We start from the raw sequence: 144179 nt of genomic DNA on the forward strand, positions 1-144179 counted from the left end.
TAATTACTTATTAGAACGTGATTAATGATAAACTAAAATTTTGTTTTAATTAAACCTGCTGACATATGCTTAAATTTACCAATTAACACAGTGCTTCTGAACCTTTTTCTAGTGGCGGAACCCTTTTCCAAAGTTCAACTTTTCCGCGGAATCCCTAATTTAATTTTACATAAAATGTTTAATATAATATTTCCTGCAAAAAACAAAAAAAAAATCAGTGAAAAACAATATTTTTAGCAAAATTATATCATTAATAGAAATCATACCAATTATAATTGTATTAAGTCAAGTCAAACTCAAATCGCGCCATAGGCAATAGGTATTTTATGATTCTATAATAAATAAACTAAAACAAACATGGTTAATCGCATCGTCATAAAAATCTTTCCTTGCATAATAAATACAAAATGAGAGCTGCAGTCAATAACAAAATGAACATAAACCTAATCGATTTCACAGACTACTGTAATAAACGGGTAAGATGCATAACGAAAAACAAATAAAAATTATTTAGTGCAAAACTTAAACTTGTCTCTTAGCTACAAGCATGTCAATGCGCGGCTGGATTTTGGATAGACTGAGACGGAGACAGCCAGATAAGGTTGGAGTCAGCATACAGTTCCTTTGCCTCGTTGTAATAATTGTTACAAGCGAAAAGCCGGACTCGCAAAGATAAGTGGTGGTGAATGGTAAAGGAAATTTTACTGCACGCTTTGCTAAGACGGGGTACTCTGAAATTGCACATATCCAAAAATCGAAAAGCTCCTTCCCTTTGAAACTCAATTTTAAATTGCTTTCTTCAGATAGTTGCAGCAATTCGTTTTCTGTATCTGTAGGAAGATCCACTTCTTCTGAAGCAATATCACACATAAAAGGATTCTAAATCCATAAATTTCCGATGCGAACATCCTCAGGAAATTAATTTTGAAACTTTAAAGACTAAAGATATCATATACCAGAAATAAGTTTCTGATAAATATTTTTTATTTAGTTTTATTGTGTAAGCATTTAGAATTTGTTTTGATTGCACGAGTGTGAAGTTAGTTGGAATAATTTTTTTTTAAATGTTTAAACTTTGGATCTAATTATTTTCCTTATCTTAATAGCTAATTAAAAACTTTTTTTTATTTTAAAGAACGTTCCTTTGTCTAAAAACTCAAAAAAAACTTTTGGATTAAGATTTCGCTTTTCTAGTGGGCCCCTTAGAAAAAATTGTTTTTTTATTTATTTTTTATTTTTTGAGTTTAAGTGAAAAAGGAAAAATTAAAGATATTTTTTTTTTAAACCTTTAATAATATGTGTATAAATGGCTATAATTTTCTTTTACAAATTGTCAATAGTTTGTAAAACTTGGCCTTAATTGAGTTTTTTTATGAAATTTATGAATTATGAACTCAAACTCATAAGAAAATTCATAAAAAAACCCATTTAAGGCCAAATTTTACAAAATATTGACAAATAGTAAAAAAAAAATTATAGCCGTTTATACACATATTAATAAGAAGGTTTAAAAAAAAAATTATCATTAATTTTTTATTCACTCAAACTCATAAAAAAAAAAAGATTTTTTTCTAAGGGGCCCTACTCAAAAAAAGAAACTCCAATCCAAAAGATATTTTTTTATATTTTAGGCAAAGGACCGTTCTAAAGAATAAAAAAAAAATTTTTAATTACCTTTTAAGATAAGGAAAATAATTAGGTCCAAAGTTTGTACATTTAAAAAAAAAATATTCCACCTAACTTCACACTCGTTTTGATTGCTCCTACGTTGTTTGCTTTAGTGATAATACCAGTATTTTCATGACACCATTAAAAAAAGAAATTAAAAAAAAATTGCTTAATCAGGACACCTATTAATAATGAATACCCATTAAAATTCCTACCGCTGATACACAATAAGCAGATCAATGAATCCTATTATCATATATGTTTTCCATTTAATGTGTTCCATTTCTTTTGAAGTTTTATGATTTATGTTTTTTTTTCTTTCTTATTTCTTTTTTAAATTTCGAAAGGCTTCGCGGAACCCCTAAGAGGCGTCGTAGAACCCTAGGGTTCTGCGGAACCCCAATTCAGAAGCACTGGTGTAAGTTATAAGTATTTAGAATTATTCCGCGTTGTAAAACTATTATGGCGCCTAAAGTCACAATTTCTATTTTAATTTTTACGATAGGTTTTTACTAAGATTATTTTTTAAGAACGCGTAACTCTTGAACGAGTTCTATGTGCGTCACATATTCAAGAAGACACTTTTGCATGGAACATAGGTTTTTTACGAATCGTCATTTTTGGACAGAACGTCTTTTAAAGTGTTAAATGTTTTTGTAGCATGCTTAAAATCGTGAAAGAATTACATTTTACTCATAAACATTTGTCAAATAAAAGTACATTTTAGCTAACAAAAATAAAACCTAGTTAAATTAATCTTTATCTATAATTGATATAAATTTGATGTTAAAATCTATTTTTTTATTTACTTTGACTACAGAAAATAGCTTTAATCGTTATTTGTTAGTTTTTTTTTTATATTATTAGTTACAACACTAATTTATATTATGTTGACTCTTGGAAAGTATTTAAGTATATAAAGATTACAGTTAAAGATATTTGCTATATTTGTATTTTAATGTTATAAGATAGTTGCATTAAGAACCTCAAGGTGTTTAATAAATAATAATTTTAAAATTACAACTATTTAAATGCATTAAAAACCTAAGCAGTTTAATAAAATAAAGTTTTGAGTAATTTTAAATAAGCCTTGTAACAAATAAAACACTTCCTCTACAATATTTATGTTGCAAACAAACCTCTAAAAATTAGAAAAAAAAATGACTCAAAAATTTTAATTTTTTCTCTATTTTTTGTTTGTTAACTTTTAACGGTTTTAAAACTGACATAATTTGAACAAAGACTTAGAATTAAAAATTAAAAAAAAAGTTTTTTAAACTATTGTTAAAACGGTTTTAAACAAAATATTAATTATACTTATTATATTTTTATTTGTTTTAAGTTTAATAAGGTTATACTATAGTTTAAAAAAGTTTGTGCATTTGTAACAAATGTATTTAATTGTAAATGAAATTTTATATTTAGTTAACTACTGAGTTTTGTATTTTTAAATGATTTAAAAAGAAACTTTTCAGAAATAAAAAATATCTATCAACAAAAGTAGTATTGTATAAAAAAAGTTTTTTTTTTAATTCACATATGTAAAAACTGTTATATATAAAAGAAGTAATACATCCACTCATATAAACCCCTTGATAATTTGTCTATATTAAAATAAAAAAATTAAAAAAAATGTAATTGTGGTAAATTTTTAAGTATTAAATAACAGTTTAAATTAAATACTGATGTTTTTTTATGAATAATTTTAAAATTACTATTTGTGTATTAATTAGTGAAACAACACTTTGATCTTCAACAATTCTCTAAGCTAAATGAAGTCGTTTTTGCCAAATTCAAAACTAGAAGTAACAATGCAAGAAAGAAAAAGTTTTGATTTTCCTACAAAAATTTTGTATGAAAATAGATATTGCAACCAAGTAGATTTCAGTGTTTTAGTTTGTGGAGGATTTAATGCTGATAGTAGAAAAGAGGTAAATAGTGTTTTTAAACTTCATGGTCGTGAACTAAATTGTGAAAAGTTCACTTCAATGCCAGAGGTACTGTGTTTTTGCAATACTGCTATTGTTAACTCTGATCTGTATTTATTTGGTGTGACCTCAAAATATGGTTCAGACGCTAATTTTTTTAGAAAGTTTTGTAACAAAAGTAAAACTTGGGTATGTAAAGCTACAAACAACAGATGTTTTTGCGCTTGTTCCTTCAAGAAAAAATTATATGCAAGTTTTAACGACTCGAATCGGTATTTATACAATTTGAAAAATGACAAGTGGACCCGAATAGCTGATACAGAAAGAGGTAGAACTGATGCAGCTTGTACAGTTTTTGAAGGTAAAATTGTTTTTACTGGACATTATACGAAATCAGTTGAAGCATATGACTATTATGAGGACAAATGGACTTATTTTCATGATATGATTGAAAAACGATGTGGGCATGTTTCAGTTAGCATGGGTAGTAAGTTTTTTATTATTGGTGGATGGGATAATTCGAGTAGTGAAGTATTTGACAGTTATTCAAGAAAGTTTACCTTATTGCGATCAAACATTCTCAATCGCTCTACCGTTCGCGCTGTTACTAATGGCTCCAATATTGTAGTGTTTTCTACGAGAGTTAAAAAAACCAATGTGTACATTTACGATGTTATTAACAAAAATTGGTGTAATCGTGATATAGAAGTTTTAGAAAACTTGAGTTATTTTAGCTGTGTTAAGAATCCTATATGTTAACAATTTGACTTTTATTTCTTTGAACTTCATGTCGATTTGTAATTATGCATTTTATTTTCGTTGAACTTTGCTAAGAATTTTGTTGTTTATATTTTGTTTTTAATAAAAATAAAAAAGTTAAATTGAGCTAATAATTTATGAATTTATTTGTTATTTTACAATCTAGTTAAACCACGCTTTAACATTGTAAGCGTAAAAAATCTTAAAATAAATTATTAAGTTGTAGGCAAAATAATCTTTTTATTGAAAAAAAAAGGAGTTTGGTCATTTAAAGCAATAAGTATATTTTATTCCTAAACTAATTTAGGCAGCTTTTTTGAAGATTTTTCATAATACTTATTGATATAAGTTTTGATTCTGAGATAACCTGAATATCAGATGTTAAAATACCTTAAAGCTTTCCTTTAATTTATCTAATTTTTTTAATTATTTTTTTTAAGAGGCACTTTTTACACACATATTTCTATTTTATTATCATAAAGATTTTATTTTTTTGGTATTAATCTAAGGACCAATTTTACTTAAATTTACTAAACTAAAATCCATATAAAAACAATTTATTTCTTTTAAAATATTATCTAATATTATTATTTAATATTATTATTAATATTACATGACATAAAAATTTAGTCACAACAAAACATTAATCAAAACATTTGAAAAATCAGAGAAAACTCATCATTTGATTTCCTTTACCAAACATTTGTCAAGCAAATGTTAAAACTTAAAGTCTTTTACTTTTTATTACTCGTGATTAATTTAGATTTAAACAGAAATCAGACTAATGAAACTCTTCTTAAACGGTACAGCAAACAATTGTATTTATAATTTGCTATAAATTGAATTTTAAATTAGGTATTACTATTTTTAAATTTAAGTTAAAACAAATTTACCTAAAAATTTAACTAATTTAGAAAAGAGCTTGTAATGTAAAAAATCTTTATATGTTTTAAAATAAAAAACTTAATAAACTACTCATCACGATCAAAAAAGAAGGAAAATTTTAAATTAAAAAACAATCTATTCATGAAGGGTATAAAATATAACCATGGTATGGAAACTGAAGCTAGATATTTTATATTTCAACATGAATATTTATAATTATAAATGTTATAATTATAATGGGTTTTTTTATCTTTTTAGCGTTGAAAATGCTAAATATTAATAAATATTTACATCATATAGTACCTACTTTAGTTGTTATTTTAAGGTTTATATCGGAAAGGTGTTCATTTTTGTTTTCATTTCATTTAAATTTACTTTTATGTACAAAAAAAATATTTTATAATACTATTTTTTTTTTACAAACTAATATCTTACACAGTTTTGACCTACTTACGTCATAATATATATTTTCATTATTTTCACTTAGTTCCAAAATTTTGTTGTAGTTCCTTCAGTATATTAAAATTTTATTAGAAAAGAGTTTTGAACTTTAAAGTATTATAATTTTAAATGTGCATTAAAACTTTGTAGACTTTTTTATACAATCATTTTATTTTATTTTATCATATAAAAGATGCTGTAAAAATAAGAATTAATTAATTACTGTGTGCAGAGCAGATTTAATCGTTTTGTTCAACATACAAACCTTGTTAAAGTTAAGGCACGTAAGAATTTAAAAAAAAATAAATTTAATTGCTTTTTAATCGTAAAAATTAATTAACTCAAAACATAAAAATATAAGTTTTATTCATAACTGCTTTGTATCATTATTTTACTAGGCTCAAAACTGCTGCTTGTTAAATAAATAGTAATAAAAATAACAAAATATGTATTTATTGCTCAGTTTTAGTGTATTTATTTAGTTATGTTTTTAACTTTATTTATTGGATTTAAACTATATTATAAATTAATTATAAAATTTTTTATGTATAAATACTTAATTTATGAAAAAAAGTCAATAAATACTGAAGTTACCAACAAAATTTTAATAATATTTCTTGAATAATTAATTTAATTTAAATCAAAAAATCCTTATTACTTCTCGATTACTCAAACATTTTAGATCTAACTAAAATTGTACTTGTTTATTGATATTTTCTGTACTAAGACGAAGATGGAATTTAGACGTATGTTACCATTGTACTAGTATCCGACCAAAACAAATAACTGTTAATTAAATGAAGCAGTTTTACAACTACTACGTGCATTTGGCATTAAAGTAAAATATCGAATGTAAACATTTTAACCACGAAACTAATATTTTTTATTTTATATACTAAATATTATATTAATGAATAATGAAGTGTTTGTCAGTTTTTCCACAAAGTTTACATTTTCATATTTACTAAAGTTTAGAAACTTAGATTTTAATAACTTTATTTGTTTATGGAAGTCTTTTAAAACTTTAACAGATTCAATTTTGTATAAAGATTTCTGCCGAAAGCAAATAAAAATTTACATAGGTAAAAATTTAAGTTATACTTTACTACCAGTTATATATTTATATTTTCATATGATATATATTGAATGTTTTTCTTAAAACTTTTGATGGGAATATTTTAATAATAAAGTACTGAATAAAAGTTTTGTTAGTTTATTTAAAAAAATATTTTTTTGTAACGGTTTATAAAGATTATTCATCATTTTTTTATTAGATTTTTTAGTAGTGAGCTATTTAATTAAAAAATAAAACATATATATTTTAATCTTAATACTAATTATGAATGAAGAAAAATATACTCATGCTTAAATTACAATAACAAATATAAAAATGAATAAAAAACTCAAATATTTGTTTTTTTATTTGTCTATACAAAACTCCTTTAGTCAAAAAGTTAACCTTTATAATAGCAATTTAGGCTTATTATAAGAGTATAAAGTATTAAAAATTCTATATATTGCTAAGTTAAAAAAAATAGTTTTTTAACAAATGTATAAAACAAAACGTAACAAAATATATTCATAAAAGTTTTGTAGTAATATGAACAAAGTGTTAGTTGAAGCTTAAACTTGTAACACATTTAATAAAAAGCTGTTTAACTTTTTGTTTATTTTTTACATAGTAAAACTTATGTTTTTAAACATAGTAATTTAAATTTTAGCTATCATGAATAAAAAATCGTAAAAAATAAGTTACGGTCTAAAGCAGGTGTCGGCAAACTGCGGCCCGCGGGCCAAATGCGGCCCCTTAAGTCAAAATCTGCGGCCGAGCTCATTTTTAGCAAAAAATATACAATTTAACAACAATGAAAATTAAGGATTTCGTAATAGAAATTTACTGTTAGGCTCTTAATTCAATAAACTATCTTTTCTAGTGCCCTAATATTGCTTAATTTATCGTATTTTTTATCTTAAATAACAATTTTCTACTGACTACTAGAATTTTTGTTAAGTAAATGCTGCCCTCAAAGGTAAATAGTGCGGCCCGCGAGCTATATTTTCTAGGAATATTGGCCCGCGAGTTGCATAAGGCTGCCGACCCCTGGTCTAAAGGTAAGTAGCGCTGTTAAAGATTATAAGAATTTGAGATTATAGTTCCCTACATAATTGTCACACCGAGCTAAAGTGTCACTCCGTGCTAAAATGTCACTCCGTGCTAAAATGTCACTCTGTGCTAAAGTGTCACTCCGTGCCAGGGGCGTCGCGTGGGGTGTTGCACCGCCGCAATTGCACCACCTTAAATTTTTGTAAGAAAAAATTAAGTTTCTATAACGTTTTCGTTATTTTTTAGAACAAAATCTTAATAAACTCCAATTTAGAAAACGACCATTTTGCTCTCTTCACTGCCGCAAATGAACTCAAAACAGCAAAATTGTTTTAAGAATTACCGCAAAACAATATCTTGCCGTTAGTAAGCTAAGTTTAAAATTCCCTGAAACAGTACAAGTTTAAGTATTATTCAACAAGTTATTGTAAACAAATCTAAGCAGAGCACAGGCGATTAAAGCAGAAAAAGCTTGAAAAGAAGCAACTCAAGCAGTGACAATTCGAGAAGAAGCAACTCGAGAAGAAGCAACTCGAGAAGAAGCAACTCGAGCAGAAGCAACTTGAGAAGAGGCAACTCGAGCAGAAGCAAATCAAGAAGAGGCAACTCGAGCAGAAGCAACTTGAGCAGAGGCAACTCGGACAGAAGCAACTCTAGCAAAGACAACTCGACCAGAGACAACTCAAGTAGGGGCAAATCGATCACCTTCAACTCGGATTTTTTTTTCTGCACCACCTAAAAAAAATACTACGCGACGCCACTACTGCGTGCTATAGTGTCACTTCGTGGTAAAGTGTCACTCCGTGCTAGAATGTCACTCCGTGCTAAAGTTTCACTCTGTGCTAAAGTGTCACACTGTGCTAAAGTGTCACTCTGTGCTAAAGTATTATTTCGTGGTTAAGTTTCAATCCGTGGTAAAGTGTCACTCCGTGCCAAAGTTTTACTCCGTGGTAAAGTTTCACTCCGTGGTAAAGTGTCACTCCATGGTAAGGTGTCACTCCGTTGTAAAGTGTCCATCCGTGCTAAAGTTTCACTCCGTGCTGAAACGTCACTCTGTGCTTAAATGTCACTTCGTACTATAATGCCACTCTGTGCTATAGTGTCACATTGTGCTAAAGTCTCACTCTGTGCTAAAGTGTCACTCCGAGGTAAAATGTTGCTCCGTGCTAAAGTTTCACTCCGAGCTAAAATGTCATTTTGTGCTAAAGTTTCACTTCGTGGTAAAGTGTCATTACAATTTAAACAACTAAAATAAGAAAACTGAACCGATAATTAAAAAACAAAATTAATAAAAATTCTTAAATGGTAACTTATTTTTTTATGTACATATCACACGTTGAAAAACTTTTAAATATTATTCTGAGACGTATTAAGTAATAAAGCTTGTTAATGTTAGTCTTTTTTAAGATATACTTAAATAAACTTTCCTTAGCAAATAATATTAATTTATATTTTTTTTACAATAGTACTTCAATTCAACTTTAATTTTTTTTAAAGGAAAAATAATGTATCTACTTAAAAACAAAACTAGTTTGAAAAAATATTTTATAATATGAAAAAACCTTAATTTTTTTAATAAAGAACAAAATAAACTAGATATTTCGAATAAAAAAGAAAACTAAATATTCAAATAATCATGTAAATTTTGCTGTTAGCAAATATAATTCATGTCATAAATACTCAAGATAAATGTGTTCATGTTTTATTATTAAAGTGGTTCTCTAGTTTAGATTTTAATTATTAAAATTAAAAATTTTGTATATTTTTTTATGTAGAGTTTTGTATTCGAATTGCTGTGCTTAATTGTGTAGTAAATTATAAAAAACAAAAACCTCATTATTTAACGTTATTTAAAACATTTGCTTTTGACAGTGTATTAGTATTATTAAATTTTATATAAATCATGTAATACAGTGTATTGCTATACAATTTAATATACTGAAAACATTGTTAAAGAAAAATATAAGCAGTTTATAAATAAATTGTAATTGACTTTGAAAGCAAAGAAAAATTTCTATTAAAATTAAATATTTTACTTAATTACAAAACAAAAGCTAAACTTATGTTTTTGTTAACTATGGAATCACTCTAAATTCAATGTTGTTGATAAAAATTTACAAAATTGGTAATGTTTTTGCAGCTAATATTTTAAAGCATATTATTCTTACTTGTTTCTTTTACGCAGATCTTATTATTTACTTAAGCTAACTAGCGAAAAAATTTCAACTTATAAATTAATGAAAAAATTAATTAGGTCTTGATAATTTTCTACAAACTGATAACTATATATTTTTAACCTAAGACTAAAACATTTAAACACTTCTGGTTTTATATATATTTAGATAAACAACTAAAAAAATTTAAACTTAGTTTCGTTACAGTCACAAAAAACAAAGAAAAACCTATAAAATAACACAAATGTATTGTCAAAGTAAACACAGTGTTTTTATAAATGCAAGTAGCTTTAGATTAATATTTGTTCTAAACTTAGAGAAGCTTCTTGAAGAGAAACTGATTTGTTTAAGTTATATTAAATAAAACTCAGATTAATACTAACTTGAACAAATCAAACTATTTACGACTTTGATTTTCTTTTCTGACCAACTTTCATTAATAACATCATAAACAAATACTTTATTTTCTTCTGGAGAATACTTATTAGCAAAAACTGACATTTGGCAACGAGCACAAACAGCTTTAAAGTAAGATCGATTCATATTATTTATAAAAGCAGAATTAATGAACATAAATTTTCTGTAAAAACTGTCAAACACTTCAATACTCGTATTATCATATCCACCAATTACAGACAGTTTATTATCCATACTAAGCATAGCATGAGATCTTCTTCTTTCAATCATATCAGAGAAACATGTCAAATTGTTCTCATAATAGTCATATGCTTCTACTGATTTATCGTGTACACCTCCAGTAACAACAATTTTATCTTCAAAAACTGTAGAAGCTGCTTTAGAACTATTTGTTTCGTTTCAGATATTTGGGTCCATTTGTCATTTTTCAAATTGTTATAAAAATTACCATCAGTTCCGTTAAGAACATATAAGTTTTTCTTGAAAGAACAGACACAAAAATAACTACTCTTTTGATAGAATTGCGTTTTAAATGGCCAGGTATTAGTTTTGTTACAAAACCTATTAACAAAATCAGTTCCTATTTTTCGCGAAAATTCACCAAAAACGTATAAATCAGAATTTATAAAAGCAGTTTTACAATCTGAACGTTCATTTAGCATTAAAGTATATCTTTCACATTTTAGTTCAAGACCATTTAGTTCATAAAGACTTTTTAAAAATCTATTTCGTTTATTCATTCCTCCACAAACTATAATATTGAAATCATCTTGGTTGCAATATTTATTTTCATACTAAATGTTTGATGGAAATTCAAAAACTTTTTATTTTTTGTATCGTTACTTGTGTTGATTGACAAAGACATCTCAAATTTTGTTACAGAACTATTGAAAACCCCAAACTATTGTTTGACAGACAAGTATATAAATGATATTTTAAAAATACTTATTAATGATTAACAGCTATAAATATAAGTAGTTAGTTTAATTTATAGACTTTTAATCAAATTAATTTCAACTTTATACCTTGAAGCTTAGTTTTACATCAGGTAAACTGTTATTAGTTTAAATTATATAATGACAAAATAATATCCTTTGTTTAATTATACCTACTGCAATATAGGTGATAAATACAAAGTTTGTATGTACTATATTTTTAATTTTTTTATACAGTTTCCTTGTAATTTTTAAAAAATAAAAAAAGTTATAAGTTAAATAGAGCAAAAACATTACAATTTCACCTCTAAAGTAAAGTATATACTACAAACGGAAAAATCATATTAACTATTTCATAAATTTTTTGAAGTTGAAAATTTTTTAAGGATTTTTTTATAATTTTTTGTGTTAATAACAGGTACTATGCTGCAATAAAGCGAAATTGTTAGTATTAATTTAAGACAGGGTTCTTTCTTAAAATATAAAAATCAATTATCAAATCTTAAAATTTCATACGATATCAATAAAAATGGAAAATACCAAAAAGTAAAAAATAGAAGTTCAAATCAAATAATTCTATTAAGTGTTACGAAAAAAATAAGAATTTTATTTTTGTTGTAGCAAAATTAATGACTTCATTTTTTTGGTTAAGATTTTTGTGAATAAATTGTCCGATAAAAAAACTCGATTACTTAAAAATATATTAATTTATGCTTGATTGTTTTTGTTTATATTTATTTTAAACAGAAAATTTGATACCAACCTTATACTTGGAATTATATTTTGTAGTTAGCATAAAATTTTACATCTTAAATATTTTTTAAACTTAAACTATTAATTAAAATTAATTTTATAAAAAATATATAGCCTAAATTTGTATCGATTATCAAAATCCAAACTTAATTAATTGATAAAATTATAAATTAGTCCCTGTCTAGATGTAAAGTTGAAAAGCATCAGTTATTTTTATTGCTTTTAATACATACTTATACTATATTATTACTTTTTTTAATCATACCTATAGGTTAAACGTGCTTAGCGACGGTTAACGATGTTAAATAATAAAAATTTTGTTTAAATTTTAACTTAGTTTGTTTTTTATTGTTTAGTTCGAATACTGATTGTAAACACGAAAAAAAATAAGGTTTTAACAATACTACCGATTACAGAATTCGAAATAATGGCAAAACGTTCTTAATTCTTATTAAAAGTAAATTTGAAAAGTTATTAATCAAACGATATAGCTTAAACCTTTTCAATCACTTTAATTTTTTAAGACTACACTTAATATTGCTACAACTATATAACTTACTTAATTTTTCAAGTAGAAAATATCGATTACCAAACCTAAAATTATTACCAGAAGTTGAAATAGTTTTAAAATTATTTGTTTAAATTACTTGCATGTTTATACAGGAAAAATTAAGATTTAAAAGCTGTACAACAAACAGGTATAAAAACTAAACTAGCAGTTAAAGTAATTTAAACATTAAAACTTAACATTGTTAAAAAATATTATTTTTAAAATTTACCTTTTTTTACTAACCTGTTTATAATTGAACTTAACCACATTAACATCAGCATCAGTATCCAGTGCTTCTGAAATGGGGTTCCGCCGAACCCTAGGGTTCCTGGAGAACCTACGTCCGTTTTTTTTCTGGTTCGGACTCATCAGGCAGGCACAGACGCGAGAAACCGCTGTTAAGATCTTACCAAGCGGGCTTCGTATATATGTACTGAAGCGACAGTTGTGGATTAAATAACAAACCAAAAAAAGTTATACAAAATGTTCAATCATTTGTTTCAAACTTATTGTGGTGGATAAACATTGAAGTAAGTAAGTTACGGTAACAAATTTATTGTTTTTAAAATATTAAAGGTTACTTATTTAAACGAAAACTATCAGTTTTATTGTAAATATTTATGCATCAAATTTTGAACAAAAGTACAAAAACTCTGTTTATATAAAAAATACAATTTTTCACAAAGTTTACCTTTTAAACCATTTCTTATAAAGTATTCAAGAATAAGAACATTGTAGCATAAAAAAAATATGTAATATAATACAAATACTAATATATTTATGAATAATATTAACACAGTATATTTTATTGTTTCTGATGTTTTATTACATGTCGATGACTGTTTTATCACTTAAAGAAATGTTTTAATTACTCAAAACTAGCTTATGTAAACTAATGGTAGCGTAAGGTGTGGCTTATCTTCTATTTTCTGATAAACTTTCAAAAATAGTTATTATATTTTTAGAAAAACTTTTTTTTTAGCGATTCACAAAATTTAGAAAAATGTAATCTAAAAGTTAAACATGCTAAGATTAAAAAAAAATCTATTTTTAATTTTTACAATTAATCTTCTTGTTTCAGTTGTTAAAAAAGTGAATATTTAAAAGCTATTTAAAGACAATGATAGTATTTCAAGCTACATTTATAAATTAATACACCAACAATATCTAATTTCTAATTTTTTCGAAATTATACATCTAATTGATGAACTATATAAAATGCGAATTAATAAAATGTATTGTTAAAAAATATATATATTAGTATATTTTTTAATCTAAAATAATATTTGTTATCTAATGAACCTTTTTACTTATTTATAGTGTTATTCATTTTTGCTTCTGTATCATTAAGTTTTCGATGTAAAAATGCAGTATTTTTCATTAATTTAACTATTAAGTTTTGTGCTGTTTATTTAAGTTAAACAAACAATTAAAAACAAATAAAGCTTATTATGTAACAAAAGTTTTAAAAAGACAACATTGAATTTTTTTTTAGTCACATTTTAAAAACAGTTAACTGTAGTTTAAGGAAAATATTCTTTTTTACGTAAAACATTGAAATGTGTAAAAAGTTGGTTTATCTCTAATTAAATTTTTAAAATATTTAACATTAATTTTACTGTTTATAAAATGTTTATGTTCAAATGATTTTTTTATTTGGAGTTGTACTAAACATTTCAAATAATGTCTAGTCTAAAGATGTTAGTTTTATTTTATTTATTCTAAAATCGTTTTATGTAGAAATTATTTACTTATTTATATAACACATATATTTTTTAATCTGCCTAGATATCTTAAATTAAATGAAGTCTTCTTTGATTAGTATAAAACCAAAAGCAGCAATGCAAGGAAGAAAAACTTTAGAATTTATACCAAAAATTTTGTATGAAAATAGATATTGCGACCAAGATAACTTCAGTATTTTAGTTTGTGGAGGAAAGGTTAAAAGTTTTAGATATGGAAGAGGTATAAGAACTGTCAAAAGTGTTTATAAACTAGATGGTCCTAAATATAAATGTGAAAATTTTGCTGTAATGCCGATCTCTCTTGGAGAATGTAAAACTGCTGTTGTTAATTCAGAACTGTTTATTTTAGGTGGGGTTTCGCACAATTCTGAATACGGTAGAGGGTTTTCTCAAAATGAAAAATTCAATGAGTCTATCATTAAGTTTTGTAATAAAACTAAAACTTGGTCAACTAAAGCGCAATTACGTAAAGACTGCAAGTATTTTTGTGTTTGCTCCTTCAAGAAAAACTTATATGTAATAAACGAAGCTGGTTTATGTTTTGCTTACAAATTGAAAAATGACAAATGGACCAACATAGCTAGAACTAGACAGAAAAGATGTTCTGCAGCTTGTACAGTTTTTGAAGGAAAAATTGTTGTATGTGGAGGTTACAACTCTGATCAGATATTAAAATCAGTAGAAACATACGACTATCATGAAAATAAATGGACAAATTTACCCGATATGATTGAAGGAAGATATGTTCATGCATCAGTTAGCATGGGAAATAAACTGTTTGTTATTGGTGGACACCATGTTACAAGTTGTGAGGTTTTTGACAGTTTTTCCAGAAGTTTTACTTTGTTTGAATCAAACATTTATTCTCGTCGCGTGGAAGCTGTTAGTGTTGGTTATAATATTATAGTATTTTCTATGAAAGATAAAAAAACTAGAGTATATAAATACGACATTATCAATGATCATTGCTGTGATATAGATGTTGAAGGTCTAAAAGATGACGTTAGTTGTGTTAAATACGCTACATATTGACGAAATATTATTTTTCTTATCTTTGAACTAATTTTCAACCTTTTGTTGTGTTTTCGAAACTATTTGTTATTTGCTATGTTTGTTTGTAATTTTTTGTTTATTTATTCTGTACCTAAATAAAAAAAAATTGTACAACGTTTTATGTACTTCTGCTAAATTTATACACCTTTGATTTTAAAATACTTTCATAAGTATAAATAAAAAAAGAAATAAACGTTTAGAAACAAACAAATAACAAATAAATCTTTATAAACGAGATACAGTATAAAATAGTTTATCAACAGTAATTGAAAAAAGCTGTTTCTTATAACATATAATGTGAACGAGTGAGATACTGTTTTATAAGTTTTTAAATTAACAAGAGTAATATTTTTAATAAAATTAATCTTTTCTCCTATCTTATATTTAAAAGTAGGACCGTTGTAAACACTATTGTTCAGGACCGCTTGTTTTACGAAATATTTTATTTCTCGCAACTATAACATTGATATTTAAAGCTTATTTTCTTTTTTTTTTAATTTTGTATTAAAAAAATTAGTTAAAAAATTAGTGTAAACTATCAAATGTAGAAGAATTAGATTATTTTAAAAATAAATGGACAAATTTAAGAAATATTAATTTAAAAAAATATTGTCATTTTTCAGTCAGCATTGGTAATATATAATCTGTTAATGGTGGATGTATAAGTTATAGTTGTGAATTGTTTCACAGTTTTTAAAACTCTTTATTTTTGAGACCAGCTAATTTAAACTTTATCCAATATTCCTCTGATATTTCATATAAAAGTATTTTAGTGTTAAAAGTGTTGTATATGAACACGGCTTCTTAAAACTTTAATATAAAATAAATAATCTAAATAACTACACTAATAATTTTTTTACCAATTAAAAGCTAATTATTAGTTTAAAGCCCGATAAATTAGTTTTAATCTTAAAATTATTGTTTCACTTGACTATTTTCACTTGTTTCGACCATTTTATTAGTTTAATAATAAGCTTGTTTAATTTAAAAAAACGTTATAAGTCACTTCTTGAATCATCATAATTATAGAACTTTAATATTAGCTATGATTATAAGACTATTTTAAATTTTGAAATTAATCAGTTACTATAAATGTCAAACTAAACACAACTTTATTTTTTTTTAAGTTTTATAACTGATTTTCATTAATTTAACTTTATTAACTACTGTTATTTAACGACAAAAAAATAAAATAACTATAAGAAAGTACACGTGCAACTTTTTATAGATTTAAAAATTAAAAAAAGTCAATTTATTTTTATACAATTGTTTTCATATGTACAAAATTATAGTTACGATATGTTAAACTTTACAAATATCTAGTTTATAAATGTTTTTTTTTATTCATAGCCACAGTTTTAATGTAGGCCATGAAATAGATACACTTATAACCATTTACTATATTTATGATTTACTCATAGATTTTCATACACACGTAAACATTAGTAAAATAGTAATACAAATAGTATAATTTAAGTAAGAAGTCGTTTAAGTGTATAAAACTAATGATATAGTATTCAACAAGAACTATTTTCAAATGAAAACTTTGTATATAAAAATTTTTTAATTTTAATAGAATGAAGCAAAAATTACTTTTTTATTGCTACAATTGAACTAAAACTGAGTCGTGCTAAAAATGAATATTTGATAAAGTATTTAGTTTAATAACAAGGCGTTCTTAATTGTATTTAACTAAGAATACTTATTTTTTTGCCACTTTTGAATATGAATAAGTATAAAAAATAAGAATAGATATTGCATTTGAAAATCGAGTATTTTATCTAACAATTTAATCAGAAATATTCCATCTAAAACATGAAGTTGTTTATATTTTATTATCATAAAATTAACTTATTATAACTTTAACCAAATATTAGTAGGCGACATTTAAAAATCAGTTTTATTGAATACACACATAAATTTAATTTTCAAGCTCTACAGCTGTTTTACTTGTTTTAAATTTAACTGTTACAGCTAACAAATTATTTCAAACCATTTGAAATATTTTGTTTCAAAAACTTTTTTTTGACAAGCAAATCATCTTATATACTTTCTGTTTTTTTTTTTTATTATATCTACTTTTTGAAAAGGTCGCAACTTTTTGTCGACAAAACTCGTCGCGAATAGAATATATAGTTTGCACAACTATATTTAAATAAGCTCTTTACATTCTAGTTAATTGAGTTTTTTTTTAGATAAGGTAAATAACTATATATCTACTTTCCTATAAACAATAATATTTTTTTTTTGTCTTCTGCTTTCATGTGTTATAAGTTATTTAATTTTTTTATGTACTTCATATTATAACTTTTTCATCTGAAAACCAAAATTAAACCCAGTCAAATAAACGTTTACTGTAAATGATAAAATTTTTGTATTTTATATGTTTTTAAGTACTGAAATAGCTAAAGTCAGAATTTGTTAGTTTTTTATCATGAATTACTCATGAAAGTACTGACATTAGTATATTAGTTTGAAAAATAATTAAAATTAATATAAGATAGTTTCGTTTTTTTTAATTAAGTATTCTTACAAATGTATAACTTTTATCTTGTTAAAACTTTTTCAAATATAATTCCTTTTATGATTCTAACAATTGCAAAGCATACTGACATCGTAAAACGTTGCAAAATATTTATAACCATTTCATAAATAAAGTACCTTTTAGCTACTCAAAGTCTTATCTAACTTCTAATGAATTTTAATTTTAGTCACTAACAAACTTTTTTTTTATGCTTGGAGAAGATCTTATATAAATAAGTTATAAATAAAATATTAGTTTATTAACAAAAATTTGAATTTATTTAGAGTCACTTTTTTTAAACACTTTTGTAGCATATAATTTTGTTTGATTAAGAGAAATGTTACTGATAGTTCTAATTTTTAATTCGTGTACTTTTTGAAAAATTAATAACGCATAATAGTTTGAAGAATTAATAATTGATCGAAATCATTATTAAAGCTTGCTTTTAAAGCTATACTAAAATGGTGAAATAACATAACATAAATTATATAGTCAAAAAATTTTATAAATCTATGAATTCATCATTAAAAAGTTTTCAAACAAACTAACTGTATAATATCTATAAAAAGCTTTTAATTTAATAGATGTAAAGTCTCGTTGTGAAATTTGAATTGTAACATTTATTATTTTCTTATCTTTTTTAGTTTTGTATTTTTTATATTAATTAAGAGGAAATTTAACATATAAAAAAAAATTCTCTGGTAAAAATATTCTGAATTTTTACTCTTCTTAATATACTTTTGTATGAACTAATGCATTATTTTTATTAATTCAATATAGCATTGAATATTGCTAATAAACATTTTTATATACATTTGTTATATAATTATCTGTTGAAAAACACATTAACCTCTACAGAACTCTCTGAAGTTAAATGGAGTTGTTTTTGTTAATTTCAAAACCAGACGTAACAATGCAAAAAAGAAAAAGTTTTGTTTTACCACCAGAAATTTTACATGAAAATAGATACTGCAGACAAGATAATTTCATTGTGTTAGTTTGTGGAGGAAAGAATGAAAGATACAAGATGTTGAAAGTGTTTATAAACTAGATGGTTGTGAACTAAAATGTAAAAAATATACTACCAAACCAAGGTAACTCTAAGGTTTTAAAAGTGCTGTTATTGACTCAGATTTAATTCTTTTGTGTGGGTGCTCGCATAAAGGTTTATAAAATAAACTTAATAAAACGTTTTCTTTGAAAACAAAAACATGGTCATCTGAAGCGCAATTAAATATTTATATGAGATAATTTTGTGTTTGTTCTTTATAGAAAAAATTTTATGTAATTAATATAACTGGTGAATGTTTTTTTTAATTTGAAAATAGATAAATGGACTCAAAAAGCTAGTGCAAAGGAACTTAAATATATAGCATTTTGTACAGTTTATGGAAAAAAATTTGCTGTTATTAGAGAATTTGCTAATACAATTAAAACATGAATACATGTATACAGAAAATAGATGAACTTACTTGCTTGAAGAAAAATGTGTCTATGCTTCAGTTAGAATGGGTAATAAGTTGCCTATTATTGGTGGAAAATTTATTGAAGTATTTGACTACTTTTCAAGGAAGTTTCCTTTTTTGAATCAGTTGGTTTAGACTTTGTTTTTTGTTGCAATGTTCAAGCTGTCAATATTAAAGTGTTTTGTATGATGATCAATAAAACAAAGATATACATCTACAATGTTATCAACAGTAATTGGTTTGATCTTGATTTGGAAGATATGAGTTGTATTAAAAACTTGACATAATAACTAATATTATAATTCAAAATTTTAGTTTGTTATATTTTATTAACACACGTTTTTTTCTTATTTGCTCTGTTTGTATTAAAACTATATTGTTAGTGTTTTGTTTTCAAAGAAAATACATCTTTGAATAATTTTTGATTAATTAAACTTTACGTTTAATATATAATTAAAAAATATTTTTTTATTAATATGACTTTCAGCACCTTCAAAAAAAACTAATAACACTAATAATAAAAAAAACTAAGTACAAATTCTGATACAAATAAGCTTTTATAACTAAACATAGTTTTGCATAATAAAATAACAAAAAAAAGTTTTTACGCTTACTTTTATTTTTTTAAACTTTGATACATTATAGTCCCATTTAGAAAATCACAACAAAACAGAATTCTAGTGCATTAAAGTAAGTCGGTATAACAAGAAATGCGGCTATAAAAAAAGAACTATTGTACTCATAAAAACAGTTAACTTAGTTTTAAAAGAAAATAAAAAGTTTAAAATATGCAATTAAGACGTTACAATTCAAACATAAAGTAGATAAATATAATGCCTTTTATTTAATATAAAACATAGCACAGAATATTACTTTTGTTTCATTGTCATCATACTATTGTAACTGACGAAATTTAGAATGTTTATTCGTAAAACACTAACAAGTACAAATTAAAACCAAATTATATATTTTAATAATTATATTTTGATTTTATTGTTGCCATAAAAAATAGTTATATTGACGTTTAGTATAAAAACATGCTAAACTTATAAGATGTTAGTTTTAATGAGTCGTAATTTTCTTCTCATTTGATCGTACAGATGATTTATTTTTTTAATTTGTTTTAGACACCATAGGGTTGCTTAAAAAACAAATAGAACGAAATCAGTAAAAAATAGAAAGAAAAAGCTTTTCAAAGAGTTTGTCGTTCGAGATGTTAAATTATGATCTAAGTTTTGGCCATGCAAAAACGACACCTTGTGTAAAAATGACAACTTGTGTAAAATTAACAAATGCGTAAAAACGTAAGCCCTGTAACTGCTTTTTTAGTAAACTGTGCCTAACTTGCGTTGTCCATTTATCTTGAACGTCAAGAAATGGTAGATGTCAGAAATTAGCGGAGGTACACTTTTGTGCAAAGTTTCATTTTTACCCAGTTTATGGCTATTGTACGGGTTAATTTTATTTTATTTTATGTTCTATAATATTTTTTTATCATTCATTGTTTTAATTTTTTATTTATTGTATGTCCACTTTTACTTTTTTTAACTCTATGGTCTACTTTCCTATTTTTTTATATTTTTTTATACTTTTGTTTTTACTACTACCCCTTTATAGGTTCTTTCTACCTAAAATAAAGATTCGTGCGAATGCAACTCATGCAATAATGACCCGTCTCGAGGAAGAAAAAAAATGGGATAAATATTAAAATTATTCCAATCAAATTAAATTTTAAAGTTTATAATTTTTTAATTTTTTAGATTTTGCTATGTTATTAAACTCTGCAGTTTTCATTATAATTATTATAAGTTATATGCTAAAGTTTAAAATTAATTGAACACTTAAAATCATAAACGTAAACAATTTTTTACGTGATTTTAAAAAAATATTTAAACAAAAATTGTATCTATTACATGAAAATGCTATAAAACAAATAATAAAAAGTTTTACTTATAAACAAATAATAAAAAGTTGAAAAATATACAGTTTTAGAGTTTTGAATATTATGAATTCTCTATTGTTACAAGTAAAGTAACAGTGCTAATCACACTGTACATAAAATTGATGATTGATATAAAATGTGTAACAATATCTTTAATGGTTTAAGATGTACATTTAAAAATTTTCAAATCAAAAATAATATTTATCACTTCTTTATACTATTATTTCCTATTGATCCTGTATTTTTATATTTTCTTTGTAAAATTTACAGTATTTAAAGTTTGTTTAACATTAAATTTTTATGCTGTTTTTCTAAGCTGAACAACCAGTTAAAAACAAATATAACTAGTAATTTAATTTTAGTTTATATTTTTTGCAACTGCCTTTTTGTTTAATAAAAAAAGTAAATAAAATTCTACAATTATTCAGTAATCGGTACTTACTTATAATAACTTGATAATTACTTATAAACTTATAATAAACGAAAGCAATAAACTAAATATTTTGCTAATAAAATTCTGAATGAAAAAGACACCAAAGATTATTAAACATTTTACAACTAAGTTAATTACATTTGTATATAAGACTTATAGCGTCGTTGTTATTAAAAGACTTTAAGAAAGCTTAATATTTACACTACTAAACAGGAAAGTTATTTAAAATCTTTTTAAAATTATGGTTAGAAAAGATGTTTTTCTGTGCACATCACACTTTAAAAGATTTGTTTTAGCTGCTGAAAATTTTTACACATAAACATAAAACTGTCAAAAATAGTCTCTCATTAAACAAAAATTGTAAAATAGTTACAGTGTTGTAAAGTTGTTAAATGTTTCGGTAAAAATTAACATAATCTAATTAATATAAAATTTTATCTTAAAGTTACAATTGACGAGTGTAAAGTAAGCTTGGTAACGTTTTTCAAGAATTTTGAAAAATGTCAAAACTTTGGATCCAATTATTGTCTTTATCTTAATAGCTAAATTAATTTTTTTAATTTTATTTTAGAGAGCGGTCCTTTGTCTTTAATATAGAAAAAAAAATCATTGGACTGGGTCTTGACTTTTAGTGTGAGGCCCTTAAGAAAAACTTAGTTATTTTATCAATTTTTACTTAGCTTGAATTAAAAAAAAAATGACAAAATATTTTTTTTTTCAATATTTATATTTATTTGTAAAAAATTTTGTACAACACTTTTTCTTTCAACTGTTAATATTTTGTACTATTTAGCCTTATTCTAGATTCTTGATTCCGAAATAAGGTCAAATAAAACAAAATATTAACAATAGAAAACAATATGTATAACATTATTCACAAAAAAATATAAAAATCAAAAAATAAAAAATTAAGTTATTTTTTTCTTTTTGTTTTTAATTCGAGCTAAGTAAAAATCGCTAACAAAACATATTTCGTACTGTTAGGCCTTATTCACGAATTAGAAATTCTAGAATAAGGTTAAATAGTAAAAAATATTTACAATTGAAAAAAAAAATGTTGTACAGAATTTATTTACTAATAAACATAAATATTTAAAAAAAAAAATAATTTTGTTATAATTTTTTTTTTAATTTCGAGCTAAAAAAAAATTGATAATTTTTTTATTTCTAAGGTGCCACACACTAAAAGTCAAGCCCCAATCCAATGGATTTTTTTTTGTATATTAGAGAAAAAGGACTGCTCTCTAAAAAAGAAAAGTTTTTATTTAGCTATTAAGATAAGAAAAATAATTAGATCTAAAGTTTGGAAATTTTTTTACAACTTTTCCAAGCTAACTGAACATTCGTTTACAATAGTTTAAGGATTGCAAATCATTTTTAAATATTTTAAGAAGATGTGAATTATCCATGTATTTGTTAAATAACTTTTTCAGATATTCTTAAATTCTCTGAAGTAAATTGGAGTCGTTTTTGTCAAGTTTAAAACTAGAAGTGAAAATGCAAGAACTAAAAACTTTATATTTCCACCCTATTTTTCGTATGAAAATAGATACTGCAACCAAGATGATTTGAGTATTTTAGTTTGTGGAGGAAAGTATAAAAATAACAAAAATGTGAAAAGTGTTTTCAAACTACATGGTACTAAATATGAATGCAAAAAGTGAACTTCAATGCCAAACGCACGTAGTGATCGTAAAAATGCTGTAATTAATTTCAGAGCTAATTATTTTGGATTGTGTTATAAAAATTACAAAATTTATGATACTGTTACAAAGTTTTGTAATAAAACTATAACTTGGTCAAGTGAAAAGAAATTTAACATAGACGAAAACACTTTCTCAGATTGTTCTTTCTAAAATAGTTTATATGTAGTTGATAACACTCGTAAATGTTTTGTTTACAATTAAAAATATAAATTGGAACCAGTTATCTAAAAATAATTAAACTAGATTTAAAGCAGCTTAAACAGTTTTTAAAGGCAAAATTATTGTTGCTTGAGGTGTAAATGGACTTGTTTCCTTATATGATTGAAGAAAAAGACGTTCATCGTTCAGTTAGTGTGGGTGATAAACTGTTTATTGTTCCAAGATATAACAGTTCAGATTCGGAACTATTACATAGTTTTACTAGAAAATTTACTTTATTCCAATCAAAAGACGTTTATATTTCTACTATTAAAGCTGTGACTATTGCTTATAATGTTATAATGTTCTCTATGAGCATGAACAAAACAATATAAATATATATATATACAATGTATTACAATCGTTGGTGTGATGTTGATATTAAGGATCTAGAAAAATTAAACGATTATAGTTGTATAAAGTATTCTAAATGTTAAAAAATGTTTTATAATCATTTTCGTTTGTTACAAAGCTTTTGATAATTTATTGTCTTATTGTGTTTTGTGAAAGAATTAAATTCGTTTAAAGTTACCGCTCTATAAATTTAAAAAAAGTTATGTAGTTATTAAAGTTGCAATTATAAAATAAGAAAAAATAGTTGTTGTCGAGATTATACGATTAATTTGTTTAAAACTAAATACTAACTAACTTTGTGCTATTAAAAAATATATGTTGCTACTTACGCATGATTAATGTAAGAGAATAAGCTTGAAAAGTAATTTAATCTTAAATTTAACATAACATACAACTTTCAACTATTAAATATATTTTTGAACGCCTTTGTATAATATTAAAACCAATATTCTGAACATGTAAACATTTGTAGCGCTCATTTTATTTAAAACCATGTATACTGTTTTGAAATTTTGTTTTAACTAGTATAATGTTATTTGGACTGAAAACTATACATAAAAAAAATTAACTAAATCTTTGTATATATATACTCAATCTATGTATATATTAAACATGTTGTTCTAATCATATTTTATTTTTATCTAATATAGTTTACACAACGGTCGTTTTTGTTGTGCCAGAATACTTAGATCCCTAAAGTATTACTTAATTTTTTATTTTTTTATTTAAAATTAAGTTACGTCTTAGTATTTTTTATTACAACAATTACTTAAACATAATGCTAAATTGATCATTTTTATCGAGCAATAAGTTTTAAGTGTTTTGTTCTAAATAATTTATTTAATAACAATATTTGGATATTTTCAAGCATGAATTTAAATTGTTTGTAAAAATTTGTCAGTCTCCTAATACATTTATCTCATTTTAATAACACTCCTTTTTTATTATTTCAAAATATATAAAATTAATAAACAATATAGCGAATAATTTTTTTAATAAACTTAGTTAAAATTGTATGCAAAATTAATAAACATAATAGCACCATTATAAATTAAACGAAGTCTGACCATAACCATTACAAAACAAAACGAATTTTTAATTCATGAAACTTAGAATTTTTTATTCATAAGTATTATAAATTATATTTAATATAACTTGAACGAACCAAATTATTTATAATTTCAATTTTCTTTTATGACCAGCTATCATTAAGAACATCATAAATAAAAATTTTGTCTTTATTGTAGTGTTTGGCTTAGAAAAAACAAAAATTTTATCACCAACACAAACTGCTTCACTTTCATGCATATACTGTGATTTAGTCGAATTAATATGAGTAAATTTTCTGGTAGAACTGTCAAACACTTCACAACCTAAAGTATAATGTCCACCAATAACAAACAATTTGTTACCCATACTAACTGAACCATGAAACCATCTTTTTTCAATCATATCAGCTAAATAAGTCCATTTATTTTCATAATGATCATATGCTTCTACTGATTTTCTATTTCTACCTCCTGTCACAACTATTTTTCCTTCAAAAACTTTACAAGCTGAATCATACCTTTTTTGTTTTGTATCAGCTAGTTGGGTCCATTTGTCATTTTTAAAATTGTAAACAAAAAACATCTTATTTCCACGAATTACATATAAGTTGTTTTTGAAGGAACAACTACAAGCAAATTCATGAAAATGTAATTTCGTTACATGTAACCAAGTTTGAGTTTTGTTACAAAGTTTTTTAACTCTTCTATCAAAGCAATTATTTTGCAAATATCCACCAAAAACAAATAGTTCTGAATTGATAACAACTGTTTGACAATCATACAGTTCATTTGGCATGGAAATTAAGTTTTTACAATTTAGGTGACGACTATCTAGTTTATAAACACTTTTTACAATTTTTTTATATTCATTTCTTCCTCCACAAACTAAAATGCTGTTAACATCTTGGTTGCAATATCTATTCTCATATAAAACGTTTGGTGGGAAATCAAAACCTTTTCTTTCCTTCACTGTTGGTATTGAGTTTGAACTTGACATAAACGACTCTATTTAGTTTCAAAGAAATTTAAAAGATTACTATGTATTGGGTAACAGATAACTATATACCACAAATAAAAGAAAATTGTTGACAATTTGCAATGCTATATTAAAAAAAAAGGTTACACAAAAGAACTTAAAAAAAATACATTTTTTTATTTTTAAGATAAGTTTTACCATTGATATAAGATTTTAATTTTAAACTAATTAGAAGAAACAACTACTTAAACAACGTCTAAACTCTGTCAAAGATGGGATATGGGTATAAAATTTAAAAAAAAACTTATCATTTTTTTTGTTAGAAAACGTTTTATCATCGTTTTATTACTTTCCTAGTAAATTATTTAAAGTGTACGAAACCTACAATTTGACAAAATAAAAGATGTTACAACTATCACATAATAAATTAAATTAATAAACAGACGTGTAATTAAAATAACGCCTAGTTAATTATATTATAGTTTGATGATCAAAAGTTATTTTTTAAAAGAATTTTTATATTTTGATTGCATATTTTATGTTGTTTTAACCTTTCAAATTTAGCTTATTTTTAAAGCCTGTTTTTTTTAAGTATTAAGCCGTAAAAACTTTATATAATATTAATACAAAGGAAAATGTATCTACAACTTTACGTACTAAGAATATATTCAACATTTTTAAAGATTTTTTTTAATTTTAATTCAGCTAAAATTACAGTTTTTTGAATTAAAAAAAGGCAGCTATAGAATTTTTTTTAAGTAAACTAAAATTTTTTATTTTACTATTTTAGATGACTTGAAAGTTTTTAAAAAATTTACTTTTCTAGTTGAACGTACTCAGATTTTTTTTAGAGTTTCTAGGCCAATAATAACATTACTTTTTAGCTTAAGTAGCATTCAGATGCTTCAGTTTAAATAAAAACACCTAAATTCTGCAATTAAATACTTCTAAATAAACAAACTAATACACGAAATAGCAAAACAAGTTTTTATTGCAGAGAGTTAAGAGAAAAAACATAACAAAAATCGTATTAAATTAAATGCAGTATAACCATAAAATTATAAAGTTAATATAAAGAATAATTCAACAAAGAGAAAGGTTTTCTATTATTAATATCAATCTGAGTTATACTTAATGTAAATTAAACCAGTCAAAATATTTAAAGTTTAAACTTTTTTTTGCCTGATGTTATAACTATTGTTTTTAGTTAGATTTTAGTTTCTAGTACTTTTGTGTTAATTACTAAAAACTTGTTTTTTGGATTATCTAAGTTCTAAACTATCTAAATAGAATTGTCGTATTTTTTTTTTCACTTTAAGTTTTGTATTCCTAAATATGTTGAAATAAAGATGAAAAATAAAGTAATTTTAATACTATTTTTTATTGTACATATCATGAATTAAAAAACTTCAATACTTTTTAAGCAAATTTTTTTTCTGAAAAAAAACTAAAATTTGAATAGTTAGTCTTTGCTTAAGTTAATTTTATTTTTTTAAACTAATAATTAACTTTTTTTAGGTTATAAATTGTGAATTTTCGGTCAATAACACGTTTAAAGTTTCTTAATTTATCTAAAGTTAATTTAAATTGTTTTTATTAAGTTTATAACCAGAAGAAACAATGCATGAAGGAATTCAGTTTTCCATCAAAAATTTTGTATGAAAATAGTTATTGCAACTAAAATAAATTCAGTATTTTAGTTAGTGGAGGAATCGATAAAATTACGCCGATCTGTAAACAGTGTTTTTAAACCAGATGTTCTTGAATTAGCTTGTGAAAAGTATACATGTATGCCAAAGAACTTTTACAACTGTAAAACTACTGTTGTTAACTCTGATTTGATTTTTTTTGGTGGGTTCTCTTATACAAATGGTCACAATAAGTATGTTAGAAAATTTTGTAACAAAAATAAAAGTTGGTCATTTAGTACGCAAATAAAAACAGAGGAAACTAGATTTCGTGTATGTTGCTTCAAGAAAAACTTGTATGTAATCAAATAGTGGATGTATTGAATTTTTTAATTGATAGATGGACCCAAAAAGCAAGTCCAAGAAAACTAGATGTTCTGCAGCTTGCACAGTCTATGAAGGTAAAATTGTTGCTACTGGAGCTAGATATACAAAATCAGTAGAAGCATATGACTATTATGAAAACAGATGGACTTTTTTACCTGTTATGATTGAAGAAAAATATAATCATGCGTCAGTTAAGATGAGTAATAAATTATTTGTTATTGGTAGACACTGCAATATTAGTAGTGAAATAACTGACAGGTTTTCAAGAAAGTTTACTTTATTGCAACCAGCTAACTCAGATCTTAACTAACATTGTACGATAGAAGCTGTTTGTATTGTCTATAATATTTTAGTTTTATATGAGAAAAACAAAAATACCAGTATTTCCTTATACGATGTAAATAACAAGCAATGGTGTAATCTTGAAGTAGAAGTTATAGATAACTTGACTAATTTTAGCTATATTAAGTACTCTAAAAATTTGGAAATCATTAAAGTTAGTTTTTTATATCTGTTAGTTGAGTTATATAAACTCGTTTTTTTGTTCGTTCGCTGATTTTTATTTAAACTGTGTGATTTAAACGAGAAAGCTTACTTTAATGCTATCAAATAGTTTTTTTTTTCAGATGTTTTACTTTTCAAGCTGTTCTTATTAGTTAAGATATTGTAGTTTTTTCTATGGTATTAGACTATACAAAAGTATACATTTACTATGTTTCCAACAATCATTGGTGTGATATTGTTGTAGAAATTATACAAAACTTGAATTAACTTAGTTGTGTGAAGTACTCGACATGTTAACGAAATGATATTAATATTTTGTTTATTTTTGACTATTTATTGTGTTTTACAGCCTTTCTTTTTTTTTTTGTTTTATACACTTTGTTTAGACAGTTTCTAGTTTATATTTTTTGCGACTGCTATTTTGTTTAATAAATAAAATTCCACAGTTATTCAGTAATCGGTACTTACTTATAATAACTTTATAATTACTTATAAACTTATAATAAATGAAAGCAATAAACTAAATATTTTGCTAACAAAATTCTAAATGAAAAAGACTTCAAAGATTATTTAACATTTTACAACTAAAATTAATAAACATAATAGCACCATTATAAATTAAACGAAGTCTGACCATAACCATTACAAAACAAAACGAATTTTTAATTCATGAAACTTAGAATTTTTTATTCATAAGTATTATAAATTATATTTAATATAATTTGAACGAACCAAATTATTTATAATTTCAATTTTCTTTTCTGACCAGCTATCATTTAGAACATCATAAATAAAAAAATTTGTTTTTATTGAAGTGTTTAGCTTAGAAAAAACAAAAATTTTATCACCAACACAAACTGCTTCACTTTCATGCATATACTGTGATTTAGTCGAATTAATATGAGTAAATTTTCTTGTAAAACTGTCAAACACTTCACAACCTAAAGTATAATATCCACCAATAACAAACAACTTATTACCCATGCTAACTGAAGCATGGTTACTTCTACATTTGATCATATCAGCTAAATAAGTCCATTTGTTTTCATAATAATCATATGCTCCAGACGATTTTAATTCATTACCGTATTTTTCACCTCCAGTAACAATAATTTTGCCTTCAAAAACTGTAGAAGGTGCACAACATCTATATTCCTTTGTTGTAGCTAATTGATACCATTTGTCACTTTTAAAGTTGTAAACAAAGAATGTACAATTTTGATAAACTACATATAAGTTGCTTTTGAAAAAACAAACACATAAACAACTTTGATTCAGAGTTAGTTTTGTTTTGCACGACCAAGTTTTAGTTTTATTACAAAACTTTCTAACATAACTATAATAACAGCAGTTTTAAAATTATGAAGTTCCTTTGGCATTGAAGTAAACTTTTCACATTTTAGTTCACGACCATCTAGTTTATAAACACTATTTACCATTTTCCTAGAATCAGCATTAAATCCTCCACAAACTAAAATGCTGTAATCATCTTGGTTGCAATATCTATTTTCATACAAAACTTTTGGCGGAAAATCACAGTACTTTCTTTCTTGCATCGTTATTTCTAGTTTTAAACTTGACGAAATGTATTCTTTTAACTTCAGAGATCTGGAAAATGTGTTACTAGTGTTTTAGAGATAAATGTAAAACTAGTTTTTTAGAAGAATCAGTTTTTAAACAAATAAAATAAAAATTACATATTTAAACTATTCTTACAATAAGTTTTAATGTTCATTAAAGTTTAACAAATAAACAAGTTAATTTGTATATAAACATTTTATGAATAGTAAAAACAGTTTTTAAAATTTTAATTGAAATTAAGCCTACTTACTACATTTTCTAATGTTTTACTTTTAAAAATGTTTGCGTTAAACAACAGTTTACTGTCTTTGAAGATGTAATATGTTTAGAAAATTCAATATTGTCTTGTCAAAACTTGTATTCCATTACTAGTTGTATTTGTTTGTAATTGCTTTTTCAGCTTAGTAAAACAGCATAAAAATTTAATGTTAAATAAACTAAAAATACTGCAAGTTTTACAAAGAAAACATAAAAATACAGGATCAAAAGGAAAAATAAGAAGTGATAAATTATATTTTGGATTTTAAAATTTATAAAATTACATCTTTATCAAAGTGTTTACTTTATTGATACACATTTTATGTTTATTATCAATTTTATGTACAGTTTCAAAAGCAGTCTTACGTCACTTGTAACAATAGAGAATATATAATATTTGAAACTTTAAAACTGTATATTATTGACATTTTTTTTATTTGTTTATAAGTAAATATTTAAAGTTTGTCATAGTTTTTTCATACAATAGATACAAGTTTTGTTTGAATTATTTTTTTAAATCACGTAAAAAATTGTTTACGTTTCTGGTTTTAAGTGTTCAATTATTTCTAAATTTAAGCATATTACTTATATAAATTTTAGTGAAAACTGCATAGTTTATTAAAATAGCAGAATCCGATAAATTAAAAGATCAGAATTTTTAAGATTTAATTTGATTAAAGTATTTTTTATATTTATCCTTGTTTTTGTTTTTCATTTTATACCTCGAGACTTTTACACGAAGTTACTTAGAGAAGTCCTTAATTTAATTAATTTAAGTTCAAGTTTAACCAAATTAAAAAACTAAACCATCTGTGCGCCCAAATAAGAAAAATGATTACTCATTCAAATTAATATTTTATAATTTTAACATGTTTTTATACTAAAACTCAATATTATTGCAATAAATAACATCAAAATCGATAATTAAGTAATTAATAAATAGATAATTTCTTTTATAGTATTATCTTAAAAAGCTGTTAATTTTAAAGTAAATTAAGAAATTTTTCATTAACAAATTAATATATTGAAATTGAAAATAAAAAACTTTTTTTAACTTTTTTTTAAAGTTTTTTTTAGATATTTTAGTTTTAAATCTTTATCAATAAACGACTAACTATCAAAATTGTTTTAATAAAATTTGCTTGGTTCTACAACTCGATTTGTGAGTAGTTAAAAAATGTTAAAATATTTAGTTATTGTTAAAGGGACAGCTTTCTAAATAGCAACAAACAATAATATGAGCATTAACTTAGCTCGATTAGTATTTTTTACTAAAAAAATCTACTGGATTGGGGTTTGAATGTTTTAGCGGGGCCCGTAAAATAATGCTTATTTTTTGGAATTTTTACTTTAATCCATGTTTAAGCCAAAAAATGTAATTTATTTTCTTAAACTGTGTTTTTACTTTGCTGTGTACTCGTGGTCGTTGTTTTTTTTTAAACTTTCAATATTTTAACAACATACATACAAATATGTCTGATTGAAAAACTCTAAAACTTCAATTTTCTAAAGGTCGCTGTACCAGAAAGAAAAAATAGTTTACAAACTTATTTTAGTACACTTAATTCTGACTATATTCAAAAGGTCTACCCTTTTTTATCTAAACTGTTTTTTCTAAGATATTACCAAAGCAGGTTTTAATAAAATTATCATCTTTTAACATGAAATTCCTCATATTATTTTTATAATTAGTTTAAATAAGAAGCTCGTCCGTATAATCAAATAAGCATTTCAACCAAAAAATTAATAGATGATAAACAAGCAAATATAATATTAAATAATTATTTTGACTAAATTTTAGAAAACTATGTATTTTACTATAAACAAAATTCAAAAAATACTTTAACTTATTATTTTTTCTGTTGTATACGTAAAATAACTTCAAATTAAATTATTAACACTTGATTAATAACTCATAACTTGTTATAAAGTTTTATTCTGTGTTTTTTTAGATCTTTAATAAGTATTGAAAATTGTTGAAATAAAATGTTTCGCTTAAAACATGCAAAAAAAAACATTTTGAAAGCACGATCTATGTAAAGTTAATGTTTTTATAAATTATATTTTGTAGTTTTAAGCATGACACAAATGAATTAACAATCTAAGTTTTTAAATTCTATTCGATATAATGTTTATAAATATAAAAAGTCAGTATTATACAGTTCAATTTTTATTACTTTTATTACCTTTAGTGTATATACATTTCAATGAGTAAATCTAAAAAACCTCTAAATTTGTATTTATTTGAGTGTATTTACCTCTTTAAAGGTATACTTTTTAGGCTGAGGTATTTGTTAAAAAGAATTGTTTTAGTTAGAAAAAATTCAACTTGAAGTGTTAAATTAAGTTTAAATATAAGTTTGACTTTAAACTAAGTATAACTTAAAAACAATTAAAACTAGATTAGATTTGTTATAAATATAAGTTAAACATATAAATTTATTCAAGTGTAACATTATTAAAAAAATAAATAATACTAGGTTCGGTTAATTTGAATTATATGTTGTACTTATCAGTTAAGTAATATAAATAATATCCTAATGTTTAAGAGAAAATAGTTGTTACTTTCGTAAATAAACACATAATAATTCTAGTCTAATACTATGTTTAAAACTTGCACTTTAATTTATTATTTTTTCTTTTTATAAATTTAAGTTATAGAATATGAAAAAAATACAAAACTTAAGACCATCCTGTTTTTTAAGAAAATAATAGGTAACTGCTTAATTCTGTTAAACCAATGTACTACTAGAAACAACAAAATACTTTTATGTACCTTTAAAACGAATAATACGATAGCCTAGTTTTATGGTTCTACACTTTTTGGTTTTTAATGTAAGTACAAATCAAATACAATGATTTTTTATAGGAAATCTTTTCAAATATCGGATAAAAACCTGTGGATAGGTTTTTTTTTAATTTTCTAAATTTAAATAAATTCGTTTTTGTCAAGTTCTAAACCAGAAGTAACCATGCAAGAAAGACAAAGTTTAAATTTTCCATTAAACGTTTTGTATGAAAATAGGTATTGCAACCAAGATGGTTTCAGTATTTTAGTTTGTGGAGGAAAAAACAAAAGAAGAGTAGTTCTTTATAAACTAGATGGTTGTGAACTAAAACATGAAAAGTGTACAACAGTTCCAAAAGCATTAATAAATTGTAAAATAGCTGTTATTGATTCTAAATTATTTGTTTGGCCTGTATTCGAAAAGAAGTATATACAAAAAATATGTTAAAAAGCTTTTTATAAAAAATAAGACATGGTCACCTAAAGCACATTTATGTCTAGACAACAATACGTTTTGTACTAGCTCATTTCAGAAAACTTTGTATGTAATTGAGGCAAGTGGTAGATGTTTTTTTTTCGATTTGAGAAACGACAAGTGGATTGAAATGGATAAAACGATGCGACCTAGATGTTCTGCAGCTTGTACAGTTTTTGAAGGCAAAATTGTTGTTACTGGTGGTAGTTATACAAAATCAGCAGAATCATATGATTATCATGAAAACAAATGGACTAATTTACCCGATATGAATAAAGGTAGATGCAATCATGCATTAATTAGTATGGGTAATAAACTAATCGTTATTGGTGGTTATTATGCTACAAAAAGTGAATTCTTTGACAGTTTTTCCAGAAAATTTACTTTTTACGATCAACTAAACTAAATACTATCAATTGTTCCCTTGTTGAGGCTGTTAGTATTAGCTATATTATTGGATTGTTTTCTAGAAGGAATAATAAAACAAGAATATATCTCTACGATGTTATCAATGATCAAGGCTGTGATCTTGATGTCGAGTCTTTAGAAAACTTGAATAGTTTTTTTTTAGTTGTGTTAAATGCTCTAACTGTTAATATAGTTTTGTTATTTTTAAATAAGACTTATTTTAAAGTTGTTTTTCGGTTCTACGAACTTGTATTTTTCTTAGTTGCTTCGATTTCGTTAAAGTTTTCTTTTTTTGTTTATATATACTATGTACTATTGCTTTAGTTTTTTCTCAATAATTGATTGAGAATAGTTTATTCGATATTTCGAAAGCGATATAAAATGCATGTCAGCATTTATTAAAAACTGAAAACACTAACACATAGTTAAAAAATGTGTTTATTGTCTGGAATCTTTTAGGATCAAAGAGTTTTAATACGATTTTATATGTACTAATTATTTAGCATTAAATTTATATTTTCTTCTAATTTTTTTTTAATGCTCAAATTTGATTTTTTTTAAATTGCAATAAAAGAACAATTAAGTTTTTATAGCTTCATTGTGCGTACAGAATGAAATAATGACTATTTTACTTCCAGTTATATGCTATAATAAGGATTATTTACTAACTATACGTTGTAATGTTGTAACGTTCAAACTATGATTAATTATTTCATCCCTAAATAATAATTTAAGTTGCTTAAGAGGGCTTGCAATTAATTTTTAGTTTCAGTAAACTGCTTACATAAATTAGTATGTGACTTTCAATTGTATTAAAAAAAAATCGTTTTATGCACTAAAATTCAAGTGATTTTATATGTTTTTATTTTGTATAAAAATGTTATTTAAATGTAACTAAACAATAGAAGTATAAAACTAAAAATCCTAAGTATAGTTACCAAAATACTTGTTTGAGTTTTTGAATTATTTTTATGAAATAAAAGTTAAATTTCATAACAATTGTCAATTTATGCACTAAAATTCAAGTGATATTGTATGTTTTTTTTTTTTGGTTTAAATATTATTTAACTTCAAGTAGAATAAAAGAATTATAAAACTAAAAATCCTACGTATAGTTACCAAAATACTTATTTAAGTTTATAAAATAAAAGTTAAAACTGATTTTACTCTGAAAAAAACTACGCACCAAATAAGTTGCATGTAAGATAAGTTTGTTGTTGATGATTAACTTTGTTCTAATAAGATATTTTCACATAAAATATTGAAATTGAAAAGAACAAGTTTTTAATTGTTTCTAGACAAACAAAAACCAAAATAACTAGATCAGATAAATCAATGATAATGTTTATAAAAAGATGTAAGGATAAACTTATGTTAAAATATAAGTTTAAAAAACTATTACAGAATTAAGTTTAAATTATGCCTTTTTTTTAAAAACTATTATAAAAAAAGCTTATAAAACACAGTCAATAAAATGTTATTTGTTTTTAACAATTTGCATGAATTATTTGTACGTTATTTAATTAAGTAATAAAATTGATATCAAAAGCTGATAATTATAATATGTGTATTTAATAATTAAGATTCAAGTTAACTATTGATAGGTCAATCTAAAAATTATCTAAAAGAAATATAATTTAAGCACTAACCTAATCGATAGTTCAGATTTCTCGGGACACGTTCAAAATCCACCTGCGATCAAAACCCACCCGCGATCAGATTCCACCCGAGTTCAATCCACCAGCGTTCAAATTCCACCCGCGATCAGCAAAATTCACCTGCGATCAGCAAAATCTACCCGCGGACAAAATCCACCCGCGTTCAAATCCGACCAGTCAAACTCGATAACCGCTTACCGATCGAGGGTAAGGGCTTGGGGTAATAGTGATAGTGAAAAATAAACAAAAAAAATGTATATATATTAAATAAGATAAAAATTATTTTAGTGGATTTTGATAGTACAACAACCTACAAAAAGTTTTGTAAGAAAATAAATACTGCAACCAAGATAATTTGAGTGTTTTAGTTTGTGGAGGAATTAAAAAAAAAGTTGTTGTTGATACTGCTTATAAACTAGATAGTCCTAAACTAAATTGTGAAAAGTTTACCCCAATGTAAAAAGAGCTTTATGAATAATGTTGTTAGTTCTGATCTATTTATTTTCAGTGGATATTTGCAAACTGGTTTATTCAATAAATCTGTTGTAAGGTTGTGTAATAAAACTAAAATTTGGTTGTGTAATACGCAATTAAATTTCTAAAACAATATATTTTTTTTCTCCTTCAAAAAACGCTTGTGTGTGATTTATGGAATTGTTGAATGTTTTATTTACAATTTTGAAAGTTACAAATGGACACGATTAGCTGAAACAAAAAAACTAGACATTATGCAGCTTGTACAGTTTTTGAAGATAAAGTTGTTTTATCTTGCGGTCGAAAAAATAGGTCAGTCGAAGCAAATGACTATCGTAAAAACAAATGAATTTATTTATCTGATACGATTGAAGAAAGAGTTTATCATGATATAGGTAGCATGGGTAATAAATTGTTTGTTATTGGTGGAAATTATACTACAAGCTGTGATGTATTTGACAGTTTTTCAGAAAGTTTACTCGTATTTGTTCTACATTTGTAAATAAAACGAATCATTTTAGCTGTAAAGCTGTTTGTATTGGTAATAAAACTATTGTATTTTCCATACCATTGAAATCAATTGAAACAAAATTAACTATTTATGATGGTAACAATTACAGGTGGTTAGAAAAAAAATTAATGTCGTAAATAGCATGACTGAATCAAGTTTCATTAAGTATAACTCAGATTAAAACTTATTGAAGATTTTCTGTGATTAAAATTGTTACATTTATAAATCGTTTTACTGTTATTATAGTATTAATTATATTTTCATAATATTCTCGCTGTGTTTATATTCTATATACATCGTTCGTTTTTCATCGTTGTAATCAAATTAAAATACTATTCAGTCGTTTATTAATAAATATTAGAAAGTAAGTATTTAAGATGTTTAAAAACTCAAATTTTAAAAAAGCATGCGGTGAAATTAACTGGAATTTTGAAACTTAAATTCTTTTTTTTTTAATATTAGTGGGAAGCTAAAACTTAAACTACGACTGCGTACCGCAAGTTTTTTTTAAAAATTTGCCCGTGACCAGAAAATGTTTATAGACTACTAACTATGCTTTAAAACTTTAATAATTAACCCAGTAACGTGTCATACTAAAAACAAATACAATTACTTCACCATCATCAAAAATGTTATCTACTCTAAAAACGAATCTATAAGTATTTTAGAATAACATTCATAACACCGGCAGTTATAAAGATTTTTTTTAATTGTAACTTTTAACAAACTAAACTTAATAAAAAAATGTGCTTCGCAATTCTTACATGCTTTAGCTTTAAGATTAAATTAAAATATAAATATAAGCTTCAGTATCCATACAGTAGTTGTTTTTTAAATCGTCTGAGTTACAAGCTTAATTGTTATTTATTTTTGTTACATACCAAACAATTACTGCTTGTACGGCAACGAAACATTTAATACCTACAATCGATGACCTGAATAATGTCGATATTTTATTTCAAGTTCCATAAAGTAGATTTTATACCACAACAAAAATACCATGATTTATTAATGAGACAAGGGCTATAACATTAAAAGCTTTATGAATGGTCTTTTTTTTTGTAATAATAGAATATATAGTTTTGAAAAGTTTTTGTACATTGGTTAAAACTAAAAAAAAATGTTATAGTTTTTATATTTGGCTGTGATGTGAAGAAATTCAAAATATTAAGAAATTACAAGAGATGAAATAAATTAAAATATTTTAAAGCATTTTTATTTAAATTTTCTGTTTATTAATAATCTTTTTTAAGTTTTAAACGTTTAACTTTATTTTAAAATTGTATATTTCTTTATAAATTGTAATATAACAGTAACAAATCAAAAGATTTCTCCAAACAGCATTGCCTCGCAAATAAATATGAACACGATCCAAGGTATTATTCAAATTACTAAGCATATACTGAATGTAACTACAATAGTGAATGCGAACAAATGTATTGGCAAGTATGCTCATCCTACATTTCCCGGCAATGCCAAAAACGATGTTTGTACTCAAATTTGAATTCAACCAATACGCGGTTATAAAATATATGATTTAAAAATAAATAACATTTAAAGGTTTCAACTAATGATACAACTTAACTTATTTTTAGAGTTCTTTTTTCTTTTTATAACAATCTTTCAATTCAAAAAATAGAACATCAAAAAAAAACTAAAAAACCATTAAGATTTATTATTAAAATATTTTTATGCTTTAAAATATTGTTTTGGCAATAAATATCAAAATGTTTGAAGTTGTGTAAATTATTAGATGCGAATGTCGTACATAAGTACACCTGTTTCGTAGATCATAGCATCATCGACATTAGGAGGCCACGTTTCAAATGTTTAAAGGAGTTGTTGACCACAAAGGAAATGATAAACGCAATTTTAGCGTGCCTTTACCATCGTGTACCCGGTCAAAGTATCGATAATAACTTCGATGTCCTTAAAAGGTGTAAAAGTTTTATAGTTTGGAATCGATGCTCATTGAAAAAGAAAACCAAAGCTGAATAAATATTAAGTATCTGGAAATGGTAAGATCAATATATTAACATTTGTTGTTATTAGTTTTGCTGTAACTAGCATGTTTTTTTATAACTTTGTACAACTACACCACATAAGTTTAAAAAAATCTATATCAATACTAATGAATGTTTGACAATTCAATTAACTTTTGGAATTGAATCAGAGATAAGATTCGAAAAGGTTAAAGTTTTACAAACTTTTGAAAGGAAAAATTATATATAATTAGTTTAAAGTGATATTTAACCAAAAAAATCCTTCCGACAACAGAGTTTAAAATGAATTATAAACGTTGTTTCGATACTTTTCATCATTATAAATTTTATACTATCTAATGTTCTACTTTGGGCTAACCTTAAACTAATTTACTCAACTAAATATTGCGGGACTAATCTAGTTAAAATACTAAAAAGAATTTTTGTTAAATAAGTGTAAGGTAATATAGGATATATAGTTTTAATCAGATTATATAAAGCATTTTGTGTGTTATAACATTTGATTTATTAAAGTAGTCTTATCTTAAAATTATATTAAAATCATGTTAATAAACAAAATACGTAATAAAATAGCGAACTTATTTATTGAAATAAATAAAAAAAAAGCAACTATATCACTAAAACAATATTTCATAAATAAAATTTTGTCTGTAATAAACTAAAATAAATTAAAATAATACCAAACAGAGAAGCTATTTACTCAATGATAGTCGAAATTAGACTTAATATAACTTGACCAAACTAAATTGTTCACAATTTCAACTTTCTTTTCTGACCAGTTGTTTTGAATAACATCATAAATAAATACTTTTATTTCCGATGTCGCATATACCTTAAAAAAATACTAAAATTCTATTACCGATACAAACAGCTTTACTCACGGATGGTATCATATTTTTTGTTGTAGCAAAATTAATATAAGAAAATTTTCTTGAAAAACTCTCAAAAACTTCACAGCTTGTAGTTTTCCATCCACCGATAACAAACAATTTGTTACCCATGCTAACTGAAGCATGATCATATCTTTCTTCAATTATATCAGCTAAATAAATCCACTTATTTCCATAATAGTCATATGCTTCAACTGATTTTGATCTACCATCATCGCCTCCAGAAACAACAATTTTGCCTTCAAAAACTGTACAAGCTGAATCGAACCTTTTTTGCTTTGTATTAGCTAGTTGGGTCCATTTGTCATTTTTCAAATTGTAAACAATAAACTTAATATTTCCATAAACTAAATATAAGTTATTTTTGAAGGAACAAGTACTAAAACATCTAGAATAAAATTGTAATTCTGTTACATGTAACCAAGTTTGAGTTTTATTACAAAATTTTCTAACTGATCCATCAAAGCAAATATTTTGCAAATATCCACCAAAAACAAATAGTTCTGAATTAATAACAGCTGTTTGACAATCATACAGTTCATTTGGCATGGACGTAAAATTTTTACAATTCAATTTACGTCCATCTAGTTTATAAACACTTTTTACAATTTTTTTATTTTCATTTCTTCCTCCACTAACTAAAATACTGAAACCATCTTGGTTGCAATATCTGTTTTCATACAAAAATTTAGGTGGGAAATCAAAACTTTTTCTTTGCTGCACTGTTGATCTTGAGTTTGAACTTGACAAAAACGACTCCATTTATTTTCAGAGAAATCTCAAAGATTAATATTTGTTGTGTAACAAACAACTATAAACCACATATATTAGAAAAAATGTTGACAATTTGCAATGCTATATTTAAAAAATAGGTTACACAAGAGTACTTTAAGAAGAATAAAATTACTTTTATATTTTTAAAATAAGTTTTACCATTGATATTAGATTTTAAGTTTAAACTATTTCATTGTTAAAAGAAACAACTACTTAAACAACGTCTAAACTCTGTCAAAGATGGGATATGGGTATAAAATTAGAAAAAAACTTATCGTATTTTGTCAAAAAACTTTTTGTAATCGTTTTATTAGTTTCCTAGTAAATTATTTAAAGTGTACGAAATCTACAATTTGACAAAATAAAAAATGTTACAACTATCACACAATAAATATAAAATTAATAAACAGACGTATAATTAAAATAACAATTAGTTAACTATACGATAGTTTGTTGATCAAAAGAAATTTTTTATAAGAATTTTTATATTTTGGTTGCATATTTTATGTTGTTTTAATTTTTCAAATTTAGCTTTTTTTTTAAAGCCTTGTTAGTTTAGTATTAAACCTTAAAAACTTTATACAATATTAATACAAAAGAAAACGTATCTAAAACTTTACGTACGAAGAATATATTTAAAACTTTTAAGAATTTTTTTTGATTACTAATTCAGCTAAAATTACTAAATTACTAAAGAAATAATTAAGCCAAATTTATATATTTCACTATTGAAATTATTAATTTTTTAATAATTTTAGAGTTGGTTTGGTTCAAAACTTTTTATTTTTTAAGTTTTTTTTTTAATGATGCACAAGTTTTCATATTTAACAAAAATTTGTAGATTATAGTTTACTATTTTAACTGTATCAAAAATCATATATTTAAACAAGTAAAAAAATTCTAACTTTTTTCCTGTATACAGAAATACTTGCTTAAGTACAACTACTGACTTAAGAGTAATATTTGATCAACAGACTAATTATTAATAAATAGTTTTAAATTTAAATTTATAGTTAATAACACCAATTATAAATCAAATGCTTTTTAAAATTTTATTTTATTTATTTAATGACAATTACGTTTGCTTTTTTGTTCATCATTAAAGTTTAAAAATCTAAGATATTAGATGAATAAGTCACTACCTACAAAATAAAGTTTTAAATAATATTTATTCTCTAACTATGTACTAGAAACTAAAACATATAAACTATAGGTAGGGTAGCTTTTAGCGTTACAAATAAACTTTCAAAATTCTTTATTGTCTTAAGATTAACTACTGGTAATAAAATCCTGATTTTAAATAGCTTTCCTTATTTGTATGACCTTTAAAATTGGTTTTATTATGTAATTTAGTTTAACTTTTTGTTTTAAAGAAATTTTTGAATACTAGATACGAATAAACAATTGTTGTAAATGTTTAATGACATTAATATTTTCCAAAAAATATCGAAACACAAGACTTTATTGATAAGTTTGTTTATATTTTTTCATAAAAAATTAATGTGACAAATTTTACCTGATTTCAAACTATTGAGAGTTAAGTCACAAACGGTTTACAATATTTTTTAATTTTAAAAAATTAAAACATTTTCGCTTGCTTTTGTCTTCATTTTTATAGTACATTAATAAATTGACTAGTAATTCGAAGTACTCTTCATAAAGTTAATTTTTTTACTCTTTTTTTTTTAATGCTAATGGCTATTTCAAAAAAGTTTGGAAAAGTTTGTTATAAATGTAATAAATAAAAAATCTAGTAATTTAAATGCTAACTTAAAATGACTCGTTTATAAAATAAATATTTAAAGTTAAAAAAAAAAAATAAATCTAAGAAAAAAAAATATCTACATGCTTAAAAATATGATTATTCAAGAGTTATTATTTTAAATGGAAAAACTTAATAAAATAAAAAACAATTTGTATTATGATATAGATATATCAAAGTAACTTTCATTAAAGTATTCTAATTTATTTGAAAAAATATAGAATGAATGGTAAAGTATTCTTTGCTGTTTACTTTTATTCAAACTCCTTGAAATTTTGAAAGCGATTCACGATTACGAGCTATTTTCAGAAAAAAATCAATATTTAGTTACATTTGTATTAATATTAGTTTTGTTGCAGTTATGATGTTACAACATTTAAAACACCTAATATAAGTAAAAAAAACTTAACAATTTTCAATTAATTAAATATACTTTAACGTTCAAACGTGTATTCGGTTTAAATCTGGTGAAGTTTTTATCACAAAATAATACTAACAACTGCGTTTTTTAAAACAAAACAACGAACACAAATTTTAATAAAATCAATACATATAAAAATAATATTTCACTTGATAATAGTAAAAAACTTTGTAAAAAATAACTAACACATGTTTAAAACAACTTGTACTAATAAAAATTAGTTTTTTTTTCACACAAAATATAGTTTTATGATATATTGCCATCAATATTCATCACTACAAGAAATACGACTTTTTTCTCGAATTAAAAATATTATACAAGTCGTTAAATGTTATTTAAAATATTTAAGATATGTTTTGTGAAGACTTTTGTTGTAATAACTATTTGTTTTTTTCTTATTGAGGGTAGATTTAAATAAAAGTATTTATTCTGTTAGGTCTTGTTTTTTATTTTTAGAAAATATTTTTAAAACAAGAATTTGCTCAATTCTATCATACGTGTACGATCATTTTTATTAAATAATTGAATATTGTAAAATTACTGTAATTAGTTTAATTTTTCTAGAATTTTAATGCCTCAAACATTTTGCGATGAAAGTAAGAAACAAAAAATTATATTACCTTATTTAAATAAATTATTTAAAAATTTCAGAAAAAGTATAAACTTACGACAGAACTTTTTAAGTTTAAATTGTAGTTAATCAAGCTTAGCTTTAAATCTTTTTATTTTTGCTTTAAGCTTAGTATTACGTAACTTAATTAAACTTTTATTTTTGGATCAGAGTTTTATTTGATTAAAATAATCTACTATTAACATTTGTGTTTTTAATATTTCTAGATAAACAAATGAACAGAGTTGAAAACTTAGTATTTAATGCAGTAAGTCAAAACGAACGAACACTACTTTAAACTTTACAATAATCTTGCTAAAAAACGTAGTAAGACCAAAAAAAGGAAAAAGTAAATAAGAAATATCAATTCTACTGTCAGAAAAGTTCTTTATTCAATTTTAATCTGAGTCGTACTTAATGTAACTTGACTTGAACAACTTATTCACCAGGTAGATCTTCTTATTTGACCAGCGTTCACTAGCAGCATCATAAATAAATATTTTTGTTTGCGATAAAATACAACTCTCAGTAATAACTATAACTTTATATCCAACACAAACAGCGTTGAATTTAAAATTATATATTTTATTTATAATTGGACATCTAACATTAGTAAACTTCCTTGAAAAACTGTCAAATACTTCACTTCTTAGATTATTATATCCACCAATGACAAACAATTTGTTACCCATGCTAACTGAAGCATGGTTAGTTCTACATTCGATCATATCAGGTAAGTAAGTCCATTTGTTTTCATAATAATCATAAGATTCTACTGATCTTATGTTACATCCTCCAGTAACAACAATTTTGCCTTCAAAAACTGTACAAGCTGCATAAGACCTGGGCTGCATCGTATTAGCTATTTGGATCTATTTGTCATTTTTCAAAATGTAGACAAAACATGTACTGGTTCGATTGAAAACGTATAAACTTTTCTTAAAAGAAAAGAATCAAAAACAACGATCATTAGATTGTTTTTTATACGACCAGGTTTTAGATCAATTACAAAATTTTCTAATACACATATTATATCCTTTAATTTCCGAATAACCGCCATAAACAAACAAATCTGATTTAATAACAGCAGTTTTGCAACCAGTACTTGCATATTTCATTAAAGTGAACATTTTACACTCAAGCGTAGAACCATTAAGTTTGAGAATAATATTCACTTCACCGTATTCTTTATCGACACCTCCACAAACTAAAATACTGAAACCATCTTGAATGCAATATCTATTTTCATACAAATCTTATGGTGGAAAGTTTGATTTTTTTCTTTCTTGCATTGTTCGATATGTTTTGAAGTTACCGAAAACGAAACCATTTGACTGTAATATTTGACCGAATAATAGTATAATTAACATTTAAAAAGAATATTTTCTAACCTGAAGTTAAAAATTCGTAGTAATTTAAAATCAAAATAAAATAATATAAATAATTAATATTTCTATTCTTTGTTTTATTTATTAAACTGATATTTTATTTTCTAGCAATACAAAAGTTAAACAACATTGTTATTAGATAATTACGTTTGTTAATCAGAAAAAAATCTTTGCTATTTTTAAATTATGTACAATATTCCATTACAATAGCAAATTTACTATTAAATATTGCGGTTAGATAATTTCGTTTTTTTATCAGAAATCACTTTTCAATAATTATTGCTCTACAATATCGTTTTTTATATAGACTCTAAATTATGAAATATAATATAACAAAGATGAGACTTGGCCAAATTTGAAAGCTCTTATAAACATACTTACACTTGTGACTGGAATTTTAAACTAGAATCATTAATGAATCTGGTAGTTAAAAAATAATTAAATGATAACAATAAATAAGCAATAAGCGTAATTTGGTTTTTAATAGCAATATTTTTTTGATCCTATACTGGTTGTCTGTCCTAAAAAAAATTAAATAACGATTGAAAAGTAATGATTTTGCTTTCTCTCATTGTTCACCAAGTAATTATGTTATGTGAACAGAAAAACACGTTTTGCTAAAACTTTCTTTATAATTATAATTAGTAATTTAGAAAATCTTAAACTTTTGATACCATTTATGCTCTTATTTTTGAAATGTCTGTAGTTTAAACATTGGTTATAGCTATTAGCTAGAGTTCTTATGAACTTGCTTAATAGTAGACATTTTTTATACTAAACCACTAACGATGATGTTTTATTGAAAAAATAAATCTGAAAAGTAGTATACTAACATGATTAAATATATTGAGAGTAAAGTAACTTTTTGAAAAACATAAGGTCACTAATTATAAACAGAATTTTTAGAGTCATGCTTAACATTTAATGTAGAAAATAAATTATTTAATGAGCTGTCGAAAAAAATGAAGATAAAAAATGTAGTCGTTTATTTTATGATTTTAACAATAATTTACCAAAAAAAAGTAAAAAGTTTAACATAAAGCATTCGATACTATCTTTAAGAACATCAATATTTGTTACGCTTTTATTTACTAAGTCTATGACCACAACTTAACAACTAAAATTGCTTAGAATTGTATAATTATAAGTACTAAGCATTTTGAGTTGTTATTTTCTTTTGACCCTTGAATTCACAATTTATGTTGAACAATTTGTCAAATATTTACGCTAAAGCTTCGAAATCTTCATTTTGTGTCATTTTTGCATTAGCGTCAAAATTCATGCAGAAATTTTTGCATGAAGCGTCATTATTTACAAGTTATAGTAATGTATAAGGATTTCGGGTTAGGTTTTGGATTAGGGTCAGAGTATTGGATAGGATTAATGCTTTAGTTATAGTAAAGTAATAGTCAGAGTTTAGTCATAGTTATGAATGATTATATGTAAAAGTAAAACTGTGCAAATGTCTCTTAGTGCAAAAGCGACATCTAAAGACCTTTATTGTTTTAGTATTTTTTAATACTATTCTTAAAATTTTAAAGCACTAAAAAGTAGGTCCATGATCTGTGTTGAACATAAGTAAAAGAACTTTAATTTATCTATGTGACAAAAATTAAAAATCTAGCTGTAATTTGTCTAGTACATAATTTGATTTCAAATTTTATTACCTTTATAATCAAAATACAGAACAGTTAAAGTTACAAATACTAGTAAGTTTTACTTTATAAATAGTGTTAAATTTATAATTGTTATTTTATTTAGATTGTCTTTAGTAAAATATCTTAAAATATATTAAATTAAATTTAAAAATACTAAATTGTTAAGTTAGCTCTTAACTATTTATCAAAAATATTCAATTGAAAAAATTTTTAATTGATTTTAATAACACAAACTTTAAATTGAAACAAACATTCCATAAGTATTCAAAACGTAATTTATTGTGAGAGTTTTTAAAACTTTTTGCTAAATTTTAGTCTTAAGATTATTTTTTATTTTTTTAAATTTAAAAAATCTTTCATTCAAAATCAATGCAAATTAAAGTGAAATAAAGAATTATGTTTAATTGAACTTATATAAATTACTCTTTGAATCATAAAGAATTAATATGTTTACTTTAATAAGACAAGTATATATATACACTTATGTTACAACTTATTCAAATGCTTTTATTTAACATCAAATGTAATGTAACTTAAATGTAATGCAAAAATTTCATTTAAATTTTTTTTATTGGTTATCATAAGATTTCATACCTTTTTGAGTTTTATATAGATACTAATCAAAAAAATACTAAATATACTGTGTATTGATCACAAATGAAAAACTATAATGTATCATCAATCAGTGTTAAACATGAAATGTACATTATTACTAGTTTTTAAACTTTTATGCTATACATTCAAATTCAATTCTAAAAAGTTATTAAAAAAGATTAACAGTTTCATTTCGAAATATTGTATTGATATCAAACAATACAAATAAAATAAATAGAAAATATGGACTTGTGATTTGGAATTTGACGTAAAAATTTATTTTCACTATATGCACAACTGAGATTACAATACCGAAAAATATGACTTTTTTTAAAAACGATTTATACCTACATAGTTAGAAAAAAGTAACTGTATATGTTAACAACTACTAATCATTTAATTATTATTTTTTAGTTGATATTCTTTAATAATAAGAATTAATATTTCTTTTCTAAAACAAGAAAAGAATGGTCTTCAATGTCCTTAAAAGGTGAAAAAGTTTTATAGTTTCGAATCTATGCTCATTGAAAAAGAAATCCAAAGCTGAATAAATATTAAGTTAATGGAAATGGAAAGATCAATATATTAACCAAATTGTTGTTATTTGTTTTGCTTTAACTAGCATGTCTCATATTACTTTGTACAACTACACCATATTAAGTTTAAAAAATCTATATCAATACTTTAAAATGTTTAACAGTTCATTTTACTTTTAATATAGTATCAGAGATAAGATAAAAGTTTTAAGTTTTACAAAATTTTTAATAGTCAAAATTTTTTATATGTTGAGTTTTAAGTGATAATATAGTACAAAAAAACGTTCCGACAGCAGAGTTTAATAATGAATTATAAGCGTTATTTCGAAACTTTCATTATTACAAATTTGATTTTATCTATTTCTATACTTTTGGTTAAGCTTAATTTTATTAACTCATCTAATTATTACGTAACTAGGCTTGTTAAAATACTCATAAGGAACTTTCTTAAATAAGTGTTAGTACAAAAGGATATACACTTTTTAAGAGGTTATTTAAATGCACTTTGTGTGTTAAATTTATAAATTTAGTATAATCTTAAAATTAATTTACAATATTTTTGATTAAATAAAGATACGTAAAAATAGCGAACTTATTTATTGAAATAAGAAAAAACAAAAATAAACTATATTAGTATAACCAAATTTCAAAAATATAATATTGTCTGAAATAAACTATAAAAAATTGAAACAAATATCAAACAGAGAAGCTATTTACTCGATGATAGTCGGAATTAAACTTAATATAACTTGACCGAATTAAACTGTTCACAATTTCAACTTTCTTTTCTAAACAGCTGTCATGAATAACATCATAAATAAATACTTTTATTTCCGATGTCTCATATACCTTAAAAAACACTAAAACTTTACTACCAATACAAATAGCTTTACTCATGGATGGTTTTATAGTGTTTATTGTAGCAAAATTAATATAAGAAAACTTTCTTGATAAACTGTCAAATACTTCACAACTTGTATTTCTATAACCACCGATAACAAACAACTTGTTACCCATGCTAACTGAATCATGGCAATATCTTTTTTCAATCATATTAGGTAAATAAGTCCATTTATTTTCCAAATAGTCATATGCTTCAACTGATTTTGATCTACCATCATTGCCTCCGGTAACAACAATTTTACCTTCAAAAACTGAACAAGCTGCATGATATCTTATTTGTTTTGTATCAGCTAGTTTGGTCCATTTGTCTTTTTTCAAATTGTAAACAATAAACAACTTATCTTTATAAGCCAAATATAAGTTATTTTTGAAGGAACAAGTACAAAAACATTTATAATAAAATTGTAATTCTGTTACATGTAGCCAAGTTTGAGTTTTATTACAAAATTTCCTAATTAATTTATTAAAGCCATCATTTTGCAAATATCCATCAAAAACAAATAGTTCTGAATTGATGACAGCTGTTTGACAATCATACAGTTCATTTGGCATCGACGTAAAATTATTACATTTTAATTCACGTCCATCTAGTTTATAAACAGTTTTAACAACCTTGTAGTTTTCAGTCCTTCCTCCACAAACTAAAACAGTGAAATCTTCTTGGTTGCAATATGTATTTTCATACAAAATTTTGGGTGGAAAATCAAAATTTTTTCTTTGCTGCACTGTTGGTTTTGAGTTTGAACTTGACAAAAACGACTCCATTTAGTTTCAAAGAAATTTCAAAGATTAATATGTGTTGTGTAACAGATAACTATAAACCACAAATATAAAAAAAATTGTTGTTAATTTGCAATGCTATCTAAAAAAAAAAGGTGACACAAGAGTACTTTAAGAAAAATAAAAATACATTTTTTTATTTTTAAGATAAGTTTTACCATTGATATTAGATTTTAAGTTTAAATTATTTATTATTAAAAGAAACAACTACTTGAACAACTCCTAAACTCTGTCAAAGATGAGATATGCGTATAAATTGTATGAAAAATCTTAACGTATTTTTACTAAAAAACTTTTTTTAATGTTTTAGTCATATGCTTCAACTGATTATTTAAAATAAAGTAAATAATTAGTAAATTATTTAAAACGTACGAAACTTATAAATTGACAAAATAAAAGAGGTTGTAATTATTACGCCTAAAATACAAAATTAATAAACACACGTATAATTAAAACAACAATTAGTTAATGATATTATTGTTTGTTGATCAGAAAATCTTTTTATAATAATTTTTATACTTTGATAGCATATTTTATGTTTTTTTAATCTTTCAAGTTTAGCTTTTTTTAAAGAATGTTTTTTTAAGTATTAAACCTTCAAAACATCATGCATTATTAATACTAAGGAAAACGTATCTACTACTATACGTAAAAGAATGTATTCAACATGTTTTAAGATTTTTTTTGACCACTAATTCAACTAAAATTACTAAATTACTAAAGAAATAATGCAGCCACATTTATATATTTCACTATTGAAATTAAAAACAAACATTCTGAAATAACTTTAAGTTGGTTTAAAACTTCTTTTTCTTTAAGTTTGTATTTTAAATGATGCATAAGTTTTCATATTAAACAAAAACTTGTAGGTTATGATTTACTATTTTAACTGTATCAAAAATCATAAATTTAAACAAGTAAAAAATATTCTAACTTTTTTCCTAGATACTAAAATACTTGCTTAAGTACAACTACTGACTTAAGAGTAATATTTGATCAACAGGCTAATTATTTATAAATAGTTTTAAATTTGAATTTTTTAGTTAATAACACCAATTATAAATGAAATGTTTTTAAAGTTTTTATTTTTAATTATTTTAATGATTATTGCGTTTGCTTTTTTGTTCAGTACTAAAATTTTTAAAATAGTAGATGAATGAGTCACCACCTACAAAATAAAAATTGAAACAATATCTAATCTCTAACTATGTACTAGAAACTAAAGTATATAAACTATAGGTAGGGTAGCTTTTACCGTTACAAATAAACTTTCAAAATTCATTATTGTCTTTAAATTAACTTTTGTGAATAAAATTCTGATTTTTGATAGGTGTCCTTATTTGTATGACTTTTAAAATTGGTTTTATTAAGTTATTTAATTTAACTTTTTGCTTTTAAGAAGTTTTTGAATACTAGATACTTGTCATAAAAGACTTTATTTAACTTAAGAGATCTACGCATATTTTAAGATATGTGTGTCAAATAAATATGTAATTAAATTCTACAAGAAAAACGTTTTGAATGAATAAAACGAAATAACCTTTATAGACTAGACATAAGTTGTAACGTTTACTAAAACTCCAAAATTTTTAATTCATTTTAACATAAATATTTTATCAGCAGTAAAATACTGTTATTTAAATGTTTAATTAAAGATGCACCTCCTGTTTACATATTTTAATGTTTTACTATAAAATAATGTTTGCATTAAATTACAGTTAACTGTTTTTGATGATGTGATGTGTACAAAAAATCCAATGTTGTTGAATTAGTAAAATTAAAGAAGCACAAATGTTTACAATTTTATTTTAATTGTATTCAATAATTCTGATTGTTTTTTTCATTGGTATTTAGAGTGTAAAATTTCATCTTCTGTTTTCTCCTCTGTTTTCATTCTTAGATAAGAATATTCACGCTCAGTTTTAATGAAAAAATATATCAGTCCTACTGATTTATATTTTCAATTTTAGAAATCTAGAAATTGTATACAATAAACAACATGATTAATTTATTACGTAATACTATAAAGTAGTATTAAACTTAAGAATATGGTTCCATCTGTTTTAAGTATGTTTTTAAATATTATTATGTTTAATTAAGTAGAAAAAGCATTTAAAAATTTAAACAGCTATAAAAATTTTAAAGTCAAAAAAAAACAATATAGTATGTACTAAATTTGTGTACTAACAATATGATGGTCAAAAAATTACATTAATAGAAATAGTTGAAATTAAAGTTTAAATATTTTAAAAAATGTTAAATATGTATTAAAACTAATAGTGAAGCTAGTTTCACAAAATTTCTTAGTTTTATAATTTAATAAATAAAATAATAATAAAATTGTAAACATTCGTACTTCTTTAGTTTTACTTATTTAACAGAATTTAATTACTAAGCTTAACAACTTAAAATTCAGAAAAAAAAAATTATAAAAACTTTTAACTTTTGAGTTAGGAAGTATAAACAAATTAACTTTTATTATTACTATTACGAACCCATGTTACAAAAATCAATATTATATTATGATCTATTTAATCAAATAAGTAAAAAAAAAATCCTTAAGAACATTGAAGTTAAAATTAATACGTTAGTATCTATGTAAAAACATTGTTGTTTTTAATTATGTTACTTTGTGCTAAAGTTTTATTTTTAGGTTTTACTTACGAGGTAGTTCTACAATTTTATTTTGTTGTTTACCAGGGAGACTTTTAAATGACTTTTTGTTACTAAATTACCTTTTAAATTTTGATCGATGAAATGTAGGCTACAAAAAATTTAAACTTTTGAGAATTAAATATTTTACAAATTAACCATATTTTAAAAGTTATAGTTTAACTAGTTAAAAATTTATTACAGTTTAAACTACTAAAATAAGAAAACTAAACCGAAAATTAAAAATGAAATTAATAAAAACTTTTAGGTAACTTATTTTTTTATGTACATATCACACATTGAAAAACTTTTAAATATTATTATGAGACATGTAAAGTAACAAAGATTGTTAATGTTAGTCTCTTTTAAAATATACTTAAATAAAGTGTTTTCTACTGTTGATGAAATGATTCAAACGATTTTTTTTTGAAACTTTAATAATCTAATCATTGCAAACTGATAGTATGTTACTTCTGAGATTTTAGTTGTGCAAATATCTATTTAAACTGTTTTGTATATTTCTAAATACTATAGCGTTAATTGAAGTCGTTAATATCAAGTTCAAAACCAGAAGTAACGATGCAAGGAGGAAAAAGTTTTGATTTTCCACCAAATATTTTGTATGAAAATAGATATTGCAACCAAGATGGTTTCAGTATTTTAGTTTGTGGAGGAAGAAAGAATCTTAAGGCTGTAAAAAGTGTTTATAGACTAGATGGTCATGATCTAAATTGTGAAAATTTAACTTCCATGCCAGAGGAGATTAATAGATGTAAAACAGCTATTGTTAATTCTGATCTATTTACTTTTGGTGGGTATTTCAAAAATGGTTCATTCAATAGGTCTGTTAAAAGATTGTGTAATAAAACTAAAACTTGGTTAAATGAAACGCAAATGAAGTTGCACGACAATTATTTTTATTTTTGCTCTTTCAAAAAAAGCTTGAATGTGATTTATGAAACTGGTATATATTTTGTTTACAATTTGAAAAGTAAAAAATGGTTTCAATTAGCTAATACAAAACAAAAAAGATGTGATGCAGCTTGTACAGTTTTTGAAGGCAAAATTGTTATATCTGGTGGTCGAGATAAAAAATCAGTTGAAGCTTATGATTATTACGAAAACAAATGGACTTATTTTCCTGATATGATTGAAGAAAGAGATCTTCATGCTTCAGTTAGCATGGGTAACAAATTGTTTGTTATTGGTGGATATGGTAATACGTTATCCGGTGGATATGGTAATACGAGTTATGAAGTATTTGAAAGTTTTTCAAGTAATTTTACTAGTGTCAAAGCAGCTATGATAGAAACCATGGAACCATTAGAGTTTATAGCTGTTTGTGTTGGTCATAAAGTTATAATGTTTACTAATGCATTATACACATTAAAAACAAAAGTACTTATCTATGACATTTTCAATGATACCTGGTCAGTAAAGAAGATCAAAAACGTTAATGATTTGAATAATTCAAGTTATATCAAATACAACTTAGATTAAAGTTTAGTATTTTTTTACTTTTTTACAGAACTTGCACTTATTTATAGCATTTTCTTTTATATTAACATTTTGTTTAGTTTACTTTTTTTATTATGCTTTTTTTATGTTATTACTTTTTTAATATTTCAATAAAACTAAGTTTTTACTTTGTATAGTTGTTCATTTAGGAATAGTTTAAAGTAAACGTTAACTACAAATTAAGCTCATTATTTATATTTATTAGTGCCAATAAACTATTTTAAGCTGATAAAGTCCAGACTAGGTTAGAAGTATTTATAAATACCTTACATTTAATATATGTTTAACATCTAACTAATGATAGACTTATTTTGAATTTCAGTAGTTAGTAATTTACCTTGTAAATGCTGAATTTAGAAGTTTTTGAAAATTATAGCGATAACTAGTGTTCTGTGAACTAAATTAGATTAAAAATATGTATATTTAATTAGATCAACAGATACAATAACATAACATTTTTTTAAGTTACAAGCCTAGTTATAAAGACACAATACAGTTTTATAAAAGTATTATTTTGTTTAAAATAAGGCTTGTAATTTAAAAAATATTTATATAAAACGGTATTGCGATTTTTCAAATTAAATATTGTAAACTATAAATAAAATGTTGATTTTGCACTTAAAAATATTCTAAACTGTATTAATGACATTCTAAAAACTTTAGTTGTTAATTATGAACTTCGTTTTTAATAAATAAGCAAGAAAATTAGAGCACAAGCAAACCAATTACAATATTTAAAACAATTTATTATTTAATACATATTTTTTATCTCTTAAAACATGCCTTCATAATATAACTAGTTCATTTCTTAGAAAAACTAATGTTAATATTTATTATCTCTCCATTATATTATTGTTGTTGAAAGACGAAAAAAACCGCTACGAACAATAATATAAATATGAACACAGTTTAACTCGTCCAGTACTATTCAGACTAATTTTAAAAACTTTATTAATTATGAACTTTGTTTTCAATAAATAAGCAAGAAAATTAGAAAACGAGGAAACCAATTACAATATTTAAATCAATTTACTTAAATCTATACATATAATTTATCACTTAAAAAATTCCTTCATAATAAAACTAGTTCATATCATAGAAAAACTGATGTTAATATTTATCATCTCTCCATTATATTGTTGTTGTTGAACGACAAAACAAATCGCTACGAACACTAATATAAATATGAACAAAGTTTAATTTGTCCAGTACTATTCAGACTAATTTTAAAAGCTTTATTAAGCTATGTAAGTATGTTTGACTTCATTAACTTTTAAATGAAATTTAAATATTTTTACTGAAAACAAATATTATTAGCTTTTTTTTTCATAAAGCTTTATACAAATTAGCTAACAAAATAGTCGCAGTAATTTTTTTTAATTATTATCAATATAATAAACTTACCTGTTAATATTTTTATCTAAAGTTAAAACACATTTTTGATTTCAAAGTTACGTTTAAATTAGCGTTCATGGTTTCATTTATCAATATTCCTTTTAATAAAGGATTGATCATATTTCCTTAAGTTTTAATAAATTTACATTACAAAGAAATTCTTTAAAAGTACAACTACACTTAAAACTAGTGATTTTTATCGTTTTATGAACGTTATAAAACACTATACAATGTTTAAACGAATTTCATTTAAAAGTTAAAATGAAAGAACTTTTTTAAAATTAACATCTATTTACGAATTTTTTCAAATAATTTACAGGTTAATAAATATGTTTCAATAGTAAAAACATTATTATCTCAGATAAGTTTATGTTTGATACTTGTTAAGATTTTGAATTGTTTTTGGAAATAATATGAACTATGAAAATATTCTCTTTTATTTGTTTAAAATGCAGTATGAAATATTCGATCATTTGTTTTAAATTTGATGTGGTGAGTTAACAATGAAGTAAGTAAGTGAAGGAGATTAACTAAACTTTCTTAATTAATTTAGATTTTAAACTCAAACAAAAGTAATCAGTTTTGTTGTAAAAATCTATGCTTTAACTTTCTGTAAACAGTACAACAACTATGTTTAAATTAAATGCAATGTTCCACAAAGTTTTCCCTATTAAACTATTTATAATTAGACAATCAAGATAATAAAATTGTAGCAAAAATAGCGAGTTGTCATATGATATAATAATTAGTATATATATATATATATATAAAAAGGTTTATTTCAAAATGTAAAACTTAAAGGACTCGAGTTTCGTGCTTATGCAATCATCAGCTTCAAAACAAGTAATAAAACAACTTTAAATGAAATAAACATACAAGCTTTATTTAAAAATTTAACAAAAAATTAGAAAAACACGACAAAATAAAAAACTAACATTAAAAAGTGCATATATAACAGTTAAAGACCACAAAGAGAATTTTTTTAAATGTAGAGTGTTTATCCCAACTAACCCTGATGTAGGACGTATATATAAGGTTAAAATCGACAACATTAACAAAGCTGTGCGTCTGAAATCCAAACTTATGCAGTGGACTAAAACAGACCAAGTCTTAATTTGGTTCAGTGGATTGGAAGAACAGAAGTACAGCTTTTTTAAGTTTGATGTGGTCGATCTTTCTATTAGCGATGAGTTGGTGATTAAATCACTTAACTTTGCTAAAAATTACATTAGCGTACCTGCCGAGGACTTAAGCCTGATAAAAAATGCCTGCAAATCGGTACTCTGCAAACAAGGAGCTCTGTGGCGTAAAAAGGGAGTAAATTCCACCAACTCACTTTTTGACGTAGCGCAGGGATGTTACAAGGGCGCAGAGCTATGTGAACTTGATGGACTTTTCTTGTTAGACGGGTAAAAGGGGAACAGGTCACTTTTGCACGAGCGTCACTTTTACACGAAGACACTTTTGCACGAGGGGACACTTTGGCACGGCGTTACTTTTGCACGGAGGGTCACTTTAGCACGAGGAGACACTTTTTCACGGTGTCACTTTTGCACGGAGGGTCACTTTTGCACGAGGAGACACTATTCCACGGCGACATTTTTACACGTCAAAACTTTTGCACGACGTTACATTTACCAAAAAAAACAGTTATAATTTACATCTTGAGTTATATATTTTAAAAAAGCCAACTAAGATTTGATAACTTAATCATAGAATTTTAGTATTAACTATACTTATACGACTCTTTTTGATATCATAATTATTTAAACGCAAAACTTAACATTACTAAACTATTCTTTGTTTTAACTTTTATAATCTCTTTTTATTAATTGACTACTGTTATCTTTGGTACTTTTTTTGGTAAAGCTCTTTTTATAAAGCTTATAAACTTGTTTTTATACATTAAAAAAGTTACTTCAATGAGATAAAATTTTGAGTTAAATACCAATTTCATCTAAATTAAAATTTTATTGTATAACTAAATACATTTACAACAACGATAATAAAAAATTTTTAATCAGTCTATGCTTTAGCTATTCTTTTAAAAAGTAAATTGCTTTAAACTATTTATAGCATCATAACTACAAATGAGTAAACATATATTAAAATTATTAAAAAATATTTTTAATTTTCATTTTAAACATGTAATTTAAGTTTTTTGAGTTTTTATTCACTGAGTTTATAAATAAAATAAACTTTATAAGTTATAATTTTTTAAAGAATATGTTTAGTTTATAATGTCATTTTTAGTTGTTGTTATTAACTAAATATTAAAATTTAAATAAATTTATAAATAGCTAGTCTGTTGATCTATTTATAAGTTAGTAGTTGAAGTTAATCAAATATTTCAGTATATATGAAAAAAAAAGTAAAAATAATGTTTTATATGTTTAATTTTATGGTTTTTGATACATTTAAATTAGTAAATTCTAATCTACATATTTAGTATATAAATTTATGCATCTTTTAAAAATTCAAACTTAAAGAGAAAAAAGTTTTAGACTAATAAAAATATTATTTCAAAAAAAAATGTTTAAAAATTCTAAAAGCAAAATATATAAACATGGCTAAAGTAGCTTATAAGTAATTTAGTAATTTCAGTACTTAAAGTAGATACATTTTTTTTGTATCAATGTTGTAGAAAGTTTTGAAGGTATAACAAAAAAATACTTTTAAAAACTTGCTTTAAGTATTAAACGAAAACAACATAAAATATGTAACCAATATTGTAAAGTATATAGAATTTTTTTTGATCAACAAACTATAATTCAATTAAAATAAATTTCATTTTTGCAAGTTCTCAAAAAGATTTATTTTCAATTTTAGGTGTGCTATGTGTTTAATTTCATGTTTTGTCTAATTGTAGGTTTTATACGTTTAAATAATTTAACAGAAAACTAAAGAAAACAAAAAAAAATTTGTCAAAAATACATTAAGATTTAAATTAACATTTTTTACGCATATCCCATTTTATACAAAGTTGTTTAAACGTTATTTAAGTAGCTCATTCTTTTAATAATAAAATAATTTAAAGTTGTAATATTATATCAATTTTAAGATTAACCTAAAAATAAAAATTGTTTTCGTTCTTTTTAAAATATTATTGTGTAAATCAAACATATTTTATTCATATTTTATTATTACATGTCAATAAACTTTTTTAAATATATGTGTTATATAGTTATCTGTTACTAAACACATAGTAATCTTTTAAATTTCTCTGAAACTAAATGGAGTCGTTTTTGTCAAGTTCAAACTCAATATCAACAGTGCAGGAAAGAAAAGGTTTTGATTTCCCACCAAACGTTTTGTATGAAAATAGATATTGCAACCAAGATGATTTCAGCATTTTAGTTTGTGGAGGAAGAAATGAAAATAAAAAAGTTGTAAAATGTGTTTATAAACTAAATAGTCGTGGTCTAAATTGTAAAAAATTAACTTCCATGCCAAATGAACTGTATGATTGTCAAACAGCTGTTATCAATTCAGAACTATTTGTTTTTGGTGGAAATTTGCAAAATAATTGCTTTGATAGATCAGTTAGAAAGTTTTGTAATAAAACTCAAACTTGGTCACATGTAACAAAATTACCTTTATATTATACATATTTTTGTACTTGTTCCTTCAAAAATAACTTATATGTAATTTATGGAGATAAACTGTTTTTTGTTTACAATTTGAAAAAAGACAAATGGACCAAACTAGCTAAAACAAAACAAATAAGAAAAGATTCAGCTTGTACAGTTTTTGAAGGCAAAATTGTTGTTACTGGAGGCGATGATGGTAGATCAAAATCAGTTGAAGCATATGACTATTATGAAAATAAATGGATTTTTTTACCTGATATGATTGAAGAAAGAGATTACCATGCATCAGTTAGTATGGGTAACAAGTTATTTGTTATCGGTGGATGGAGAACTACAAGCAGTGAAGTTTTTGATAGTTTTTCAAGAAAATTTTCTTACATTAACTTTGCTACAACAAAAACTATGATACCATCAATGAGTAAAGCTGTTTGTATTGGTAATAAAGTTTTAGTATTTTTTAAGGTATATGAGACATCGGAAACAAAAGTATTTATTTATGATGTTATTCAAAACAATTGGTCAGAAAAGAAAGTTGAAATTGTGAACAATTTAATTTGGTCAAGTTATATTAAGTTTAATTCAAACTATCATCGAGTAAATAGCTTCTCTGTTTGATATTTGTTTTAATTTCTTATAGTTTATTACAGACAATATTTTGTTTATGAAATTTTGTTAAATTAGTATAGTTGTTTTTCGTTTTCATTTATTTCAATAAATAAGTTTGCTATTTTGTTACGTATCTTTGTTTGATCAACATGATTGTTGTGTAATTTAAAGATTAGACTAATTTAATAAATTAAATGGACAACCTACACAAAATGCATTGTAATAACCTCTTAAAAAGTATATATCCTTTAGTATTTAACACTTCTTTAACAAGATTAGTTACGTAACAATTATATAAATAAGTTAGTTAAGGTTAGCCAAAAGTATAAAACTAGATAATATAAAATTTTTAATGATGAAAAGTATCGAAACAACGCTTATAATTCATTATTAAAGTTTTTTGTCGGAAATGTTTTTTTTTGTATTTAATTGTCACTTGAAACTTAACATATAAATAACTTACTTTAAAAATTTTGTAAAATTCAAGCTTTTCGAATCTTATCTCTGATTCTTTGTCAAAAGTTAAATGAACTGTTAAGCATTTTTGACTATAGATATAGATTTTTTAAAACTTAATATGGCGTAATTGTATAAAGTTATAAAAAACATAATTGTAAAATTAAAACTAGTAACAACAACTGGGTAAATATATAATAGAAAGTTTTGTAATACAACTAAACTTGGTCGTGCAGAATGCAACTAACTAAGTCAAAGTTATTTTTGTATTTGTTTTTTTTATATTTGTAGTTTATTAAAATAGTTTATACATGTAACGTTTAAATGTATTTATTGTTTAGTAATGCTCTATATTTTAATTTAGAAAAAAATTGAAGTAGTTTTATTTGAGGTATATGTTTTGTTATAATTTGAAATTTTGCAAATTAAACAAAAAGTTAAAACGATGCAAATCAGACAAAATGCAGCGTTCGCAGTTTTAAAAGGTAAAAATGTTTTAACTGGTTGTACGATTTGAGTTAATATCAGTAGTTTATAATAAAGATTTACTTGAGATGATTGAGAGAAAATAGATCATGATTAAGTTAGCATGGGTAAACTAAATTGTTTGTTATCAGTGGACGTAGTAATTTAAGTAGTAAAATTTTCGACAGTCATACAAGAACATTTACTTTGTTTGTCAATCAAACTTCTGCACAAGTTGTTTATATTGGCTTTAACATTATATTGTTTTCAAAGAGTGGTTTCATAACGAGAGTACACATTCACAATTTAATGAACAACCATTGATGTGAACTTGATAATAAGCTTTAGATAAGTTTTTTTGTTGTTATTTGTAATAAATATTCTACATATTAACTCATTGATAGTTAAAATTATGTTTTGACTTATTTCTAACTATTTTTTGTGTTTTCGAAACATGTTTTTAAAAAACTTTTGGTAGTTACTAAGTTTGTGTTAAACAGTTTTCTTTGTATACTGATTTTATAAACGATTTTAATAAATAAGTAATAAATAAGAATACTCATAATAAATTAGTTTAGACTTTAGTGCTATTATATAAATTGACAATTAAATCCTTGTTTACGTTATATTTTATTATTGTGAGTAATGTTTTATTTGAAAGAAAATTAGTTTTTAATGTCTAATAAAACTATATAATTTTTTCTAAATAAGACAATATCATTTATTATATACAAATATTAAATTTATTGTAGAAAAGAATTATCAACAGAGGCGTCAAAAGATGTGTATTTATGTAATTCACTTATGCACGAAGATAATTTTGCATGAGTGTCACTAATGCACGAAGACACTTATGTACGAATGTCACTTTTGCACGAAGATAACTTTCCACGGAACATCACTTTTGCACGAAGCGTCTATTACGTGCGAGTTTAGAGTTAGCATTAAGATTATATTTAATATAAAATTTAGGTCTAGGTATTAGATAACTGACGCCGTGCAAAAGTGACACCAACCCACCTTTATTAGTTGAGAGCTTTGTAATTATCCTCTTAGTTGCTCAAAGACATAAAAAGTAGGGCTATAATCTTTTTATACTTTTTTTTTGATAGCAACTAATCAGCATATATGTAATATGAGAAACAATTGTACGAAATTAAATTGCATTTCGTTTTTCTCTGTACTACAATTGAAGAATTTAACAAATGAATTATGTTACAGATACTAGTAATCTTTATTTTGCAAATTGTTTTAAATATCTGACCGTTAATTTATTTAGTGTATCGTTAGTTAAAAGTTTATATAAAAAATTTAAAACGATAGTTTTTTCTTAATCTTATAAGATCAATAAATAACTTGATTCTAATTAAAAGTATACTTTAGTATTTTTGTAATACATTTAATTTTTATAATATTTCTAGCAATAATTTTAGATAATGAAATTAAGTATTATATACTTACTGAAACTGTATAATAATTGTTTGAAATAAGATTAAAAGATATTTTATTAATATGAAGTATAAAAAAAATATCATTTCAAACCAATGTGAAACAAATTATGATAAAGAACTATGTTTTAATATTTTTATTTTATGTAATCTTTTATTTTTTGAATTATTTTACGTTTTCTTAATAATGACTTAAATGTACTTATGTCACACCTTGTTTAAGTTCTTTTTATACCATTGAATGAATTGCAACTTGGCTGTATTGCAAAAATATAATTTAAAATGTTTTTGAATAGAAAAAATTGTTGTTATCAAAGGACTGTGTACCTTTTAGTATAGCTTGTTATTTACGAAGCTTCATAAAATGATAGTTCCTACAATGTATTGATCATAAATGAAAACGTTTTATTAAAAACAAATCAGTGTTTATATTTAAAATGTCTATTTTAAGTAGTTGTAAAACTTTTACTCAGCTTTACTTATATATTTAATTTAAAAATAATTAGTAAATTAATGGCTAGTTAATTTTTGACTTTTGTAGTAATCACAAACACTATTGTTAACGTGGAGAAAATGTTAATCTTTATAATTAGATTTCAAATTTTATCCGTGTTGCATACATTTAAAGCTTGACTATTAGTTTTTAATATCTTGTTATTTCAAGATAAAAGAAAATTTTAACTTAAATTTTAATTTTGCGAATTGCGTAAACAGTTACAGAAAAATCTTTATAAATATTTTTAAAAAAATTCGATCGAATAAATTTAATTCAACATTGTGCTAAAAAAGTTATATATGTAAAATTAACACGTTTGTTTTGTAGGTTAACACTTTCAACATACATTTTATACCAAACACTAATACTTCGTATATATAAAACAAAAACAAGACAGTGTCTTCATACAAACCAACAAATAAGAAAAATACAAGACAATAAAACAAAAAAAAAATATTAATAGACAAATCAGAACGATCGAAGACTGTTAACGCTAGAATACTTATAACAACTAGAACGTGACAAGATATCTATAACTTTTACAACCATTGATTGTTAGATTATTATTCCAGCTTTTTTTAGATTATTACTCTTGTGTCATTAACTCTCATATATAACACTATGACCAATTCAAACAGTAAAGTCATAGTTAAAGTTTTAATTAGCCGGTCTTAATATCAATAGTATGTCAAACACTTCACAAAACAAATTAAAACACCAAAAACAAAACATTTGTTCCCCATAATAACTGAAGCATGATAATATCTATATTTCTTCATATCTGGTAAATTCGTCTATTTGTTTTCATTATAATCTAATGATTCTACTTATTGTAGTTTTAACCAGTTTTTAACCTTTTTTTATACAATATTCAAATAATAAATTTAGAAAATAAAAAGGTTAAGTTTTTAAAATCAATTTGTGCCATAGTGGCGAGAAATGGATTATATCATTAATGGATTATATCATAACGGATTATATATATAAGTCTAGCAGTCAAGAATTAAATAGTTTACAATGGCTCAAACTTTTAAATACATATTAGGATTAAAGTTTATATTTGTTATAAACATTTTTCTTGTTAGTTTAAAAAACTTATTAAATAGTAAAACTCATTAGCATTATATTTTAAAAGTATAAATACAGCATAATATACTTATTAAACAGTAATTAGAAATACCAAGTATCTTATACTGTACTTTGTTTATATAGATATATTTAATATTTGAGAATTATTAAATGTTTAGTTAGTTATTTTTTTATAAATATGAAAGTATTTTATAAAAAAAGGTGTAAAAATAAACAGGAGTACAGAAAAACGCATTCAAAGTTTATTAACATATGTACAGAATAAATATACAAAAGAAATATGCACACAAACAAGGCAAATAATATATAGTTTTGAAAATATAAAAATGGTTAAAAATTAGTTAAAAATAAGAAAGTAGTATTTTGTCAACATGTAGCATACTTAACACAACTGACATCATCTTTTATAATTTCAACATCCATTTCACAGCAATGATCATTGACAATATCGTATTTATATACTCTTGTTTTTCTACTCTCCATAGAAAATACTATAATATTATAACCAACACTAACAGCTTCCACGCGACGAGAATAAATGTTTGATTCGAACAAAGTAAAACTTTTGGAAAAACTGTCAAAAACCTTACAACTTGTAACATAGTGTCCACCAATATCAAACAGTTTATTTCCCATGCTAACTGATGCATGGATGTATCTTCCTTCAATCATATCGGGTAAATTTGTCCATTTATTTTTATAATAGTCGTATGCTTCTACTGATTTTCTACTACTACCTCCTGTCACAACAATTTTTCCTTCAAAAACTGTACAAGCTGCATGATATCTTATTTGTTTTGTATCAGCTAGTTTGGTCCATTTGCCTTTTTTCAAATCGTAAACAAAAAACATCTTGTTTCCACAAATTACATATAAGTTGTTTTTGAAGGAACAACTACAAGCAAATTTATGAAAATGTAATTTCGTTACATGTAACCAAGTTTGAGTTTTATTACAAAATTTGCTAACTGATCCATAAAACCAATTATTCTGCAAATATCCACAAAAAACAAATAGTTCTGAATTAATATCAGCTGTTTGACAGTCATACAGTTCCTTTGGCATCGATGTAAAATTATTTAATTTTAATTTACGTCCATCTAGTTTATAAACACTTTTAACAATCTTGAAATTTTCATTCCTTCCTCCACAAACTAAAACGCTGAAATCATCTTGGTTGCAATATCTATTTTCATACAAAACTTTTGGTGGAAAATCAAAACTTTTTATTTCCTGCACTGTTGATATTGAACTTGAACTTGACAAAAACAACTCCATTTAGTTTTAGAGAAATTTCAATGATTAATATGTGTTGTGTAACAGATAACTATATATCACATATATTAAAAAAATTGTTGGCAACTTGCAATGCTATATTGAAAAAAATAGGTTACACAGAAGAACTTAAAAAAACACATTTTTTTATTTTTAAGATAAGTTTTACCATTGATATAAGATTTTAAGTTTAAATTATTTATTATTAAAAGAAACAACTACTTAAACAACGTCTAAACTCTGTCAAAGATGAGATATGCGTATAAAATTGTAAGAAAAATCTTATCGTATTTTTACTAGAAAACTTATTTTAATGTTTTGGTTACTTTCTTAGTAAATTATTTAAAACGTACGAAACCTATAAATTGACATAATAAAAGAGGTTGCAGTTATTACGCCTAAAATACAAAATTAATAAACACACGTATAATTAAAATAACAACTAGTTAATGATATTATGGTTTGTTGATCAGAAAAACTTTTTATAACAATTTTTTTATTTTGATTGCATATTTTATGTTTTTCTAATCTTTCAAATTGAGCTTTTTTTTAATACCTGTATTTTTAAGTATTAAACCTTAAAAACTTTATACAATATTAATACAAAGGAAAACGTATCTACAACTATACGTAAAAGAATATATTCAACATTTTTTAAGAATTTTTTGACCACTAATTCAACTAAAATTACTAAATTACTAAAGAAATAATGCAGCCACATTTATATATTTCACTAATGAAATTAAAAAAAAATTCTGAAATAACTTTAAGTTGGTAGAAAACTTCTTTTTCTTTAAGTTTGTATTTTAAATGATGCATAAGTTTTCATATTAAACAAAAACTTGTAGGTTATAATTTACTATTTTAACTGTATCAAAAATCATAAATTTAGCAGGTCAAAAATATTCTAACTTTTTTCCTTTATACTAATATACTTGCTTAAGTACAACGACTGACTTAAGAGTAATATTTTATCAACAGTCTAAATATTTTTAAATAGTTTTAAATTTAAGTTTTTAGTTAATAACACCAATTATAAATGAAATGTTTTTAAAGTTTTTATTTTTCATTATTTTAATGATTATTACGTTTGCATTTTTGTTCAGTATTAAAGTTTTAAATATAGTAGATGAATGAGTCATCACCTACAAAATAAAAATTGAAACAATATTTAATCTCTAACTATTTACTAGAAACTAAAATACATAAACTATAATGAGGTTAGCTTTTTAGAGTTACAAATAAACTTTTAAAATTTATCATTGTCTTAAAATTAAATATTGGTAATAAAATTCTGATTTTTAATAGGTATTCTTTTACTTTGACCTTTAAAATTGGTTTATTTAAGTTATTTAATTTAACTTTTTGTTTTAAAGAAATTTTTGAATACTAGATACGAATAAACAAGTGTTGTAAACTTTTAATGACATTATTATTTTCTAAAAAATTACCGAAACACAAGACTTGATTAATAAGTTTGTTTATATTTTTTCATAAAAAGTTAATGTGACATATTTTACCTGAGTTGGAATTATTTAGAGTTAAGTCACAAAAGGTTCACAATATTATTTAAATATCAAAAAAAATAAAGTATTTTTGCTTGCTTTTGTCTTTATTTTCATAGTACATTAATAATTTGAATAGTAATTCGAAGTACTCTTGAATAAAATTAATTTCTTTACTCTAACTTTTTTCAATGATAATAACTATCTCAAAAATTTTTAAATAAGTTTGTTTCAAATGTAATAAATAAAAATCTAGCAACTTAAAAGTTAACTTTAAATGACTTGTTTATAAAATAAATTTCTAGAGTAAATAAGAAATAAATTTATTAAAATTATAAAATACAATATTAACATTTTAAAAATTATGGATATTCAAGTGTTATCATTTAAAATGGTAAAATCTAATAAAATAAAAAACAATTTGTGTTATGATTTAGGAATATCAAAGAAACTTTCATTGAAATATTCTAACTTTTCGAAAAAAATTAATATGAATAATAAAGACATCTTTTCTGTATAGTTTTATCAAAATTCCTTGAAATTACGAAATCGATTCGCGATTACGAGCTATTTTAAGAAGAAAAATATTTAGTTTTATGAATATTTATATTAAATTTGGTGCAGTTAAAATGTAACAAGATTTGAAAACAACTAGTTAAATAAAAAAAACTTAACGATCTAAAATTAATTATCAATACTTTAACGTTTAAACGTATATTCGGTTTGAAACTGGTCAACCTTTTTTACAAAATAATACAAAAAAATGCTTATTTTGAAAGAAAACCTCGAATACGAATTTTAATAAAATAAGTAGATACAAAAAAATCACTTACTTTGATAATAATAAAAAACTTTGTATAAAATAACTAACACATGTTTGAAAGAACTAGTACTAATTGAAATTAGTTTTTTTTTTCACACAAAATATAGTTTTATGATTTTCTGCCATTAATATTTATCACTACAAGAACTACGACTATTTTTCTCGAATTGGATTCATAATCAATAGTTATACAATTCGCTAAATTTTATTCAAATTATTTAACACATGTTTTATGAAGACTGTTGTTTTAATAAATATTTGTTTTGTTTACTCAGAGGGTAGACTTAAATAAAAGTATTTATTCTGTTAGGTCTAAATTGTTTATTTTTTATAATTTTTTTTTAAACAAGAACTCGCTCAATTATATCATACGTGTACGATCATTTTTATTTAATTATTGAAAATCATAAAATTACTGTAACTTGTTTAATTTTTCTGAAACTTAAACGCCTCAAACATTTTGCGATGAAATTAAAAAACAAAAAATAAAATTACCTGGTTTAGATAAATTATATAAAATTTCAGAAAAAGTATAAAATTACGACAAAACTTTTTAAGTTTATATAATACTTAATCAAGCTTTACTTTAAATCTTTTTATTTTTGCTTTAAGCTTAATATTACGTAACTTAATTAAACTTTTACTTATGAATCATTAGTTCTATTGAAATTAAAATAATCTACTTTTAACGTTTGTATTTTTAATTTTTCTAGATAAACAAATGAACAGAGTTGCAAACTTAGTATTTATTGTAGTAAGTCAAAACAAATGAACACTATTTTAAACGTAACAAAATCTTTTTAAAAAACGCAGTATGACCAAAAAAGGAAAAAGTAAAGTAAATAAATAAAACCAATTCTACTATCAGGGAAGTTCTTTACTTAATTTTAATCTAAGTTGTACTTAATGTAATTTGATTCAGACAACTTATTCACCTGGTAGATCTTCTTATCTGACTAGCGTTCACTAGCAACATCATAAATAAATATTTTTGTTTGTGATAAAATAGAACACTCAGTAAAAATTACAATTTTATATCCAACACAAACAGCATTAAATTTAAATTTATACATTTCATTAATAATTAGACATCTAACATTAGTAAATTTTCTTGAAAGACTGTCAAACAATTCACTCCTCGGGTTATTATTTCCACCAATGACAAACAATTTGTTACCCATGCTAACTAAAGCATGGTTACTTCTACATTCGATCATTTCAGGTAAGTAAGTCCATTTATTTTCATAAAAGTCATATGCTTCAACAGATTTTGATCTACCGTCATTGCCTCCAGTAACAACAATTTTGCCTTCAAAAACTGTACAAGCTGCATGATATCTTTTTTGTTTTGTATCAGCTAGTAGGGTCCATTTGTCTTTTTTCAAATTGTAAACAAAAAACATCTTATCTTCATAAACTAAATATAAGTTATTTTTGAAGGAACAAGTACAAAAACATTTATAATAAAATTGTAATTCTGTTACATGTAACCAAGTTTGAGTTTTATTACAAAATTTCCTAACTAATCTATTAAAGCCATCATTTTGCAAATATCCACCAAAAACAAACAGTTCTGAATTGATAACAGCTGTTTGACAATCATACAGTTCATTTGGGATGGAAGTCAAATTTTCACATTTTAGGTCACGACTATCTAGTTTATATACACTTTTTACAACCTTGTAGTTTTCGTTCCATCCTCCACAAACTAAAATACTGAAATCATCTTGGTTGCAATATCTATTTTCATACAAAACTTTCGGTGGGAAATCAAAACCTTTTCTTTCCTGCACTGTTGATATTGAGTTTGAACTTGACAAAAACGACTCCATTTAGTTTCAGAGAAATTTAAAAGATTACTATGTGTTTAGTAACAGATAACTATATAACAAATATATTTAAAAAGGTTTATTGACAATTTACAATGCTATAATAAAAAATGAATAAAATATATTTGATTTACACAATAGTATTTTAAAAGGAACGAAAATACTTTTATTTTTAGGTTAAATCTTAAAATTGATATAATATTACAACTTTAAGTTATTTTATTATTAAAAGAATGAGCTACTTAAACAACGTCTAAACAACTTCGTCTAAAATGGAATACGCGTTAAAAATGTCAATTTAAATCTTAATATATTTTAAAAAGAATATTTTTTTGTTTTTTTAAGTTTTCTGTTAAATTATTTAAACGTACGAAACCTACAATTAGACAAAATATAAAATTAAACAAATAGCACACCTAAAATTAAAAATAAATAAATTAGAGAACTAACAAAAATTAAGTTTATATTAATTAAATTACAGTTTGTTGATCAAAAAAACTCTATAAACTTTACCATTTTGGTTACATATTTTATGTTGATTTCTTGTAATATTTAAAGCAAAATTTTTAAAAGTATTTTTTTGTTATACCTTCAAAAACTTTATACAACATTGATACAAAGAAAAATGTATCTACTTTAAGTACTGAAACTACTAAATTACTAAAAAACTACTTAAGCTATGTTTATATATTTTGCTTTTGAAATTTTTAAACACTTTTTTTTTTGAAATAATATTTTAGTTAGTCTAAAACTCTTTTCTCTTCAAGTTTGAATTTTTAAATGAAGCATAAATTTATATACTAAATATGTAGATCAGAATTTATTAGTTTAACCGTAACAAAAAGCTTACAATTAAACATATAAAACATTATTTTCACAATTTTTTCATGTATACTAAAATGTTTGATTAACTACAACTACTAACTTATGAGTAGATCAACAGACTAGCTATTTATAAGTTTATTTAAATTTCAAATTTTAGTTAATAAGAACAATTATAAATGTCATTATAAACTTAATATATTTTTTTAAAAGTTATAACTTATAAAATTTATTTTATTTATATACTCCGTGAATAAAACCCAATAAACTTACATTACATGTTTAAAATAAAATTTTTAAACATTTTTAATCAATTTTAATATATATTAACTTTTTGGTAGTTTTGATGCTATAAATAGTTTAAAGCAATGCACTTTGTATAAAAAGAATAGCTAATGCATAGACTTAATTAAAATTGTTATTTTCGTTGTTGTAAATGTTTTTGGATATAAAATAAAATTTTAATTTAGATAAAATTGTTATTTAACTGAAAATTTTATCTCATTAAAGTAACTTTTTTAATGTATAAAAACAAGTTTATAAGATTTATAAACAGTAAAAAAGATAACAGTAGTCAATTAATAAAAATAGATTATAAAAGTTACAACAAAGAATAATTCAGCAATGTTAAGTTTTGCGTTTGAAATATTTATGATATCAAAAAGAGTCGTATAAGTATTATTAATACTAAAGTTTTATGATTAAGTTAGAATTTTATCTTATATTTATAAAAATGTTTAACTTAAGAGGTAAAATATCTCTGTTTTGGTCATTAACTAAACAATCGTATGATAAAATTAGTTAAGTTGTAAAAACAAGTAAAATATGAAGTTAAAACGAAATTTTAAATAATAAAACTAGACATTTACAAGAAATTAAACTTATAAATATAAAATTTGGCAAAACATTTAGTAGTTTAGTTAAAGATAACATTTATTTTGAAATAAAGTTTCAACTAACCCTGTTTGTTTTATATAGAACACTTTTAACAACAAAATATTTTTATATGATATATATTTGTCTAAATAAACAAAAAGTTTTATATAGGCTAAACATTTGAAGTTTTGAAAACTTTTTGTTTTGTATTCTTATACTTCTTTGAAGACTAAAAAAACATAGAATATTAACATTCAACCCCGATTTTAAAATTTAAAAAAAAAACTATCAAAACTGAAATATAAAGATATATGTAAAATAAATTAAATTGAAATGTGAATTAATAAGTATTGAAATTCATTATAAATCTTAATACTTAACAAAAGTCTGTGCTTCACATAACACCTAAATAACAATATATTTTAGTAGTATAAACTAAGGTAAACTTAATACATTTAGTTTTAAAGTTTTTGTACTCTTTAAAAAGCTATACAGTAAATTAGCTACAATAAAATATATTAGAAACAACTTTAAATGTAAAATTAACTTTACTGATTACATCTTCAAAACAACTTAAATATTGTATTATCAGAACATCATTCTTAATACAAAAACATCTTGTTTTAATTGTTAGTTGTTCAAAACTTGTGCTTGAAAAAAATATTTCACAGTTGTTAAAATTATTTTTAGCTTTGTTATGTTCAACTATCTAATTTATACTAAACACTGCTAACTTTTAGATAATATATATTTTAAAGTTTAAGTCATACTTTTATTTGACAAACAAAGATGGCATAAATGTTTCGAATGTACTGATGATTTATAAAAAGTATAAGTTCTAATGTTAATCAATAATAATTCTAGAATTTTACTTTAGATACGATTCAATGTCCTTGGTAGCTTTTATAAGCAATAAAGTTGTTATTCTGTATATAATTTTATAAAATTTGAAATGTTTGTTAACTTTAAAAGCTCTGCAACGACTGCTTAAAGTTAGATTAACATTAACTATCACAAGACTGCGTACTTCTTTAGTTTAAGTTATTATTTGTAAAGTATTGTAATTAATATTACCTATATTGTTTTGATCATTAATGAAAATATTTAATCAAAAACGTATCAGTGTTTATACTTAAAGTGTTACTGTTTATTAATTTTAAACTTTTACTTAGTTTTACTAATATCTACAATTTAGAAAAAGTTATTAAATTATAATAAACAGTTAGATCGTTTTTAGCTTATGTAAAAACAATGAACACTTATAAATATATATAATATTATAATTATTGCAATAGCAATTAAATTGTGCGTAGTTTAATTTTTTAACATTGAAACCATGATAAATATTTTATATAGTGTAATTTAAGGATATGGAATTTAAACAAATTTTATCTTACGAGAATCAAAACTAGTCAGATTAAAACCTTTTTAAATTTGGTAATTGTAGTTAAATATTTTTAATTTAATATAATAAGACTAACTTTAACACTAAGTATAGTTCACTTATCTAATAAGTATAGTTAACCTAGATAATATGATACTGTGCTAAAATAAAACTATATATATAAAATCAAGAACTAGTAACACGCATTTGGTTTTTTGTTTAAGTTTTTATTCACAGAAATTTTTTACTATATAATAACATTCCTCGTATAGACAAAAGATTGTTTTTACAAAACACTAAGGATAAACAAATTCTAAATTGTAAAACATAACAAACATTAAAGATAAACGAAAGTAATTCGAGACTGTTAACGCGTAGGGAAGTTAACACAACTAAAATTAGACAAGTTCTTAAAGAGTTCTACATAAAAATCACTCCAATGATCTTTGTTAAGATCATAATTTGATACTTTAGTGTTGCTTTCCCTCTTATAAAAAACAAAAATATTATCGCCAATACTAAAAGCTCAAACAGAGGAACAAAAAATATCTTTTGAAATCTTTCTAGAGAAACTATCAAAAATTTCTCTACTCGTATTATAATAAACACCAATAACAAACAGTTTATTACGAACACTAACTGAAACATGATGTCTTCTTCTTTCAATCAAATCAGGTAGGTCAGTCCATTTGTTGTCATAATAATCATACGCTTCTACTTGTTTCAATTCATGGCAATAACTTTTTCCTCCAGTAATAACAATTTTGCCTTCAAAAACTGTACAAGCTGCATGATAACTAGTTTGTTTAACTTTAGCTAACTGCATAGAGTTTTTAGTTTTTAAGTTGAAAACAAAACAATCACTAGTTTTATAGACTACATACAAGTTATTCTTGAAAGAACAAACATTAAAAACGTCATTTCGCACTAGTTTCGTTTCACATAGCCAAGTTTCAGTTTTATTACATAATTTATAAACAGTATTATTTAAGTTATGGATCTTATCATCTGGAAACTTTCCCAATATAAATAAACTTGACTTAATAACAGCAGTTCTAAAACCCGATAGTTTTTCTGGCATGCAAGTAATTTTTTTACATTTTAGTTCGCGACCATGTAGTTTAAAAACACTGATTACTCTTTTCTTTGTATCAGCATTAATTCCTCCACAAGCTAAAATACTGAAATCATCTTGGTTGCAGTATCAATTTTCATACAAAACGTTTGGTAAATGTTTTAAAGTTTTTCTATCTGGCATTGTTACTTCTGGTGTTGAGTATCATTCAATTTCAGAGAATTTTAAAATATTCCAAAGTGATCTTTAACAAATCAATGTAAAACTTTTGTCCTACAAAAAATACTTTCTAAATTTTTTATTAGGTTGTTTTAAGTTTCAAACTCAAAGCACTGGCCTTATTTTATTCTAAACTATTAATGTCTATACATAAAAGAAAATTTTTTTAAACAAATCTTTTTTTTTTATTCTTTGTGTTTAATAGTAGGGTATCGTCTTACTAAACAGGTTTTAAAAGTTATTAATCATTTAATATTAACTACAGAGTTAAACGAAATATAATTGTGATTTTATTTTCGTAAACTATTACAAATACTAATAAAATAAATATATAGTTTCTTGCAAACAGTAAAAATAAACATGTTTGAAAAATTAAAGTAACACTTTCTTTTACTTTTGGGAGAAGTTATTAGTAAGTTAAAAAATACTATTTAGTTATTTGATAAGTGTAATTAAAATGATTTTAAACTATACACATATAAATTAATGTTTTTGTTAACCAATAAATAAGTTGTTTTTATTTTTAATTTAATTTTGAACGAGTTTGTTAACACTTTCAAAATAATATTTGTAGTGTTTTTACATTTTACCTTATACAACAAGGAGTTATAAACATATATTAAAACATTAGAACTATTAACATTTTTTTCAATATCAAATATAAAAATATTATTAAGTAATATTACTATTATACTACAACTACTTGTTTGTTCTACAACGTTCCTTTTTTTTTTTGATTACTTAATAAGAAATAGTTAAACAGGTTAACGTTGTGAAACATTGCATTTTCTTATATAAAACAGAGTTTTTCTACTGTTGTTTAAAAGTTCAAGCATAAATCTTAACAATGAAATTGATTACTTAAGTTTAAATTAAGGAATTTTAGTATGTAAAGAACATTAAATTTATCATCGTAACTTACTTACTTCAATGTTTATTTAATACATTAAGTTTAAAACAAATGATTAAACATTACATATAATATTTTAGTTGAGTAGAACAAAATGTTTTTAATTATTTAATGTTTTCCAAAAATAATTTGAAATTTAAACAATTATCAGACTTACACTTGTCTGGAATGACAATCTTTTTACTGTAAAGATATATTAATATACCTGTAAACTGTTTAAAAAGATGTAAATTTGTATAAATTTTCTTCATTTCAACATTTTTCAAGTAAAATGTTTTGTAAATTTTTAAATCAGTAGTTTTAAACTAGTTTTACATTTTAAGAGTTTCTTACAGTTGTAAATTCTTATCAAATCTTAAAGACATATATATTGTAGATTGAACTACAAAAAAAATCATAAGTGTAGTAAAAGGACCTAGTGCATGGAAAACCCTTTTGGTTATCGAGTCATATACCACTTTTATATATATTTTAAGTCTTGACCAGGACATAGAAGTTCTAAACAAAAAAAAAATCATGTAAAAAAATTAAATCAAATATGTTAATGTGTGAATCAAAAAAAAAGTTCAATTTTGAAAAGTATATACTGAACACTAGTTTGAATATATTTTTGAAATCAAAAATGTAATTTCACTTTAGAAAAAAAATGTTTATTTTGGTGTTGATATATAGCTCTTTTAGTAAAATGAAGCAAAACATTTATTTTTAAGTAAAAGTAGTTCAGCTTTATGAAATAATTTTTTATTTCGAAACAGGTATTATTGAAACTAAATGTTTACTAGGGACTATCAAAGTTAAGAGAATTAATTACTATAAGTAAAACTAAGTTTAACTGTTGTATAAATAATTACTAGAAGTAATTCTAACTTTAACTACTTCTACCAATTTATTGTTTTTCATGCAATAAGTATAAAACACCTCAATCAGTTTAAAACAGTTCTTCTAGACAAACAACTAAACTAAAATAATACCAAACTCGATATTTATTGGTAAAACAAAAATTTTTAACAATTAACCTAGTATGAAAATAAATGTACACAATACAAAAAGAAATCTACAAATTCAGAATCTAACAAGACTTCAATCTGAGTTTAATTTGATAAAACTTTGGCAGTTAAAAATGTTCGCAGTTTTGACTTTCGTTTCTGACCAGTTGTCGTTAATAACATCATAAATAAACACTTTTGTGCCTGACAAGTTCCAACAAATAGAAAAAACTAAAATTTTATTACCGACACAAACAGCATCACATTTGTTCAAACATTCAATTGTAGGAAAAGTAATAAAAGTGAAATTTCTAGAAAAACTATCAAATACTTCACAACTTGATTTATAAATTCAACCAATAACAAATAACTTGTTACCCATGCTAACTGAAGCATGATTTTCTCTATATTCAATCATATCAGGTAAGTTTGTCCAGTTATTTTCATAATAATCAAATGCTTCTACTGATTTTATCACACATAATTTACTTACACCTCCAGTAACTACAATTTTGCCTTCAAAAACTGTACACGCTACACTACATTTTTCGAATTTTGAGTCAGGTAGTATAAACCATTTGTCATCTTTCAATTTATAAACAAAACAACCACCAGTTTTATAAATTACATATAATTTTTTCTTGAAGGAACAAACACAAGTAATTTCTTCGTTCTGGTAAAGTTTCGTTTTAGATGACCAAATTTTAGTTCTATTACAAAACTTTTTGAAAAACTCAGTGTACATATAATTTTTAGATAATCCACCAAAAACAAATAAATCTTTATTAATTACAGCAGTTTTACAATAACTACGTTTATATGGCATTGAAGTATAATTATCACATTTAAAATCAGGACCAAGAATTTCGTAAATAGATATACTGTTTCCTTTGATAATCTTTTCTCCAAAAAATAAAACACGAAATCATCTTGGTTGCAATACCTGTTCTCATACAAAATTATAAGTGGAAAATCCAAACATTTTCGCTCTTGCATTGTTAATTCTGGTTCTAAACTTGACAAAAGCGACTTCACTAAACTTCAGAAAATTTAAGATATTATAAATGGATATTTGACAAAGAATTATAAAACTAATGTTCTACAAAAAATTTATCACAGTTTAAAAACAAAAGTATTTGTCTTATTTATTTATTTTTAACTTATAATAGTAGTTGTTTTCAAACTAAACTTTAAAGAAAACTAAGTCTTTATATTTTATCAATACAATCTTAGATAAAATAATTAATTTGCGAATTACTGATTCAAGTATTAGCAGGGTCAAAAAGAAGTTACAGTATACATTTTGTTTTTATTATTTTTTAAACAGATACTATTTTGTTTAATAGTAATTTTAAATAATATTTGTTGTAAACAGTAAAAACTACAAAGCAATGACTAAATGAACGAAACAAAGCTTTTTATTAGTCACTCAACAGCTATAATATTATAAAAGTAAAATAGAAATAAATTTAAAATATTAAGTTAAAACTTTTTGCTTGCTAACAAACTTTGAACTGTTTATGGTTGTAATTAAATCTTAAGAAGTAACTACTAAATATCTAAATTTAATAATAATTGTGTTTATGCAATTTATTTAAGAAACAAATTAAGTATTGTATAAAAAAGTCATCATAAGTAATTAGATAAGTTCAAAAAAACTTTATTTTGGTTGAAATGTGCTTACTGGTGATTAATCAGGTTATACCAACTAAATAAGTAAAAGAGTCACATTTGTACGGCATCACCTTAGCAAATTTAATCATTAGTCGCGTTTGCACTAACTTTCTAAGTTAATTGAAATTTCATTTCAGAATTAATTTGATATTATTTTATGTTTCATGTTTTAGTTCTACTTGTTTCATTTTAGTTTATATTAAGTCGCTAGTTTAGTAAAATCTTAAATGTTTAAAAAATATAATAATTACTTTTAGTTTTACATTTATTTTTCAAGTAAATAACGTTCAAATAATTGACTTAAAGTTTAATTTTACCAAACAATTCATACTTCTCAATAAATATTAAACATTTTAAATTATTGTTTGTAAACACTTAAATTTATTCTAAAATCATTTTAATTTACTAATTTTAATCAACTCACTAAGTCTTATTTAGACCCTCTTCAAATAAATATAACCATATAACTTTATTGTTTAAAAAGATATAAACTAAAGCTCACAAAAAATGATTACATTTAAGTAATTAAAAGGGCTTTTTGTTTTTAAATCATTAATGAATATATAGTAACGTTTTACAATTATAAAGATGCTAAAAAATTAGTTTAGTTATAATCGGAGTTATATTTAAAATTTTTATCATTACGAAAAAATATACAGGTTAAAATATTTTACCATAAGTATAATACTTAGCTTATATTAATTTGTAACTTTAATTTTTTATTAAATTTGAAACATTAATACTATAAACGTTAATGTATATTTGATATCAAATAATAACTTAAGCTACGTTCAGTATTTAAATAAATAAAAAAATATTTTAAAAACTTGATTTCATACTTTAGACAATATAATTATTCGACTGAGTTATTTTATTATTAAAAATATATTATAAAATAAAATAAAATAGAACTAAAAGAATTAAAAGCAAAGTAAAACAATAAAAGAATAAATAAAATAAACAAGTAGATATTAAAAACTTAAAATTAATTTCGAAAACTATCTTTTAGTCTTAAAAGTTACAATTAAACATCAAAATTTAATAAGCTCACCTATAATTAGTAAAAAAATTATTATTTAAAAAAAAACTGATTTCGACTTAATATACTTTTAAATGTTTGTTAGTCGAAAAGATCAGTTTAAAGTAGTGATGTACCGGACTCACTATCCGGGTCCGGCCGGATATTGCCAATTTTGTCTGATATCCGGATCCGGCCGGATTCTAATTTGAAATAAAAGTCCGGATCCGGTTCCGGCCGGATTCTAATTTGAAAAAAAAGTCCGGATCCGGTTCCGGCCGGATCCTAACAGAGATCCGGCCGGACCCGGATCTAGTTAGTAAAAAAGAGCATACTGAATAGTATTTTTTCAAAAACAAACCCTGTGTAAATTGTTAAGAGTCATTTTCGTCAGTTAAAATTAAACACCTACCGTGATTGGCTCATTTTGTACACGTGACTAATTTACATTTGTTTACATTTAAACTATGAAATAAACATTTCATGAAATGCAACTCTTTACGTATGTTGTAAAATTGAAAACTTTGGAATGTATACTTGCATTATTTATTGTTTAAAGTTGAGCTCAGAAAATATTTAGAGTTAATACGGTTGAATGTACGAGCCAATGAGAATCATATGACGAAATGTTTCAAACTAAATACTGATGCAACAAAACATCAGAGCATGACAGGCAATTTATATGTAAGCAGTTAGTTAGTTTGGTGTGTAGCTTTTAGCAACAAAATATCCTGAACTTTTTTGTGAATGCTTATTGTAAGTAGTGTTTTGTTTTAAAAGTGAATATTTAAACAGGTGTTTAATTGTTTAAATATTTAAGCCAGGTTTTTAGTCTAATAGTTTATTAAAAATTTTACAGTTTCTTTTTTACTAATTTTTTTATTTAATTTTTAGTTTATTGTTTTAAGTCTTTTGATATAGATTTAAATAGCTTCCAGTTTTTTTGTGTTACCAAAGTAATTAATAATTTTGTATATGCTAGTATTTCTTGTTGTGTTTTATATAAAAGGTTCATCACTCAAAACTGTCGTGTCTGATTATAGAAAGTAGTCTCAGTTAGAATTGAGTGTTTGTTAGATATTAATTAAATAGGTAGGATTTAATTATGATGGGTAGTACTAATAAGTTAAGTGCACCACAATCAGTCCACAACTTTACTACCAAATTGTCAACCTTTGCTAGCTATTCTACTGATTATTAGATTAAAGTATTTTTTTCAGTTTTTAAAAACCTCATTCTGACTCAGGCTTGTTTATACTCACTCTAGCTAGTTTTATTGACTTAAACAGTGGCAACCCTGCTAGTTTGAAAATTTTTGGGAATTTTAGAAAATTTTGATCTGCCTCAGGCTAGTTTAGTTTTTTGTAAAATCAGGCTAGTTTTCTTTTAGACTTTGAATGAGTTTGAGCTGATCCAATTTTCAATATTTTGTAGTTTTCTAGTGTATTTTGTTCACGAACTTGATTTCAGATTTTTAATTGTAAATAGCACCTAAATTTGGAAACCTTGTGGCTAGCTGTTCTACTTTTTATTAGATTAAAGTTTTTTTTTCAGTTTTTGAAAACCTCATTCTGACTCAGGCTAGTTTATTCTAGTAATGTACCAGACTCACTATCCGGGTCCGGATCCGGCCAGATATTGCCATTTTTGTCTAATATCCGGATCCGGCCGGATTCTAATTTGAAAAAAAAGTCCGGATCCGGTTCCGGCCGGACTCTAATTTGAAAAAAAAGTCCGGGTCCGGTTCCGGCCGGATTCTAATTTGAAAAAAAAGTCCGGATCCGGTTCCGGCCGGATTCTAATTTGAAAAATAAGTCCGGATCCGGGTCCGGCCGGACCTGAAATTGTGGGTCCGGTACATCACTAGTTTAAAGACAACTAAAATAGCTAATTTTGTAAAAACCGTGTTTCGTCCTTAAAAAAGAGCTTAGTTAAGTAATTAAAACAAGTTTTATTAGTTTTAGTTGATTATTTTAATAAATTAAAGATAACTTTGACAAAAAAACATCTTCTCTTAACTTCTTTTACTAAGACTCAATAAAAAGTAATGAGATTTTTTTTATACGTTGGATTTTTTAAATAAATTGAAAAACTCGACCTCTAAAAAAAATATTAACTTATATTTTATTTTGTTATAATAATTTTATAAATGAAAATAATGATGAATGAAAATAAGCTGTTTTTTAAAATTACAACTTGTACCACTTTTTAGTATGAATTAAAAAGTAAATAAGAGTTTTAAAACGATAATAGTCAATTAACTGTATGATGGTGTATTAGAAATAGCAATTTTCACATTTTAAGTTTTTACAATAGGTTAATATTTGATTATTTATCCATTTATAAGAACCTACGGATGAATCTAAAACTGTAACGAAATGCTTGGTTATTTAAAATTGTAACACTCGCATGTAACGTCCTTTAAATAATTGTAAGCACCAAAAAAGCCTTAGAAACTGATACGCAAAAATAAAATGATAGCATCATAACGCATAATACATTTTTGCTTAAAACTTTTTTTTCAAGTCCATTTACTTTCTGTAATATTTTTTTTTTGATTGATTATATAACAATTCTTATTTTCATATATGATGAGGATTTATAATGTACATATTCTATATATATTTACAGAATATAATAGCTTACAAAATACGATTGAAAGTATGTAAACTGTACGTTGTAAGCAGTATGCTGTATACTTATCTATGGTTTAAAAAAAAAAATTACAATCAGTGATATAATTTAAAAATTAAAAACAGTTGATTACAGTTAATAGTTAATGCTAATATTACTTATCAAAATTAAAAATTAATCTTTATTTACCAAGTTATTTAAAATATATTTGCCATCATAGTAAGTTATAAATAAATAGGTATATTTTTTTTACCTCGATGAAAAAAAAATAAATAAAAAATTATATTAAAAATTTTAAGTAAAATTCAACATAAAAATATATTTCTAAATTTCTATTTAAATAATTTTTTATATTACCCAGATTATGTTAAGACAACTTAAGTTTTAAGAACAATTATGTGTGAGTGTTTTTATTTACTGATAAACTGTTGACATGTATTTTAAATCGCTTGCTCGCATCTTAATAATTTACGTAAGAAAAATTTAAAAAAATACAAGGTTTGGTTCTTTTATAAACAACAGAAACATTTAACAAAAACTACGCAACTAACAAATACACAAGTTTATAAAACACAACAACCAGTCAGTAATATGTAAATTCAGAAAAAATAAAAACATTTTAACATGTAGACTACTTAGCACAACTAAAACCTGACAAGTTTTCTAAAACTTTTACAACGAGATCTGACCAATGGTTTTTGATAACATCGTAAACAAAAACTTTTCTGTTTTTGTCTATGTCAAAGAAAACTACAATATTGTACCCAATGCTAAGAGCCTGAAAAGTAGAATAATAGATAGCTTTTGGATTAAGTGACTGAAAAAAATAAACTTTCTAGAAAAACTGTCAAAAACTTCATTACTAACTATGAAATATCCATCAATAGCAAACAACTTATTACCCATACTAACTTAAGCATGAAGATATCTAATTTCGATCATATCAGGCAAAAAAACCATTTATCTTCGTAATAATCATATGCTTCAACTGATTTTAACATAAGGCTACAAATATAATTGCCACCTCCAATGACTACAATTTTGCCTTCAAAAACTGTACTAGCTGCATTAAGTCTAGTTTGCTATATAAGTTTTCAAAACTAATTACAATACCATTATAAAGAAAAAATACACCAATTAAAAAATCAGAACTATCTGTAACATTTTCTTCTATTCAAAAAAAAAATAGTTGCTAATTTCTTTTTAGAGAAAGTGACTTTAAATTAAGTTTATATTGTTGTATAAAAACAATTAGGTTTGTTCTACAACTTAATCATTAACTATTCCGTAAATTAATAAAAAAAACTTTCAACAGAGAAAGGTTTGTTAGTAACTAAAACTAATACTTATCATAAGATTGATAAGACTTTAAGTAACTAAAACGTACTTTTCTTTAAAGATTATTAATGGTTATATAGTAATGCTTCTCAATTTCAAGTATTCTATAAAATTATTAAATCATAAATTGAATTAAACTAAGTATTTTTATTTACAAGATAAATTTTATATTTGTAAAAACACTTAATTATAAATAATTTAAATACCTTATAGTAATTTTATTTAGTTGTTTAAATGATAGAAGAACGTCAGTACTTTCAAGTTTATGTTCAAAGTATTATATTTTATTTACAAAATATAATTTATGCTATTTCAGTACTAAAAGTGATAAGAAATGAAAAACAATTTTTTTTCAATAAAAATAAAAATTAATTTTATTCAATTTAGCTTTAGAGTCTATTATTACAAAATAATTGATATGAAGTTTATATAAGTATTATATAATTTATTTAATACTAAAGCTAAAAACATATACGAATATTTAGAAGAAAGTAAATAAAGTTAGTTATATGTCAAAAATATTCAATTGAAAATCAATAAATACTAAATGCAACTACTACTATTAGAAACATTATAAGAATTAAAAAAATTGAACACATACTAAAAATGGTTGTTATAATTTGTTAGTCAATAAAGTAAAATTAAAAATAAATAAGACAGTTAAGTCGTAATTATTTTCTGGGAATACAAAAAGTCAAAATTTATTATTGTAGATAAAAATCTTATCTTTTAAATCTATTTTAACTAATAGTTAGTAAATGAAGTAGTGAGTTATTTTTTTCAATGTTAAAAGTAAAATAATTTTGCTCTTAGTTAATATACTTCTAAATAAATTATCAGATAAAACACTCGATTTATAAACAAAAATATCTATTTTAACCTTTTAATTTTTTTTTTAAGATAGTAAATGCAAAATTATATATAACTTTAGTTTAAGAAAATAAAGAATGCAATGTTATGAAACTAATTAACTTTTATCAAAAATTTTAAAAGTAGCAGGACTCAGTTTGAATTCAGTTCTAAAGTATAATTGTTTTATTAGTTTTATTGAAATAAAAATATTTTACTTACAAAGTTTTAAGTTCAAGATAGTGTTGGTTGAATACTTAATTATTGGTTTTATATAGTTCAAGGCTTTTTTACTTTTTTTTACTTACTTTTTGTTTGATTGTTTCCACTTTTTTATGATTTTTTATACTTAATAGACATTTCTTACTAACTGATATGTATAGTATTTCGAATTTTTTAGTACAAATACTTCAACAAACAACTTAAAAAAAATTTTTTTTTTATCAAACTTAAAAACTATTAATTGCAGAATAATTAAAAAAAAAGTATAATATAAGAAAATAGTTTTTTTAACAAATGAATATTGCATTTTATTATTACTACACATCTTTAATAAACTTAAACAAAGATTTGACAATTGTAGTAAATCATTTCAATACGGTATTATTTTTATTATAACTTTTTTTTGGCTATATTTATGAAATTTGAGTTTGTACTATTTTATAACAAGTAGTATTATTATATTATAAGTTTGAGCATACAACTTAAAAATATGTAAATTAATTTAAAAAAATCAAATTATTTTAATAAAGTACAAACAATATTAAAATAAACGCGTCATAAAAGCCTAAAACTAAAATAAATAACAAAAAATACTTTGATGAGTGTTTTACAAATAGTAGTTTTAATCTCGAGTACGTAGATTTTACCTCAAAAACGTTGCAATCAAAGTTAGAATTTTATTAAAATAATTAAATATAAAACAACTCTATTACTAACTAAGTATGTATCATATTAATGAAAGCGTTTTGTTTATTAAGAAATTGAGTTGAATGAAAATTTAACATAAAACGTTTAAAAATACAAATTAAAACGCGTTAAATTATATCTGTGTTTGTGATCAAATTGATTCAATTTGCAAATTTCATATTTTTTACCACATTTATGAAATTATTCTGTAATAACAAAACGTTAGTCTTTTTATAAGATTTCACTTTTTTTTGTTTACTAAAATTTTAATAAAGTAAATATTTTAATGGTTATTGCTCTTTTTTTAAGAGCTGATACAAAATCAATGAAATAATATAATAAGGTTGTAAAAGCAAACTAAGTGATATGTATAAGCGTTAAAAAACTTAGAACAACTTAAAATTACTAAATATATTTAGTTAATTACGATAAATAAAAATTTAGAACATATTTTTTCTCTACTATATGATAGTTTTTATTTAGTTATTTATAAAAGCTATTTGTTTAAATGTAAATAAAAAAATTTAGAAAATGTTAAACTTAAATTTTTTAGTATTATATTTTTTAAATAATTGTAAATTTAGAATACTAGAATTTCACAAGAATATTAATTTAATAGAACTCCTATTAACATTTTAATTAAAGTATAACAACTTATACAAAAAAAGTTAATAAACAATAAAAGAAATATTTAAATTAAAATGTTTACAAATATTTTTAACCACTTATGTTTATTACTAAAAACTAGCAGTTTGTAATATGAAAGTATTACTTCATCTTCATTTAAAATTGTTTTAGGCTTCGTATTTATTGAACAAATAAAACAAAAATATAATAAAATAATAAAAGTAATAAAAGTTGGTAAAATACAGCATTTATTTTTCTGTACACATCACAACTTCAATAAAAAATATTGTTTAAGCTGAACATCTTTATTAAAGTAGAAAAACATTTTATATTTGCTTAAATTTTAAGATTTCAGTCACACATGTGCCCGTCATACAACTCTTTCAGATATTTTCAAACTCTCTTGAGTTAAATTAAGTCTTTAATGTCAAACTTAAAATAAAGTGTGAAAATGAAAGAAAGTAAAACTATGGGTTTTCCAAAAAAAATTTTGTATGAAAACAGATACTGCAACCAAATTGATTTCAGTCTTTTAGCTTGTGGAGGAAAAAAAGAAAATAATAGAATACTTTAAAGTATTTTCAAGCTTCATGGTTATAAACTTGAATGTGAAAATTGTTATTTAATTCCATATTCATGGAGGAATTGTAAAACTGCTGTTATCAATTCAGATTTGTTTGTTTTAGCTAGGTTTCCGCTAAATAAGTATCATGTTATAAAGTTTTGTAATGAAACTGAAACATGGTCATATGAAACGAAATTTAATCTCTACAATCGTGCTTTTACTGTTTCTTCATTTAAGAATAACTTATATGTAGTTTATCAAAATGGTATGTGTTTTGTTTATAATTTGAAAAGTAATAGTTGGACGGAATTAGCTTAAATAGGGCAAGTTATTTTCTGCAGCTTGTACAGTTTTTCAAGGCAAAATAGTTGTTACTGGAGGCTATTCAAAATCAGTAGAAGCGTATGACTATTATGAAAACAAATGGACCTGTTTACCTGGTATGATTGAAAAAAGAGAAGACTACGCTTTAGTTAGCATGGGTAATAAAATTTTTGTAATTAGTGGGTGGAACAATAGAAGTTGTGAAGTATTTGAGAGTCTATCAAGAAAGTTTACTTTGTTTAGTATACCTAACTCAATAGCTATTTATCGTACTAAAGTTTAAGCTATTAGTATTGGCATTAATATTGTATTGTTATCTAGTAGAATTAATGATACAAAAGTATATATGTACAATATTACCAACAACCATTGATGTCATCTTGATGTAGAAGTTTTAGAAAATCTTTCTAAAACTAGTTGTGTTAAATATCCTACATTTTGAGAAGTTGAACTATTTGTTTGACTCTTATCTGACTACATGTTGTGTTGTATTATATATTGTTTAGTTCCTTGCTTAGATTTTGTTAGTTGTGTGTTGTTAAATTGGTTAAAAGTTCTTTTTCAGTCGTTAGATCGTTAAATAAATTTAAGAAAAAAAACCTTAGTAGTACTTCTTAATATGTAGAACACGCTGAGAAAAGAGATAGTTGCAATTTCACAGCTCAGTTAAGTTCTTTTATATTTTATATTTCTAAATATTTGCACTAGAAGCAATAATATGAAAATAAATGGCTTTACTTACCTTTTTGACAGTTTTCTAGAAGGTTTATTTTGTTAGTTCAGAAATTATTAATACCTTAAAAAATACAATTTTAAAGTTGTTTGTATTGGTAAAGATATTTTTTTTTGTTACGAATTGTGTTTTTATTAGGCACCAAAGTGTATATTTTTTTGATGTTAGTAATGACAGTTGGTCTGAAAAAAAGATCCAAATATTAGACCATTTGACTAAATTTTGTTATATTAAGTACCAGGGGCGTAGCGTGGGGAGGGACGCTGGCGCATGCGTGCCACCCAAAAAAAAAGAAGTAAAAAAAAAGTGCAATATCTTTATCCTTTATTGTTTATTTCTTCTGCTTAATTTGCCTTATTTCAATTATTTTTTTCTAGTATTCGAAAAGTAAAACGAAGTTTCGAATACCAATTAGTGACAAGTTAGGGAAATTACCCAGTATACTGATTCGGTGCGTAATTGCAAATGCGCACCGATGTTGATGAAAAACTCCATAAGGAAAAATTTTATAAGTTATTAACTTCATAAGAATTTAGACTCAAACAGTACGCAACTAGTTAGTGCACCGCAGTAGTATAACCTTATGACAGATTTTTTTACAAGGACAAATGCTAACATTTTGTTAGCAAACCATAAAGCTAAACGTAAACCTGTTTTATAGCGATAATGATTCAAGAATAAACTAATTGTAGCTATAAGCAACTGCTAATAAAATATAAATAGATTGATAATAAGATTAAAAAACATTAACAACAGAATTTAAAAGAAAAATAACAAAAATCAGAAAAAATAAATTAAAACAAAAAATAAACAAACAGTTCATACTGTGATTACATACAGTTTTAATCTCACTATACAAAAAGTATTGTTTAAATTATCTAAACTTAAAATTTAAAAAAAAGTAGTTTTTTTTTATTTTGATAACAAACAAATCAAACTTTGTTATTCTATCAGCCATAAAGTTTTGAAATTAATCAATTTTTGTAGCAAGTTATTTTAAAATTTTTTTAGTCACATCATTAATAAATTTATAGCAACTTGTAAAACAGAATTTTTACAATCAATTTTTACTCGAAAATACATAATTGATTAATTTTAAATTTAAATCTATTTAGTTTTAAATCAAATTATAATGGTATATAAAAAAAATTCTTTCTACCAACTGTTTGTAGTATTTAAAAATGCTATTCCCTAAAGATCTTAGAAAAATTATTTTTAGATAAGTGGAAAGTTATATTTCTTGTGAATTTTTAAAAGCATTGAAAAAGTTGACCTTGAAAAAATTATCCTTTAAACATTTTGTTTTTTATCAGAAACATTTAGTAACATCTTTCCACACACTCAGGATAACTCAGGATTTCATGAAGTTTTGGAAAACTTTAGTATGACTCAGTAAAAATCAGGAAAACTCAGAATGTTTTAAGTAATTTTAAGCTCAGGCTGACTAAAGATAGATTTGTTTTCTTTTTAACTCAGGGTAGATTTAGTGGTTTTAAAAGCTTTTTATAAAGCCTAGTTTTTTATTAATTTAAAAACAATAAAAAAATTCTTTAAAAGAATTTTAAATGCTAATGTTGACATATGACATTTTAAAACTAACTCAGGACAGTTATTTTGACTCAAAAAGTGGCAATGCAATCCTGATATCTTCAAAGTTAAATTTTTTTTTGTAAAATATGTTTTAAAATACTAAAGAAAAAGTAAACATTTATTTTCATTAATTTTTTTATTATTATTTTTTAAATATGCAAATTAGTATTGTATGGAGTGTTGCAAGTCTAAAAAATTGTCAGATAGTAAAAATATCTGAAACTCAAAAGCTTGAATTGAAAAATAGCAGACCAACACCAGATATTGCTATTACTCAAGACTGCAGTTCAAGTGGTATGAAATTTTTATTTTTAATTTTGTTTATATTTCAGATTTTCTTTATTTGTTAAGATTTATTTTTACAGTTTTATATTGTAATATAGGTAAAAATGTAGAAGTTAAAAAAAAACTAGCTCTTTAGATTTCTTCTAAGAAAAATTTAAAAATTTAAAACTTTCAATTTGAAAACTGAAGATTTAACATTTTTATATAAAAGATAAGAATAGTATATTAAAAGCTGCAACAAACTAAAAGTATGAGTTATTTTGAGTTTAATACAATTATTTTTTGTTGATATAAAAGATATATGTACATTATTTAGAAATTGCACAGAGAAAAATGTTTTAAGGTATTAACTGTTATACTTAATTGACTATTTATTTGTAGTTTAAGGCCATAGGGGGATGGGGGGAGGGGGGTTAGCTATGTGTTTTAGAATTAGATCTAATTTTTAAGATCTATTTATTTTAAGCTTTAAGATGCTTTTTGTTGTTTTAAAAAATTCAAATTATTTTATGAGATATGACCAGTCAAAGTCGGGCCGCATAATAGGTTCCCTATGGGAAGGGAAGACTAAAACAGCGAAAAAAGGCTAGTTTGTTTGAAATCTATCTCCTCCTACATTTTTCAAGCAATCTTCTTCAAACTTTAACAGTTTAATCTTTATACAATAAAAAAAATATGACTTGCAAATTTAGAAAATTGTAGTAAAATTAAAAAAAAAAAAAAAAAAGACTTTTTTTTTTAACTTTTTTTATAAAGTTTTTACTTATTATAATCATTTAAATTCAAAAGTAACATTTTTTTTTGTAATTTAAGGAACTTTTGCTAAAATTTTAAAGAAGATTGCTCGAAAAACGAAGTAGGAGATAGATTTTTTAAATTTTTAAATTAAATTGTAAATAAGTAATTGGTAGTGTTCAAGCTTTACGATAAACTAAAAATACCTGATTGGATCTGACTTAATCTTTTCAAGTTTTTGTTAATTTCATAACTTTTCGAAGTTTTCTCAACCAAAAATATTAAACGAAATAGGTAATTTTTTCAAGTTGTAAAATAAAAATTAGTGGTTAAAACGTATTGAAAATTGATTTTTTTTATTTTAAGTGTTTTTAGAACATTTTTTCTGATGAGTTGTGGAAACTTGACTAGATTCAACTACTTATATAGATTATTTGAATTTTATATGTAAATTATGATGTAAATTAAAAAAAAAACCTATATCAGAATCAAATACTTTTTCCTAGCTGTTAACCTAAATCCTGTTTCACAAAAGAAATATTTTTAGTTAGATATATATAGTAAAAATAAATATTTTAAAAAGTATTGTAATTTTTTATTTTCTTTTATGTTATTTCATACTTGATTAAAATTACCATGAAACCTTTAATAAAAAAAATTTTACTCTACAGTTTTTGGGTAAGTTTAAGTTTTTTTTTTATTAATTGTAAAACTGAAAGAAACTGTTAAACATAATTGTCTTGTATCATTTTCTGATAAATTTAATAAAATATAAGGTGTTCTAGCATTTTTCACTTTAAGCGATGTGTTATAATTCTTTCTATACTTTAAATTGCAGTTACATTCTTAAAATTACTAAGCCAACGCTATGACCAGTAACCACTTTTAGCCTTTGTAAACTGTACAAAATAAATTAAAATTATTTTAGTCCGTTTTAGCTTTTTGGGTCCATTCATCATTTTTTAAAACAAGTACGTACTAGCTTTATAAATTACATATGCTTTTATATAAAACGTTATTTTAAAATATTCTAGGTTTCTAAACTACTAAACGTTTTGTTTACATAAGCTATTTATATGCTTAATTGCTTATAAAAAATTTATTTTCGTTTTTATCATTATTACTTATTTTTACCATTTCATTAGTTTGATCATAAACTTTGAAAAAAATTTATAAATTAACTCTTAATTTTTTTTAATAACATTATTTTAGTAACTTATTTTTATTTATCATAGAACTTCAGTACTAGCTTTAATTATGCAAGTTTTTTTCAGTATTATAATTAATACAAACGTCAACTACACATTTCTAAATTATTCGCTTTTAAAAGTTTTATAGTTTATTATTTTAGTTTAGTTTTATTTTTATCTTAATTAACTATTGTTATTTATGGCACTTTTTTTGGTGAAGTTTTTATTATAAAGATGTTAAGCTTGTTTTTGAACAAAAAAAACAAACAGCTTTAAAGAGAGAAAGCTTTTAATTAAGTAATATTTTTATTTAAAATAAAATTTTATTATATAACAAAAGGTATTTATAACAACAAAAATAATAGTGTCAAATAAGTCTATGTGTTAGCTAAAATTATTCTTTTTGAACAGAAAAAAATCTTTTAACACTGTATAGCATCGAAGCTAATATAATGAAGTACTCGAAACTAGTAATAAACTAATATAAATAATAGTTATTTGAAAGTTTTTTCAAACTTATTTTGTTTAATTTAAACTCATAAAGCTGTTATTCACGGAATAAATAAACAAAATAAATTTTTTACGGGTTCTAACTTTTAAAAGCATGTATATATAGTTTATAATTTCGTTTATAATTGGTGATATTAACTGTAAATTCAAACTTAAAACTATTTATAGATAATTAGCATGTTGATAAAATACTAAGTAAGTTGTTGTACTTAAGCAAGTATTTCAGTAAATAAGAAAAAAAAAAGAATATTTTTTTTTCTGTTTAAATGTATGATTTTTGATACAGTTATAATTGTAAAACTAATTTACATATTTTTCTTAAAGTATGAAAACTTATGCATCATTTAAAAATATAAACTTCAAGAAAAAGAGTTTTAGACCAATTAAAGGTTATTTCAAAAATATATTTTTAAAATTTTAATAGGAAATATATATACATGGCTTAAGTATTTCTTTATTAATTTGGTAATTTCATTTAAATTGAAATCAAGAAAATAATTTTTAAAAATTGTTGAATATATTTTTAATACTTAAAGTTGTAGGTACGTTTTTCTTTTTATTAATGTTGTATAAAGTTTTGAAGGTTTAATACTTTAAAAGTCCCAGGCTTTTAAAAATTGCTTAAAATGATAGATTAAAACAACATAAAATACGCATTCAAAGTAAAAATTTCTTAAAAAAAATTTTTTTTGATCAACAAACTATAAAATAATTTACATAAGTATTAAACATGTTAATTTTAATATGTATTTTTATTAATTTTTTTAGGTGTGATCATAGTAACACCTTATATTTTGTCAAGCTATAGATTTCGAACCTTTTAAATCATTTAAAAGAAAACTATACTAAACACTAAAAAAGTTTTCTAATATAATACGAAAATATTTTTCTTTAAATTTTATACGCATATCTCATCTTATACAGAGTTTAGACGTTGTTTAAGTAGCTGATTTTTTTTTAACAGTAAAATAAATTAAACTTGTAAAAGTATATCATACTATAATTTATCTTAAAAGTAAAAAAGTACTTTTATTTTTCTTAAAATACTCTTGTGCAAACCATTGCAGATTGTCAAGAAACTTTTTTAAAATATATTTGTTATAGTTATATAGTTATCTGTTACACAATGCAAAGTAATCTTCGAAATTTCTCTGAGACTAAATGAAGTCGTTTTTGTCAAGTTTAAACTCGTTAACATTTTAGGAAAGAAAATGTTTCAATTTTCCACCAATTTTTTTTTTTACATTAAAGTAAAAAATTGCAACCAAGATGATTTTAGTGTTTTAGTTTGTGAAGGAAGAAATGAAATTTACAAGGTTGTTAAAATTGTTTATAAACTAAATATTTGCGAACTTAAATTTATTCAGATAAATTTATTTCGATTTGACGGTTCGAAGAATGGTCTGAACTCAATAAATCCACTAAAAAGTTTTATAATAAGACTAAAACTGTCCTCTAAAACGCAATTACCTATAGACAACAATTAGTTGTTTCAAATAAACATAGAACATCCGATTACAGAATGTTTATGAAAATAAATGAATTTTTTAACTTGGTATGAATTAAGGAAAAGGCTATAATAGTTTAGTTAGCATGGGTAATACGACAAGAGATAAATTTAATAATTGGTTTTGACAGTTTGACACACTGTAATCAAAAGTTTAGAAAAGTAAAAAGTAAAAGTTTTTGATTGTCAGTAAAAATATGTCAGTCTTCAAATACATTCATCCTATTCTACAACCACTACGAGAAAAGTTACTTTTTTATTACTTCAAATGTATAACATTAAAGAACAAAATAGCAAAATTTATTAATATAAAATCAAGGAATTATAAATTAGTAAACTCAATAACAGCAATGATAAATTAAACGAAGTATCAACATAACCGTGATAAATCAAAAATTAGTTTTAGTTTATAGAACTAAAAAGTTTTTTGTTCATTAATATTATGGGTTATATTTAATATAATTTGCATAAATTAAATCATTTATAACTTCAATTTTCTTTTCTGAACAGCTATCATTAAGTACATCATGAATAAAAACTTTTGTTTTTACTGAAATGTTTGGCACACAAAAAACTAAAATTTTATTACCAACACAAACAGCTTCAATTAGGTCCATACAATGTGTTTTGGACGAAGTAATACAAGTAAATTTTCTTGTAGAACTGTCAAACACTTCGCAACCTAAAGTATAATATCCACCGATAACAAACAATTTATTACCCATGCTAACTGAATCATGCCAAAATCGTTTTTCAATCATATGAGGTAAATAAGTCCATTTATTTTCATAATAATCATATGCTTCTACTGATTTAGAATAACCTCCAGTAACAACAATTTTGCCTTCAAAAACTGTACAAGCTGCAGAACTTTGTCTTCTTTGTTCCAGCTAATTGAATCCATTCGTCACTTTTCAAGTTGTAAACATAACATGTGCCATTTTGATAAACTACATATAAATTACACAGAACAAGTACAAAAATTACAGTTATGTAGATTTAGTTGCGTTCTGCACGACCAAGTTTTAGTTTTATTACAAAACGTTCTGATAGAATTATCATTTTCATTGTTTTTTGTTTTAACACCAAAAACAAATAAATATGAACTAATAACAGCAGTTTTACAATTATTAAGGTCCTTTGGCATTGAAGTAAGTTTTTCACATTTTAGTTCAGGACCATCTAGTTTATAAATACTGTTTACAAAATTTCTACTATTATTATTCAATTCTCCACAAACTAAAACACTGAAATCATCTTGGTTACAATATCTATTTTCATACAAGACTTTTGGTGGAAAATAGAAATTTTTTCTTTCTTTCATTGTTACTTCTGGTTATAAACTTGACAATTTTACTTAATTTCAGAGATCTAGAAAATGTAACACTAGTGTTTTAGAATAACTAGTTTTTTACAAGAAACAGTTTTTAATTGATTAAAATAAAATAATATATCTAAAATATACTTACAATGAGTTTTAATTTTTGTCAAAATTTAAAAAGTAAGCAAGTTAATCTGTATATAAACATTTTATCAACAGTAAATTAGTGTTGTTTAAAAGTTCAATTGAAACTAAACCTGTTTATAACATATTTTAATGTTTTACTTAAAAAGATGTCTACGTTGAACAATAGTTAACTGTTTTCAATGATGTGATATGTATAGAAAACTCAGTATTGTCTTGACAAAACTTGTATTACATTACTAGTTATATTTGTTTTTATTTGCTTGTTCAGCTTAGTAAAACAGCATAAAAACTTAATGTTAAATAAACTAAAAATACTGCAAGTTTTTCAAAGAAAACATTAAAATACAGGATAAAAAGGAAATTATAGTATAAAGAAGTGATAAATAATATTTTTGATTTGAAAACTTAAAAATATACATTTTTTACAAACTATCTACTTTATTTATACACATCTTATACTTTTCATCAATTTTATTTACAGTTTGAAAAGCAGTCTTACATCAGTTGTAACAATAGAGGATATATAATATTTAAAACTTTTAAACTGTATATTTTTGAACTTTTTATTATTTGTTTATAAGTAAAATTTTAAAGTAGTACTTATCGTTTTTATGTAACAGATACAAGTTTTGTTGAAATTATTTTTTCAAATCACGTAAAAAGTTGTTTACGTTTATGATATTAAGTGTTCAATTAGTTTTAAACTTTAGCATATTACTTATAATAATTATAATGAAAACTGCATAGTTTTTTAAAATAGCAATATCTAATAAATTAAAAAATCATAAACTTTATGGTTTAGTCTAACTAGAATAACTTTAATATTTATCCCAATTTTTGTTTATTATTTTAGACCTTGAGACCTTTGCACGAAGTTACTTACAAAAGTGCTTAATTTAGATAGAAGGAACCGATCAAGAGGTAGTAGTAAAAACAAAAAGATACAATGTTAGATAAAATTAATAATAAAAAAGAAAACAGACCGTAGAGTTTAAAAAAAAATTGAAGAACAATAAAAGAAAATTCAATGAATGATAAAACAAAAACATTATAGAACATAAAAGAGAAGAAAATTAACCCATACAAAAGCCATAATTCGGGATAAAATGAAACTTTGCACAAAATTCTGCACTTCGTTAAATTCTGACACTTGCCCTTTCTTGAGTTTTTATTACTTACTATTTCTTGAAGTTCAAAATAGACTGAAAATGCAAGTTGGGTTTAATTTATTTAATAAACAGATAGACGGCTTACTTCTTCACACAGTTGTCATTTTTACACAAGGTGTCGGTTTTGCATGGCAAAAACTTAAAACATAATTTTATACAAGGTGTCGTTTTTGCATGGCAAAACTTAAATCATAATTTTACATTTCGAACGACAAAGCTTTGAAAAAGCTTTTTACTTATAGTTTTTTACTAGTTTAATTTTACAGTTATTTAAGTTTTTTAATTAAAACTAAATCATCTGTTCGCCCTAATAAGAAGAAAATGACTACTCATTCAAAACTAATATCTATTAGTTTAAGCATGTTTTTATACTAAAAGTCAATATTATTGCAATATAGAAAATCAAAATACAATAATTAAAATTGATAATTTTTTAGTATTATCTTAAAAAGCAGTTAACTTTACAGTATGTTGTGAATTTTTTCTTTATTAAATTAATATAATGATAATAAAAATTAAAAAAAAAAAAATTTTTATAGTTTTCTTTTAGCTTTTAATTAACAAAATTTTTTTCTAAATAGATTAAATTATTAAAATTTTTTTATTAAAACTTGTTATGTTCTACAACTTGATTTCTGCGTAGTTCGAAAATGCTAAAATATTGAGTTTTTGTGAAAGAAACAGTTTACTAAATAATAACAAACAATATTACGAACATTAACTGAGCTCGATTAGCATTATTTGCAAATAAAAATCTACTGATTGGGAGTTTGAATTTTTTGTGGGCCCGTAAAAAATGTATATTTTTTTGGAGTTTTTACTCTAATCGATGTTTTAGCCAGAAAATATAATCTTTTTTTTTAACCGTGTTCTTACTTTGCTGTGTTCTCAAAGGTCGTTGTTTTTTTTTCGACGTTTCTAATACTTTAATAATATATACCAGTGGTCGTCTAGGTGTATACTGGTGTACAGTAGTTTATACAAAAACTTGTTTGGGTTTGCATGAAACTTTGAGATTACACAAAAAATACATAGAGTTAGATTAAGTATGTAGTTAATATTTAATACAGTATTTAAAGAATACTGAACTGGGAATTTCGTAGTAATTGCAGAGTAATTTTTAATTAATAAGTATGTAAGACAAAGTCATATAATAAAAATATCATTGTAAAAATAAGGTAAAACAAATAAAGAGGTCAACTAAAAAAAAGATGAAATAAAAAATTTTAGCTTCTGTTGTTAAATGATTTGCATGTAAATACAATTTTAGTTATGATTTTTAAGGAAAAATGAACTAACTAAAAAATTTACGTAGTCCACTAGCGGCGCTTATTAAAATTAGATCTTGGGGTGCATCGGTTTTACTTTTAGGTGTACACAAAATTTGATTAGAAATTGATATGTACAAATATGTCTGATCGAAAAATTCAAAGACTTCAATTTTCTAAAGGTCACTGTAGCAGAAAAAAATAGTTTTACAAACTAATTCCAACAATTTTAATTCTGACTTTATTCAAATGGTCCATAATTTTTTGATCTAAACAGTTTTTTTTAAGACATGACCCGTGTAGGTTTTAATAAAATTATTATTTTTTGACATGAAATCCCTCATATTACATTTATAATTTATTTAAATTAAAAGCTCGTTCGCATAATTAACTAAGCATTTAAACCAAAATAAACAAATGATAAAAAAGCAAATAACATATTATAAAATTAAATAATTATTTTTTGTAAAAATTTGAAATCTAGGTTCTTTACTAAAAACATAATTCAAAAACTATGTCAACTTAATATTTTCCTGTTGTACACGTAAAATTAATTCGATTTAAAATATTTACACTTAAATAATTGACTCATAACTTGACATAAAAAATTATTCTGTATTTTTCAGATCTTTATAAAGCATTAAAAACTGCTCAAACGTAATGTTCTGTCCGTAATTACAAAAAACTTTAAATAAAACGACTATTTTATTTTTGACATTATTTCTGTAAGTTCCAACTAGTCCTAGACAAGACGTTAAAAGGTATCTGTGCTGTGCGATTTAATAACCGTAAGGTGTTTTGTGCAACAGGTCCTGGAACCAAATATTTTGAGTCTCTTTTTTTGTCATTCAATAAACTATAATAGATTACATAATAAACAATTTTAAATTAATGATTGTCTTAATAATTTTTTTTTATAGTACTATCTATGTATTTTTCTGTCAAGTAAAGAAAGAAAATCCTGTGAAGTTAAATTAAGTCGTTTTTGTAAAGTTTAAAACCGAAAGTAAGAATGCATTTTATAAAAAGATTTAATTTTCTTCAAAACGTTTTGTACGAAAATACATATTGCAACCAAGATGGTTGGAGTATTTTAGTATGTGGAGGAATTAAAATAAATTGTTGTTGATACTGCTTATAAACTAGATAGTCCTAAACTAAATTGTGAAAAGTTTACCCCAATGTCAAAAGAGCTTCATGAATAATGTTGTTAGTTCTGATCTATTTATTTTTGGTGGGTATTTGCAAACTAGTTTATTCAATAAATCTGTTTTAAGGTTGTGCAATAAAACTAAAACTTGGTTGTGTGATACGCAATTAAATCTTCAAAACAATCATTTTTATTTTGCTCCTTTAAAAAACGATTGTATGTGATTAATCAAACTGGTGAATGTTTTGTTTACAATATTGAAATTTACTATTGGACACGATTAGCTGACACAAAACAAATTAGATATGATGTAGCTTGTACAGTTATTGAAGGTAAAGTTGTTTTATCTTGGGGTCAAAAAATAGGTCGGTTGAAGTAAATGACTATTATGTAAACAAATGAATTTATTTATCTGATACGATTGAAGAAAGAGTTTATCATGATTTAGTTAACATGGGTAATTTATTGTTTGTTATTCGTGGATACTATACTACAAGCTGTGATGTATTTGACAGTTTTTCAAAAAGTTCACTCGTATTATTCTACATTTGTAAATAATATGAATCATTTTAGCTGTAAAGCTGTTTGTTTTGGTAATAAAACTATTGTATTTTTCATGCCATTGAAATCATTTGAAATAAAAGTAACTATTTATGATGTTAATAATTACAGGTGGTCAGAAAAAAATTTAATGTCTTAAATAGTATGATTGAATAAAGTTTCATTAAGTATAACTCAGATTAAAACTTATTGAAAATTTTCTGTGAATAAAATTGTTACATTTATTTATCGTTTTACTGTTTAGTAATAATATTATTTTAGTATTAATTTTATCTTCATAATATTCTAGCTGTATTTATATTCTGTTCACATCGTTCGTTTTTCATCGTTATAATCAAATTAAAGTACTATATAGTTGTTCATTAAAGATATTAGAAAGTAAGTGTTTAAGCATGCGGTAAAATTAACTGGAATTTTGAAACTTAAATTAAAACTTTTTTAATATTAGTGAAAAGCTAAAGCCTAAACTACGACTGCGTACCGCAAGTTTTTTTTTTAATTTGCCCGTGACCAGAAAATGCTTATAGACTACTAACTATGCTTTAAAACTTTGATAATTAACCCAGTAACGTATTATACTAAAATGTTAGCTACTCTAAAAACGAATTTATAAGTATTTTAGAATAACATACATAACACCGGCAGTTATAAAGATTTTTTTTATGAATTTTAACTTCTAACAAACTAAACTTAATAAAAAACTGTGCTTCGCAATTCTTACATGATTTAGCTTGAAACTAAATTAAAATATAAATAAAAGCTCCAGTTTCCATACAGTGGTTATGTTTTTTAAACTATTCTGAGTTACAAGCTTTTTTTTTTTTTGTTAAATACCAATTAGTTACTGCTTGTACGGTCATGAAACTTTTCATACCTACAATAGATGACCTGAATAATGTCGATATTTTATTACAAATTAATCAATAAATTAGCCTTATACCACAACAAAAATACCATGATTTATAAATGAGACAAGGGCTATAACATTTAAAGCTTTATGAATGTCTATTTTTTTTTAATAATAGAATATATAGTTTTGACAAGTTTTTGTACATTGGTTAAAACTACGAAACAAAATGTTATAATTTTTATATTCGGCTGTAATGTAAACATATTCCAATTATTCAGACATTACAAGAGATAAAATAAATCAAAATATTTTAAAGCATTTTTATTTAAATTTTTCCGTTTATTATTAATCTTTTTTAAGTTTTAAACGTTTAACTTCATTTTAAAATTGTATTTTGCTTTATAAATTGTAATATAACAGTAAAAAATCAAAATATTTCTACAAACAGAATTCTCCGCAAAAAAAAATGAACACGATCCAAGGTATTGTAATATATCCTCAATGATACATATACTGAATGTAAATACAAATTTTTTAGCCAGTGTGCTCACCCTCCATTTCCCGGTAATGCCAAAAAAGAAGTTTTTTACTTAAACTTATGTTTAACCAATGCACGGTTAAATAAATATATGAAGTAAATTTAAATAATATTTAAAGTTTTCCACTAATGATAAAACTTTAATTATTTTAAGATTTTTTTATGACAATATTTCCATTTAAAAGTTAGAACATCAAGAAAAAAAATATTATTATAACCTTTTAAGATTTTATAATTTACATTTTTTTTTCTTTAAATTATTGTTTTGGAAATAAAAGTTGTTATTTAAAAAGTTAAATAAAAAGTGGAAGTTATTTAAAAAACTGCGAACGTCATACATAAGTATACCTGTTTTGTATCCCATAGCATCACCGACATTAGGAGACCACGTGTCAAATGTTTAGAAGAGTTGTTAACCACAAAGTAAAATATAAACGCAATTTTTGTGTACTTGCACGTACTAGCGTGTACCTTGTCAAAATTTAATTTCGTAAAATAACTTTGATGACCTTAAAAGGTGTAAAAGTTTTATAGTTTGTAATCGATGCTCATTGAAAATGAAAAACTAAACTGAATAAGTCTTAAGTTTCTGGAAATTGTAAGATCAATATATTAACCAAAATATTGTTTGGCTTTCACTAGAATGTTATTTATAACTTTGTACAACTACGCTATATTAAGTTAAAAAAAGTTATATCATTACTTAAAAATTATTTACAACTCATTTAACTTTTAGAATAGAATCAGAGATAAGATTTGAAAACCTTTAAGTTTTAAAAACTTTTGAAAGTCAAAACTATTTATATGGTAAGTTTCAAGTGACAATTAAATACAAAAAACCCTTCCGACAACAGAGTTTAAAATTAATTATAAGCGTTGTTTCTATACTTTTATCATCAAAAGTTTTGTAATATCTAATGTTCTACTTTTGGATAACCTTAAAATAATTTACTTATCTAATTATTACGGGACTAATCTAGTTAAAATACTAATAAGATTTTTTGTTAAATAACTGTAAGGTAATAAAGGATAAATTGTTTTAATCAGATTACTTAAAAGCGTTTTGTGTGTTTTTTTCATTTGATTTATTAAAGTTGTCTTATCTTAAAATTATATTAAAATCATGTTAATAAACAAAGATACGTAAAAAATAGCGAACTTATTTATTGAAATAAATGAAAACAAATAGCAACTATATCACTAAAACAATATTTCATAAATAAAATTTCGTCTGTAATAAACTTGAAGTAATTAAAACTAATATCAAACAGAGAAGCTTTTTACTCAATGATAGTCGGAATCAAACTTAATATAACTTGACCAAATTAAATTGTTCAAAATTTCAACTTTTTTTTCTGACCAGTTGTCTTGAACAACTTCATAAACAAATACTTTTATTTTCGATGTCACATACACCTCAAAAAATGATAAAACTTTATTACCAATACAAACAGCTTTACTCATGGATGGTTTTATAGTTTTTATTGTAGCAAAATTAATTAAAGAAAACTTTCTTGAAAAACTCTCAAAAACTTCACAGCTTGTAGTTTTCCATCCACCAATAACAAACAAGTTGTTACCCATGCTAACTGAAGCATGACAATATCTTTTTTGAATCATATCAGGTAAATAAATCCATTTATTTTCATAATAGTCATATGCTTCAACTGATTTTGATCTACCATCATTGCCTCTAGTAACAACAATTTTGCCTTCAAAAACTGTACAAGCTGCATGATATCTTTTTTGTTTTGTATCAGCTAGTTTGGTCCCTTCGTCTTTTTTCAAATTGTAAACAAAAAACATCTTATATCCATAAACTAAATATAAGTTATTTTTGAAGGAACAAGTGCAAAAACATGTATAATAAAAAGGTAATTTCGTTACATGTAAACAAGTTTGAGTTTTATTACAACGTTTTCTAACTGATCCATCAAAGCAATCATTTTGCAAATATCCACCAAAAAGAAATAGTTCTGAACTGATAACAACTGTTTGACAATCATACAGTTCATTTGGCATGAAAGTTAAATTTTTACATTTTAGATCATGACCATCTAGTTCATAAACACTGTTTACTCTTTTCTTATCATCAGCACTAAATCCTCCACAAACTAAAATGCTGAAATCATCTTAGTTGCAGTATCTATTTTCATACAAAACTTCAGGTGGAAAATCAAAACTTTTTCTTTGCTGCACTGTTGATATTGAGTTTGAACTTGACAAAAACGACTCCATTTAATTTCAGAGAAATTTAAAAGATTACTATATGTTTAGTAACTGATAACTATATAATAAACATATTTAAAAAGGTTTATTGACAATTTACAATGCTATAATAAAAAATGAATAAAATATATTTGAATTACACAATAGTATCTTAAAAAGAACGCAAATACTTTTTCTTTAAGATAAATCTTAAAATTGATATAATACTAAACCTTTGAGTTATTTTATAATTAAAATAATGAGCTACTTAAACAACATCTAAACAACTTTGTTTAAAATGGGATATGCGTAAAAAGATTTAAGTTAAATCTTAATGTATTTTTGAAAGAATTTTTTTTTAATGTTTTGTTTAGCTTTCTCTAAAATTATTTAAACGTACGAAACCTACAATTAGACAATATATAAAATTAAACAAATAGCACATCTAAAATAAAAATAAAATAAATTTTAGAACTAAGTAAAATGAAATTTATGTTAATTAAATTATAGTTTGTTGACCGTAAAAAAATTCTATAAACTTTACTATTTTGATTACATATTTTATGTTGTTTTGTTTAATACTTAAAGCAAATGTTTAAAAGTATTTTTTTGTTATACCTTCATAATTTTATATAACATTGATACAAAGAAAATGTATCTACTTTAAGTACTGAAATTACTAAATTACTTAATAGCTACTTAAGCCATGTTTACATATTTTGCTTTTAGAATTTTTACACTTTTTTTTTTGAAATAATATTTTTATAATTCTAAAACTCTTTTCTCTTCAAGTTTGAATTTTTAAATGCTGCATAATTTTATACACTAAATATGTAGATTAGAATTTACTATTCTAACTGTATCAAAAACCTTACAATTAAACACATAAAACATTATTTTCACTTTTTTTTTCATATATACTGAAATTTTTGATTAACTACAACTACTAACTTATAAGTAGATCAACAGATTAGCTATTTAGAAACTTATTTAAATTTCAATTTTTAGTTAATAAGAACGGTTAAAAAATAATACTATAAACTTAAGATATTCTTTTAAAAGTTATATTTTATGAAATTTATTTTATTTATTTACTCTGTGAAAAAAAAAACTCAATAAACTTAAATTACACGTTTAAAATGAAAATTTAAATTATTTTGAAATTATTTTGTTATATGTTTACTTTTCAGTAATTTTGATGCTATAAATAGTTTAAAGCAACTTACTTTCTATAAAAAGAAAAGCTAAAGTTTCTAATGTTAAAATTTTAATTTATTAAAGGTTATGGTTTATAATATCATAAATATATAACTTTTAAAAGCAAGTATCATTTGTATTGTTTAAGAAAATCTTTGAAAGTAATGTTCCATACAAAATAAATATTAAAAAATTTACAAACTAAAACTTATTAATGTTCTTAATGCTATTTTTAATACAAAACAGTTTACTTAAACAAGAAATATTTCTACACAAGAGAAACTAATTATTTTTTTAAGCAATGCTGAGTAAATTTAATTTTTTTAACATTTATATTTACAGTGTCAAAAAGTTTTATTATTTAAGTAAAAATAAACCATTCATTACTGAAGTTGGTCTCAATAAATGATGTTTGTAAGTTCACGTTATTTAAAAATACTACTTAGTACTGATCAAATTTATTGTTTTGTTTTTTAGGAAACTATTTAGTAAGAGTACGTTGAAGGTATTGATTTTAGCATAAATGTTTATTAACACTTCTTGTTACCCATCAAAAAACTACTTATAAGTTTATTTCTATAAAGTACTTAATACTTTTACTAAACATATGTTTTTATTAGTTTATGAATGTTTTTAAAAAATAAAAGTAAAACTTTTGAAATAAATAAACATCAAAACATATTCTTTCTTGAGCCGATACTTATAGATTTGAAATTAACTAAAACTGACTCGGATATTAACTCATAAAATAATTAAGTTAATAAGATGCTTGCTATGTTAGTTGATAGCTGAAAATTTTTTAAAATTAATAAGTTTAATTCTAAAATTTTCAATTTAATAAGACGCAAAAAAAGAAAAAGAAAATACAATTAATCTAGTAATTTTATACGTTTGTACCGTAAGTTTAAAGTACAATTTTTTAAACGCTGGCAATTACAGTGAACTCACATACAATATTCTTTTGTTTTTACTACAAATCCTTTTTTAGATTATAAAGTATATGTTTATGAATTTTGAAAACTTCAAAATAAAAAAACTCAGTTATCTTATAACTTTGAGCGAAGATTTACAAAAAAAAGAAATATTAAATCGTTTAATTCAGACAAAATGTGAAGAATAGAAAACAGAAAATAAATTTAAGCTTCTTATACGTCTAACAAAAATACGAACTAAAAGAAAACTTAAAGAAACGTTTTAATCACTCAAAATTAGTTTATGTAAACTATTGGTAGTGTAAGGTGTGGCATACCTTTCGTTTTCTGAAAAACTTAAAAACTTTTTTTGTTATACTTTTACTTAAACTAATTTCAAAATTATTTATAATATATTTATTTACTAAAACATATTTCTAGTTTTCTAGAACAAAAATACGAACTAAAAGAAAACTTAAAGAAACGTTTTAATCACTCAAAATTAGTTTATGTAAACTATTGGTAGTGTAAGGTGTGGCATACCTTTCGTTTTCTGAAAAACTTAAAAACTTTTTTTGTTATACTTTTACTTAAACTAATTTCAAAATTATTTATAATATATTTATTTACTAAAACATATTTCTAGTTTTCTAGAACTAATCTTCTTGTTTCAGTTGGTTAAAAAATTTATATTTTGAAGCTATTTATTGACAACGATAATATTTCAAGTAAGGGCTTGGGGTAACAGTGATAGTGAAAAATAAACAAATATATATATATATATATAATAAGATAAAAAATATAGAAAATGTAAAAAAATTGGGTGGATTTTGATAGTACAACAATTTTGTAATTCAACATTAAATTTGACGTATAACTAAAATAAACCTTATTTAGTTAGTTCAAATATAAATTAAGTTCTAAATATTCAAACCTTATGCGTTGCAACAGTGACTACCATTGACTTCTGAAACTACAAGCAAATCTTACTATATTCTATAGTGTATAATGAATACTTTTGAAAGTTTATCTTATCATATGACTTTAGTTTTTATTCAAAAACTATGATTTTTTTATTAACATTTTTAAAGTTTTTATAGGGAATTTTAAATAAAACTTTATTAAGTAATGATATTCTTTTTATTAATAAAGTTATAGAAGTAAAAAAGCTTAATCTCTAATTAAGTAAAACTGAAAAAAAAACCTTTTTAAACATTTTTAAATCAATGTAAAACTTTAAACAATAAATAAACTTTTAATTGTATAAAGTTTAAATTTTTATTTTAATTATTTCTTTTAAATCAATGTTATAACTAAACTTAATATTTTTTTTTCAAATTATGTGGTGACTATGAAATTAAACTAACATAACGAGTTTAAATAATTATTAAATATTTTTATTTGTAATAGCTTATTTTTATAACCTACATAACCATATTTCCGATTCTCTTACAAAAATAAGCCATAGTAAAAAAACATTTATTTAGTTAGTTAGTATAAGCTTAGTGATCAATAATTAGCATACTTTAAGAAAAATAAAAGTTTTCGAACTTATGTTGCTCTTTGAAACTAATAACTTCTTTTAATACTATTAATGATTTTTGTTAATATTAAGTTCATACATTTTTTTTTAACAGGCTGCATAAACAGGATAACTATTAAGTTTGATAAACTATTAATTATTTATTAAAATTTAGTTACAACCATAAACAGTTTAATGTTTGTTAGCAAGCAAAATAGTATTAAATGAATAATTTGAATTTGTTTATATTAAATTTTTACAAATATTTTTTATTCATTATATTTTACTAACTGTTTCTAAAGTAACTAAAACTTTGTTTCATTAATTAGGTCATTATTTTAAAGTTTATCCTGTTTAAAGAAAATACTTAATTAAATTAAATAGGAAATGATATGATATTTGTTTGCAATATCATAAAAACCAAACATATACAGTGACTATTTCCTTTAATTGGTATCAGATATTAAACAAACTTTGAACACTGTTTAACTAAACATTTTTTTTCTACAACTGAATAGATATAGTTTTAATTTGCACCTTTATTATTATATCTAAGATTGTATCGTTAAAATGTAAAGACTTAGTTTGCTTTAAAGTTTCTTTCGGAAATAGTTATTATTACGAGTTAAAGAATAAATAATTAATTGTTTTGGATTTAAACTGTGGTAACATTTTTGTAAGACATTAGTTTTGTATTTTTCTATTCGGTGTATAAGCCACTTAAACTAATCGCAACATCTTCCAAGATAAAATCAGAACTTTTCACAATGTCAGTTGCTTTTTATAACAAATTAATTTAACTGAAAATAGTTTAAAACTTTTATATTTAATAGCTTTTATCTAGAACCGTTTTGGGAACAAGCTGTGAAGGTAAAACTACTAATCTTTAAAATATAATTAACAAGTTATCTATTGTTTTAAGCTGAATATTACATTATCTAGTGTTTAACTTACTTAAACACTTGTATTTCTAATATTTCTAAATAAACAATATTCAAAAGTAGCAAACTTAGTACTTATTGCATGAAAAAAATAAATTTTCTAAACATAAGGAAATCTCACTAGAAAAACGCAGTATGACATAAACAGTAAAACGTAAATAAGAAATAGTAATTCTGTACAAGAAAAGCTTTTTTCAATTCTAATCCGAATTATACTAGATAAAACTTGATTCAGTCAAACTGTTTACAATTGGAATCTTGTTTTCAGACCAGTTGTCACTAACAACATCATAAATAAAAACTATTGTCCCAAATGGATTAAATTTCTTCTTAGAAAAAACTAACATTTTATTACCAACATAAACTGCTTTTATGAATTTATATGGCCTAGGAGAATTTCCAACAAAAAAACTAAAAAGTGTGAATTTTCTAGAAAAACTGTCAAATACTTCAAAATGGGAGTAATTATAACTACCAAATACAAACAATTTATTACCAAAGCCAACTGAAGTATGATCTTTTCTTTCTTCAATCATACCAGGTAATTTGTCCCATTTGTTTGCATAATAATCAACCGATAATATGCTTCAACCGATTTTTTTCTTCCTACAGTAACAACTATTTTGCCTTATAAACTGTACAACATATCTCATAACTATCATATTTTGCTTTGGCTTTTTGGCTCCATTTATTATTTTCCAACTTGTAAACAAAACATCTACCAGTACAACTAATAAGATATAAACTTTTCATGAAGGAACAAAGACAAAAGTCATAGCTATCTAAACAACATAATTCCGCCTTATAAGACCAAACTTTAGTTTTGTTACAAAAGTGTATAATAGACTCATTTTCCCAGTCAGTTTTCGAATATCCACCATAGACAAAAACATCAGAACCAATAACAGCTATTTACAATCTTAAAGTTCTTCTTGGCATACATGTATACTTTTCACACTTTAATTCACGACCATGAAGTTTATGAACACTATTTACAACTTTACTTTTAAACCTTCCACCACAAACTAAAACACTGAAATCATCTTGGTTGCAATATATATTTTCATATAAAAGTTTTGCTGGAAAATCAAAACTTTTTCTTCCTTTCAAGGTTACTCCTGGTTTAAAACTCGACAAAAGCAACTCTCACTTCACAAATTTTTCTTATGCGTTGCTTGACACTATTTAAATGTAAAGCTAATAATGAATAATTAATTATTTAATACTGAATAATTATACAAAATATTTGATTATATTTAATCATTAATTAATAGTTTTACAAGTGAGCTAGTTAATTTAAGGAAAAGTAACTAAAATTAATTTTTTACTTTAGATTTAGTTTCACTACAAACAGACTGTTACAAATTTAATTATTTTATATGTAAAAAAATATTTTATCATCAATAATTAAATGACGATGAAAAATTAATTTGTATAGAAAATTTAATTTGATCTGGTACATGTTTTGTACATATAGTCTTTAATACTTGTCTATATAAGTGCGTTTGACTAGCTAGAAAATTAAAATCATATTAACTAACGAGACTAAACTAAATTTTTGTTAATTAAGTATTTTTAACCAAAACTTATTTATTCTTTTGTTTTCAAAGTTTGAATTTAAGTTTTGAATAAAACTAAATTTTACTAAAAAAAAAATTAAAATTTTAACTAAACATTTTAAATGTTTTTCTCTCAAATTTTATTAATTATGAGTTAGATTTTTTTTAAATTTCCTTGTTCTAGATTTATTTTTAGAAATATTCAAACAATAACAAATACAAAACTAAATAAACTACTTAAATATTTGCTTTTTTGTCTATACAAAACTCCTTTATCCATAAGTTTAACCTTTTTAACAGTAATTTATGCTTACTATGAGAGTTATTTTTTATATTGCTAAGTTTAAAAATAGTTTTTTAGTGTATAAAACATAACGTAAAAAATATATTCGTAAAAAATTAGTTGTAGTATGAACAAAGTCTTAGTTGAAGCTTAAACTTGTAACACATTAAATTAAAAGCTATTTATTTTTTGTTTATATTTTATATAGTTAAAACTTGTATATTTAACGTAGTACTATGATTTTAAACTATCATAAATAAAAAATCGTGCAAAATAAGTTACGGTCTAAACTAAACTCTAAAAAAAAAGCGAGGTATAAGATTATAAGAATGTGAGATTATCGTTCTGTATATAATTGTCACACCGAGCTAAATCATCACTCTGTGCTAAAGTGTCACTCTGTGCTAAAGTGTTACACTGTGCTTAAGTGTCACTCTGTGCTAAAGTTTCACTCTGTGCTAAAGTGTCACACTTTGCGAAAGTGTCACTCTGTGCTATAGTGTTACTTCGTGGTTAAGTGTCACACTGTGCTTAAATGTTACTCCGTGCTAAAGTTTCACTTCTTGTTTTTTGACCCATTAATAAATTACTTAAATAAAGGAAAAAAAAAATGCTGTGCTCTTAATTTTAACTAATTTTATAAACGATTTAAGCCAAAAAAACTTCTATTGAACTATTTATTTATAAACAAAATTATTATGTAAAATTTTGTTACTTTCACTCTTTAAATTTAGCAGCTAGTTGTTTCTTTGTAATAACTTTATTTAATTACTTCTTCTTTATAATTTTTAGGTTAACAGTTTTTACTTTGATTAATTATATTTTTTTATTTTCATTAGTTAAGAGTTCAAGAATTTTTTGTTAGGTAACGTTTTTACGAAGATTTTATAAAATAAAATAAAATAGCCCTGCTTATAAATTTAAAGAAAAATAATCAATCAATGAAAAATAAACATTACAAATTATTTTCATGGTATATTTCTAAACAAATAAACTAATTCAATATTTTATACAAAATTAAATGTTGATTTTGTACCACATTTTTTATGTACGTATAACTAGTAGAGTTTACTACTGTTTGATAGTAAGATTTTAATTTTTTAGCTAGTTAAACACGCTAAATTATTAGAACAAGTATTAAATACTTAATACATAAAAACATACCAGACATCATGACCTTTTTTATACAAATAACATTTTATCATCATTTAAGTATGTCTAAGTAAAAAGATTTCTTGCATACTAAAAGATTAAGTTTGCAACAGTCTGTAATAACATAAAAATTTCAATAAGCGACTTTTTTGTAAAATCTAACTAACTTACAATTTATACTTTTTAAACTAATGATTGCATATTAATAAGTATTTTTAAACGGTACTAGCTATATATACTTGTTTGGAAATTACACAAGAAAAGTTCTGTGATATTAAAGTCGTTTTTTTTTCGAGTTAACAGCCGGAAAAAACAATTCAAGAAAGAAAATGTTTTAACTATCCACCAAAAACTTTGTATGAAAGTAGATATTGCAACCAAGTAGATTTCAGTGTTTTAGTTTGTGGAGGAAGAAATAAAATTGAAATTGCTATTGATACTGTTTACAAAATAGATTGTCGTAAACTAAAACTCAACAACTTTTCTTCAATGCCAGAGGATCTTTATGAATGTAAAACAACTTAAACAATTCAGATTTATTAGTTATTGGTCGGTTTTTGCAAAGTGTTCAAATCAATAAATCTGTTATAAGATTGTGTAATAAACCTGGTTGTGTGATACGCAATTAAATCTTCAGAACAATTATTATTATTAAACGCTTGTATGTGATTTATGAAATTGTTGAATGTTTTATTTACAATATTGAAAGTTATAAATGGACACGATTAGCTGACACAAAACAAATTAGATATGATGCAGCTTTTACAGTTTTTAAAGGTAAAGTTGTTTTATATGGAGATCGCAAAAATAGGTCAGTCGAACAACTGACTTTTATGAAAACAAATGGACTTATTTATCTGATACGATTGAAGAAAGAGTTTATTATGATTCAATTAGCATGGGTAACAAATTGTTCGTTATTGGTGGATACTATACTACAAGCTGTCATGTTTTTAACAGTTTTTCCAGAAAGTTTACCCGTAATTATTCTACATTTGTAAATAAAACGAATCATTTTAGCTGTAAAGCTGTTTGTGTTGGTAATAAAACTATTGTATTTTCCATATCATTGAAATCAATTGAAACAAAATTAACTATTTATGATGGTAACAATTACAGGTGGTCAGAAAAAAAAAATTAATGTCGTAAATAGCATGACTGAATCAAGTTTCATTAAGTATAACTCAGATTAAAACTTATTGAAGATTTTCTGTGAATAAAATTGTTACATTTATTTATCGTTTTACAGTTATATTAGTATTAATTTTATTTTCATAATATTCTAGCTGTGTTTATATTCTGTTTACATTGTTCGTTTTTCATAGTTGTAATCAAATTAAAATGCTATATAGTTGTTCATTGGTAAATATTAGAAAGTAAGTATTTAAGATGTTTAAAGGCTCAAATTAAAAAAAAGCATGCGATAAAATTAACTAGAATTTTGAAACTTAAATTATCTTTTTTTAATATTAGTGTAAAGCTAAAGCCTAAACTACGACTGCGTACCGCAAGTTTTCTTTAACTTTCCTGTGACCAGAAAATGCTTATAGACTACTAACTATGCTTTAAAACTTTGATAATTACATCAGTAACGTATCATACTAAAAACAAACACAATTACTTCACCATAATCAAAAATATTAGCAACTCTAAAAACAAATTTATAAGTTTTTTAGAATAACATACATAACACCGGCAGTTATATAGGTTTTTTTTAATTAAAATTATACTTTTAACAAACTAAACTTGATAAAATAATGTGCTTCGCAGTTCTTACATGCTTTAGCTTTAAAATTAAATAAAATATAAATAAAAGCTTCAGTTTCCATACAGTTGTTATATTTTTCAAACCGTTCTGAATTACAAGCTTGCTTAAAACTTTTTCAATTTTTTTACATGCCAAACAATTACTGCTTGTACGGCCATGAAAATTTTATACATACTATTGATGACCTGAATAATGTCGATATTTTATTTCAAATTAATCCATAAAGTAGGTTTTATACCACAACAAAAGTACCATGATTTATAAATGAGACAAGGGCTACAACATTTAAAGCTTTTTGAATGGTCTTTTTTAAAAGATAGAATATATAGTTTTGAAAAAAATGTGTACATTAGTAAAACAGCATAACAAAAAAAAGTTTTATTTTTTAATTTAGCACAATGTATTCTAAATACTTAGACATTACAAGAGATTAAATTAATTAAAATATTTTAAAGCTTTTTTATTTAAGTTTTTTGTTTATAATTAATCTTTAATTTTATTAAACGTTTAAATTCATTTTAAAACTATACACTTCTTTATAAATTGTAATACAACAGTAACAAATAAAAAGAATTCTATAAACAGCATTGTCTCGCAAAATAAAAAAGAACATGATCCAAGTTATTATTCCAATTACTGTGCATATACAGTATATAATTACAAATGTTATGACCAGTATGCTCACCCTCCATTTCCCGGTAATGCCAAAAACTACGTTTTTACTTAAACTTGTATTCAACCAATGCGCGGTTAAACAAATATGAGATTTAAATATAAATAACATTTAAAGGTTTCCACAAATGATATAACTTAAACTATTTTAAAAGTTCTTTTTATGACAATCTTTCAATTCAAATAATAGAACATAAAAAACAATAATTAAAAACTAATTAAGATTTTATTATTAACATTTTTTTTTTTACTTAAAATATTGTTTTTGAAATAAAATAGTAAAATGTTTGAAGTTTTGTAAAATATTTGATGCGAATGACGTACATAAGTACACCTGTTTTGTATCCCATAGCATCATCGACATTAGGAGGCCACGTGTCAAATGTTTAGAAGAGTTGTTGACCACAAAGTAAAATATAAACGCAATTTTTGCGTACTTGCACGTACTTGCGTGTACCTTGTCAAAATTCAATATCGATAACAACTTGGATGTCCTTAAAAGGTGTAAAAGTTTTATAGTTCGTAATCGATGCTCATTGAAAAAAAAAACAAAACTGAATGTATATTAAGTTTCTGGAGATTGAAGGATCATTATATTAACCAAATTGTTGTTATTATTTTTACTTTTACTAGCAGGTTTTTTTTTATAACTCTGTACAACTACGCCATATTAAGTTTAGAAAAACTTATATCTATACTTAAAAATGTTTCACAATTCATTTAACTTTTGGAATAGAATCAGAGATAAAATTCGAAAAGGTTTAAGTTTTACAAAGTTTTGAAAGTCAAATATTTTTTTATGTTAAGTATCAAGTGGTATTTAAGTACAAAAAATCCTTTCGACAGAAAAGTTTAAAATAAATTATAAGATTTGCTTTGATACTTTTCATCGTTAAAAATATTATATTATCTAATGTTATACTTTTGGCTACTCTTTAACTAATTTACTCATCTAATTATTACGTAACTAATCTAGTTAAGTATTAATAGGAGTTTTTTTTAATAACTGTAAAGTACTAAACTATGTACACTTATTAGGAGGTTATTTAAATGCATTTTGTGTAGTTTTTCATTTATTTTATTAAAGTAGTCTATCCTTAAAATTTCACTACAATCATGTTGAATAAGCAAAGATACGTAACAAAATAGCGAACTTATTTATCGAAATGAATGAAAACAAAAATCAACTATAACAAACTTTCATAAATAAAATCTTGTCTGTAATTAACTATAAGAAATTAAAACAAATATCAAACAGAGAAGCTCATTACTCAAAGATAGTCGGAATTAAACTTAGTATAACTTGACCAAACTAAATTGTTCACAATTTCAATTTTTTTTTCTGACCAGTTGTCTTGAATAAAATCATAAATAAATATTTTTGTTTCCGATGTCTCATATACCTTAAAAAATACTAAAATTTTATTACCAATACAAACAGCTTTACTCATGGATGGTATCATAGTTTTTGTTGTAGCAAAATTAGTATATGAAAATTTTCTTGAAAAACTGTCAAAAACTTCACTGCTTGTAGTTTTCTATCCACTGATAACAAACAACTTGTTACCCATGCTAACTGAAGCATGACAATATCTTCTTTCAATCATATTAGGTAAATAAGTCCATTTATTTTCAAAATAGTCATATGCTTTAACTGATTTTGATCTACCATCATTGCCTCCAGTAACAACAATTTTGCCTTCAAAAACTGTACAAGCTGCAGAATATCTTGTTTGTTTTGTATCAGCTAGTTTGGTCCATTTGTCTTTTTTCAAATTGTAAACAATAAACATCTTATCTTCATAAGCCAAATATAAGTTATTTTTGAAGGAACAAGTTCAAAAACATTTATAATAAAATTGTAATTCTGTTACATGTAACCAAGTTTGAGTTTTATTACAAAATTTTCTGTCTGATCCATTAAAGTTATTATTTTACAAATATCTACCAAAAACAAATAGTTCTGAGTTGATAACAGCTGTTTGACAATTATACAGTTCATTTGGCATGGACGTATAGTTTTTACATTTTAGGTCACGACTATCTAGTTTACTTTATTAGTAAAACACTTTTTACAACTTTTTTACTTTCATTTCTTCCTCCACAAACTAAAGTACTGAAATCATCTTGGTTGCAATATCTTTTTTCATACAAAACGTTTGATGGAAAACCAAAACTTTTTTTTTGTTGCACTGTTGATATTGAGGTTGAACTTGACAAAAACGACTTCATTTAGTTTCGAGAAATTTAGAAGATTACTATACGTTTAGTAACAGAAAACTATACACCAAATATATTTAAAAAGGTTTATTGCCAATTTACAATACTATATTAAATATGAATAAAATATATTTAACTTATACAATGGTTTTTTAAAAAGAACGAAAATACTCTTTATTTTTTAGATAAATCTCAAAATTGATATAGTATTACAACTTTAAGTTATTTTGTTATTAAAAGAATGAGCTACTTAAACAACGTCTAAACAACTTTGTCTAAAATGGGATATGCGTAAAAAATATAAAGTTATATCTTAATGTATTTTTAAAAGAATTTTTTTTTATGTTTTGTCTAGTTTTTTGTTAAATTATTTAAACGTACGAAACCTACAATCAGACAAAATATAGAATTAAACAAATAGCACGCCTAAAATTAAAAATAAATAAATTTGATAACTAACAAAAATGAAATTTATGTTAATTAAATTATAGTTTGTTGACCAAAATAATTCAATAAAATTAATATTTTGGTTACATAATTTATGTTGTTTTCGTTTCATACTTAAAACAAATTTTTAAAAGTATTTTTTCTGTTATACCTTCAAAACTTTATACAACATTGATACAAAGAAAAATGTATCTACTTAAAGTACTGAAATTACTAAATTACTATAAAACTACTCAAGCCATGTTTAAATATTTTGCTTTTACAAATTTTGAACATTTTTTTTTCTGAAATAATTTTATAGTGAGTCTAAAACTTTTTTCTCTACAAGTTCTAATTTTTAAATAATGCATAAATTTATAAACTAAATATGTAGATTAGAATTTACTATTCTAACTGTATCAAAAACCATACAACTAATCATATAAAACATTATTTTCACAATTTTTTCATATATACTAAAATATTTGATTAACTACAACTGCTAATTTATGAGTAGAACAACAGACTAGCTCTTTAAAAAGTGTAATTAAATTTCAAATTTTAGTTAATAAGAACAATTATAAATGACATTAAAAACTAAACATATTCTTTTAAAAGTTATAGCTTATAAAATTTGTCTTATTTATATACTCCGTGAATAAAAACTCAATAAACTTACATCACATGATTAAAATGAAAATTAAAAATACTTTTAAATAATTTTAATATATGTTTAATTATTTGTAGTTATGATGCTATAAATAGTTTAAAGCAATTTACTTTGTAAAAAGAATAGCTAAAGCATAGACTTATTTAAAATGGTTATTTTCGTAGTTGTAAACGTATTTGGTTAAACAATAAAATTTTTATTTAGATAAAATTGTTATTTAACTGAAAATTTTATCTCATTAAAGTATTTTTTAATGTATAAAAACAAGTTTATAAGCTTTATAAAAAAGCTTTACCAAAAAAAAGTACCAAAGATAACAGTAGTCAATTGATAAAAAAGATTATAAAAGTTAAAAAAAAATAATTTAGTAAAGTTAAGTTTTGCGTTTAAAATAATTATGATATCAAAAAGAGTCGTATAAGTATAGTTAATAGTAAAATACTTTGATTAAGTTAACAAATTTATATTATTTTTATAAAAATATATAACTCAAGAGATAAATTATAACTGTTTTTTTCACTAACTAAACAAGCGTATGATAAAATTAATGAAATTGTAAAATCAAGTGAAAAAAATAAAGTTTTAACTAGCCCTGTTTGTTTTATATAAAACAATTTTAACAACAAAATACTTTTATATGATATATATTTGTTTAAAAAAATATAATTTTTTACATAGTCTAATTCATTATAAATCCTAATACTTAACAAAAGCTTGTGCTTCACATAACACCTAAATAATATTTTATTTTAGTAGTATAAATTAAGGTCTACTTAATATGTTTAGTTTTAAAGTTTTTGTAATGTTTAGAAGGTTAAACAGTAAATTAGCTACACAACAATAAAAAATATTAGAAAAAAACTTTAAATATAAGATTAACTTTACTGAACACATCTTCAAAACAACATACATATTGTAATATCAGAACATCATTCTATAATACAAAAGCAACTTGTTTTTATTGTTAGTTGTTTAAAACTTGTGCTTGAAAAAATTTTTCACAATTGTTAAAATTAATTTAACTTCATTTTCAAAAAAAAGTTTATTTATTAATTTCGTTTAGCTCTCTTCAGAATAACATTGCTAAAAACTATGAATATTGTAGAGTAATTTTAGTTATATATAATGAATTTGAAAAGTCTAACAAAAAATAGTTACGTCATAAAGAATAAAAGTCTGTTTAGAAAAAGTTTGAAAAATAGAATAGAGCTATACTGAACTAACTTAAAGTAATTTATAAGACAAAATTGCTAAAACAAAAACATTTAAAATAGTAGAAATTTTTACCTTAAACTAAATTAAATAAAAAGCACATTAAAAATACGACAATAACAACAACGAAAAATAATACTACTAAAGACCCTATTTGTAAAGTTTTAAATTGTAAAAATCTCTTTGTTTGCAAATTTTTGGCTCGCGAGATCTAATAAATAGAGATTCTAGAACTGAAAGATGGTAGGTGTTTCTAGCTCTGGATAGGATTTCGAACCTATTATCCAGGTAGTTCTCGGCACAAACAGGGTTGTTGAGGAGGTGCTGATGAATAGATGACTGTTCACCTTTAGGCTTCACGTCGTCATTAAAAATAAACCTATAATTCTGTATAATTCTGACTTACTTCCGCCTTCTTTTCCAAGATCTGTTTGCAATGATATGCTATGTATGGCCACGAAAAATGTACAATTTAGTTTTAATAATCTTATGTTTTGTCAAATTGACGGCGTAGCGATGGGAAGCCCATTAGGCCCTATTCTTGCTAACATTTTTGTCGGTTACTATGAAAATAGTCTTCTTTCATTAGATAACAGTAAGCCACTTGTATATTATAGGTATGTTGATGATGTTTTTGCTATTTTTACTTCAAAAAATAATGTCAATAAATTTTTTACTTTGCTAAATAAGATGCACAAATGCATAGCTTTTACCGTTGAAGAAGAAGTTTCCGGTAAAATTCATTTTTTAGACATTAACATTACTAGAAACAGTAACAACACCTTTTCTACTTCTGTCTACAGAAAAGAAAATTTTAGTCCACACTACATTTCCTGGAATTCGTTTTGTCCCACTAAACAAAAATTGAAGATCATACAATGCATTACTAACAGAGCTATTAAAATTTGCACTGCTGACTGTTTGAATCTAGAATTTGACAACATCTACAAAATTTTTCTCTCACTAGGTTACCCCGAAACAGTCATCAAGAAGACAATTAAGGCAACTCAGTCCAAAATGAATCGCTTACCCTTTTTCGGCCCACATCCTTGCCCAGTGTACCTCCGCCTTCCTTATATGGGTGAAAACTCAATAGGACTGGCTAAGCAAGCTTCATTGGCTATAAAATCCACCTTTAACAGCGTTTCGCTACGTGTTGTGTACAACACCAACCGCCCACTTAACGGAATCGTAAAAGATGCCACACCTACCCATGATTTGAGTAATGTAGTTTACATATTTAAATGTCATTGCGGAAATGACTACGTAGGTCGTACATCTCAACGTTTCCACGTCAGGCGAGAGCAGCATGTCACGAAAAAGCTTAAAAGGTTTATTTTTAATGACGACGTGAAGCCTAAAGGTGAACAGTCATCTATTCATCAGCACCTCCTCAACAACCCTGTTTGTGCCGAGAACTACCTGGATAATAGGTTCGAAATCCTATCCAGAGCTAGAAACACCTACCATCTTTCAGTTCTAGAATCTCTATTTATTAGATCTCGCGAGCCAAAAATTTGCAAACAAAGAGATTTTTACAATTTAAAACTTTACAAATAGGGTCTTTAGTAGTATTATTTTTCGTTGTTGTTATTGTCGTATTTTTAATGTGCTTTTTATTTAATTTAGTTTAAGGTAAAAAATTTCTACTATTTTAAATGTTTTTGTTTTAGCAATTTTGTCTTATAAATTACTTTAAGTTAGTTCAGTATAGCTCTATTCTATTTTTCAAACTTTTTCTAAACAGACTTTTATTCTTTATGACGTAACTATTTTTTGTTAGACTTTTCAAATTCATTATATATAACTAAAATTACTCTACAATATTCATAGTTTTTAGCAATGTTATTCTGAAGAGAGCTAAACGAAATTAATAAATAAACTTTTTTTTTTTGAAAATGAGTCAGTTATGTTTAAACTTTTTAATTAAAACCAGTACCAAAACCAAACTATTCTAATTTAACTTCGTTATGTTCAATTATCTAAGTCAGGGGTCGGCAAACTGCGGCCCGCGGGCCAATTGCGGCCCGCGAGCACGTTATTTTTTTGAATGGAATGTGGCCCGCGAAAGAAAATTTTGTGGCCCGCGAGCATGTAAAAGTGGCCCGCTGAGCAAAAATATATTTCAAGTAAAATTTTTTTCGGTATTTCGATTTAATTTGTTTAGTTTGGTTTTAAGTCTCTGTATGTTATTTAAAATTAATTAGAAGAAGTTACTACTTTAATTTAAAAATGAGAAAAAAACAGATTAGCATTCTAACAGGATATTTTTCTGAGATTCATAATAACTTCTATTTTACAACAGCAAGTAATTATCTGAAAAAAGAGTGCTTGAATTTAATAAGTTAGTTATATTATACCTATTTATCAAATAAACTAAATGCAAATGTTTTCCGTTTTGTACAAAAGTAAAGCACAGTAATTAACTAAAGTGTCATTTCTTTATAGCTTAGATATTCTTTCCAATATTTTTTATACCTAAGTTTCTTTTATATATTTTTTATTTGTAAATGTTATGTTGTAAAAACATTTAAAATAACATAGTAATAAGAAAGGTTTATTTAAGTTTTGTTTTGACACATTTTACTTTTTTAGAAGTTTTTTTTGCACTTAAACTAATTCATATGCACACCAACTTAAAAAAATGCTCATATTTTAAACCACTTTTTATAAAATACTTTAGTTAGTTTAATTTTAGTTTATGCATAATTTTCTAAGTTTGTTTTTTCTACATGTAGTATCTAAATTTGTACAGACACAATTAAAACAATATATATGACATAAACTAATATAATTTTTGTTAGGTATACATTTTCATTTTTCAAGCATTGATTTTGTCAAACTAAGTTAACTTTTATGCTTTGCATATCAATACACACATTTGCTGTTTTTTGGAGCTACCTATTTAATATAAACTAGACTTAGGGATAGTTTATAAACATTGACACACACTCAGACTATCACTATTTTAAGACTTCAAATCTTAGGCCAACTAAGTCATTTTATAAGTTTTTGGCTAGAATTGTTTTTTGTATACAAAAATATCAAGAATGTTTTTGTTAATTCAGGCTGGCTTTTTTGCTTAAAAGAGTGGCAAATTAAACTTATGATGTAAGTTTTGCTCAACCCAAAGTGTTAGTTTCAGTTATAATATATGTTATAATATATCAAGTTCAAGCTTTGAACTTGAAAACTTATGCTTAAAAATTTTGGAAAAAAAAATTGAACTTGAAAATTTTTGAAAAAGCCTGGAGTTTCAACAATTTTTACATGTAAAGTAGTGAAATTTCGATTTGACACAAAAAATTTAGCAAATAAACATTTCTTTATTAAAAAATATACTAAAGTAGCTTAACAGTGTTTTTTAATATTGATATACTTTATACAACACTTTTTAAACTTTAATTAAACTTTATACTAAAAATAAAAGAAGGAATCGTACTTCTAAAAACTTTTGGTGCATTGCACCTTTACTTGTAAAATTTCACCGATTGTTGTGCTTCGTGTTTGAACTAAACCAAGAAATTATACTAAAGTGTCAAAGTTAAAAAAACATCTCTAATGAAAATTCTCAGATGAGCAATAGTTTTTCTATCAGTGCTCTCATCTTAACATATTGATTAAAGTCATAATTTGATTTATGCGACTTTATAAACATAATGCATTTCCTAAATAGGACTTTTTGTTGTCATTGAAGAAATAAACAAAAGTTTTTCATTACTTCCAACAAAAATTCTTTAAAAAAGTTTTCAATTATAAACGGTAACTTAACATTAATAATAAATTTTGCTTCTTTATAACTTGCCTTAACAACTTTTTTCTGATAATTCTGTAGTTACTGAAGATAATCATGTGCTTCATTGGAACTGACTTTGGTGATTTGTTTTTTTATCGTTTCTCGCAATAATTCCTAACTAACGTTTTTTTTTGTTGCTCGCTATTTATTTTGCAACTAATATTTTTAAATTCTTATTGCAGACAAAGAATTGCTGTAATGCTTAATAAAAAAGAGATTTTTCTTTTCGCTAATGACTCAACTAAGTCTTATACTTTTGTTAAAAATATTCAAGAAAGTTAATTGTCCATTCCAGCTGACTTATATTTTTTTGGCATGTAATTTGTTTACTGTTAATAAGTTTCGTTATTTCTTTATGTTGTAAACTTTGTTTTAACTGGGTTGCTACACAAACAGGCTATTTTAAAAGCTTAAAAACTCAGATGTGTGTGAAACTTTTATTTCAAACACTTAAAACAAATCTTAGAATTTCCAGAATAGTTTTTATGACTGTAGTGTAGTTTACTTATTGTAGTTTTTTCTTGTTTTTTTACACTTTGTGTACTTTTTAATGATGATGATATTTTTACTAGGTACTTAAGCTTGATTTACAACTATTTATTAGCTTTTTAAACTTTTAATAAACTTAGGCTGGTTTGATACAACTCAGACATTTTTGCTTTTTAAGTGACAACCATGTAAAAGACTAGTTACTAATAAGATATTTTATTTAAGTATTCGAGAATTAGTTATGTTAAAGAATTTGTTCTACCTTTCTATAATACAAACAGGTATTAATTTTATTAAATTAACTAATTACTAAATTTTTTAATGAATGTAAACTATTTTACTAGCAAAAACTTTTTTTTTGAAGTTAATATTTTTAGAAATATGAAAAAAGGGGTGGATAATATAACAAATATATAAAAGTAACTAATAAATTGTCTTTCAAGTTTGGTTTTTATAGAGAGTTAAATTGTATTTAAAATTACAAAAGTATTAAATTTAACTAAGTAAGTGCTTATGAAAGTACATAGTCTATTAACACTTAAGTATATTAGTCAATGTAAATTTCATTATAATTTTATTTAATTTAATTTTAATAGTCATTCTACGTATAGCTAAAAGTTATTTAAAATGATAAGGTGAATAAAAGTAAAACTTTTCTCTAGTGTGACTAAAACTAAAACCAAAAGATTATTCAAATGTCACTAAAACTAAAACTGCGGCCCGCGAAGACTTTGTAAACTTGAAATTTGGCCCGCGACTACCAACTGCCTGCCGACCCCTGATCTAAGTTATACTAAACACTGCTAACTTTTAGTTAATATATATTTTAAAGATTAAGTCATACTTTTATTTGTCGAACAAAGATGGAATAAATGTTTAAAATGTACTGATGATTTATAAAAAGTATAACTTCTAATGTTAATTAATAATAATTCTAGAATTTTACTTTAGATACGAATCAATGTTCTTGGTAGCTTTTATAAAAAATAAAATTGTTATTTTTTATATAAGTATATCAAATGCTAAATGTTTGTTAACTTTAAAAGCTGTGCAACGACTGCTTAAAGTTAGATTAACATTTACTATCACAGGACTGCATACATCTTTAGTATAAATTATTACTTATAAAGTGCCCTAATTAATAATTCCTATATTGTTTAGATCAATAATGAAAACTTTTAATCGAAAACTAATCAGTGTTCATACTTTGAGTGTTTCTATTTATTAATTTTAAACTTTTACTCAGTTTTACTTATACGTACAATTTAGAAAAAAATAGTAAATTATAATAAACAGTTAGATCGTTTTTGGCTTATGTAGAAACAACAAAAACTACTACATATATAATGTAATAATTATGGTAATAATATAATGAAATTTTTTATCTTATGTGATTAGTTCAAAAATTTTTCTTTGTTTTTATAAATTGAAACCTCAACTTACGTTTATTATATTGTAATTTGTTGATATAAAATTTTAACACACATTTTATTTTTACGAAATACAAAATTAGTTAGAGAAATACATTTCGAAATTTGGTTATAGCTATCAAATAGTTTTAATTTTAATCTAACTTAGCTAATATGATTGCCCTAGAATTAAAATAAAATATATAAGATCAACAACTACTGACACGCATTTGTTTTTTTTTTTAATTTATTTTTAAATACATTTTATACTAAATAATAACATTCCCTATAAAAGTAAAATTCAAACAAGAGACTGTCTTTAAACATAACAATCATTAAAAATAAATGAAATTGCCAATCGAACAGAGGAACAAAAAAAATATTTTGAGTATGGTAGAAATAAAGTAAACTTTCTAGATGAAATATCAAATACTTTACTACTCGTGTTATCATATCCAATGATAACAAGCAATTCGGCACTAATGCTAACTGAAGTAGGATAACATTTTTTTAAAACCATGTCAGGTGAATAAGTCCATTTATTTTTATAATAATCATCAATACCTTCATGAAAATCAAAAATGTATTTATTTTAAAAATGTATTTTTAAGAGTTAACTTTAATATATTGATGACAATTTAAAGTTTTATTCTATTAGCTGTTTTATATAAAACTTCACAAAAAACAGCTTATAATAACAATTTATTGAAGTTAATATATGTTTAACCTATTTTAAGAGTTAATAGAGTTAAACATAGTTATATAGTTTAATAAAGTTTCAAAAATTAATCTAATTAGTACTGGAGAAGAAGTTAAATTGTATTCATATTTATGTTAGTGTTCGATTCGATAACCAAAGGTTTTTTGTAAACCAGGTCTAAGGACCAAATATGGTTAGCATTTTATTTGGTCGTTAAACAACAAGATCATATAGTTTAAACATAATAAACATTAACATTAGTTTTTCTATGATATGAGCTGTTTTTATTTTGGAAGCATTTAATTTTTAAAACTATGAAATGTGTATAAAACTAAGTAAATGGTTTCCTCGTTTTCTACTGTTTTTAATTTCTTAACTGTAAACAACGTTCATAATCAACAGCTAAAATTTCTAAACTGTAACTAATAAAGTTTAACAGAATTTTAAATGTAGAATCAACATTTTATAGATATAATATAAAAATATTAATAAAAAGTCTTTATAACATAAAGTTTTATATATTTACTCTGGTCTTTATAATTTATTTATTCATATTTCTTTATAATTGGGCTTGGAACATAAAAATAAAGTAATCTGTTGATATATTATTTAATACATTTTTGAATTAATATAATATACAAATCAGTAATTATCTTTATAATTTTTAAAAACTCTGAACTCATATTAGCACTTAAAAGGAATAGATAATAAATGAAATTCAAAATAGTCTGTCATATTCAAAATAGTTAAAATCTGTATCACATATTACATATATATATATATAACTCTAGATTGGTTTTTCATAATTATAATTTTAACTACTATTATTAATCATTAACATTTATAATATTAATATAAATATTAGTTGATAAGATTAACTATTAGTTTTAAAGCTCAAAGTATTCAAGTACCCTAAAATAGTCCGGAAAATCACTCTTAAATCTTCGTTTTGTTCAAAAACTAAATTAATAAAAAACAAACATATTGTTTCGTTTTTGTATGTTTTTGGATTACTAAAAACTTTATGTTATGTGTGTTATATAGTTTTATGTTCAATATTGTTAACGCTTTTTGTAAAAAATATATATAACAGATTCTAATTCCTTTCTATTACACAGATATTATCATGTATTAACCTATCTAGAATTGAAAAACTGCAATGTTTTATGATTGAGAAAGTGACGAATACTTTATCAGTATAATTAAAAGCTACTCTGGTCATTATAAATTTTAATTAGATTTTCATCTTTGTTTATTATTAATAAATAAAGCTATAATAGACTTATGTTTACTTGATAATAATCCTAAATAAGTAACTATATAAAACAAAAATTAATTTTATTGCTGTGTAAAAACTTACATAAAATAAACATTAAATTAACATAAATTTAAAAAACTATAAAGAAACGCAATTTTTACAAATAATTTTCTACTCAGTTTCAATCTAAGTTGTATTTGATATAACTTGAATTATTCAAGTAATTAACTTTTTTCATCTTCTTCACTCACCAGCTGTCATTGAAAACGTCATAGATAAATACATTTGTTTTCAATGTGAATAATACATTATTAAACATTATAACTTTATAGCCAACACAAACAGCTTTAAACTCTAATGGTTCCATAGATTTTATTAGAGCTGCTTTGAAATTAGTAAACTTACTTGAAAAACTGTCAAATACTTCATAACTCGTATTACCATATCCACCAATAACAAACAATTTGATACCCATGTTTTAATCATAAAGTTTTAGTATTAACTATACTTATACCACCCTTTTTGATATCATAATTATTTCAAGCGCAAAACTTAACATAACTAAATTATTTTTTTTTATCCTTTATAAACTTTTTTTATTATTTGACTACTGTTATTTATGGTACTTTTTTTTGGTAAAGCTCTTTTCATAAAGCTTATAAACTTGTTTTTATACATTAAAAAATACTTTAATGAGATAAAACTTTCAGTTAAATAACAATTTTATCTAAATTAAAATGTTATTGTATAACCAAATATATTTACAACAACGAAAATAACAATTTAAAATAAGTCTATGCTTTAGCTATTCTTTTTATACAAAGTAAATTGCTTTAAACTATTTATAGCGTCATAACTACCAATAAGTAAACATATATTAAAATTATTTAAAAATATTTTAAATTTTCAGTTTAAACATATAATCTAAGTTTATTGAGTTTTTATTCACGGAATATATAAATAAAATAAATTTTATAAATTATAATTTTTAAAAGAGTATGTTTAGTTTATAATGTCATTTATAAATGTTCTTATTAAGTAAAATTTGAAATCTAAATGCACTTATAAATAGCTAGTCTGTTGATCTACTCATAAGTAAGTAGTTGTAGATAATCAAATATTTCAGTATATATGAAAAAAAAGTGAAAATAATGTTTTATATGTTTAATGTATGGTTTTTAATACATTTAGAATATGAAAATTCTAGTCTACATATTTAGTATATAAGTTTATGCATCTTTTAAAAATTCAAACTTGAATAGAAAAGAGTTTTAGACTTATAAAAATATTATTTCAAAAAAAAAATTAAATTTTAAAAGCAAAATATATAAACATGGCATAAGTAGTTTTTTTAGTAATTTAGTAATTTCAGTACTTAAAGTAGATACATTTTTCTTTGTATCAATGTTGTATAAAGTTTTGAAGGTATAACAAAAAAATAATAATAAAAATTTGCTTTAAGTATTAAACGAAAACAACATAAAATAGGTAATCAAAATAGTAAAGTTTAATTGAATTATTTTGATCAACAAACTATAATTTAATTAACATAAATTTCATTTTTGTTAGTATTCAAATTTATTAATTTTTACTTTTAGGTGTGCTATTTGTTTGGTTTTATATTTTGTCTAGTTGTAGGTTTCGTACGTTTAAATAATTTAACAGAAAACTAAACAAAACAAAAAAAAAATCTTTTAAAATTATTTTTACATTTAAATTAACATATTTCACGCAAATCCCATTTTATACAAAGCTGTTTAGACGTTGTTTAAGTAGCTCGTTCTTTTAAAAATAAAATAACTTAAAGTTGTAGTATTATATCAATTTTAAGATTTATCTTAATAATAAATTTTGCGTTTTTTTTAAAATACTATTTTGTAAATGAAATTTGTTTTATTCATTTTTATTATAGCATTGTAAATTGTCAATAAACCTTTTTAAATATAGTTGTTATATAGTTATCTGTTACTAAACACATAGTAATCTTTGAGATTTCTCTGAGACTAAATGGAGTCGTTTTTGTCAAGTTCAAACTCAATATCAACAGTGCAGGAAAGAAAAAGTTTTGATTTCCCACCAAACGTTTTGTATGAAAATAGATATTGCAACCAAGATGATTTCAGTATTTTAGTTTGTGGAGGAAGAAATGAAAATAAAAAAGTTGTAGAAAGTGTTTATAAACTAGATAGTTGTGACCTTAAATGTAAAAATTTGACTTCCATGCCAAATGAACTGTATGATTGTCAAACAGTTGTTATCAATTCAGAATTATTTGTTTTTGGTGGATATTTGCAAGATAATAACTTTAATGGATCAGTTAGGAAATTTTGTAATAAAACTCAAACTTGGTTACATGTAACAAAATTTAATTTTTATTATAATTTTTTTGTACTTGTTCTTTTAAAAACAACTTATATGTAATTCGTGGAAATAAGATGTTTTTTATTTACGATTTGAAAAATGACAAATGGACCCAACTAGCTGATACAAAACAAAAAAGGTTTGATTCAGCTTGTACAGTTTTTGAAGGCAAAATTGTTGTTACTGGAGGCGATAATGGTAGATTAAAATCAGTTGAAGCATATGACTATTATGCAAATAAATGGATTTTTTTACCTGATATGATTAAAGAAAGATATGATCATGCCTCAGTTAGCATGGGTAACAAGTTGTTTGTTATCGGTGGATGGAAAACTACAAGCTGTGAAGTTTTTGAGAGTTTTTCAAGAAAATTTTCTTATATTAATTTTTCTACAACAAAAAATATGATACCATCCATGAGTAAAGCTGTTTGTATCGGTAATAAAGTTTTGGTATTTTTTAAGGTCCATGCGACATCGGAAACAAAAGTATTTATTTATGATGTTATTCAAGACAACTGGTCAGAAAAGAAAATTGTCATTGTGAACAATTTAGTTTGGTCAAGTTATACTAAGTTTAATTCCGACTATCATACAATAAATAGCTTCTCTGTTTGATATTTGTTTTAATTACCTATAGTTTATTACAGACAATATTTTGTTTATGAAATTTTGTTAAATTAGTATAGTTGTTTTTCGTTTTTATTTATTTCAATAAATAAGTTTGCTATTTTGTTACGTATCTTTGTTTAATCAACATGATTGTTGTGTAATAAAAAAATATCCTCTTTAAAAGTGAATATCCTCATTACGTTATACTTATTTAACAAAAAGTCCTATTAGTATTTTAACTAGTTTAGTTTCGTAATAATTAGATGTGCTAATTAGTTTAAGGTTAGCCAAAAAGAAGAAATTAGATAATATAAAAAAATTTATTAAGAAAAGTATCGAAACAACGCTTCAAATTCATTATTAAACTCTGTTGTCGGAAAACTTTTTTTGTCTTTAAATATTACTTGAAACTTAACATATAAATAATTTTGACGTTCAAAAATTTTGTAAAACTTAAACCTTTTTGAATCTTATTTCTGATTCTATTTCAAAAGTTAAATGAATTGTGAAACATTGTTGATTATTGATATAACTTTTTTTTTAACTTAATATAGCGTAGTCGTACAAAGTTATAAAAAACATTCTAGTAAAAGCAACACAACAATTTGGTTAAATATTGATCTTTCAATTCCAGAAACTTAATATACATTCAGTTTTGGTTTTTCTTTTTCAATGAACATCGATTACAAACTATAAAACTTTTACACCTTTTAAGAACATCAAAGTTATTATCGATATTGAATTTTTACAGGGTACACGCAAGTACGTGCAAGTACGCAAAAATTGCGTTTATCTTTTCCTTTGTGGTCAACAACTCTTATAAACATATGACACGTGGTCTCCTAATGTCGGTGATGCTATGATATACTAAATAAGTATACTTATGTATGACGTTCGCATCAAATATTTCACATAACTGACATTTAAATATTATATTTCCTAAACAATATTTTAAAGAAAAACTATATGTTTAAAATAAAATTATAATGAGTTTTTAATAGTTTTAATTTTTTTGATTTTTCAACTTTTGAATTGAAAGAATGTTATAGAAAGAAATCTTAAAATTAATTGAAGTTATATCATTAATGGATAGGTATAAAGGTTATCTATCTTTAAATCATGTATTTCTTTAACCGAGCATTGTTTGAATACAAATTTTAGTATAAACATCGTTTTTGTCATTACCGGGAAATGGAGGGTGAGCATACTGGCTAAAAAATTTGTAGTTACATTCAGTATATGGTTAGTAAATGGAATATTACCTTGGATCATGTTCTTTTTTTGCGAGACAATGCTGTTTGTAGAGTTCTTTTGATTTGTTATTGTAATATTACAATTTATAAAGAAATATACAGTTTCAAAATTGAGTTAAACGTATAAAACTTAATTAAAAACAATAATAAACAGAGAATTTAAATAAAAAAGCTTTAAAATTTTTAATTTGTTTTATCTCTTGAAATGTCTAAACATTTGGATATTATTACATTACAGATAAATTAAAAAACTATAACATTTTTTTTGTAGTTTTAACCAATGTACAAAAACTTTTCAAAACTACATATTCTTTTACTATAAAAAAAAGACGTTCATAAAACTTTAAATGTTATAGCCCTTGTCTCATTTATAAATCATAGTACTTTTTTTGTGGTATAAAAACGACTTTATGGATTAACTTGAAATAAAATATCGACATTATTCAGGTCATCAGTAGTCGGTATAAAATGTTTCGTACAAGCAGTAATTGTTTGGTATGTAACAAAAAAAAGTTTTAAGCAAGCTTGTAGATCAGAACGGTTTATACCAGTATATAAAAACCGAAGCTTTTATTTATAGTTTAACATAAATTTTAAAGTTAAAGTATGTAAGAATTGCGATTGCAGATTATTTATTAAGTTTATTTTGTTAAAAGTTAAAATTTATAAAAAAAATCATTTTAACTGCCAGTGTTATGTCATTCTAAAAAAATTATAAATTCGTTTTTAGAGTAGCTAACATTTTTGATTATGGTGAAGTAATTGTGTGTTTTTAGTATGATACGTTATTGGGTTAACTATCAAATTTTTAAAGCATAGTTATTAGTCTATAAGCATTTTCTGGTCACGGGCAAATTAAAAAAAAAATAAATTTGCGGTCCCAAGTCGTTTTTCAGATTTGAGCATCTTACCTAAGCCTAAGAAATTTAAATTTAAGTGTCAAAATTCCAGTAAATTTTTTGTACTTTCTCTTTTTCAACTTAAACCTTCTTTCTAATTATTACAAGTGATCAACTATATAGTAACTCAATTTATTTACAACGATGAAAAAGGAACGACGTATACAAAATATAAACACAGCGAATATATTATGAAGATGAAATTAATTCTAACACAGCAGTATAACATGATATAAATGTAACAATTTTATTAATCGAAAATCTTCTGTAAGTTCTAACCTGAATTATATTTCATGAAACTGGATTCAATCATACTATTTATGACTTTAAATTCTTTTCTAACTACCTGTAATAATTAACATCATAAATAACTACTTTTGTTTCAAATGATTTTAATGGGATTGAAAATATAATAATTTTACTACCAATAAAAACAGCTTTACTGCTAAAATGATACATATTATATTTAAATGTAGAATAAATACGAGTAAACTTTCTGGAAAAACTGTCAAACAGATAACAACTTGTAGTATAGTATCCACCAATAATAAACAATTTAAAACCAATGCTTACTCAATGATGATAAACTCTTTCTTTAATCTTGTCAGATAAAAAAATCCATTTGTTTTCATGATAGTCATTTGCTTCGACTGACCTATTTTTTCGACCCTCAGATAAAAAAAATGTTACTTTTAAAAACTGTACAAGCTGCATCTAATCTAATTTTTTAGTGTCCAATTGTAAATTTCAATATTTAAAAAAAAACATTCACCAGTTTGATTAATCACATACAAGCGTTTTTTGAAGAAGCAAAAATAAAAATAATTATTTTTAAGATTTTATTACGTATCACACAACCAAGTTTTAGTTTTATTGCACAATCTTACAACAAATTTATATTATATTTTATTATAACAGATTTATTGAATTGACCACTTTGCAAAAACCGACCAAAAACAAATAAATCTGAATTGTTTTAATTGTTTTACATTCATAAAGCTCCTCTATCATTGAAGTAAAGTTGTTGAATTTTAGTTTACGACCATCTAGTTTATAAAGAGTATCAACAGCGATTACATTTTTATTTCTTCCTCCACAAACTAAAGCACTGAAGTTATTTCGGTTGCAATATCTATTTTCATACAAAATATTTGGTGGAAAAACTGAACTTTGTCGTTCTTACATTGTTACTTCTGGTTTTAAACTCGACAAAAACGACTTTAACTTCACACAACTTTCCTGTGTGTTTTTTAAACAAATATATATATGGCTAATACCGTTTGAAAATACTTATTAATAAGCTATCATTAGTTAAAAATATTTTGAATTGTGAGCTAGTTAGTTTCTACAAACAAGTTTGTTAAAAAAAAGTTGTAACTAAAAGTTTTATGTTATTACAGACTGTTGCAAACTTAATCATTTAGTATGCAGAACATATTATTACTTAGACATACTTTAATAAAGATAAAATGTTTTTCTGTATAAAATGGTTTATGATGTATGGTATGTTTTTAAATATATAGTATTTAATACTTGTTTAATAGTCTAGCGTGTTTATTAGATAAAAAATTAAAATCTTACTAACGAACAGTAGTAAAACTTTACTAGTTTCTACGTACATAAAAATGTGGTACAAAAACGATATTTAATCTTTTATAAAGTATTGATTTAGTTTGTTTTGTTTAAAACAAAAGATATGACTCACATTGTTTTGTTTAAAATTTTAGCATGAAAACAACTTGTAATGTTTGTTTTTTATTGATTGTTTATTTTTCTATAAATTTATAAGCAGGGCTATTTTATTTTATTTGTTTTAGAAAATCTTCGTAAAAACGTTACCTAACAAAAAAGTCTTAGACTCTTAACTTATGAAAAAAGTAAAATATACTTAATCAAAGAAAAACTATTAAACTTAAAATTATAAAGAAAAAATATTTTAAGTTAAGTTATTAAAATGAAACAGCTAGCTACTAAATTTAAAGAAAGAAGTTAACAAAATTTTGCTTAATTATTTTGTTTAAAAATATATAGTTCAATAAAGGTTTTTTTTTGGCTTAAATCATTTATAAAATTAGCTAAATTCAAAAGTGCAGCATTTTTGTTTTCTTTGTTTAACTAATTTATTAATGGGTCAGAAAAAAAACTATTAATGGGAGCACGGAGTAACTAGAGCACGGAGTAAAATTTTAGCACGGAGTGACACTTTACCACGGAGTGACACTTTAGCACAGAGTGACATTTTAGCACGGAGTGATGCTTTAGCTCGGTGTGACAATTATGCAGAGAACGATAATCTCACATTCTTATAACCTTTGACAGCGCTACTTTACTTTAGACCGTAACTTATTTTGCACGATTTTTTATTCATAATAACTTAAAATTATAGTACTATATTAAAAAATATAAGTTTTAATATGTAAAATATAAACGAAAAGTTAAATATCTTTTAATTTAATATGTTACAAGTTTAAGCTTCAACGAAGACTTTGTTCATATTATTACAAAATTTTTGTCAATATATTTGTTATGTTTTGTTTTATACATTCACTAAAAAACTATATTTTAAGATTAGCAATATATAAAGTTTTTAGTACTTTAAAACTCTTATAGTAAGCATTTACTGTTAGAAAGGTAAAACTTATGGCTAAAGGAGTTTTGTATAGACAATACAGCAAATATTTCGATAGTTTATTTAGTATTATATTTATTATTATTTAAATATTTATAAAAATAAAACAAGAACAGGGAAATTATTAAAAAATCTAACTCATAATTTAGAAAATTTGAAAAGAAAACGTTTAAACTGTTTTGTTAAAGTATTCTTTTTTATTTTTCTGTAAAAGTTAGATTTGTTCAAAACTTAAATTCAAACTTTAAATATGGCGTATTCAAAAGGATGCAAACTTTACAAAAATTTTATTTAACGTAGTATTTATTATTATTTATCTTTTTAACTAAAAGTATCGATCTTGCTTAAATGAAGCTACATAAAAAAGTTACACTCTGTGCAAAAATGACGCCGTGCTAAAAATCATTTTGTGCTAAAGTTTCACTTCGTGTTAAAATGACAACCAGTGTTAAAATTTTGCAGTACGTTTCTGTCAACAACCCAGTTAATTTATTTTATGTGGTTTGTAAGTAAAAGAATAAATAAGTCTGGGTTAAAGATACTTAATTAACAAAAATTAAGTTAAATATCTTATGATTAAACAAAAGATACTTTACAAATCACTTGTACAAAAAAACTTCTATCCAAACAAACTAATAGAATACTCTTTTATAGATCTAAACGTTTATGACATAGCTTTTATTTGTACGTAAAACAAAGAAGGCTTTACTGCTACTTGTTAGTTGATAAGATTTTAATTTTCTAGCTAGTCAAACGCACTAGATTATATAGACAAGTATTAAAACTATCTGTACTAAACATTTACCAGAACATATAAAATTTTCTATACAAATTAAATTTTTATCGTCATTTAATTACGTCTAATAAAACATTCATTTAACGTTCATTAAACGTTCATCCAAAACAGTTAAATTTGTAACAGTCTGTTTGTAGTTACACTAAATTTAAAGTAAAAAATAATTTTAGTTATTTTTTTTTAATTAGCTAGCTTACTTTTTCAACTATTAATTAATAATTAGATATTACCAAATATTTTATAACAGAATTTGATTTACATTTATAAAGTGTCAAGCAACGTATAAAAAAGAATTGTAAAGTTAGAGTTACTTTTGTCGAGTTTAAAACAAGAACTAACCATGAAAGAAAGAAAACGTTTTGATTTTCCACCAAAAGTTTTGTACGAAAACAGATATTGCAACCAAGATGATTTCAGTGTTTTAGTTTGTGGTGGAAAGAATAAAAGTAAAGTTGTAAATAATGTTTTCAAACTTTATGGTCGTGAGTTAAAATGTGAAAAGTATACATGTATGCCAGAGGAACTTTATGGATGTAAAACAGCTGTTATTGGTTCCGATTTTTTTTGTCTGTGGTGGATATTCAAAAACTGACTGGGATAATAAATGTATTATACAATTCTGTAACAAAACTAAAATTTGGTCTTATAAGGCTGAACTATGTTGTTAAGATAGCTACAACTTTTGTCTTTGGTTCTTCATAAAAAGTTTATATCTTTTTAGTAGTACTGGTAGATGTTTTGTTTACAATTTGGAAAGTAATAAATGGAGCCAAAAAGCCAAAGCAAAATATGATAGTTACGATGCTTTTTGTACAGTTTTTGAAGGCAAAATAGTTGTTACTGTAGGAAGAGAAAAAACGGTTGAAGCAAATGATTATTATGCAAACAAATGGGACAAATCACCTGATATGATTGAAGAAATAAAAGATCATACTTCAGTTGGCTTTGGTAATAAATTGTTTGTAATTGGTGAATATAATTACTCTCATTTTGAAGTATTTGACAGTTTTTCTAGAAAATTCACATTTTTTAGATCTTTTGTTGGAAATTCTCCTAGGCCATATAAATTCATAAAAGCAGTTTATGTTGGTAATAAAATGTTAGTTTTTTCTAAGAAGAAATATAATCCATTTGGGACAGTAGTTTTTATTTATAATGTTGTTAGTGACAACTGGTCTGAAAACAAGATTCCAATTGTAAACAGTTTGACTGAATCAAGTTTTATCAAGTATAATTCGGATTAGAATTGAAAAAAGCTTTTCTTGTACAGAATTACTATTTCATTTTTACGTTTTACTGTTTATGTCATACTGCGTTTTTCTAGTGAGATTTCGTTTTGTTTAGAAAGTTTATTTTTTTCATGAAATAAGTACTAAGTTTGCTACTTTTGAGTATTGTTTATTTAGAAATATTAAAAATACAAGTGTTTAAGTAAGTTAAACACTAGATAATGTAATATTCAGCTTAAAACAATAGATAACTTGTTAATTATATTTTAAAGATTATTAGTTTTACCTTCACAGCTTGTTTCCAAAACGGTTCTAGATAAAAGCTATTAACTATAAAAGTTTTAAACTATTTTCAGTTAAATTAATATGTTATAAAAAGCAACTGACATTGTGAAAAGTTCTGATTTTATCTTGGAAGATGTTGCGATTAGTTTAAGTGGCTTATACACCGAATAGAAAAATACAAAACTAATGTATTACAAAAATGTTACCACAGTTTAAATCCAAAACAATTAATTATTTATTCTTTAACTCGTAGTAATAACTATTTTCGAAAGAAACTTTAAAGCAAACTAAGTCTTTACATTTTAACGATACAATCCTAGATATAATAATAAAGGTGCAAATTAAAACTATATCTATTCAGTTGTAGAAAAAAAATGTTTAGTTAAACAGTGTTCAAAGTTTGTTTAATATCTGATACCAATTAAAGGAAATAGCCACTGTATATGTTTGGTTTTTATGATATTGCAAACAAATATCATATCATTTCCTATTTAATTTCATTAAGTATTTTCTTTAAACAGAATAAACTTAAAAACAATGACCTAATTAATGAAACAAAGTTTTAGTTACTTTAGAAACAGTTAGTAAAATATAATGAATAAAAAATATTTGTAAAATTTTAATATAAACAAATTCAAATTATTCATTTAATACTATTTTGCTTGCTAACAAACATTAAACTGTTTATGGTTGTAACTAAATTTTAATAAATAATTAATAGTTTATCAAACTAATAGTTATCCTGTTTATGCAGGCTGTTAAAAAAAATTGTATGAACTAAATATTAACAAAAATCATTAATAGTATTAAAAGAAGTTATTAGTTTCAAAGAGTAACATAAGTTCGAAAACTTTTATTTTGCTTAAAGTATGCTAATTATTGATCACTAAGCGTATACTAACTAACTAGATAAATGTTTTATTTTAATATGGCTTGTTTTTGTAAGAGAAACGGAAATATGGTTATGTAGGTTATAAAAATAAGCTATTACAAATAAAAATATTTAATAATAATTAAAACTCGATATGTTAGTTTAATTTCTTAATCACCACATAAGTTTAAAATATTATTAAGTTTAGTTATAACATTGATTTAAAAGAAATAATTAATACAAAAATTTAAACTTTTTATAATCAAAAGTTTATTTATTGTTAAAAGTTTTACATTGATTTAAAAATGTTTAAAAAGGTTTTTTTTTTAAGTTTTACTTAATTAGAGATTAAGCTTTTTTACTTCTATAACTTTATTAATAAAAAGAAAATCATTGCTTAAAAAAGTTTTATTTAAAATTCCCTATAAAAACTTTAAAAATGTTAATAAAAAAATCATAGTTTTTGAATAAAAACTAAAGTCATGTGATAAAATTAACTTTCAAAAGTATTTTTATACACTATAGAATATAGTAAGATTGGCTTGGTCTCAGAAGTCAATAATAGTCACTGTTGCAACGCATAAGGTTTGAATACTTAGAACTTAATTTATATTTGAACTAATTAAATAAGGTTTATTTTAGTTACACGTCAAATTTAATGTTGAATTACAAAGTTGTTGTACTATCAAAATCCACCCAATTTTTTTACATTTTCTATATTTTTTATCTTATTTCATTGGTATTTATTTTTTTGTTTATTTTTTACTATCACTGTTACCCCGAGTCCTTACCCTCGATCGGTAAGCGGTTCTCGAATTTGACTGGTTGAATTTTGAACGCGGGTGGGTTTTGAACATGTCCCGAGAAATTTAAACTACCGATTCAAGGTTAGTGTTTATATTATATTTCTATTAATTTAGTTTTCGATTGACCCGTCAATAGTTAACTTATATCATACTTATCGAATACATATATTATAAATACAAGTTTTTGATACCAATTTCGTTTCATAATTAAAAAACGTACAAACATCTGATGCAAACTGTTAAAAATTTATTAATTAAAGTTAACAATATATTATCTTTGTTTTATTAGCTTTTTTTTTATTAGTTAAAAAAAAAATATAATTTAAACTTAATTCTGTAATAGTCTTTTAAACTTATATTTTAACATAAGTTTGTCCTTACATAGTAAAAAATAGATCATCAAATACAAAAACTAATCTTTTTATAAACATAATCATTGATTTATCTGAGATGGTTATTTTGTTTTATGTTTGTCTAGAAACTATTAATTTTTTTTTTTCAGATTTAATATTTTAAGTAAAAATATCTTATTAGAACAAAGTTAATCATCAACAACAATTTTTCTTACATGCAACTTATTTGGTGTATAGTTTTTTCAAAGTCAAATCAATTTTAATTTCTATTTCATAAACTTAAATAATTATTTTGGTAACTATACATAGAATTTTTAGTTTTATAATTCTTTTTTCTACTTAGAGTGAAATAATATTTAAATCGAAAAAAAAAACATATAATATCTTTTGTATTTTAGTGCATAAACTGATAATTGTTATGAAATTTAACTTTTAATTAATAAACATAATTCAAAAACTCAAACAAGTATTTTGGTAACTATACTTAGGATTATTAGTTATATAATTCTATTGTTTAGTTAAATTGAAATAACATTTTAATACAAAATAAAAACATACAATACCACTTGAATTTTAGTGCATAAATGGTTTTTTTTAAATACGATTGAAAGTCACAGACTAAATAAGCAGTTTACTAAAACTAAAAATTAATTGCAAATCCTCTTAAACAACTTAAATTGTTATTCAGTGATGAAATAATTAATCATAGTTTGAACGTTTAAATAACATTACAACGTATAATTAGTAAATAATCCTTATATAGCATAATACTGGTTATAAAATAGTCATTATATCATACTATACGCATAATGAAACTATAAACATTTTCATTGTTCTTTTATTGCAATTCAAATAAAATCGAATTTAAGAATTTGAAAAATATTTAGAAGATAAATCAATTTAATGCTAAATAATTAGTACATATAAAACGTATTAGAACTCTTTGATCCTAAAAGATTCCAGACATTAAGCAAGTTTTTTAACTATGTGTTAGTGTATTTAGTTTTTAATAAATGCTGACATATATTTTATATCGCTTTCAAAATATCTAATAAACTATTCTTAATCAATTATTAAGAAAAAAATACAGCATTAGTACATAGTATTTTTCTTATATAAACAAAAGAAAGAAAACTTTAACGAAATCGAAGCAACTAACAAAAATACAAGTTTGTAGAACCGAAAAACCACTTTAAAATAAGTCTTGTTTAAAAATAACAAAACTATATTAACAATTAGAGCATTTAACACAAATAAAGTTAAAACCATTCAAGTTTTCTAAAGACTCGACTTCAAGATCACAGCCTTGATCATTGATAACATCGTAGAGATATATTCTTGTTTTATTATTTCTCCTAGAAAACAATCCAATAATATAGCCAATACTAACAGCCTGAACAAAGTAACAATTGATAGTATATAATTTTGTTGATCGTAATAAAGAAAATTTTCTGGAAAAACTGTCAAAGACTTCACTTTTTGTATTATAATAACCACAAATAACGATTAGTTTATTACCCATACTAACTAAAGCATGATTGCATCTACCTTTATTCATATCGGGTAAGTAAGTCCATTTGTTTTCATGATAATCATATGCTTCTGCTGATTTTGTACAACTACCTCCAGTAACAACAACACTTCCTTCAAAAACTGTACAAGCTGCATAACATCTAGGTTGCATCGTTTTATCCTTTTCGGTCCATTTGTCATGTTTTATATTGTAAACTAAAAAATTACCACATGAATCAATTAAATACAAATTTTTCTTGAAGGAACAAATACAAAAAATATTTCTGTTTAGACAAAATTGAGCTTTAAATGACCATGTTTTAATATTAATAAAAAGCTTTACAACAGATTTATTGCATTTACTTCTTTTCGAATCTTCGCCTAAAACAAACAATTTAGAATTAATAACAGCTACTTTACAACTTGTTAATGCTTTTGGAATTGTAATACACTTTTCACGTTTTAGTTCACAACCATCTAGTTTATAAAGAACTTTTCTTCTTTTGTTCATTCCTCCACAAACTAAAACACTGAAATCATCTTAGTTGCAATACCTATTTTCATACAAAATTTATGGTGGAAAATCAAAACTTTGTATTTCTTCCATTGTTACTTCTTGTTTTTAACTTGGCAAAAACGACTCAGTTTAACTTCAGAGAATTAAGAAATTATCCACAGGTTTTAACCAGCTATTTGAAATTATTTTTCTATAAAAACAATTGTACTGATTATATTTGATTGTACTTACATTAAAAACCAAACAGTGTAGAACAATAGAAATAGAAAACGAACGTTTTATTTGTTTTTAAGGTATAAAAAAGCATGATTTTTGTTTCTAGTAAAACATTAATTTAACAGTATTAAACAGTTGTAAATTATTTTCTATAAACAGAAAACAAAATGTTAGCCAAATTTTACAACAAGATTATCTTAATTTCTTTATTTTTAATATTATTATAAAACTTATATTTAATATAATCAAAAAAACAATCAAAAGTGTATATTTTAAATATAGCATTAGACTTAATGCTAGTATTTTATGTATCTTTTTACGAAAGTGACTATTACTTTCTCTAAACTATTGAATACTCTTTTAAATTATCTAACTGATAAGTACAACATATAATTCAAATTAACCTAGTCTAGTATTATTTGGTTTATTGATGGTTTTACACTTGAATAAAATGATATGTACAACTTATATTACGAACAAATCTAGTTTTAATTACTTTTAATGGAATTACACCTGGTTTAAAGTCAAAATTATTTTTTAACTTGAAAATTTAAATTGAGTTATGTCTAACAAAAGCAAATAATCCTTAACAAATGCCTTAGCCTAAAATATACCTTAAAAGAAAAAAACTTTTTTTTATAAAGCAAATTAATAGATTATTCTTAAATTTACTATTTTAAAGTTTATATACACTAAAGGGCTATAAAAGTAAAATAATTCAGAAACATATAACAATCACTTTTTATGTTTTTAAAACATTAAATCGAGTAGAAATTAAAAATTAAGATTGATAGTTCATTTATGTCAAGTTTGTAAACTTCAAAATATAATTTATAATAAAATTAACTATAATTAGAAGAACTTCCCTGATAGTAGAACTGGTATTTCTTATTTACTTTTTACTGTTTTGGTTGTACTACGTTGTTTTAACAAGATTTGTTAAGTTTAAAATAGTGTTCATTTGTTTTGACTTACTGCAATAAATACTAAGTTTGCTACTCAGTTTATTTGTTTATCGAGAAAAATTAAAAATACAAATTTTAAAGTAGATTATTTTTAACCAAATAAAACTAATGATCTAAGTAAAAGTTTGATTAAGTTATGTAATATAAAGCTTAAAGCAAAAATAAAAAGATTTAAAGTTAAGCTTGATTAACCATTATCTAAACTTAAAAAGTTCTGTCGTAAGTTTATACTTGTTTTAAAATTTTATATATTTTATTTAAACCAAATAATTTTATTTTTTGTTTCTTACTTTCATCGCAAAATGTTTGAGGCGTTAAAATTTCAGAAAAATTAAACTAAATACAGTAATTTTTAATATTCAATTATTTAATAATAATTATCTTACACGTGTGATAGAATTGAGCGAGTTCTTAATTTAAAAATATTTCTTATAAATAAAAAACAATTAAGACCTAACAGAATAAATACTTTTATTTAAATTTACCCTCAATAAGAAAAAAAACAAATAGTTATTACAACAACAGTCTTCATAAAACATATGTTTAATATTTAAAATAAAATTTAACCACATGTATAACTTTTGATTATGATTCAATTCGAGAAGAAAGTCGTAGTTCTTGTAGTGATAAGTATTAATGGCAGTATATCCTAAAACTATATTTTGTGTGAAAATACTTCTTTTAATTAGTACTAGTTATTTTAAACATGTGTTATTTATTTTATACAAGGTTTTTTATTATAATCAATGTTAAAGATTATATTTATATGTATTTATTTTATTAAAATTTTGTTCGTTGTTTTGTTTTAAAATACGCAGTTGTCTGTATTATTTTGTGAAAAAAGATTCACCAGATTTAAACCGAACACGTTTGAACGTTAAAGAATTGTTAATTAATTGTAAATCATCAAGTGTTTTTATTTAAATATTTTTTTTCAAATCTTGTTACGTTATAACAGCACTAAATTTAATATAAATACACATAAAACTAAATATTTTTTCTTGTTAAAATTGCTCTTTGTTGCGAATCGATTTCGTAATATCAAGGAGTTTTGATAAAACTATACAGCAAAGAGGTCTTTATTATTTTTTTTAAGTTTTTTCGAAAAATTAGAATATTTCAATGACATTTCTTTGATATTCCTAAATCATAACACAAATTGTTTTTTATTTAATTAAATTTTACCATTTTAAATGATAACACTTGAAAATCCATAATTTTTAGCATGTAAATATTGTTTTTATAATTCAATAAATTTATTTTTTATTTACTCTAGAAATTTATTTGATAAACAAGTCATTTAAAGTTAACATTTTATTTGCTATATTTTTTATTTATTACAATTGTAACAAACTTATTTAAACATTTTTGAGATAGTTTTTATCATCGAAAAAATTAGAGTAAAGGTATTAACTTTATTGAAGAGTACTTCGAATAACTAATCAATTTATTAATGTACTATAAAAATAAAGACGAAAGCAAGCAATAATGTTCGGTTTTCTTTTTTGATATTTAGAAAATATTGTAAACCGTTTGTGACTTAACTCTCAATAATTCTAACTCAGGTAAAAATTGTCAAATTAACTTTATATGAAAAAATTTAAATAAACTTATCAATATAGTCTTGTGTTTCGGTATTTTTTGCAAAATAATAATGTCATTAAACATTTACAACATTTGTTTATTCGTATCTAGTATTCAAAAATTTCTTTAAAACGAAAATTTAACTTAAATAACTTAATTAAACCAATTTTAAAGGTCAAAGAAATAAAAATACCTATTTAAAATCAGAATTTTATTACCAATATTTAATTTTAAGACAATAATGAATTTTGAAACTATTTTTGTAACGCTAAAAGCTACCCTAACTATAGTTTATATACTTTAGTTTCTAGTACATAGTTAGATATTAGATATTAGATATTGTTTCAATTTTTATTTTGTAGGTGGTGACTTATTCATCTACTATTTTGAAAACTTTAATACTGAACAAAAAATTATACGTAACAATCGTTAAAACAATAAAACATAAAAACTTTAAAAATACTTCATTTATAATTGGTGTTATTAACTGAAAATTAAAAGTTAAACTATTTATAAATAATTAGCCTGTTGATCAAATATTACTCTTAAGTCAGTAGTTGTACTTAAGCAAGTATTTCAGTATACAGGAAAAAAATTAGAATATTTTTTACTTGTTTAATTTTATGATTTTTGATACAGTTAAAATAGTAAATTATAACCTACAAGTTTTTGTTTAATATGAAAATTTATGCATCATTTAAAATACAAACTTAAAGAAAAAGAAGTTTTCAACCAACTTAATGTTATTTCAGAATGTTTGATTTAATTTCAATAGTGAAATATATAAATTTAGCTGCATTATTTCTTTAGTAATTTAGTAATTTTAGTTGAATTAGTGGTCAAAGAAATTCTTAAAACATGTTGAATATATTCTTTTACGTATAGTTGTAGATACGTTTTCCTTTGTATTAATATTGTATAACGTTTTGAAGGTTTAATACTTAAAGAAGCAGGCTTTAAAAAAAAGCTAAATTTGAAAGATTAAAAAACATAAAATATGCAATCAAAACATAAAAATTATTATAAAAATATTTTCTGATCAACAAACCATAATATCATTAACTAATTGTTATTTTAATTGTGGTTTATAGTTATCTGTTACACAACACATATTAATCTTTAAAATTTCTCTGAAACTAAATGGAGTCGTTTATGTCAAGTTCAAACTCAAAATCAACAGTGCAGCAAAGAAAAATTTTTGATTTTCCACCCAAAATTTTGTATGAAAATAGATATTGCAACCAAGATGATTTCAGTGTTTTAGTTTGTGGAGGAAGAACTGAAAACAACAAGGTTGTTAAAACTGTTTATAAACTAGATGGACGTGAATTAAAATGTAATAATTTTACGTCGATGCCAAATGAACTGTTTAATTGTCAAACAGTTGTTATCAATTCAGAAATATTTGTTTTTGGTGGATATTTGCAACAAGATGGCTATTATAGATTAATTAAGAAATTCTGTAATAAAACTCAAACTTGGTTACATGTAACAGAATTACAATTTTATTATGAATGTTTTTGTACTTGTTCCTTCAAAAAAAAATTATATTTGAATTATGAAGATAAGATGTTTATTGTTTACAATTTAAAAAAAGACAAATGGACCCAAATAGCTGATACAAAGCAAAAAAGATATTATGCAGCTTGTACAGTTTTTGAAGGCAAAATTGTTGTTTCTGGAGGTTATAGCTTATCCCATGAATATCAAGAATTAAAATCAGTTGAAGCATATGATTATTATGAAGACGAATGGACTTATTTACCTGATATGATTGAAAAAAGATATTGTCATGATTCAGTTAGCATGGGTAACAAGGTGTTTGTTATCGGTGGATGGAAAACTACTAGCAGTGAAGTTTTTGAGAGTTATTCAAGAAAATTTTCTTTTATTAATTTTGCTACAATAAACACTATAAAACCATCCATGAGTAAAGCTATTTGTATTGGTAGTAAAGTTTTAGTATTTTTTAAGGTATTTGCGACATCGGAAACAAAAGTATTTATTTATGATGTTATTCAAGACAACTGGTCAGAAAAGAAAGTCGAAATTGTGAACAATTTAGTTTGGTCAAGTTATATTAAGTTTAATTCCGACTATCATTGAGTCAGAGCTTCTCTGTTTGATATTATTTTTAATTTCTATTAGTTTATTACAGACAAAGTTTTGTTTTATGAAATTTTGTTTTAGTGATATAGTTGGTTTTTGTTTTCATTCATTTCAATAAATAAGTTTGCTATTTTGTTACGTATCTTTGTTTATTAATAATATTTTAATATAACTTTAAGATAAGAATATTTTAATAAATAATCTGATTAAAACTAAGTATCCTTTATTACCTTACACTTAATTAACAGAAATTCTTATAAATATTTTAACTAGATAATTCCCGTAATAGTTAGATGAGTAAATTAGTTCAAGGTTAGCCAAAAGTATAACATTAGATAGTATTAAATTTTTAATGATGAAAAGTATCGAAATAACACCGCTTATAATTTATTTTAAACTCTGTTGTCGGAAGGATTTTTTTGTGGTTAAATATCACTTAAACATAACATATAAATAATTTTGACTTAAAGTTTGTAAAACTTAAACCTTTTCGAATCTCATCTCTGATTCTATTCCAAAAGTTAAATGAATTGTAAAACATTTTTGAGTATTGATATAACTTTTTTTTAAACTTAATATAGCGCAGTTGTACCAAGTTATAAATATTATTATAGTAAAAGCAAAACAACAGTTTGGTTAATATATTGATCTTTCAATTTCCCGAAACTTGATATTTATTCAGTTTTGGTTTTTCTTTTTCAATGAGCATGATTACAAATTATGAAACTTTTACATCTTTTAAGGACCTAAAAGTTATTATCGATTTTGAATTTTGACAAGCTACACGCAAGTACGTTCAAGTACGCAAAAATTGTGTTTATATTTTCCTTTGTGGTCAAAAACTCATATAAAAATTTCACACGTTGTCTCTTAATGTCGATTATGCTATGATCTACAAAACAGGTATTTTTATATACGACATTCGCATCAATAATAATATTTCACATAAATTCGAACATTTTAATATTTATTTCCACAACAATATTGTAAGGAAAAAGAATATGTTAATTACAAAATCTCATTAAGTTTTTAATTTTTTTTGATGTTCTGTTTTTTGAATTGAAAGATTTTTAAAAAAAGAACTCTTAAAATAATTTAAGTTATATCACTAGTGGATTCCTTTAATTTTTATTTATCTTTAAATCATATGTTTCTTTAACCGAGCATTGGTTGAGTACAAATTTGAGTACAAACATCGTTTTTAGCATTGCCGGGAAATGGAGGGTGAGCATACTGGCCAATAAATTTGTAGTTACATTCAGGATATGCACAGTAATTTGAATATTACCTTGGATCATGTTCTTTTTTTAAACAAGACAATGCTGTTTGTAAAGTTATTTTGATTTATGACTGTTGTATAACAATTTAGAAAGAAATATATAGTTTTAAAACAAACTTAATAAATAAAACAGAATAAATAGTTAGTCATATAATCAGTAAACTTAAGTAAAAAAGCTTTAAGATACTTGATTTGTTTTATCTCTTGTAATGATTAAATAATTAGAATATGGTTAGATTACAGCTAAAATAAAAAATTATAACAATTTTTTTGTTATATTGTTTTACCAATGTACAAATTTTTTTTTCAAAACTATATATTCTATTATTATAGAAAAAAAGACATTCATAAAGCTTTAAATGTTATAGTCTTTGTCTCATTTATAAATAATGGTATTTTTGTTGTGGTATAAAAAGTACTTTAAGGACTAACTTGAAATAAAATATCGACATTACTCAGGCCATCAATTGTAGGTATATATATGTTTCGTGGCCGTACTGTTCAGTAATTGTTTTATATGTAAAAAAACTTAAAAAACTTAGCTTTTAATTTAGAACGTTTTATAACAAATGTATGATAACCAAGGCTTTTATTTATATTTTAACAAAATTTTAAACCTAAGGCATATAAGAATTGCGAAGCACATTATTTTATTAAGTTTAGTTTGTTAAAAGTTAAAATTTATAAAAAAATCATTATAACTGCCAGTAATGTTATTCTAAAAAACTTTTAAATTTGTTTTTAGAGTTTGATTATGGTGAGGTAATTGTGTTTGTTTTTAGTATGATACGTTACTGGGTTAATTATCAAAATTTTAAAGCATAGTCAGTAGTCTATTAGCATTTTCTGGTCGCAGGCAAATTTAAATAAAAAATTTGCAGTCCCCAGTCGTTTTTAAGATTTTATATTCCCTTTTTAGCCTAAGGAACTTAAGTGTCAAAATTCCAGTAAATTTTTCGCTTTCTCTATTTTACAACTTAAACCTTTAAACATCTTATATACTTACCTTCTAATTATTATAAGTGATCAACTATATAGTAACTCAATTTAATTACAACGATGAAAAAGGAACGACGTAAACAGAATATAAACACAGCGAGAATATTATGAAAATAAAATTAATACTAAAATAAAAGTAAAACGATAAATAAATGTAACAATTTTATTCACAAAAAATCTTCAATAAGTTTTAATCTGAGTTATACTTAATGAAACTTTATTCAATCATACTATTTAGGACATTAAATTTTTTTCTGACCACCTGTAATTATTAACATCATAAATAGTTACTTTTGTTTCAATTGATTTCAATGGCATGGAAAATACAAAAGTTTCATTACCAACACAAACAACTTTACAGCTAAAATGATTCATATTATTTACAAATGTAAATAAAACACGAGTAAACTTTCTGGAGAAACTGACAAGAACATCACAGCTTGTAGTATATTTTCCACTAATAACAAACAATTTATTACCCATGTTAACTAAATCATGATAAACTCTTTTTTCAATCGTATTAGATAGATAAATCCATTTGTTTTCATAA

The 144179-nt window shown here is 23.7% G+C and overlaps 3 protein-coding genes across 3 annotated transcripts; 1 reads left to right on the plus strand and 2 right to left on the minus strand.

The window, feature by feature from the left end:
* The first annotated feature begins 14455 nt into the window (after positions 1–14455).
* LOC145832674 (kelch-like protein 38) lies at positions 14456–15391 on the plus strand. The gene has a single exon (XM_082939975.1). The coding sequence runs from the start codon at positions 14456–14458 to the stop codon at positions 15389–15391; it is 936 nt and encodes a 311-aa protein (XP_082796101.1).
* A 23213-nt stretch (positions 15392–38604) lies between these two features.
* LOC145832675 (kelch-like protein 25) lies at positions 38605–49036 on the minus strand. Its single transcript, XM_082939976.1, has 5 exons — positions 48853–49036; positions 48335–48579; positions 43871–44064; positions 39686–39893; positions 38605–38661 (listed from the first exon to the last, which is right to left on the minus strand). The coding sequence occupies exons 1-5, from the start codon at positions 49034–49036 to the stop codon at positions 38605–38607; spliced, it is 888 nt and encodes a 295-aa protein (XP_082796102.1).
* Positions 49037–63132: 14096 nt separating this feature from the next.
* LOC145832676 (kelch-like protein 25) lies at positions 63133–68201 on the minus strand. The gene is made up of 3 exons (XM_082939977.1): positions 67928–68201; positions 67505–67678; positions 63133–63533 (listed from the first exon to the last, which is right to left on the minus strand). The coding sequence occupies exons 1-3, from the start codon at positions 68199–68201 to the stop codon at positions 63133–63135; spliced, it is 849 nt and encodes a 282-aa protein (XP_082796103.1).
* Between the last annotated feature and the right edge of the window lie 75978 nt (positions 68202–144179).

Source organism: Thalia democratica, chromosome 3 (assembly GCF_965202585.1).
Source record: "Thalia democratica chromosome 3, ktThaDemo2.hap1.1, whole genome shotgun sequence".
NCBI classification, from domain to species: Eukaryota; Metazoa; Chordata; class Thaliacea; order Salpida; family Salpidae; genus Thalia; species Thalia democratica.

Bases quoted from the DNA above. Each gene is read 5' to 3' on its own strand.
- LOC145832676 (XM_082939977.1), bottom strand. From the start codon at position 68,201: ATGGAGTCGTTTTTGTCAAGTTCAAACTCAATATCAACAGTGCAGGAA. The intron at 67,679-67,927 runs GTGGATATTTGC...CAGTTTTTGAAG, and splicing joins TTCAGAACTGTTTGTTTTTG to GCAAAATTGTTGTTACTGGA. The intron at 63,534-67,504 runs GTGAATTGTTTG...CAGCTTGTACAG, and splicing joins TGGAAATAATAACCCGAGGA to TTTTTGAAGGAAAAATTGTT.
- LOC145832674 (XM_082939975.1), top strand. From the start codon at position 14,456: ATGCAAGGAAGAAAAACTTTAGAATTTATACCAAAAATTTTGTATGAA.
- LOC145832675 (XM_082939976.1), bottom strand. From the start codon at position 49,036: ATGGAGTCGTTTTTGTCAAGTTCAAACTCAAAACCAACAGTGCAGCAA. The intron at 44,065-48,334 runs GTATTTGACAGT...AATGACAAATAG, and splicing joins ATAGAAATACAAGTTGTGAA to ATCCAAATAGCTAATACGAT. The intron at 38,662-39,685 runs GTTTTTGAGAGT...ACACCTTTTAAG, and splicing joins GGAAAACTACAAGCTGTGAA to GACATCGAAGTTATTATCGA.